The 144179-nt window shown below is 37.0% G+C and overlaps 1 protein-coding gene across 2 annotated transcripts; it reads left to right on the forward strand.

Annotated features, from left to right (window-relative positions):
- The first annotated feature begins 11798 nt into the window (after window positions 1-11798).
- PLOD2 (procollagen-lysine,2-oxoglutarate 5-dioxygenase 2) lies at window positions 11799-108873 on the forward strand. 2 transcript variants are annotated; one of them, XM_019716707.2, is made up of 20 exons: window positions 11799-12054; window positions 50732-50823; window positions 53591-53727; window positions 63796-63959; window positions 67684-67796; window positions 69699-69762; window positions 70958-71055; window positions 79586-79687; window positions 83095-83220; window positions 84884-85005; window positions 85971-86075; window positions 90060-90185; window positions 92481-92622; window positions 93773-93835; window positions 94815-94928; window positions 97545-97610; window positions 98700-98804; window positions 100492-100638; window positions 100748-100873; window positions 107447-108873. In XM_019716707.2, exons 1-20 carry the CDS (start codon window positions 11946-11948, stop codon window positions 107600-107602), a joined length of 2277 nt encoding a protein of 758 aa, XP_019572266.2. In that variant the 5' UTR covers window positions 11799-11945; the 3' UTR covers window positions 107603-108873. The 2 variants fall into 2 exon arrangements, with proteins under 2 accessions (XP_019572266.2, XP_019572265.2); XM_019716706.2 differs by lacking the exon at window positions 93773-93835 and having other exon boundaries at window positions 11801-12054.
- Window positions 108874-144179: the final 35306 nt, after the last annotated feature.

A 144179-nucleotide genomic window follows, 5' to 3' on the forward strand; every position in this document is an offset into this window, starting at 1 on the left:
AGTTCCTTGTATATTTTGGATATTAGCCCCTTATCGGAGGCATTGTTTGCAAAAATCTCCCATTCACTTGGTTGCCTCTTTATTTTGTCAATGGTTTCTTTTGCTGTGCAGAAGCTTTTAAGTTTCATATAGTCCCGTTCGTTTATTTTAGCTTTTACTTCCCCATTCGTTTATTTTAGCTTTTACTTCCCTTGCCTTTGCAGTCAAATTCATAAAATGCTCTTTGAACCCAAGGTCCATAAGTTTAGTACCTATGTTTACTTCTATGCAGTTTATTGTGTCAGGTCTTATGCTTAAGTCTTTGATCCATTTTGAATTAATTTTGGTACATGGTGACAGATAGCAGTCCAGTTTCATTCTTTTGCATGTCGCTTTCCAGTTCTTCCAGCACCATTTATTGAAGAGGGTGTCTTTTCTCCATCGTATGTTTTTAGCTTCTTTGTCAAAAATTATCTGTCCATATTTATGTGGTTTTATTTCTGGGTTCTCAATTCTATTCCATTGGTCTATGTGTCTGTTTTTCTGCCAATACCATGCTGTTTTGATTATTGTGGCCCTGTAGCAGAAGCCAAAGTCAGGAAGTGTGATACCTCCATTATTGTTCTTTTTTCTTAAGATTGCTTTGGCTATTTGGGGTCTTTTGTGGTTCCAAACAAATCTGATGATTTTTTGTTCTATTTCTTTAAAATATGCCATTGGGATTTTGATGGGGATTGCATTAAATCTGTATATTGCTTTGGGTAATATGGCCATTTTAACTATGTTGATTCTTCCAATCCATGAGCACGGAATGTCTTTCCATTTCTTTGTGTCTTCTTCAATTTCTTTTAAAAATGTCTTATAGTTTTCAGCATATAGGTCTTTCACATCCTTGGTTAAGTTTATTCCTAGGTATTTTATTCTTTTTGTTGCAATTGCAAAAGGAATTGTTTTTTGTATTTCTTTTTCTCAGACTTCATTGTTAGTATATAGGAAGGCAATGGACTTTTGTGCGTTGATTTTGTAGCCAGCAACTTTACTGTATTCGTTGATTGTTTCTAATAGCTTTTTGGTGGAGTCTTTAGGGTTTTCTATATATAGCATCATGTCATCTGCAAAGAGTGATAATTTAACTTCTTCATTCCCAATTTGGATGCCTTTTTTCTTTTCACAGTATGTCATTTCTTTTTTTTTTTAATTTTATTTTATTAAATTTATTGGGGTGACAATTGTTAGTAAAATTACATAGATTTCAGGTGTACAATTCTGTATTACATCATCTATAAATCCCATTGTGTGTTCATCACACAGAGTCAGTTCTCCTTCCATCACCATATATTCGATCCCCCTTACCATCATCTCCCACCCCCCATCCCCCGCCCCCCTTAGTTCTTTTCTTTTTTTTTTTTTTTATTTATTTGTTTCTTAATTAGTTTCAGGTGCACAAGACAAAGCAAAACTTAGACGTTTATCATTTATATCCCTCACACTGTGTGAACCCCCCCGCCATCCACTATCCCTCTGTACGTTCCCAAAACCTCTCACCTTCCCCTTATCCCCACCCCCCCACCCTTCTAGCAACCCTCTGTTTTTCCTCCATGTTTCCAAAACTGTCTCTGATTAGTTCATTCACTTATTCTTTTCTTTAGATTCCGCATATAAGTGAGATCAGATGCCTTTTATTTCTTTCTCTTGCCTGATTGCTCTGGCAAGGACTTCCAACACGATGTTGAAAAGCAGAGGTGATACAGGACATCCCTGTCGTGTTCCTGAACGTAGAGCAAAGGGCTTCAGTTTTTCTCCATTAATTATGGGATTAGCAGAGGGCTTGTCATATATGGCCTTTATTTTGTTAAGGTATTTTCCTTGAATACCTATTTTATTAAGTGTTTTAATCATAAATGGATGTTGTATCTTGTCAAATGCTTTTTCTGCATCAATTGATATAATCATATGATTTTTGTCCTTTATTTTGTTTATATGATGTATCACATTGATGGATTTGCATATGTTGAACCATCCTTGTGCCCCGGGGATGAACCCCACTTGGTCGTGATGAATAATCTTTTTAATGCATTGTTGTATTCGATTTGCTAGAATTTTATTTAGGATTTTTGCATCGGTATTCATCAGAGATATTGGTCTGTAGTTTTCTTTTTTTGTGCTGTCCTTACCAGGTTTTGGTATCAGGGTAATGTTGGCCTCATAAAATGAGTTGGGGAGTACTGTTTCTTCTTCAATTTTTTGGAAGAGTTTGTGCAGGATTGGTATTAGATCCTCTTTGAAGGTTTGGTAGAATTCACTAGTGAAGCCATCTGGTCCCGGACTTTTGCTTTTGGGAAGGTTTTGGATGACTGATTCAATTTTGTTACTGGTGATCGGTCTGTTTAGATTTTCCAGTTCTTCATGGTTCAGCCTTGGAAGGCTATATGTTTCTAAGAACTTGTCCATTTCTTCTAGGTTGTTGAATTTGGTGGCATATAGTCCTTCATAGTATTCTTGGATGATCCTTTGTATTTCTGTGGTGTCCGTGATAACTTCCCTTTTACGTTTCTGATTTTGTTAATCAGTGTCTTCTTTTTATCTTAGTAAGTCTAGCCAAGGGTTTGTCAATTTTGTTAATCTTTTCAAAGAACCAGCTCTTTGTCACATTAATTTTTTCTATTGTCTTTTGTTCTCTATTTCATTTAGTTCTGGTCTAATTTTTGTTATTTCGTTCTTCTGCTGACCTTGGGTTTTACTTGTTCTTCTTTTTCTAGTTCTTTAAGTTGTAACATGAGGTTATTTATTTGGGAGTTTTCTTGTTGCTTGAGATAGGCCTGTAATGAGATAAATTTCCCTCTTAAAACTGCTTTCGCTGCATCCCAAAAATTTTGGTAGGATGTATTTTTATTGTCATTTGTTTCTATGTATGTTTTGATCTCTTCTCTAATTTCTTCTTTGACCCAGTCCTTCTTTAAAAGTATGTTGTTTAATCTCCATGTATTTGTGTTTTTCCGCTTTTTTTACAGTTGATATCCAATTTCAAAGCCTTGTGATCAGAGAATATGCATGGTATGATTTCAATCTTCTTAAATTTGTTGAGACTGATTTTATGTCCCAATATATGGTCTATCCTTGAGAATGTTCCATGTACACTAGAAAAGAATGTATAGTCTGATGTTTTAGGATGAAGTGCTCTATAAATGTCAATTATGTCCATTTCATCTAATGTGTCATTTAGGGCTACTATTTCGTTATTTATTTTCTGTTTGGATGATCTATCCATAGCTGTCAATGATGTATTTAAGTCCCCTAGTATAATTGTGTTTTGGTCAATTTCTCCCTTTAGTTCTGTTAGTAGTTGCTTGGTGTATTTCGGTGCTCCCTGATTGGGGGCATAAATATTGATGACTGTTATGTCTTCTTGTTGTACAGTCCCTTCACCATTATGAAATGTCCATCTTTGTCTCTTGTTATCTTTTTCACCTTGAAGTCTGTTTCATCTGATATCATTATGGCTACACCTGATTTTCTCTGGGTACCATTTGCTTGGAGTGTCAATTTCCACCCTTTCACTTTGAGTCTATGCTTGTCCTTGTAGCTGAGATGCGTCTCTTGGAGACAGCATATGGTTGGGTTTAGTTTTTTGATCCAATCTGCTACTCTGTGCCTTTTTATTGGTGAGTTTAGTCCATTTACATTTAGGGTGATTATTGATATGTGAGGATTTCCTATCATTCTATCTTTAGTTTTCTGGTAAGGCTGTGTCTCCATTGTTTCTTTGCCTTTTTGTTGTTGTCTATTATTTCTGTGTGGTGGTATTTCATGATGTTTCCCTCTGTTTCTTCTTTTATTTCAGTTTATATTTCAGTTCTGGATTTTTTTTGAGTGGTTACCCTTAAGTTTATGTAAAAGAAAGTTTGATATTTAGAGTATTCCATTATCTTCAGCCTTTACTCTCCCCCTTTTTGAGTTTTGGTTGCCACAAATTGTCCCTGTTGATGGTGGTCGAATAGCCTCCTTTAGTATTTCTTGTAGTGCAGGTCGTGTATTAGAAAATTCCCTCAGCTTCTGTATGTCTGGAAAGGTCTTTATTCCTCCTTCATATCTAAAGGATATCTTTGCTGGATATATTATTCTTGGCTCATGATTTCTCTCTTTCAATAGTTTGAATATTTGGTTCCACTCCCTCCTGGCTTGTAGAGTTTCTGCTGAAAAATCTGATGATAATCTAATGGGCTTTCCTTTGTAAGTTACCGTCTTCTTTTCCCTGGCTGCCTTGAGGATTCTTTCTTTGTCATTGATTTTAGACAGCTTCAATACAATGTGCCTTGGAGAAGGCCTGTTGGGATTGAGGTAACTAGGTGTTCTATTTGCTTCTTGGATTCGAGGGTCCAGTTCTGTCCACAAATTTGGGAAGTTCTCATCGACAATTTGTTTGAATATATTCTCTGTTCCCTTCTCTCTTTCTTCTCCTTCTGGTATGCCCATTATTCTTATATTGCTCTTTCTGATGGAGTCAGAAAGTTCTTGTAGAGTTCTTTCATTTCTTTTAAGTCTCAAGTCTCTTTCTTCTTCTATCTGTGTCATTTCCAGGTTTCTATCTTCGATGTCACTGATTCTTTCCTCCATCTGGTCAACTCTACTACCTAAGCTGGTTATTTCATTCTTAATTTCTTCTATTGAGTTCTTAATCTCCAGAAATTCTATTTGGTTCTTTTTTAAAATTTCAATCTCTTTTGTAAAATGCTCATGCTGTTCTTTAATTGAGTTTCTGAGTTCATTTAACTGCCTATCTGTGTTTTCTTGTATCTCGTTGAGTTTTTTCAGAACTGTAATCTTGAATTCTTTGTCATTTAAGTCACATATTTCTGTATCTTTAAGTACCTTTTCTGGAGATTTTTCACTTTCTTTCTGAGCTATCTTGTTGCCTTGGTTATTCATGGCAATTACTGGTTTACTATTTCTCTTCCTAGACATCTACAGGAGTGACTTCTGCAACAAGTTGATAGGAAATGGTCTTTCTTTTGTTTTCCAGTACTTGTTGGTAGGATGTTTTACTTTTTCTCCGACTGCAGGCTTTTTTTTTTCCTCTCTCACAAGGTAGTGCTATGTTTTCTCTGCACTACTCTAGCTTCTCTCACAGTGTGGGGATTCCCTGGGAGACGGGCTTCTCCTCTGTTAATAGTTCGTCTAGGTCACAGGGCGCAGTGTCCCGGTGGGTTAGCGGAGAGCTTTTGATGTTCCAAAGCTCTTCCAGCTCCTGATTCAGAGCCCGTATGTTTCAGCAGTTCTGTTTACTCCTGCAGGGATCCGCCCAGATAGGTGGGGCCAGGGGCGGGGTGAGTTGTGAGAGGTGGCCCAGAGCAATGGCGGCGACCACCACCACAGCCGGTCCTGCTTCCACAGCTCTCTCCCCTTTGCCGGAACTAGTTGGGCTGTGAATTTGTGTCTGTGGGCCACAGTTCTCAAATATAGCAAATTTTCTGTTGTTTTGATCTGACACTGCTACTGTTTCGCTTCTAGCACCGGGCAGGTGGGGGCAGGGCGAGCTCTGGGAGGGGAGGGAGAGGGCGGCTAGTCCCAGTGCCTAAGGCTCCGTTCTCTGCTCGGCAGTGTGTGCTTATACCACCGTTTTCAGCCTTTTTCCATCAGTCTTTTCTCCGAGGTCTCTGCCGTGAGCGTTGGGTTCAGCCATGTTATATGCTGTCCCCTCAGCCCTGTGGAGCCCAGGCAGAGACCTAGCAGTCCAAGTTCTTCCCTCTCCCACAGCCGTGGTAGTTTCGGGAAGCAGCGAGCTCGGAGCACTGAGCTAGGTCTGCGTCCTGCGCCCGCGCAGCTCCGTCTCCGCACACTTCTCCCTTTCCTCCTCCCCCCACTCGCGCGAATCTCCCACCTGTAGGTGATTTCAGTCGGTAGTGGGCCTCTTCGTCTTGCCTGTCTGCTGTGCAGGGAGTCCTTTGTGGAGTTTTTGTTGTTCGATTCTTTGTAAATTCCAGGGGAGCTTTACAGAGGCTCACCTCACTCCGCCATTTTCCCGGAACCTTTTCCTGCTTTCTTTTTGCAGTTGATATCCAATTTCAAAGCGTTGTGATCAGAGTATATGCTCGATATGATTTCAGTCTTCTTAAATTTGCTGAGGTTAGTTTTATGTCCCAATATATGGTCTATCCTTGAGAATGTTCCATGTACACTAGAAAATAATGTATAGTCTGATGTTTTAGGATGAAGTGCTCTATGTATGTCAATTATGTCCATTTCGTCTAATGTGTCATTTAGGGCTGACACATTTAGGGCTGTGTCATTTTCGTTATTTATTTTCTGTCTGGATGATCTATCCATAGCTGTCAATGCTGTTTTTAGGTCCCCTAGTATAATGGTGCTTTGGTTAATTTCTCCCTTTAGTTCTCACAGTAGTTGCTTGGTATATTTTGGTGCTCCCTGACTGGGGGCATAAATATTGATGACTGTTATGTCTTCTTGTTGTATAGTCCCCTTTACCATTATGAAATGTCCATCTTTGTCTCTTGTTACTTTTTTCACCCTGAAGTTTGTTTCATCTGATATCATTATGGCTACACCTGATTTTCTCTGGATATCAGTTTCTTGGAGTGTCAATTTCCACCCTTTCACTTTGAGTTAGTACAGTATATATTTCAGTTCTGGATTTTTTTTGAGTGGTTACCCTTAAGTTTATGTAAAAGAAAGTTTGATATTTAGAGTATTCCATTTTCTTCAGCATGCTTACTTTCTCCATTCCCATATTCTAATTCAGGCCTTTACTCTCCCCTTTTTTATGTCTTGGTTTCCACAAATTGTCCCTGTTGATGGTGGTTGAATAGCCTACATTAGTGTTTCTTGTAGTTCAGGTCGCATATTAGAAAATTCCCTCAGCTTCTGTATGTCTGGAAAGGTCTTTATTCTTCCTTCATTTCTAAAGGATATCTTTGCTGGGTATATTATTCTTGGCTCATAATTTCTCTCTTTCAATAGCTTGTATATTTGGTTCCACTCCCTCCAGGCTTGTAGAGTTTCTGCTGAAAAATCTGATGATAATCTAATGGGCTTTCCTTTGTAGGTTAATGTCTTCTTTTCCCTGGCTGCCTTGAGGATTCTTTCTTTGTCATTGATTTTAGACAGTTTCAATACAATGTGCCTTGGAGAAGGCCTATTGAGGTTGAGGTAATTAGGTGTTCTATTTGCTTCTTGAATTCGAAGGTCCAGTTCTTTCCACAAGTTTGGGAAGTTCTCATCGACTATTTGTTTGAATATACTCTCTGTTCCCTTCTCTCTTTCTTCTCCTTCTGGTATGCCCATTATTCTTATATTGCTCTTTCTGATGGAGTCAGAAAGTTCTTGTAGAGTTCTGTCATTTCTTTTAAGTCTCAAGTCTCTTTCTTCTTCCATCTGTGTCATTTCCAGGTTTCTACCTTCGATGTCACTGATTCTTTTCTCCATCTTGTCAACTCTACTCCCTTAGCTGGCAAATTCGTTCTTAATTTCTTCTATTGAGTTCTTAATCTCCAGAAATTCTATTTGTTTCTTTTTTAAATTGCACTCTCTTTGGTAAAATATTTATGTTCTTCTTTGATTGTGTTTTTGAGTCCATTAAACTGCCTTTCTGTGTTTTCTTGCATCTCGTTGAGTTTTCTCTGAACTGCAACCTTGAATTTATAACAGTTGATTAGCAGCTACCTCGTCTTCGCTACTCGCAGACAATGGCAACCAACATTCTATTATTTGGCTTCTATGAGTTTGACTTAAATATAAGTGGAATCATGCAGATTTATCCTCATGTGACTGGCTTACGAGGTCTGCAAATTAAGTTCACAAATGTTGTTGCAACGATGTTACTAACCACTTTGATATCAGAGGGATTATTCATTATGAATTTGTACCAACTGGACAAACAATTAACCAAGTTTACTATTTGGAAGTGCTGAAAAAGTTGCGTGAAAAAGTTAGACCACCTGAACTTTTTGCCAACAATTCATGGTTCTTGCATCACGAAATGCACCAGCTCACAGGGCACTGTCTGTGAAGGAATTTTTCGCCAGTAAACAAATAACTGTATTGGAACACCCTCCTTACGCACCTGATCTGGCCTCCAATGACTTCTTTCTTTACCCGAAGATAAAGGAAATATTGAAAGGAAGACATTTGATGACATTCAGTACATCAAGGGTAATACGAGGATAGCTCTGATGGCCATTCCAGAAAGAATTCCAAAATTGCTTTGATGGGTGGGCTAGGCACTGGTGTAGGTGCATAGCTTCCCAAAGAGAGTACTTCGAAGGTGACTGTAGTGATATTCATCAATGAGTTATGTAGCACTTTTTCTAGAATGAGTTTCCAAACTTAATTGTCATATCTCATATTTTACTTATAGCATAATGTCCTCAAGGCCAAAGTTGTTACCAGGTTCTGCACTAATCACACTGGCTGCTTATCAGTTTACCCCTCTCTTCCCCCTCCTTTTACCTCTTGGGATTCACCCCCCTGTCCCCCCAATCTTACTCATAGGCCCTGAACTCCTGCTTACTGGCCCTTTGCCTTCTTACAATGCTTCAGATAGGTTCTGGCCTCAGGGTGTTTGCACTTCTGTGTTTTTCTTCCAAGAACACAGTTCCCCATAAGAACAACCAGTTCTTTCCCTCATCACTTTTAGATATTTTCTTAAGCATCACCTTCTCAGTGAGGCCTTTCCAGGATGTTCTATTCATAGTTTCAGCATGGCCTCTCTTTCTTTGTCCTATCTAATTAACTTTCCAGATTCATTTTCTCTCTACCACTTATCACTATTATATGTTTATAAGAGTAAAATCTCCATAAAATTGGGATGCTTGTTTTTTCACCGATATATTTGTTTGCCCAACATCTAGAACAAAATAGGCACACAGTGTTTTCTGAATAAACAGATGAATGAATAAACGCAAGCCAGTTATTTAGTATACAGTGATGAAAAAGAATTGGCTCGTACCTTCCCCCAATAAACAAAACCAATGAAACACTGTAAAAATGAAAGGTATTTTAAAAGTTAAAGAGAGCATGGAATAGCGACACCTAAGCTTGCACATGGTGGGGTGAGGTATCTCAGTTGGGCTTCCTGTGAGAGGTGGCACCTGAGTCTGACAGACATTAACTCAGGGTAGGGAGGAGAGGTTTGGAAAACAGCTTTTTAGAGAGGAAGATAATTTGAACAAAGGTAAGCTCTAGTCGCCTGCTGTGGTGGATTTAGTGATGCATTGATTACTGGCTGCCTTCCCTTTTCACCCTCTACTATCCCTTTTCCTTCAAACTGCCAACAAACAGCTGGTCTTTAAATCTTTGCTCAGGTTTAGCCTTTGGAAGAACCCAAATGAAGACAGTGATTCTTACCCAAACTCTAGAGAATAAAAATGACAAAGTCTTTGGGAGATAACAAAGCAAACCAAATTGGTTGGATATAGGATATAGGTAGAGGTGACTGGTTTGATAGCAAAGAAATTTGAATTCTAGGTTAAGAGATTTGGATTGTTTCCAAATTGCTTTTGAAATCTTTGAGTTTGGGGATGAAGTAATCAAAAGGATATCTGAGTATGAGGAATCTAGCTGTGGTATATAGTGGTGTATGTAGTACTGGGGGCAGGGAGAGTTTACAGGGAGGAAACAGTTCAAACAGCACAGTTAGGGTACATTTCGGAAGTGCATTAGTGAGGTGACAGTGAGAACGGGAAAGATTAGATGGAGAGAAAATCTGAAGGGAAAAAAAATGGTGTCAAGCTGTGTGTTGTGGGAGGTGGAAAGAGAATAGAAAACGTCTGAGGCTATGTGAGTTAGAGAGCAGCAGTATCATTAACAGAGATGAGGAAATTGTGAATGGGACCTGGATTTGTTGAGTTAGACATTGGGACTTTGTGCCAGTGGAATGTCCAAATAGGGATGTTCAGCAGACAGCTGGAAACATAAAAAGGCAGGAAGGATTTTGTTTCAGGATTGGGGCTCTTTCAGACAAAGATGAATGTTATCTGGCTATTTTGAAAATCCCAAAGAAACATTTGCTGTACACAAGTCTTACAGTCCTCACTTTGACTCTCAGTAGAGAAGGGTGAATGTCATGGTAACCTGCAGTGATAGGTGGACTTTGCAGTTGAAACACAGACACATACATACACTTGTGATGGGGAGAGGCTGTAAGTAAGTGTGCATCAGGTCGTGAGGGGATGTGGGAGGGCAGAAGCTAGGTTTTAATCATGCAAGTTCTTGATCTTATAACTGGACAATCAGGGAAACAAGAAGTCAAGTTCAAAGAATTTGGCAGAGTGCAGGCACGGTAGACATGCTTGGAATTCTGGAGGCTGAGATTTGGCCATTCCTAGCAGAGTCCTCAGACCCAGAGGACTAAGGCTACTTGCTTTCTGCCTGGTTTATGAAGTGGCACTGGCCACATTCTGAAGGATGTTATTAAGGAATCCGTCCCTGAGGTTTTTCTACCTAAGGCTGAATAAACCTCATTGCATTCTTCTCATAGGTCATACTTTCCATTTCTTTAATTATTTGTTACTCTTCTTTGAACTTTCTCCAATTTTCCTCTTAAAATACTGAGACCAAACCTTCAAAACACAGTTAACAACTGGCTCAGTTCTGGGCACAGGAAATGATTCTTTGTCTAAAATGTCACATCCCAGGCAACATTTCTTTGCAGGTTTTTCCATCTGTTTTTAATGTGACCATTTAGTGCTCACCTTACCTAGATATCATGCTAATTTTAGACAAACTGTGACCATAATGGAACATATCTTTTTCAATAGTTTTCTGTTTTATCTTCAAAGGCTCTGAGTTGGAAAGGGTATTGGCTCAAATCAGGTTTTGTGTTTTTTTTTTTCCATTTTAGGAAGATAGAGGTAGAAGATTACAGAATACCATCATACTGCCAATCTGATTATTTTTGTCCCCTAAAACAGCTCATGTCACGAAATACACGAGGCAACATTTTCACGCTTTTGCCTTAATTTGTGCTCATCCCAACAGATTAAACACTGGGGTAGCTAAAATGTGATGAGAAGTAACGCAGAAAAAAGAAATCTGCTTAGACATGAATCAAAACTGGAAGCAGCAGAGGGTGCGCCAAGGACGACATCTCGGAGTAATTTTCCATGTGGACTGAAGGACGGTCTTGTAAGGCACAGCCCCAGGTTACAAACGCTGGACTCCAATTCCGCAGGATTTACAAGCCATTACTGGAGAGAGTCAATGGCTCTCCTGGCACAGGAGGAGGAGGAAGAAATGTTCACTGGACAATAAAAACTTTCGGTTTACATAGTAAAATAAAAACAGCGCCTGTCTTTTACAGGGTGAAGAAACTTGACCCCTGAGTTTAATGGGGACAGGGGTGGGGGTCCATTTCCATGCTCAAGATTGCTGAGGATTTGCAGTCACTTTTGACAAGGGGTAGTATCCAAATCCAGAGAAGGGCAAAGTCTCACCCTTTGAGCCGAATGGAAAGAAAGCTTCTGGTGTGGGCAGCAGAGAGCGAAGTGCGGAGCACCGTCCGCCAGCCCGACTCCTGGCGGCTCCTCCCCGCTCTCCCAGGCCCACTCCCAAACTTAAGTACACGGTTCCCTGTTCCAGCCAGAAGCGCTGCGTGAGCCTCTACACGTAGCCGCAGACAGCTCCTTAAATGGGTCGGAGTTAAACAAACAATCCCAGACGTGGAGCAGAAGCCGAGCGGAGGCGACCGCACGGGCGCACGCAGCGGCGCGGCGGGTCAGCAGGCGGCCAATAGCCGGGGCGCGGCCCGCCCCGTCGCCTCCCCCTCGGGGAGTTTATAAATCGCTCGCGGCGCCTGACTCCCGCCGCAGGTCCGCTGTGCGCACTTGGCCCGCTCGCTCCCGCCCGCAATCGTCGGCCCGGGGCGGACCCGCCGTCCCACGCTCTCGCGAGAAGTTCGCCGCTGCAGGGCGGTTGGGGTGCCCGAGTCCTCTCCGGCCCTGGAGGGGCCGAAGATGGGGTGGTGCGCGGTGAAGCCGCAGCTCCTGCTGCTGGCCCTGGTCTTGCAGCCCTGGAATCCGTGCCTCGGTGCAGACTCCGAGAAGCCCTCCAGCATCCCCACAGGTGAGCACTCCCGCGCTCCTCCTCTGTCCCGTGGGGCTTGTCCCGGTGGAGAGTTCATTCATCTTTCAGCCCTTCTCGCGGGGTTTGCAAGGTGAGTAAGTGGGGGGCCCGTCTCTCCCCGGGACCGCAGAGGTGAGTGGAGACTTGACGCTCCCAGGCCCATCGAGGTGAGTGGGGGCCCCTCCTCCCCAGGACCGCCGCGGTCTTCTCCAGAGCTGCGCTCCGGCGGTGCTGGTCCCAGGGGAAGTGTGGGAGCACCCGCCCTCACGGGCTCTGGGAGCTCTCAGTAACCTGAGAGAGCAGGAATTTTTCTGCAGCACAAGTTGGGATTTCCTTTTGGTCTTTCAGGTCACTGGGCACCAACACTTTTCCTGCAACTAACTATAGTTTCTCCTTCTTTCCTGGAGTTGGCATGATTTGTCGGTGTTGGACCAGGCAGTACTCCCTCTGTGACCTAAACACGGGGCTCAGTGTACGTTCTGATTGATGGTGACACATTCCTTACAGCGCCCCAGGAAGCAGCCGGTAACACCTACTTTTTGCCAAAAACAACGCTGAAAACTTGGGTTGTTTTCAGTAAGGCTGCCTGGCTACTCCACACCTCCGGGCAGCAGCTTTCCTCCTTGGGGATTTATTTGGAGGGGGAAACTGTGGACACCCAGCTTCTCCCCTTAGTCACCCTTTCCCTAAGCCCGGGGCCGGTTCTTGTTTTCAGAAGCTGGAACTGCAGCGAATAGTCTAGTCAAGTTCATGTAAAACAAAACTTTTTACATTTAGCCACATTAAAGAGTCTCACCACATGTTTGTCTAAACATACTTTGCTGCTGTTTGTCGCCCATGAAGTTTCCTTGGAGTTTTCCACTTTGGTGCTTTAACTCTGTGCTCAATTCTATGAAATTAGATTGAAATTAGATCTTTCATTTACGTGTCCTGCTATCCTTTTTTTTTTTTTTTAAATTAGGACCATTTTGGCACTTCCTTCCCCCCCTTTTTTTGTACATAGGACACTTTTCTACTCGAATTTTGGTTAACAAAGACAGAAATTTCTATTTCAGATTTACTTTCAGAAGTTGACATTTGGTGCAGCGCTCAGCTAATCCATATAGCAATAGTTTTGTCTTCACCCTCAGTGTTTCAGAAAACTTCAACAGGCTAAACTGCCCATCTTTCTACATTACTGCCAAACAGTACATGCTTTGTTAGCTTGAGAAACTTCGGTGTGCAGATGGATTTCTGTTAGTTACATGATGCTTTTCTTTCTCTCAGATATGTAATGGTTTTAAAATGGATTTCTGAACACTGTGTGGTTCCTTTAAATTGCACTGAATTTTTTCATAACTTTGAAATTTTATTTTAGTGTAACACCTAGAAAATAGACAAGTAAACGCCTTCAGCAAACTTGGAAATGGAGACACTTAAAAGATATTTCCCAGAAAAATGACTTTCATTGTGAAACACCCAAGGAAACGTACTGAAAAATAAAATAACCACTAAGGCCTTTCCTATTTTTAGAGGGACTTCTTTAGCCTTTGTACACTTTATTTCACTTCATTACCAACTCCCCTTATTTTTTATAGAAGGCATTTCTTTGCTGTTGCCTTTAAGTTTACAGTCAAAATCATCTTCCTTTCCCACTCTGGCTTTTAAATTTCATGGAGTTGGACATTACAATTTTAATGGATTATAACATTCAGAGAAAGGGAATTTCAGATATGAATGTTTTCCTTGGAAAATGACCCCATAAAACCCACGGCTGAAATCTGAGGACTGGTTGCTTTTGGTGGGTAGGCATGATAAATTCACTTATCTCCTAAATGTAGGAAAATATTCATTTGTAAGAGGTAGAGCCAGTAGTGAGTTTGTGAACTTTTGTGTAGGTAGCTGTGGTAAGTAATATAGATGATACACTGCTTGATAACATGGCTAGAATCATGGACTATGTTCCGTTTTCTCCCTAAAATATTACAACTGAAAATTAATGAATTGAAAGCTTTTATTTATCTTTGTAAATATCAAGCAAACTTTAGAACTCTAAGTTGTCGTGCTTAATAGGAGGTCTGTAAGAAGAGTGCTTGTCATCTCTAACTCCTATATGTCCCAGCTAGCCATCAAGAGATAGATTAGACCGGAGTTTCTTGGTCCTATTGACATTTTGAGCCAGATAATCATTTATTGTGGGGGGCTGTCCTGTGCATTGTACGATGTTTAGTAGCACCCTGGACTCTGTCCACTAGATGCCAGGAGCAGACTCTCCTTCAGGTATGAGAATGAAAAATGTCTCAAAATGAAAGTTGGCCAAATGTCTCCTGAGGGGCTGAAAAACCACTGGATTAGGCAAATCTATGTGTATTTGAGGCAATGTAGCATCACAGTGTTACTAGAATGATAATAGAAACTTTTTTTTTGAAAGCAAATATTTAGTGATATTGCTTTTTTCTACTGTAGTAGGAAATGTGCTAATTGAATCGCATTAATCAATTTTTGGAACACAGGTTTTCCTGGCTTTGATGCCGTGCGTTGACCAGAGTTGAGAACATTGCTTTTTGTGACTGAGTGTTCTGTTGTGTGCTGTTTTCATTCCTTTTTGGTTGCCACTTTGTTCTTATCATTGGAAAACATCTAAATAAGATTCTGGTTAAAAACAATCATTTTCTCCTAAAATCATTTATAGGAATTTTCCTTAAAATTATATCACCATGAGAGCTTTTGAGGCAAAACCTCCTAATGAGTGTCAAAAAATCAGGTTCACACCCTGATTTATCTTTCTTACACTTTTCTAGATGAGACAAGGAGCGGAGTGGATGTATTCCTGCCAAGCATTTGCAACCAGGTCTCTAGACCTGGATTAGAATTGTTGTGTGTTTTCTAAGGCACCCAGACTACTTCATGATCTAAATTGGGCAGAACCAAGTTTTGGGCAAAAATGGAGGAAATGGTTTCAGATGTTTCTGTCAAGACCAGTATTTTTCAACCATGTTCATTTATAAACTCTTTAATTTACTCTGACGCATTCAAGAAGGAATGGAGAGGTTTGTCCCTATCTGCTGATGCAAACTGGCAATTTACGGAGTGAAGAGGGAAAAAGTAAGTTCCTGGAGAAACCTCTAGAAGAAAGAGAGAGAGGCTGTCCTCTGTGTACTTTCTGTGTCCTGGGCTCCAGCCACACACGACTCATTAACCTTAAACAAACTGTGCCTTATAGTTCATAGTGCAAAAACAGACATATGAAACAACTTTAGACAATGTGAGGATAGGAAATAAAAATTAAGGTACCCTTTTCTACTCATCACACTGGCTAAAGCATTTTAAAATAAACTCTGATCATGCTAAACGTTGTAAGGATGAGAACTCTCAAACTGCTGATGAAAGAACAGCATTACTGGAGAGCAGTTTAGTAGAGTCTAGTGGCACTGAGAAGTCACATATCCTGCACTCCTAGATATGTACATGTGCAATGTAGTCGGCCCTCTGTATCTGTAGATTCCACATCACAGAATTAACCGACTGTGGATCAGAAACAGTACTTGTGATACACAGGTGGGAATCTATAGCTGCAGAGGGCCGACTGCATCTATTGTCCCATACCATTTTATATAAGGGATGTGAGCACCCACGGATTGGGGGATCTGGGGAGTCCTGGAACCAGTCCCCCATGGACACCGAGGGATGACTGTACTCTCAAATTTCTGTCTGCCTGTTCTTGAAAGTCTCTTCATTGTTTAATTCTGCCTCCTAGGAGTTTCTTACTGTCTTTTTTTCTTGGCTCTCTTTCCAACTTCTTAATGCAGTTGGTTTACTCAAATCATACTGGCTTTGTATGATAGATGTTTATGTTTCATAAATTATACATTTTTTGAACTAAGAATTGAGTCTTATTCATCCTTGTGCTCGTCACAGTACCTCCCTGTTTTTTTAACACACAGAAGATTCTCAGTTTGTGTTTGATTTTGGACCACTCAGGAAATTATGAAAAGTGCATGCAGTCAATGAGATTGCTAGCTGCTCCTTTCCCAGGATTTTAATTAAATTTACTGAGCTTCCTTGCTCTCCCCGCACGTGAGGTCATGCACTGCCATGACCTAGCAGATCAGGCAGGCCTTGTGTCTGAACTGTGCTTAGCAGCTCTTCTCCACACGTTGTATATTTTACTCTACTGACCTTGCTCATTGTGGAATCACCTTCAGAAATGTGTGCAGGTGGTGGGATACCATGATCCGCTTTTCAGATAGTGAAATGGAGATTTGGAATGGTTGTGTAACTTGCAGCAGATCACAGCTGGAGAGCAGCAGGAGAGGGGCGTGTGCCCGTTCCTCAGGCCGTGCTCATGACTTCCTTGACCTCTTCATTATCCTGTTGGATTTGGGGACCTATGGGAAAGAAATGGAGACTGGGAAAGAAATGAGAGACAGAAAGAGGCAAGAGAGGAAGCACATACTTTGTAGGTTGACATAGACAGAGAGGAAAAGTGTAGGTACACACCGAAGAAAAACTGGGCCGTCAGTGAGGGTGATAAAACTAGTTCACGGGCCCAGTCTCATGGGACAAATACAGCTGCCTGTTTTTCTATGGTTGGTGAGTTAATGATGGTTTTTACATTTTAAATGGTTGAAAAGTAGCTAAAGAAAAATAATACATTGTGACATGTGAAAATTATATGAAATTCAGTTTTCGGGGCCCATAAAATTTTATTGGCTCAACCACATTTATCCATTTACATATTGTCTGTGGTTGCTTTGGCGCTACAAGGCAGATTGAGCAGTTGCCACAGAGATTGTATGACCTTCAGAGTCTAAATTTTTTACTGTCTGGCCCTGTACAGAAAAACTTTGCCAACTCATGCCGGAGGAGATGACATTCCCACGTAAGCTGGGCTCATGTGGATCTGCTGCTCCACTGGAAAGAGCTGGTTTCTGGATAGTGGCAGCTGGCTCTGGGCGTTTGAGAGGGCTGTCATTCATTCATTCATTCATTCATTCATTCATTCACAGCCTAAGGCATACAGCTGGATAGTTTAATTTACATACATTATGAAATGATGACCACATTAGATTCAGCTAACATCCACGTCCTCATATAGACACAACAAAAAGAAAAGAAAGAAAAAAGGAAAATAAAATCTTGTGATGAAAACTCTTAGCATTAACCCCTTACCAACTTTCCTGTGTATCATACAGCAGTATTAGTTGTCGTCATCTAGAGGACTTATTATCTGATAACTGGAGGTTCAAACCTTTGGAAGGGCCTGTTTTTCATTTTAGGCTTTTGAATTCAAACACAGAGCTTGTCTGTTACATCTTTTTAAATACGGTGCTTGGTGCTAACTAGGCTGTGTACTCCTGATCCAAAATGAATAAAACACTCTGATGCCTGGTTGGAAAGGAGATGCATATTTCTTCCTCAGAGCTTGTGTGTGTCCTAGAAATTTGGTCTAGAAGTTTGGCTATAAATTTGTGGTTTAGTTTCTGGGAGGAAATGATTAGCACATTTATCAATGAGTGTTTTTATTCTTCTTCAGCCATTGCTGTAAATTAGGCTAAGCTGAGAGCAACAGAATCTGCTACATCTGAACATCTTCTCCCTTTGAGCTGAGGGTTCATATTTCTGAAGAACTACTGTATTTATAATCAAAATTTTCAGTAGAAAGTAAAAAACATTTTAATTTCACTGTAATTCAAAGAATATACTTATTACTATAAATATACTACATAAAACTTTTAAACAAATGAGAGTTGGAGGACTGGGGCTCAGTGGTTGGGAAAAGTGTAACAAATATGGTTGAGTTTCTAAAGTGGGCCAGACTTAAAATTAAATTTCATTTGTTCTATTGATTGTAATATTGCTTTTATTGTTTTGGGTGCATAAGACATCCTGATGTTTATTACATTAATTGCTCATCTGCTCATTTTTTTAGGGTTACCGTCTCAAAATTTTAAAAGGAATTTTCCTATTTATTTTCTTGTTACTTCTGATATGTTTTAAAGTTTCTTCTGAAGAGAAAGAGAGGATTTTCCTCTGGTTTAAATGGTGTGGTTCTCCTTTGTGTGGTGGACACCAACCATACGGTAAAGATTCTTAAGGCACGAAGGAACTTTGAAGCACAGGCAAGTTTTATTGTTCTCACCACCACCACCGGTCAGTCCCACACACAGAGTACTAAGCAGATATTGAATATGCATCATGCCACACAGCCTCACCCCCTGCAGGCACAGCGGCAAGTGGAAGACGAATGTGGAATCCTGGCAGTCATGGTTTCTGATTCTGGGACACAGTTCAGGAAAAGTCCCAGGAGCTGTACTTCTTAATTCCAGTGACAGGAGAGCCCCAGCACAGCCAGGGCCCCATCTGCGAGGCTGTCATTGACTAGACTGTTTTGCTGGTTGGAAGCCACAACTTTTATGGGACCTTAGGGTGCTCATTACTTGTAGGTACAGCACACAGGGCTGAAAAGTAGAGGGAGCCAGTTACTTTTAGATATTTTAAAGGCATTCTCTTAACTGGTTCTTTAAACAGTTAACCATTTTCTTCTTGGTTTTAGCAGTATGCAGAACACCAGCAGCTATTTTAGCATCTCAAAAACAAAAACAAGCAAACAAACAATCAAAATCAGCAAATAGGGAATTTAAATCATTTCTTAAAACGAAGAAGCTGGCTAACAGTTTGCAGGCAGTCTAAAATGACTTCCCTAATTAAGTAACCCAGGGAAGTCTTCCAGGGCTGGGAAGCCGAGGGCAAACTGGCTGTTTGATGGGATTTTCCAGTCGTGCCCACAGCGGCTCTGAGGCCACTTTCTTCAGAGGTCTCCCTCTGCTGCTCCAGCCTTGCTGGTTCTCTCCTGGCCCCCAGCTGGCACCACAGCTGACCAGAGTGCCCTGCTCCTCCAGACCCTCTGAAATGCCTGTCTGCCACGTCTAGGGAAGGACAATTCTCCTTTTCTTAGTTTAAACAGGGTTGGAATTTTTTAACACTGACTTTACTAGGTAACCACGGGCAAAACAAAAAACCCCAAACTGGAAAACTACCAAAGCAAAGAATGAACAGATTTACAGGGTAGAAACAAGCTCAGCATCCTTATTCTACTCTGACTTAGTGAGAGACCCATGTACCTGGCATCCTTGGAGGTCCATGGGTTTCTGTGTCGTTGGTCAGATTTTCTTTCTCCACTCTTCCATCCCACCGCTCATTTCTCAACACTTTATTTTACACAGACAGCTCTTTCTTTAGGGTTGGAGTCCATGCAGTCCATTGGTAGCTAAGTATCAATAGGTTTGAAATAACAAAAATAAATAAAAGCGTGTGTGTGTGTGTGTGTGTGTGTGTGTGTGTGTGTTTATATATATATACAGAGGGAACCAAAAAATGTATATACATTTACAAAAGGAAACTTTAAAATTGTAATACTTAATATATACCAATAACGAAAGATGAATACAAGTCACATTTGACTTCTGCAATTACAAGAGGTGCTCAAAGTGGTTACCATCAGCGTCCAGATAGTTCTGATTATGGTGAACTACTGCTTGAGCAACGTTGCCCAAAGTGTCCACTTGTATACATTTTTTGGCACCCGCAGTATATACGTATATATTGGTCTCTGCCTCTGGTTCCTGCTAATATTTGGTCTTTGACATTGGTTCCTGACACAGAGCTCCTAAAACCTTTGTAATTTTGTAATTTCTTAGGTGATGGGAGCATCTTTTGTTCTAATGAGACAACTCTTGGTAGACTCTTGGATGGGGGTGAGTTACTAGAAAGACTGTGCCAAGATTAGAAGCTTGCAGTTTCTGGCCCTACCCCTCATCTTCCAAAGAGGGAGTGAGATTAGGAAACAAGTTAATAATCATTCATGCCTACATGACGAAGCCTTTGTAAAAATCCTTGAGTATGGGGTTTGTAGAGCTTCTGGGTTGGTGAATACATTTATATGGCAGGAGGGTGACGTACCCAACTCCACAGGGACAGAAGCGCCTGCATTCAGGATCCTTCCAGACCTCAGCCCGTGTATCTCTTCATCTAGCTGGGCATTTGTACCTTTTAAAATGTTCTTTGTAATATATTTGCAATAGTGAGTAAATAGTTTTCCTGGGTTCAGTGAGCCTCTCCAGCCAATTACTGAACCTGACAGGGGGTCTTGGGAACATCTGATTTGTAACCAAGTCATTCAGAAGTTTTTGGCAACCTGGGGACCTACTCTTTGTGATTGGTATCTGAAGTGGTGGCAGTATTGTGGGATGAGAACTTAATCTGTGGGGTCCATGCTAATTCTGGTTGAATTGGATTGAATTATAGGACATCTAACTGGTGTGGGAGAATCAGTTGGTGTGGGAAAAATACCCCACATCTGGTGTCAGAAGGAAGCTTTTCTGCATTTTTGTCTGTAAGTCTTTTTAGTATTGTTTTAATTCTTGGTTTTCAGTAATAATTTATATTTTCTTTTATGAATCTACATACTTTAATAAACCTACATTTCTTTAATTACCTAAACTTTAAAAATTCTCCCAGAAAATACATTTTCTCTAGACATAACTAATTATTCCTATTGTGTAATACACAATATTTCAAATTTAACTTAAGTGCAACAATATTTCAAGTTTAATTTAGTGACTGTTTACTGAATGTCTAGTCTTTGTTCTGGGTTGCCTTATGAGGAGGAAAAATAGAAAAACAAAACAAGACAAACAAAAAGCACGTCAGGCTCAGTGCCTGCTCCACACTGAAGTTCTAAGATTCTTACAGGGAAAATAATACATCTGTAAAACCTTGCAAATCCAAGGAGCACTTAAGGTGAAGCAGCCTAAAGGGAAGAGCATAGACATATGGGCATCGGGAAACCTAGATCTGACTTCTAACCTTCCATTCACCCGCCTTGAGCCAGTTGCCCTGCCTCTCCCGACTTTCTTTGTAGTTGATGCTCTTATAACTCTGTTATTTGAGGTGTCTTGAATTCAGAGTGTCAGGATGTGTAGTAGAGACAAAATGCTGCAGGAATCAGAAAAGAGACCTCGAGTAAACTTACTATCAATACATTTGTTAGGCCAAAGGAAACAGTTACAAGGTTGTTTTATATTTTGTATATTCTAGTTGTTCTCTCAGGAGCTGGACTTGGACGGGCCTCTATATTATTTTCCCTAATTAACTTTTGATTTAGACGTAAGAAAGTAAGGCCAAAGATAACTAGAATTAAATTTGCATTTAAAAATATTCCAAGTGCTTTCATATGACAGGAGAAAACAGTCTGGTGTTTATATGAAGCTGTTTTCTGCCTTCTGAGAGGAATCATATACTCTTTAGTATATTTAAATATTGTCAGCTGTTTCAAAAAATAACTTTATATTTTTCTGTTTCAGTCCTGACTGTTTAAGTCATGTTGGTTAATAAAAATGATGCTGGTTAACTCCTTAGGAGTTAAAAATATTTTTTTATATGAAATGTGCTATTTAAAAATTAGAGGCCCTCCTCCAAATTGTTCCTGAAGCAGTTATAAAACCAGAGATCTATTCTTTAGATGCATTCAATATCTTTAACATATGATTGCATTTAGTAAACTATGAATGTGGTAAATGAAAAGAAAATCAGTTTATGGGAGAAAAATCAGTATTAATGTGCACATGTGTATGTGTATGTATAAGCATATGTGTTTCTAGCCATGGAGATTACTGCTAGTCTTTAAGAATGGAACAGAAGTGTCTAACATTCCTTGTAATACTGGTTTGGTGGTGATGAACTCCTTGAGCTTTTCCTTGTCTGGGAAGCTCTTTATCTGTTTTTGGATTTAAATAATAGCCTTGCTGCGTAGAGTACCCTTGGTTGTAGGTCCGTCTTTTTCATCATGTTGCATATTTCATGCCAATCCCTTCTGGCCTGCAAAGTTTCTGTTGAGAAATCAGCTGACAGTCTTATGGGTCTCCCTTACAAGTTACTAGTTGCCTTTCTCTTGCTGCTTTTAGAATTTTCTCTTTCCCTTTAACCTTTGCCATTCTAATTATAATGTGTCTTGGTGGGCCTCTTTGAGTTCATCTTGTTTGGTATTCTGCACTTACTGGGCTTATATGTGTATTCCCTTCACCAGGTTAGGAAAGTTTTCAGTCATTATTTCTTCAAAAGGTTCTCAATGCTTTGCTTTGTCTCTTCTCTTAGAGAAGGTACCCCTATGATGCGAAAGTTGGTACACTTGATGTTGCCCCAGAGGTCTCTTAAAGTAGCTTCATTTGTTTTTTAATTCTTTTTTCATTTTGCTGTTCCTATTGGTTATTTTCTGCTATCTTATCTTCCAAATTGTTGATTCAGTCCTCTGCTTCATCTACTTTGCTGATGATTCCTTCTAGTACATTCTTCATTTCAGTTATTGTATTTTTCACTTCAGACTGGTCCTTTTTCATGCTCTCTCAGTCCTTTTTTATGCTTGCTATCTTTTTCTTGAAGTTCTTACTAAGTTCCTTGCGTGTACTTATAATCAGTGTTTTGAACTCTCTGGTAGGTTACTTGCCTCCATTTCGCTTAGTTCTTTTTCTGGAGTTTTCTCCTGTTATTTCATTTGGGATGTATTTCTTGTTTCTGCATTTTGGCTGCCTCTCTGTGTTTGTTTCTATGTATTAGGTAGATAGATATGTCTCCCCATCTTGGCCTGGTGGCCTTATGTAGTAGGTGCCCTGTGGGGCCCAGTGGCACAGTCTCCCTGGTCACCTGCTCTGGCTGCTCCGGGAGTGTCCTTTGTGTGTGTTGTGTGTTCCTTCCTGTTATATTTGAGCCTTGATTTCTATTGGAATGTCAGTGGGTGGGACTGACTCTCAGGCTGACTGGCTGTGGGGTTTGGCCACGTCTACAGCTTATGGGCTGCTGTGTGAGGGCTTACCCCACAGAGCAGGATTCTCCCCAGTAGGCTCTGGTGCCTGTTGAGACCACCCTTTGTGTGTGCCACTGGTGGGGCTACTTGGGTGGTGCTCTGCTGTGGTCTGAAGCCAACCTCTAAGTATGGTGGTTCTGGGGCCTCTTGAGAGGGGCTCTGGTGCAGGTCCAGGTCAGCCACTGTCTGTGACTGGCCTGGAACTACCTAGTAGGAGCTACAAAGTGATCCATGGTTGGTCACTGTCTGTGCTGAACCTGGAGGCGTGTGGGAGAGGCCACGCTGTGAGCCGATGATGTCTGCCACCAGTACCCGGTCTGAGGTAGCTCTGCAAAAAACCAGGACACATGAAGGCCTGCTGCCAGCTCCTATAAGGTTCAGCTGCAGATAAAAATCTTGTGTGGTATGGAGTTGGGTGTGGCAGAGGTCAGTGAGCTACCAGGGTGGAGCAGCGTTGCTCACCAGACCAATTCAGATTCAGATTTAGCCATGGGCATGGGGGAGGGCTCAACACAGGAAAGATGGTTCCTGTCTTCTAGCTGCATTGGAAAAAGACCCCACACAGGGAAAATGGCAACTATCTTCCAGCCCTCTCTTGAAGCCACACACTCAGTCTGCCCCTTCTCCCATATATGTCCAACGTCAGCCCCTCTCCCCCCCCACCTGTCACTGTCCTTTGCCTCAGCCCAGGGTGAGTGCCTGTGAGTGAGTCTGTGAAGGCCCTTTAAGAGGACATCTGTTTTCTCTGAAGCCTTCCATCCCACCTGAATGGTTGGAATCTGAACTATTTTTCACAGCCCAATGTGGGGGCTTCCCTTCCCGGCAATAGTACTCTGGGCTGTGGAGCCTGGTGTGGGGGACTGGGGTCCCTGGATTCTCTGTGGGGAACCTCTGTGGCTGAGATATTCCTCTCAATTTTCATCTGCCATACAGAGGTTTGTTGCCAGCCTGTTTCGCATCTCAGCCCTCTTACCAGTCTCGACGTTGCTTCTTCTTTATATCCTTAGTTATAACTTCTGTTCAGCTAGACTTCGGATGGTTCTCCAGGTTGATTGTGCTATAATTTAGTTGTAATTTTGATGTGTTCCTGGGATGAGACAAGCACAGTGTTTATCCCACAACCTTGGATCTCTTCTAGTGAGGAATACAGCCTTAGAACCAGTTCTTGGAGGAGATGGTGGTACCCAATACTTTTTTGCTTTTCTTGGCATTTTTTTCATATTGTTGGCAGAGGGATTTTATGTAAATTGAAGGAAATGGTTCACATAAAACAATTGGAAGGGGAAAGAGGGTGACTTAATTTTCAAAGTGTATTCAGTGGTTACTTTTTCAAGTGAAAGATTACCAGAAATCACAGAACCATTCAGCCTGGGTGTTGTTTTTGGAGAATAATTGATTTACTGAATAAGCAAGTAAACATAGCATATGTGTCTCCTATAGAGTAAGTAAGGTTAAAGAAAAACCTGGTTTATTGAAATGATTAACTTTCGTATTATTATTTAATATACAGTAGTTGATATTTTTATGTCCCTCAAATGTGAGCATAGATTTTTTTTCCTCACAGGGTATAAAATCCTAAACAGCCAGGTCATTCTTCTCCATAGCAACTCATTGAATGGCGCCATTACACCAGCAGTACCACAGGGTTACAGTTTATGGCTGAGTAGATAGGTAAGATGTTTCAGGTTGAGGTAAAGATATACTAAGAAGCCTACTTCAAACCATACATGTAAACTTAAGAAATGATTACAATAGATAGTTATATCTCCTTTTCTACAACTGCATTTAAATTCTTGTAGATGGAAGGTATGAATTTTTCTTAATAAGTGTCAAAAAAGTCCACACTTGAATTACTTACAAACAGTATTTGAGTTGTAGAAAATCCTTTTGAAAATGAGTTTTATTCAGTATGAAGAGATGATGGAGTAGAAGACAAGTGGAGAAGGGGAGGTGGAATTGCTTGAAAGCATGTTAGAAAATTATAAAATGTGTGATTTGAATGGGTTCAGATGATTCAAACCAATCTGAACTAGAAGCCACTGCCCCAGATACTGGCAAAGCATTTTTTTGCTTGTGTAAAATTGGACGTGCCCTAAGCAGAAATATGGTTTGAATAGCTTCATGTTAGGCATTCATTTGACTGGATTATGCGAATTAATGGTACAGCATTTCATATTAACCGTAAGAAGCTGTATATCCCCGTCATCGTTGCCATACCATGACCCCAGCCTGCAGTCCAGTGTGCGTTGCCTCTGGCGGACAGGCACACTGAGGTAGTGGGCGGTAATGGATTTGTTTTCATCTGGTTGCGGGGATTAGCTGGTTGCCTTGGTAATCAGCAGAGGTTCCTAAATACAGACACTCTGAGTCTGTGATGCCAACCATGGATGTGTTCCATCACGGAAGAGTGCGTTTTACATCTCTTGGCATTTCTAAGTTGAAGTACAAGTCTATTGTGCTTTGAATTATCTGGAAAGCTGTGTTGGTCCTACTTTATTCCTGAATATATTACTAAGAATTTGAGGAAGATGCTGCTTTGCTTTTCAGACCTTTGGGCAACTGCAGAGACAGTACAGAAGAAAGCAGTTGCTTTTTAGATGTGTTCTGAGAGTGTTCTTTGTACAGAAAGGGAGCTAGATACCTCTAACTATGAAGTAAAGGTATGTATGAGCTTGGCTGGCTTACTGGAATACATGACTTATTTTAAGTCCAGACGCTCGTAAACTGCTTGCATGTTAATTATGAAAGATGCCTCATGGGAGACAGTGTAGGGTAATGGTTAGGGGATCATGAGGATCAGACAGCCTGAATTTAAATCTCATCTCTGACACTTATTTGCTGATTGTCCTTGGAGAAAGTTACTTAACCTCTTTGAATCATAGTTTTTTTTTTTTATAATGGTAACTGACTCCTAGAGTTGATCTGGGAGTTAACTGTAATAATTCCAGTAAAAGACTTAGCACAGGGTCTGCAAATAGAAATTGCTTAATAAGTGCTGTTAAGTATTGTTATTATTTTAAACAGTATACATCTAATTAGCATTATTCTAAAATGAAACCAAGAATATATGGAATTAGTTCTTGTTTTTATTGATAATGGGGAGAGAAGTGTAGGCTGTCAATGAATTCTAGCAAATAAATTGGCCTTTCATGGCCCCCAATTTCGTATCTGTGAATTCAACCAGCCGCAGGTCGAAAATAGTATCTTCCATCTGCAGTTGGGAATTCATGGGTGTGGAGAGTGACTGTATGCATTATTCTACAACGTTTTATATAAAGTCTTGAGCATCCATGGATTTTGGTATCCTTGGGAATTCAGGAACTAGTCCCCTGCGGGCACTGAGGAATGTAGGGGAGTCAAAAGTTATATGTAGATTTTCGATTGGGTGGTGGTCGGCACTCCTACCCCCACGTTGTTCAAGGGTCAACTGTAATTGCTTCTTAAATAATTACCCTTGCCTCATTTTTCTCATACTAATCTTGTCTCGAGTCCAGCGGCTCCTACCCGTGGGTGATTTTGCCCTGTTACAGGATATGTGTAGAGACATTTTTGATTGTCACGAGTGGTGGGTACTATTAGCATCCCGTTGGTGGAAGCCACGATGCTGCTAAAACATCCTACAATGCACAGCATGCCCCTCACAAGAAAGAATTATCTGGCCCCGAATATCAGTAGAGCTGAAGTTGAGAAACTTTGCTCTAGTCTGATGACACATTTCAAATTTCACCGCCCCGTTCAGAAGCTTCTGTTGCCTTCCCTATTTCCAAATGTATTTATCATTATTTCCCAATTTTCACTCTGTATGCATACTGGACTCCTCACTGTCCAGCCAAGATAACTGTGCTTTTACCTTTTTAAAGTCATATCTATTTTTCCAGTTCCCCCCCACTGTCAAAGTCTTATCATTTTTAAGGCCTCCATCTTGCCCATTCATTAAGCTGTTTTTGATGATTCCTTATCACGATAGTCTCCAAAAGTGATTTTTTTAGAACTGGAAACTCTCTTTAAAGATGATCGACAGAGGGTGTCTTAAAATGTATATGCATTTTTTGGCACCCGCTTATTTTAATACTTCCCCTCATTACAGTCCCTGCTTCTTCAATTCAAGAAACTGAATCGATAGTCATGTTGTACATTACATCCCTAGTACTTATTTGTCTTATAACTGGAAGCTTGTACTTTAGACCATCTTCCTCCAGTTCTCCCTCCCTCACCATCGAGCTCGGGTAACCACAAGTCTAATGTCTTTTTGATTTTTTTTTTTTATTCCACATATAAGTGAGATCATACAGTATTTATTTTTCTCTGTCTGACTTATTTCACTTAGCATAATGCCTTCAAGGTCCATCCACATGATCTCAAATGGTAGGATTTCCTTGTTTTTCCAATGGCTGAATAATATTCTGTTGTGTGTGTGTGGTGTGTGTGTGTGTGTGTTACATATACAGAGGGTGTTTAAAAATAGTATACACATTTTAAGAAAGGAAAATACTGAATTAAAATTGTAATAGTATATACTGATAACAAAAGATGAATACAAGTCACGTTTGACTTCTGCAATTACAAGAGATGCTCAAAGTGGTTACCATCAGGGTAATTTTAATACAGTTGTTTTCCTTTCTTAAAATGTGTATACATTTTTTTTGGCACCATCTGTATATATCATATATAGCAACTTTTTTATGCATTCATCTATCATGGATACTTGAGTAGTTTCCATGTCTTGGCTATTGTACATAATGCTGCTATGAACATGGGGGTGCAGAGAGCTTTTAGGGTTAGTATTTTTGTTTCCTTTGGATATATTCCCAGAAGTGGAATTGCTGGATTATATGGTAATTCTATTTTAATTTTTGAGGAGCCCCATACTGTTTCACATAGTGACTGTATTAATTTAATTTAATTTCCTAGCAATGATGAAACAAGGGTTTCATTTTCTCCATATCCTTCCCAGCATTTGCTATCTCTTGTCTTTTTCATCATGGACATTCTAGGAGGTGAGGAATGATATCTCATTGTGGTTTTAATTTGCATTTTCCTAATGACTAGTAATGTTGAGCATCTTTTTATGTTCCTGTTAGCCTTTTGTATATCTTCTTTGGAGAAATGTCTGTTCAGGCCCTTCCTCCTTCCTTCCCCTACCCTCCCTCCACTCTTCTCTTCCTCCCTACACAAAGTAGAAGGCTGGAACACTAATGTAGAGTCACCCCACATCTTTTGGACCATGCCTACAAAGAGAAACAGCCAAAAGTAGTGGGGAGAAGGCAGTCATGTCTTCCAGATCTCGTAGGAATTCATTTGAAAGAAGGCATAATTTTCATCTAGAAGCTTAGCTCAGAAGGAGTTGGGGAAATTCATAGCTTTAATATCTATTTTTTCCCATGACTTTATTCAGTAGTTGTTCTTGAAGCTTGACAAGTCTTCCAACAATTTTAGAATTTTAGGATACGTAAGACAGTAGGGAGGTGATTATGGGCTCGGCATTACATGACACATGATCTGCTTATTAACATGGGCTCTATTAGGTATGAAGTTCTAAGATCACTGAATGCTTTCTCAAGTTTCAAGAAGAACAACTACTGAAAAAAGTCATGAGGAAAATGCAATAAAACTACAAAATAGAAGCAACTAAGTAATAGGAATTTATCCCCTCTCCTCCTCCTTTTTTTTAGGCCAGTGGATCTTGTGTGGGGACAGTGTAGTACTGCTTACCTCTAATTACAATTTATAATGTTTGTTTGACTTTCAGCTACTTATTCTTTTTCTTAGTTTCTAGTGGTTTCATCTTATACAACATCCTATTAATTTTCAGTAACTACTTACCTGGCTCCAGGGGCTTTCAAGCATTCTGAAATTTTAGAAGGGCAAGAGATACAGAAACATTCTGGCTCATTTAGGAAGGAAGGATTTAATTTGACTCCACTTCTTATGTATTCATGAAAACACAAATACAAAGAAAACTTTGGATCATCATAACTATAATTCATAATTATAGATTTATTTTCAATGTTTTTTATTTGAAAGTTTGGTTTTCATGTAATTTTTTTTTTTTTTTTTTTAAACTTTTGTAGTTTTTTTGCTCATAGCAGAAACTGTAAATAAGGTTGTGGCTGAAACTTGTGAGCACATCTATAGGGGAGTATTTTGCATTAAAATTAGAATGTTAGTCTTCCTCAAAATTATTTGGAGTTGAGACATGCAAATGTTGTTTCATTTAAATCTGGATTTATTTTGATGACATGTACCCAAAATAATATCACATGCCCAGTATGCAGTCAGTTTAGCCCTTTCTAATATTTTTCATCTGTAAATCATTCTGAATGCTCTAATAAGAAATTACAGATCTCTTGTAAAATGTAGAAGCACCAGTAAGAATCAGTTAAGAACTAGGATATAACAGACTTCATGAAGATTGTGTAACTTCATTTAAAAATTGTATTTTTGTTACAATGAAAATGTATGCTTATAACTCAAAATGAGGGCATTAAGAAGAATAAATTAAATTTGCCCGTGATTCCACTATCATTAGTAAATAATGTAAAATGTTGTGATAGTATTTTTTTCTTTTTTTCCATTCATATAACTTCACATGTTTTCTTTATAAATACAGGATATATACACTTATTGATAAGCACATAGAGTTAATTTGTATTCTACCTTATGCATAAACACTGAAATTTTCAGTATCTTATAATGGCTTCAAATACTTCAAGTCATGAGTTGTAAGTAACATTTTAATATCTGTCCTGGGATTATACCATAATTTGTATAACTATTATCCTATTATTGGATATATAGTTTGCTATTTGTACTAACAAAGTAATATTGTAAGGATGGTCTTGAAAATGTATTTGGTTTCCATTTTTACAGGATAGGTCCAAGAAGCAATATTTAAATCAAAGGCTATGAACTCTTATTACTTTGTTACATATTATCAAGTTGCTTTCCTGAAGGTTGCATGTATTATCATCTCCACCAGTAGGGTACTAAATGGTCTGTTGTATGGAATTCTCAGCAGCATTACTTTAAAAGAATCTCTTCCAGTTTTTAGAGGAAAATAAGGTTTGATTCTGTTTATCCTCTTTATTCCTTAACTTTGTAGTGATTTGTTTCTCTTGTTGCCAAAATAAAAGCATTTATTTTTTTTGTCACTGCTATTCTTTTGTGAGTTGTATATTCATATAAATGGAGCGTACATTCTAGTGGAGTGAGAGGGGACAATAAACAGATGTACTGGGTAGATGTAACTACTAAGAAGAAGAACAAAATGGGATTGGGGTAAGAGTTTGCAGGTCGAAGAGGCTGTTTTAGGTACTGTTTTCAGGGGAGGCTTTTCATACTGATGACATTTGAGCAGCGATTTGAAGGGAGGGGTTGTTGCTGGGAGAAGAGCGTTAGGGGCAGCAGCAGTCACAGGTGCTAACACCTGGAGCCCCGGATGTGCGTGATGTGTCCCAGGATGTTTCCCTGTATGCCTGCAGTAGGGACAGGGAGGGGCGGTGGGGAAAGGGGAGAGCAGAATGACGGACCAGATCTCTTGGAGACGATGGCACAGAACTGGAATTTGAGAACAAGAGAGAAGCCATTGGAATGTTCAGAGGCAAAAACAGAGAAGATCTGTGAATTGGAGTAAGTTACCTCTTTGGAATGGAGGAGGTCTGGATTTCAGCCCCGTTCTTCCCTTTGGCTCCTTTGCTGGGTCGCTTCCAGTACAGCTGCTCAACTGTACATTGTAGCCCTCAACTGATAGAGTTACAGATGTGCCCTTGTGGTGGCAGTGTGGAGAATAGACTGAAGTGGGCAGGGATATGAAGGGAGGCCATTTCAGAAGTCCAGGGAGGACATGATGGTGCCCAGGTGTAGGCCAGTCACAGAAAGTGACCAGGTAAGATTGGATTCTGTGATGTGGATAGAATTTGCAGATGGATTGGATGGGGAATATGAGAGGAACAGAGGAGTTAACATTTTGCATGTTAAAAGTTTAAATTTGACTAAATTTGCCTCAGTTAGGCATATAGACTCTAGCTGCCATTTTTTATATTGTCATTCTTGTTTTGCCTGGATTGAAACTTCCTTGAGAGACTTTGGTCACTATTTTACAGTTACTTTAATAATTACTGCTATTAAAATGTAGTCTTTTTATGGGCCAGCCAGTTAGCTCACTTGGTTGGAGCATGGTGCTCTTAACAGGGTTGCGGGTTCGATCCCCACATGGGCTACTGTGAGCTGCGCCCTCTGCAACTAGATTGAAACAACTACTTGACTTGGAGCTGATGGGTCCTGGAAAAACACATTTAAAAAATTAAAATAAATAAATAAAATGTAGTCTTTTTTTTATGTCTATAATGTTGTTATTCAAGTGTTTATTCACTTGGTGCTGAAAAACAGGCCCCTGCAACAGAAATTTTGCAAGGGAAGTGCGAGTGTTAAACTTGAGGAAGAAAGCCAAAACAGCTGTTGTAATTCACTGAGCTATGTGTGGGGGAGAGAATACACTGAGAAGTGGTATAAAGTATTGGAACATAACAGAGCAGCTTGAAGCAGATTTTTAAGTTTACAGAAATTGTCATATAACCAAAACAAGGGAGACAGGAACAAGTTGGGGTGGGAGTGGGGAACCTGCACTCATGACTGTAAGACGAGGGCATCTGCCATGAGTGTGAGTCAGCCATGGTTTGTACCAGGCATCAGTCAATTTGATTTGACAGGAGGTCGGAATGTGTTGATGATGCCTTTCTCTTATGATCTGATGCAGTATATTAATTAAAAAGCTTTATTTTGAATTTAGCTTTTATTGTTTGTTACTTATTACGTTTAAAGGCAAGCACTGGGAGATTTATATGCCTGGAAAATACTCCCTTCTTCCCTGCTTTCCATTTAGTTTAATTGGAAAATTAATCTTGTAATATAAGGGGTTTAGGTTTTATAGTATTTCCATTGACCATCTTTGCATATAAATTCAGCTACCCTGTAGTTGAAAAAAGGTTCCTGGCGATTCTTTTATGTGCCACTTGGTTTCCAGGAACAGATGGAGGAAGAAAAACTGGAAAAAGAGACTGAGAATGAATTGGCAAAGACAAGGACAAAATAGTAGAGAGAAACATTAGGAGGGTATAGCTTGATATAGCTGGACAGTGAATTGGGCACTAAATGTTTTGTTAATTGAATCAAACAAGGAAAATTGTTGGATTACATAGTTTTCTATTTACTGAAAAGATAAAATACTGTACACACATTGATTTAGGTGACGAAAATCTGTATAGAAAAATATTAGTTTTTTTAATAAAGGATATTAAATAACAGTAGATAATAACTTCAGTGGGGGCTTTTTTCGAGTTACTTTCAAAGGAATAAATATTTTCTTTATCTTTTTGAAAAGTAAGGAAGAAATTGTGTTAAATTGTAACTTGGTGATTGCTTTGTTGACAGAAACATTTGGTCGGTGGTACAGTAAGGGACATTGGAACCAATCCTCTAACCCCCTAGCTGGCATAGAGGGGCCGCTGAGACAGCAGTGTCACCGGATTGTATAGAGTTCCATCTCCTTATAAAAGCAGCACAATTCTTCACCTGAACTCATCTTTCCTGCAGGTCTCAGTTTTAGTGTGAATTCCTGACTTCTTCCCTAACCTTTCAATTTAAAACTTACTCTGTTAAAATTTCTCATCTCATTCTTGCTTTGAATACATTCTTAGTATTTATCACAATTTTCACTTGCACTTATTAATGCAATTATTTGCTTACTCTCTGCCACCCTCTCCCCCCCCCCCCACACACACTATATTATTAGCCCATGAAGATAGTGATCAAGTCTTCCAAAAATATTTATTGAGTGCCTTTCTTCCTTCCAAAGATATTCATTGAATGCCTGCTATGTGTCAAGTAGGAGCTGAGGCTAACTCAGCTGCTGGAGTTTGCATTACCCTAAATTTTTACCATTGTATCTCTAACATGTCACACAGTACTTGGTTCACAGGGAAGGGTCAGTAAGTATTTATTAAGAAACGGAGAGGAAAGCCCCTGAGGCTTATTTTCTGGGTTCCAAGGTGGAGTGGAGGCAGGGTTTAAATCTGTAGCTCAGGAATATAAACTGCTCCTGAGGCTGGGGACTCCTTTCCGTTTTCATAGGCTGGATTTCCAGGTGCCCCTGCCTCTCTGGCACTCCCGTGGTGAACAAGTTTCTCTCTGACCACAGTGATCTGTCTCTCAAATGGGAAGTAAGAATAACCTCCAAATTCTGAATGATTCATTGGTCTGGCTGAGGTGGCTCCTGGGCATCAATATCTTTAGAAAGTTCTTTAGGTGTCTTGCAGGGTCCAACATTACTGTCCTAAAGAAAGAAGAGTGTGGAGTTTATGTCTAAAATCTCTTCAAATGCTAGTTGTTTTATTTTGGCAGAAGAACTTGTAGGTAGGGTGTGGGCATGTATGAGTGTGTATTTTTTCCCCAGAAGGAGTTTTGAATTTTTTCCATGCCATTCGAATAATTATCAAAGCAACACAATTTTTCCACCAAATACCATGGAAGCCCGAGATATTTTTTACTGCTTCAGCCTGAGAATGTTTTAGGGCAGCCTAACTTTTCTTTCAGTAAAAACTAGAACCTGCCTAATGTTACATCTTATTTTCTGAACTGCATCTGCGGAGTGTATGAAGTTTAAGTAAGATGCAAGATAAATCTCTCGCAACTTCATTTAGTACTGATCATTTTATTATTGGTGAACATTGATGAAATACAGCAATTTTAAATCAAACGTTAACTTTGTACTTTTTGCCCATAATTAATCATAAACATCCAGTTGTTTCCTTATATTACTTATGATTAAAGATAAGAAAACCATTTATTGACTTTAATACACCGTATGAAAAAATGAGTTTCAACCTCTCAGTACATAATACACACATTATAAGGAGGCAGTAACTGGCGGTGCTATTGATAGGAGCAGGCGCACTGACACTCAGGCATCAAAACGGGGACCAGGAAATTAAAAGTCAGAAACAGCATGTGAAAAATGTTCTTTCTGGGCTTATGGGGATAAATAGCTCTGTAGAATTAGGTGTGTTTGGGGGAATTACTGTTATCACTGGAAAGTATAGTAAGAAATGATGATGAAATATCAGAAAGATATTTATTTGGCATCCTTTGCTTAACTATAGTATCTTACAGTATGATTTCCATTAAAAAGCTTTTAGAGAAAGATCAAAAGCTCCATGGTTTGACTGCAATGCTCAATGACTAAAAATGCTAACCGAAAGTAATTTGTGAATTTAAGATATCTTTTTTATTATTTTAAATCATACTGTGTATTTCTGAAAAACTATACATAAACAGTGTAGTTTAATCCATATTCTTTGAGGTATATACATATTTAACAATACACAAGTTTATGACATTATTGTGAGTTTTCTTATACTTTGAGAAATTTTGGAATTAAGAGCAAGTACGGAGTGTTGGAGAAGTCACCGATGCTAGGAAAATCCTGAGTGCTTACCTCTGCTTCTGGGTCACAGTGAAATCAGACTTCCCTGGGGAGTTCTCAACGGGTAATGCCAGGAACCCTTTCAGCAGTTGGGAATGTCTCCTTTTTTGACTCTGGAGTGTAGAGGCTTTTGAGGATTCCCCACAGCCTCTGGCCCCATGTGACACTGGCCGAGCTTTCCCACCAGGGTATCTGGTTCCTGTGACATAGGTTCCCTGACTGAGCTGCTGACTTGTCCAGATACATCCTGACCCCATACACAGAAGCATCCTGCCCCTGTGTGGAGATAAAGTGCTGAGATTAGATTGCATTAAAAGGGAAGCTATTTATAAATATCTGCTTTAAATATGTATCCTGTTTATATCTACTTAATGCCTTGCTATGTTTTTGTTCTTGAAGAATCAGTTGGGGAACCCTTTCTCATGTTTTGCAGCAACATATTAATGGAATATGGTTTTACAAAAGACAGGGAAAGAAAGAGAGAAGGAGGGATAAACTTTTTCCCAGTGACCTTTCTCTAACAAAGTTCATTGCTAATAGCTGATATTTCTTTTCCCCAGTTGCTTTTCAGCATACACATTCCAATCTTGTAACACATTTCTTACTAATGACCTAAAATGATTGCGTTTATACAGGAATGTGCAACTATGGCTTGCTTATTCTACAAATAGATTTTTAAAAAAGAAAAAAAAAGCCTGCATGTTGATTTCTGCTAAAACCAGTGAAAATCTAAATACAGTATTATAAATCACAGAAAAGGTTTACATTGTGGGAAGGATGAGCTTGATCATTATCCTGTTTTATGCATTATAATGAAACACTTAATACACGTTTAGGTTGTTGATAGCTGGTGTCCATAACTCCTCCAGGAGCTAACAAACATCAACCTAGAGAAGTTATGCGGACTGTAAGTATCCCCTTCAGGACAGAGAATATGACATTTAGATTTCTTATCCTCCAGAAGGTCACAGTAAATCCTTTTGATTTAAACAATTTCTTAGCATTTAACTTATGCAGCAGGCTGATCTTTTCCACTAGTCTTCTTAAATAATATGGAGTCCGACTTCACTCCTTTCTCTCAAACCCCACGTTTAATCTGTCAGACAGTCTTGTTTTATCTACCTTCATAACGACCCAAATGGATACCATTTACCTTCTTAATGCAGCGTCTTGGTCCATATTGTCATGACCTCTAGCCTAGATTATTGTTGTAGATAAACACTCTCTAGTCAGCCTTCATCATTTTACCCTTCACCTCTTTCAGTCGTAGCAGCCCAAGTAACCGTGTTAAACGTTAGTCAGATTATGGGACACAGAATTTGTATGGCAGCTATGAGCACAGCCTCTGGGGCCAGGCTATCTGGGTTCAAATCTAGGTTCTGACAGACTTACCATCTGTTTAATTTTGGGCAATGTAATTAAAGTTGGCATAGCTGTATAGTAACTGGATTAAATAAGTTAATAGTATCTACATGTTAGACATATTATTATTATTATTATATATATATATTTTTAGGTTGATTGAATTTTGCCAGTTTATTTTGAACAAAATGCAACTGAAATTTAGAGGTCTTTCAAACAGTATAAAACCAAATTGACAGAAACAAAGAAAGAAATAGTTCTGCTGAATTATTTTCCTTATACATATAATATTAGCTCATGAGAAAAAAACAAAAAACAGAAAACAAATGCTATGTTTTGGCTACTCTTCATATATATATATACAAATATTTTTTTTTTATTTTTTAAATTTATTGGGGTGACAATTGTTAGTAAAATTACATACATTTCAGGTGTATAATTCTTTATTACATCATCTATAAATCCCATTGTGTGTTCACCACCCAGAGTCAGTTCTCCTTCCATCACCATATATTTGATCCCCTTTACCCTCATCTCCCACCCCCCACCCCCCTTACCCTCTGGACATATTATTATTAATAGTAGTATTTGAGCAACTATTATGTCATCCTTTCATTCAAACTTTTCTAATAGCTTTGTGTTGCATTTGGAGTAAAAGCAAAAATCTTTACAATGACCTGCTAGGTGCTGTGCAATATATTCACTCTGACTTCTGAGCTTATCTCATTTGGTCTTGCCTTGTGTCTTCTGGCCATTGTGCTGCCTGTAGTATCCTCCCTTCTCTCCCCCACTGACATGTGAGGCCTGAACTGGGTTCAGGGAGATTTTTGTGTTTGTTGTTTCCTCTTATTGGAAAGCTTCCCCTCAGATATTTGCACTGCTAGCTCATGTCCTATGCTTCATGTGACCCTCTGGGTGAAACGTGGTTATGCCAGCCCACCCGGCTACACATTCACGATGCCCCGTACCCTTACCCCTTCCTCTTTAGCCTTCTAAGTTAGACGAAATATTTTGTTTGGTTTTTGTCCACCTTTTTATGGCATCGATTCATTTATTTTTTTGGTCTCTTTTATTCACTTTTGAATCTTCAGCTTCTAGAACAGTGTCTGGTACATAGTAGTCTTGACACAATATTTTTTGAAGGAGTGCATGAAATCATGGCACCTTTAGAATGTTGGTTCTCTGCTCAAACCTCCTGTGGCATCCTCCACGTAGAGCCCCATGTCTGTGGCCTTGACCTCCATAGTCTGCCCTATCTTGGCTCCCAGCTGTGTTCTCTCACTTTTAAATAATGATGTGCAATTAACCATCTCCTGTCATTCTGGATACTGAAAACACTGTTATTTCACCCCATTTCTGACTTAGCTAAATCTTACCCCATCTTTGAGGCCCACCTAAAATTTGTTCTTCTCTGGCACTACCCCACCTGCTCTTGATTTCTTTCTTCCTTGTTTAACTTCCTTGCTGGACTGTTATCTAGAATCAGAGATACGCGGTGTGTATATACATGGGCATACCCAGGATGTCGTTATTACAGTGGGATCTCTGTTCAGTATCATCAGCATCCTGCTGCTGACGCCTGGTGCCCACAAGTTATTCCTGAGCCTCTTCCAAGAGACACAAGTCAGGAGTTCTGGGGGGTGGTCCAGAAATTATGTTTTAAGCAGCCTTTGGGTATTTCCGATGCACGTTAGTAAACCACTGGACAAGTCTGTTGATGTGATGGACCAGACTGGGAGTGACTGGAGTAAATAAGGGTCCAGTTGGATCTTCAGTGCTCAGCAATCCCCAGGGATGGAAGGAAACTAAATGAGTGTAGAAAGGCCAGAGGTTGAAAGTTCCAAGAAGGAATAAGCAAACATTTCTCTGAAAACTATCAGCAACTGGGAAATATTGTCTCTTTAGTGCCTGAATGATAATAGATTGAAATCAAACACTTTAATAACTGTAATAAGCTGTTTAGGAGGACTCATTTTAATCACATATATGTGTTTACTATAGGATAGCAATGTCTTTGATTTCTTTCCCTGTTTTTGAACTTGAATAAAACTGTACTTAGAGCACTGTGAGAATATAAATGTATGTTCAGAAAGACCTTTGGCTCCATGCTAAAGTTGACCTGCCCTATACATTTTCATGGCTACAAAACTTAGAAAAGTCAACATATTCAGGGTTTTATATTGTTTTGCATGAAATAAGGTGCAAGGTCAATTGGGTAGACTTCCTTTGCGGCTGACCTTGAAGCCTGCTCAGCCCCATGCCCAGGTGCGTACTTACCCATACCATACTATCTATCGCCCCCTGGATCTGGGCGTGTTGTGCAGGGGTTCTGATGAACCATGACTGCTGTGTCTGAGGCTGTGCTGGGACAATGGCCAGCTCAGCGTCCCAAGGTTAATCAGACAGGGGCCTGACTTGTCTGTGACAATCATCCAGGTATGTCTTTTAACATATGACCTGGTTCAGAATTTGAGGAAGTTACTCTTCAAATCTGAGAGAAGACATAAGGGAGGCATTATACAGTAGGGAGCTTATTGGGTCAGACAGAGGTCATTACATCCCAGAGAAGTTTTTGTCATTGTGGCAGATGGGAGCACATAGAGAACCTTCTATATAGGGCTTTATAGCCATCAAAATAGTGTTATAAAGCCAATTTTATTTAGAAAAAAAATTGTGGAACAGTATTATGTTTCTTTTAATTTCAGTGTTTTCAGAATTTGTATACTTTAAGACATATAAACTACCTTTTGGTTTATTCTGTGTTTGAACAAAAAGTCACAGGTTACCTTGTAATCATAGTTGAAATAAATAATATTTTTCTTTAAAACATTAACATGTTAATTTGTCATAGCTTTTGGTAATTCAGAATGGAACCTGAGGCCTTCCTTGTTTGGAATAATATGGGATAAACCCTCAGCGGATTTAGCATTTCATTTATTCAGCATCAACTATATAAATAAAAGATAGAAATGTAAAAAATAAAACTATACAAATACTAGAAGAAATATGGAATAATATTTTATTACTTGTTTTTTATTGTAATAATTATTAATTGTTTCAGAAGAATGATTTCATAATTGCAGCATGTGGAAGGCCTTTCTAAAGTTAGCACAAAACCTAGAAGAGGTAAGAGTTAATAGCTGATAAATACAATGCCGTTAGGACAGTGCCGATAGAAAAGAAATTCTGCCTGGCAAAAATCATGCAGTCAAAACAAAGTCAAAAGATAAATTGTAAATGGGAAGAAAATGTTTGACCCAGAAATTCTACTTGGAATTTATTCTGCAGATGCAATCTTACATGTAAAAAATTACTTATACATCATTATTAATTGCAGGTTTATTTTAAGTACAGCATTGGATTGGAAACAATGTAAATATCTGTTACTAGCATGGTGGTTGATCAAATTATGGTTCATCCATATGATGGAATACTGTGCAGGTGGATTCTTTTTAAAAATATCTTGAAATATGTAAATTTTTTTAAAAAAAGATGCAAGATGGCTTGTAGAGTATGAGGTATTTGCTTGTATATGTATTAACACATCTCTTGAAGCATCCAAAGATGGAAGGGAGAAAGGGCTGTGAAAGAACATCACTTTCTACTTTATTACCTAGTCCAAAAATTAAGTTACAAAGAATAGCTGATGAAGGAAAAATCAGTCATTTGTATATATATTTTAAAATCTCTACCTTGGCACAGTGAATGCTACAATGTTTCTTATATTTTCTGGAATATCCTCCAAAAAATAAGGTATTTCTCTTACATAAAGATGAAAGTTTATGACAGTTTATAACCCAAAATGAATAATAAAAGCTCAGTTTTTGGAGTCTTGTAGTATCTATAGAAATTATCTATAGTTGTACATATCAAATCACCTACATTTAATTTATATCCCCAAAATATATACTGCTTCAATTTTTTAGCAATTTCTTACATGGCAAATTCAACTTGAACAGTGTGGAGAATTAGCAAGTTGTGGGTGAGGATTCTGAGTTGCCAAAATAGATGCCATAAAACTCACAGGACTGTGACGATGGGCTCCCGCTTGGATTAAATGTACTAATTTTATGCAACGGTTGATGCAATAGAAAATGTCATCTTTTAAAAAATTTTATTGGAATGTGATTATGGCCCTGTGGAGTGAAATAAGCAAAAGTTTCACTTGAAGATGGTGAATGAAAGTTATGACTTCCTCCTCTTGTTTCCATTTCAGCCACACCACACTTTATCAGATCCACTTTTAATTTTGCATCCCAGATTCATTTATTTTCATTCCTTCAGGTTAGGCAGACTTCTTCAAAAAGAGTTTTCTATTATAGAGAAGTAGAGGCCATCTTGGTTTAGGCACCTCACCCTTCCAGCTTTCCCTTAGAGCATGGTTTGCTTCACTACACAGTTTATCTCAAGGTGGCCTCTTCCCTAGGGCAACTCTTCTTTCCATTTGTAAGTGAGTTAGCTGGAATATATTATCTCAGCTCCTGCTGTTTTGTTCTGGTTGTGAACTTTACTATTGATGCTCTTTGCTTATGAGTCTGGGACATATTTTTAGTGCCTTTGTAAAATATGGAATAAACAGCAATAGATCAAATTTGTTTGAACGGACTTTACAACCTCGGCACCAGATTTCTGGCAGACAATTCATAGTCTGCTAAAGCATTTGGCCAGCAGATGAGTTAAACAGTTCCATTCAAAGGAAGTTCTTGTTGCTCATACATCTTTCTATGTTGGAGGTTGCTGCAATCTTTTGAAACCTTGGAATTCAACAGTTAAAAGTCTATTGGGTCTGTGAAAGGGGTGGGTCCCTTTTCCTTTGACATTAAAATTACATCCAAGGTATATATTTCATAACTTTTGAAGGGATTAAGTGCGCTCTCCAAGTCATAAATTTTGGAAAATGGTCCTATACACTTTGTATTAATATTTGTAAAGATGGGGAACTGCTTCTCTAAGTCAAATCCATTCATTCTGCCTTCTGTTAATGGTACTTTGTATTTGGTATCGTTGGAATGTTTGTACCATTCCCCCCCCCATTCATATGTTGAAATCCTAATCCCCAAAGGTGATAAGTAGTAGAAGGTGGGACCTTTGGGAAGTGCTTAAGTCATGGGTGAAGTCCTCACAAATCAAGTTAGTGCTCCAAAGAGACTGCAGTCCTTCCATCCTTCTCTTGAGGACACAGCCAGAAGGCACTTGCTATGAACCAGGAGGAGGCTCTCATCTGACCATGCTGGTGTCAGGACCTTGGACTTCCACCCCTCCGGAACTGTGAGAAACACATTTCTGTTTTTCTAAGCTATGTGGTCTGTGGTATTTTGTTACAGCAGTCCAAATGGATCAAGACAATATCGGTACAAAATCTGCCTCCTCTCCATTAATTCTCTCCCTCAGCTAGTTATCGCCTGTAAAATAATTTAGAGGAAATCTATTTTTTTGTCTTCAAGTATGAGGAGATGGGGAGGTGGTGAATCTTTTTTTTTGCAGGTAGAAAAACTCTCCATGCCTCAACTATTCAGTATATGAAATGATTGCCAGACCTCTAACCATGGTTCAGGTTTGTCAAAATTCTCCTTAGTGTAGCACAACAATGTCTCAATTTTCCACGCAATGTCTCAATTTTCCATGCATGGGCTGCGCAGATTACAGTGGGGACCCTAATGTTAAGGTGACTTTTTTGTTTGTTTTGGTCAGCTGTCTCATGTATACACTTAGTTTTGAGCTTGTATTTGTATTTGAGTAAGACTCTTAGCACACTTTTTCCCCTTTCAGTTTTTTAAGATATGCTTTATGCTCCGCTTAGCATGATTCATTCTCGGTGTTTGAGTTTTACTTTCCCCTACTAAATTCCAGGAACAGTTTGTTGGAACTTAGTGTATAGTTTTTGGCTGCAATCCAGTCCTCACATTTTATCTCCATGATGTGGAGGACTAGGTCCCCTTTAATTTTCTTCTCATTGTCTATCAGTTTAGGTTGTGTCCCTAACATTTAGGTCATGGATAGTATATTGTAAGGGAGGGTGGGGTGTTAAAAAGAGTTATTGGAAGAGGGTTGTGAATACAGGTTTTTTTTTCCCCACAAATTGAATGGTTTGTATGTGTGTATTAAATGTTTTTCTAAAGTATATGGGTACTGTTGAGATATTAAAAATTATACCTCATCCTAGAAAAAATTGAGTCTCTTATTCTAAAATTTCAGTCTTAGCCTAACAAGTGTCCAAGTTTTATTGACAGCAAATAAACTATTTTGGTTGTTTTTTGTGATATAATCATCTATTTGTATGTTATTCTACCTTTAAGCTTTCATAGCACTGTGAAAGCAACCAGCTGTTAGGAATTCTTGAGCATAATATTAGTAGCTGATAAGACCATATCCTCTATTTTGAGATTTGGATCTCTGGTATAATTCAATTTAACAAGCATAATTAAGCTTGGGACTTTTTGAAAGTTTTCTTTCTTTTCTTTGCCTTCCTCTCCTCCTGTCAAACCTTAATGACTCTGTTTACTATACATTTACTATGCAGACCAGTTTCAGTTGTTCTGTTTACCTGGGCCCAGTGCTGGCCCTGTGATTTGGAGAGGTTTTACATCTGTATTGGGATTCACTCTTGGGCCCAACTTAAATCTACATAACGTATGCAAAGTTGTACTAAGATAACCAGTTTAACTGCACCTTCCCCCACCCCAACAAACAAAGCCGAACTCAATAGAAAATTCCATTACCGGCTAAAGCAGTTTACATCCTGGTTAGAAAATGTAAAACTTCAGACAAACAAAGACTTGAAGCAATAGTTTCCAGCAGACTCTGCCCAGCTGACCCTCCTCTAATAAATCTTCCTTCTGTATTTCTACCTGACTCGCAAATGCTTTCACAAACCGTGAGCAAGCAGCCACAATAGCCTTTTTGACTCTGTCTTGAAATTTGTCAATCTCTCTCTCTCTCTCTCTCTCTCTCTCTCTCTCTCTCTCTCTCTCTCTCTCTCTCTCTCCATATATATATATATATATATATATATATATATATAATCAGAAAACATGGGCACCCAAAACGACAGTCAGAAAACCTTAAAAAAAAAAAGCCTCTTAATTTTAGCATGTGTACAACATTTTTTTATTTCAAAAAAGGTTTTAAAATGTGTATTATGATTTGAAGTGTTTATGAGGGACAGAGTTGGTCTTAGTTCACTTTGACCTACTAGGTGCCTAAGGCCTCTGAAGGTCTTAATCTGGTCCTGCTTCACTTGATACCTGGTGTTGGTTGACATTCTGGTTCTGGAAGAGTTAGTCCTTAGCTTACTGCCCTTCTATCATTTGTCCCCTGGACCACTTTTCTTTCTGTCTTCTGTGTATAACTGGCAATACTCACCCTCTCTCGTCTTACTGTACATACTGCTAGGGTGACTAACTCATCCTGGATTGCCCAGGATTTTCCAAATTTTAAAACTAAAAGCTCTGGGGCGGCCAGATGGCTCAGTTGGTTAGAGCTCGAGCTCTGAGCCAGTTCAATTCCCACATGGGCCAGTGAGCTGCACCTTCCACAACTAGATTAAAGAAAATGAGCTGTCACTGAGCTGCTGGAGGGGCGGCTGGATGGCTTAGTTGGTTAGAGTGCAAGCTCTCAATAACAAGGTTGTGGGTTCAATTCCCGCATGGGATGGTGGGCTGCACCCCCTGCAACTAAAGATTGAAAACAGCGACTGGACTTGGAGCTGAGCTGTGCTCTCCACAACTAAATTGAAGGACAATGACATGGAGCTGATGAGCCATGGAGAAACACACTGTTCCCCAATATTCCCCAATAAAATTTATAAAACAAGCAAAAAACCTAAAAGCCCTATCTGTGGCAATCTCAGTCCTGGACAGACTAGGATTGTTGGTCACCCTACATATTACCTGTCCCCCACTACAGCTCAGAACGTCTAATTTGCTTTATGTCTATGAGTTTTCCACAGTGAACTGTGGAAACTCAGGCATCCATTTGAATGTTAACTCGTGTGAAGATTTCCCGATGTAACATTAGTGGTTGAAAGTTACTTTTTTTTTTTTTCTAAGCATTTGCTCCCCCTTCTTTTCTACAAAAATGTTAAAGCATCCTCTGATATCTTTTTGACACTTCATTTTTAGGTTTTTTCCTTGTTGAAATTGTTGTGTGAATTGTTCTTGAGGATTTTCTGTCTTGAATTTCTTTCAACAATTCCACAAAATAAAATTTGTAGACTCCATGGCTTCAGTTTATCATAGTGCTTGGATGATTTAGTACTTAAAAAAGTAACACAATTGTGCAGTAAGACTTAGGAAAACTGTGTTTTTAGTAGTTGGGAATCCTGGGTTCCAGTCCTAGGTTGGTTACCACCCAGTGGCAGGATCCTGGACAAGTCTTATTTTCCTTTAGGTCTTGGACTGCTCCTCTGTGAAAGAAGTGGGCTTTGCTAGACTGTCCATGAGGCCACAATTTATGTTAAAATGACCCTCAGTCAGTGGAGGAACAGAGTATGATTGCCTTATGTATCAAATTCTTCTTTTCTGGAATCTATTTGGTGTCTTTTCTATATCTCTTTAGCCTGGCCTCTGAGCCCAAAACCCAATATCCAGCCCTATATGAGACTATAACCAATTAGTCCCATTGTGCCTCTTTCAGATGAAAACCTGCTGCATGTAGCTAGAAACATAATGGGAAGGGTATTCTAAAGACCATCCCCAGGTTCAGCCATTTACTAGAGGACTCAGAGGACTCAGCGTATTGTCACATTCATGGTTATGATTTACTGCAACGAAAGGATGCCAAGAAAATTCAGAGGGAAAAGGCACACGACATGGATCAAGTCCAGGGCCACCAGACTCAGCTTCTGACAGTCCTTTCCCAGTAGCGTCACAGGATTTGCTTAATTCCCCCAGTAACTAGTGACAAGAGATGTGAACTGTTATTTATCAGGAACACTTATTAGAGACTCAGTGCCCAAGGTTTTTATGGGGACTGGTCAAATAGGCAGCCAGACTCTTAGAAGGAAGGCATGTGTTCATCATAAATACATTGCTTGCACAATTTAGGCACGGTGAGCCATTCTTATCAGGGAATGGTGGGAGCCCTCCCCAGATCCAGCTTTGTAGTTGCCAGCCAAGGACCAACCCTGCAAGCAGGCCTTTCTAAGGATCGAAGTCTCAGACTTGCTCAATTATCTCTTTTCTGCACGTATATTACGAGTAAAACTCAATTTACTTCTAGCCTCTTGATTTCTCACCAAGTAAAGTCATGTGAAACACTGGAAAGAAATAGCTGTTGGGGAATAACTGACGTTCTTCTGGAGGCTTTGCCAGTAATTTGTTGGGTGACTTTGCCTAAGTTGCTTAACCTGTAGAAACCTGACCATCATCTATGAATTAGAGATAATAAACCTAACTACATAGGGATTTTATTGAGAACAAATCATTTTATACACAGACATATATATGAAACATAACATCTCTTGTCCCTGAATCCACTCATTCAGCAAATGTTTATCAAGAACTTCCTATATGATAAACACTGGGTGTATAGTGCTGAGCAAAAGATGTCCTGTCTTTCCGGAATTTATAGTTTTGTTGGGGAGAGAGATTTTAATCTCCAATAATAACCATGCAAATTCATATACAATTATAGTTTGTGATAAGTGCACTGAAAGAGGTAGAGGGTGCAGTGAAAATGTGTAATGAGTACTGACCTACACTTGGTAGGTCAGGGAAGGTCTCCCTGAGGAAATGGCACGTATGTGAGAATCTCAAATTTGAATAGGCAGTAACTGCTTCCAGAGGTCAAGAGGGACATTAGATAGTGGTCGTGTGTAGTCTCTTTTCTTCCGGTAGGAGAGAGCAGGCGTTGTTGGAAAAACAAGAAAGGGCCAGTGTGGTTGGAGCAGACAGCAAAGGGGAGAGAGGTAGTGGATGAGATTGGAAAGGACAGAGGTGATCAGGACGACATGGAGGTCCTAGAGCTCAGCTGCCATCCTAAGAGCAGTGGGGAGCCATTGAAGGGGGTTTAGTGGTGGGTGATCAGATCTGCTATCTAAGTGTTTTGAAAAGCCCGCTCTGGCTGCTTTGTAAAGTGTATTTAGGATGCTGCTGCAGACACCTGGGCTAATGATCGTAATTTGAGTTAGTGCTACGCATATAGCTTGCTTGGAGCTGGGAAGAAATATAAAGATTTGAGAAGGTATATCTAAGGTTACTTGCTAAATTACTTAAATGAACAGCTTTAAGTTGAACTGTTTTACATAGCTGTTTTTTCCCCCCATTAGTGGTATCATAAAATATTGAGAGTGGGAAGAGCTAACGTGTTTCCCTGAAAATAAGACCTAGCTGGACAATCAGCTCTCATGCGTCTTTTGGAGCAAAAATTAATATAAGACCCGGTCTTATTTTATCGTAATATAAGACCGGGTCTTATATAAGACCTGGTCATATAATATAATATAATATAATATAATATAATATAATATAATATAATATAATACTGGGTCTTATATTAATTTTTGCTCCAAAAGATGCATGAGAGCTGATTGTCCGGCTAGGTCTTATTTTTGGGGAAACACAGTACTATATCCTTGAGTGTTTAATTCTGGTAGAGAAAGAGATGGAGTTATAAAATGCTGAAATTTGCACAACTACCGTGTTTCCCCCAAAATAAGACCTACCGGGACAATCAGCTCTAATGCGTCTTTTGGAGCAAAACAATATAAGACCTGGTCTTATTTTACTATAAGCTGGGTATAATATAATAATAACAAAAATGATAATAATAATAATATAATATAATATATACCAGGTATTATATTAAGTTTTGCTCCAAAAGACACATTATAGCTAATTGTCCGGCTAGTTCTTATTTTTTGGGAAACACGGTACAACCTACGTTATCCATACATCTGTTGAGTAGAAATAATAAGAAAGATACTATCTAATACATATGTAGACTTTAGTGTATTAGCCACTTTATAAACCTATTAGGTGCCATTATTGCACACATATTAACGATGAGAAACAGAGGAGACACAAAGGTTAAGTACCTGACCAATTTCTAACAAATCATAAGTGGTAGAGATGGGAACCCAAGTAGTTTGTCTTCAGATTTATACAGCCAACTACAGTGGCAAACTATGATGCTAGGACAAATCTGGCTCATGGCTGTCTTTGTACAAACAGCTAGAAAACTAGCTTTTACAGTTTTAAAGGGTTTAAAGAAGAAAGAACAAAAAGGGAGAATCGTGACAGAGATTGTATGTGGCCCACAAAGCCTAAAATATTTACAATTATTCCTTTTACAGTAAAAGTTTGCTGGCCCTTGCGCTCTGCTAACCATGATAAGAAAACATGTTCCTCCAGTAAAAGTCGAGAGCTACTGATCTTTCCAGATAAAGGACGTGTCTGGTCATAAAGTGAGATAGTTGCCGAGTGAGAACAATGTACTCTGAGTTCCCATGGTAGAGTCATTTTTCTTGATATTTGTATATTTATAATTGAGGACTGGTTTGACTCTGTAGAGAAAGTTTCTTGGGAAGATAGGAGATTTATCCCTCAGTGGGATCAAACGCAGCTGGGCTAGTGCTGAGTTACTTAATGCAATGCATATCATTAGACAATGAATTTCAGATGGTTTTTATGTGCTGCTTTAGTGTTTGGAGACAGGATATGTTAGCAAAAACACTTTATGTTTTAAACTCATGGTTTGTTTTTGAAAAATAGGTCAGCACTAAATGTTGATAAATTTTGCTTTTATATAAATAACTATTTGGAGAAAAAAAATGAGTCTTTTACAATGTGTTCCCCACCCCTCTCCCCCAACTGTAAGTGCATTCATAAGGGAGACATAGCATGTTTTGACCTTTCTAAATAAATTGAGTTGATTTTCGGAGAAATTCTGATATTCATCTGAATTTTTGTAGCAAGCTAAATATTTAGCCACTTCAGTATTTATTAAATCTTACTATACTGATAGGCATTTTGGGGGATTTTATAAAGATGATTTCAGGTTTCTTGTTTTTTTCTATGATGCGATTTTCATCAATAAATGGTTGTTCTGATGTATCACACTGATATATTACGTTTCTTGCTCATGCCAAGTGTGGTAACCTATTTTCTAATAGAGTCAGACAGTGGTGGTGTAGGTTATGTGTAGCCACACTGAGCTCCCTTTTGCCTTTGACACCTGTACAGACTGGTTTTGGTAGTGTTTGTTGGGTGCCTGTTATTTAAGCCCATTTTCCCTATGGTGGATAAGGTACTAATTATAGTTGTTTAAATTATCGTTTTGTTTGGTTAGAAAATTTCTGCTTTCTGTTTTATCTTTCCTTTTACTTAGATGATTTAGACTGTTAAAAAATAGTTTTATATTGAATATTTTCCTGTCATTTTTCTGATCGGAAGGCTAAAGACTGTGCATAAAGTTGCACTCTCTTTTTTTTATTTGTAGGAATTTTCAAACATATACAAAAGGAATCCAGTTTTAACAGTCATCCCATATGGCCAGTCTTGTTTAATCTTTATCCCCCTTCTCCGTTGCCTTTCATCTAACCCCAAATAACTGAAACAAATCATAAACACTATCTCCTTTCATTGGGTAAATGCTTCAGTATCTGTCTCTAAATTATGATCTTTTAAAAAAATTCAATGTTATTAGCATGCTAGAAAATTAACAATAATTTCTTAATATCAACAAATATCCAATTAGAGTTCAGATTTCCCTAGTTTTCTCATAAATACGTTTTTGCAATTAGTTTTTCAAATCAGGACTCAACTGAAGTCCATGATTTACCTTTGGTTGAATTGTCTCTTAATTCTGTTATATATACCATAACAGTTTCCCTTCCCTTTTTTCACATTTGCCATTGATTCTATAGTTCAATCAGCTTGTCTTTTTATTTTGAATAATTTCGTAGTGCAAATTTTAGTGACATCTAAAGTGTGTATCAAATTTAGGTTAAATTTTTAGAATACTTCATAAACGGTGAACAAGTCGAACAAGTTGGACTGCTGAATTGGTTGGTGAGGGCTTGTGAGGGGTACATGTCAGCACTTTCTTCTACTTTCCCCAAATAAGATTTATTTGTCATCACAGTAATGATACTGATTAGCAGGTGAGAGGAAATGTTTATATATAACGTTATTAAACATACCTTTATTTAACAATATTACTTATTATTTTTGTAATTAGCAATGATATTGAAACAACAGGGATCCTTATTTGGCATAAGATTGCCAGATGTAGACTACACGTTATTAGTTTTGCCTTCCGAGTCATTGGATTAGGTAACGTACCTGTCTACCCAAGGGTCTAGTCAACATTACGTTTCCTATTAAGGCTGAGGAAATCCTTGCTGTTAATTTTGTACTGGAAAACGGTGGGTGTAAAAGTCTATCCAGTCAAAATCTAAACTTGTAGCTAATTCTTCTGATTTATATGGAAAAAGTTAAGAAAGAAAGTTATCTTTAAAGAGTCATTTTATTACAGAGAAAAGAGACTTTAAAAAGCATGTTCTTCACTCTTATAAAATAAAATCTGGCATTCACTATTTCAAAATTGTTTGTGAATGGTAACATCAGATTTTCTTAATTGGTTAAGCACTGTTTGAAACATTACAATTTTTTTTTATAAAGAAGAATACTTAATTGAAAAAGTACTCTTAAAGTATATTTACTTAGGGCCTGACAACTTTATGAAAATGACTTATTTCTCCTTGAATATTTATTTCTCATAATGGTGAATATTATGTGAGAAATACCTCTTAACATATTTATCTTAATGAAAATGGTTTTTCCTTTTTTGGCTTGACTAATAAATGATTTTATTAATTTATGTGTATTGCACTTATGTTTTATGGTTTAAATTATTCAAAATTTGATGATTACTTTGAGTCATGAAACTGTTTTTAATTGATTCCTATAATACATTAATACTATTTTCAATGATTGTCTATTGCTTAGGGGATACTTAAGACCTGAGTTTTTTCTTATTGATAACAGACAAGTGAGAATCAAATGATATGGCCCAATGACAACGCTTAGAATGTCAAAAAGATTTTAGTTTTGTTTTCTTAGTCCACTCGTCCTCCAATAACCTCAGGTTGTTTTTTTTTTTTGTTGTTGTTGTTGTTTTTAACGTTTCAGCACCTTTGGCATTTGCTGATGCAGTTATTTCTTTTATGCGTTTTGCAATGTCTTTTCCTAATAAGCATTTTCTTTATTAGCTCCTATTGGTATTTTGAAACGACCCCTTAAATCTATCTACTATGAAGAAGGAGTGTTATGTTGGATTGAAAATAATACAATATAAATACAATAATACAATATAAACACAATAATACAATATAAAGTGGTGACTAAAAGCACTAGGGCAGTGCTAATTTTGGTTCCTTTTATTCTTTAAAGAAAAAAACAAAACACTGAAGGTGATGTAAATGTTGCGTTTACAGACTTTTCATGTACAAAAAATCATTAATAGGAGGAAAAAGTTAAGATTCTGTTTCTAAATATTTACTCCCAATTCATTGTAATTTATTTTTAAAAATTAACATTAGTCTGATGATTAGATTTTTTCTTTTTGTGCATGTTAGTGTTTTGAGTAATATAATGTGCTTCCAGACCTCAGTGATGAGTGTAACAAATGATTTCTAGGTAACAATGAAGCTGGTTGATTAGATAATATCTATGAGAGTCTGTTTTTACAGATGAAAACTTTGTGTATTTTATGGAAGTGTTCCTCTAAGTGTTGAAATTCTCTGTAGAGGGCATGCTTTTCCTAAAATATTAATGTACTTTCTTACCATTATTTGATGGTTGATCATTTGACAGTAGTGTAACCAATCTGAGTTGCCTGTGTTTTCAATGGCTCTTTGTTTAACCATATGTAGATTAACAACCAGAACATTACCATGGGTTTAATGAGGTCTCTGATCACTAGAGTGAGTTGTAAAGTGGGAGCATTTAACTTCTTGGTAAACCACCTTATGTTATTTCTTTCTGTCTTTGCAGATAAATTATTAGTCATCACTGTAGCAACAAAAGAAAGTGATGGATTTCATCGATTTATGCAGTCAGCCAAATACTTCAATTATACTGTGAAGGTACGGCATGCCATTTAATTCATGGAGATATTAAATTATGTGCCTAAAATACATCTTTTATAACAACCACCATAACAACAGCTAATCTGTAATCCACAGAAGGAAGATGAAATTTGGTTACACAATTGCTATTAATTTATATACACTTGATTGTTTTAAAGATACATTTGGCCTTATTAATTCTGCCATACAGACAATAATTTCTTAATGCGTGATAATGCTTTGTATTAACTTGTTTATAAAATAGAAGAAAAATGTTTATGTACTTTTACATTTATATTTCTTTTTGGGGGATTATGGATAAACAGAGCATAACTAAGATTTGATAGTATTCTTTTTCACTTAGAAGAATTCTTTCCTGTAATATGTTTGTGTGCCATAGTGTGTTTCTTTCTGTGCAGAGAATTGGAAATATAGCTAAAAAGGATGCCTTTTCTGTCTCATTATGGAGAGTTGCTTTTCCTGTTTTTTTGTTTATGTTAGAGGGATTTGGGAACATTAAAAAATATAAAAAGGTTTTAGAAGACTTTTCTCCAGGGGAATAGCTCATTGATAAATGATCAGAGGAAATGAGAAATTTGGTAGAACTAATAAACTGAGCTGTGAAAGGCATTTTTTTTTAATTATTTATTTTTTAATAGAAATGAGGGTCTGTTAGCCATATCTTTTCCACACGTAAGAGGAGAATGGGGAGGAATCCCAGATAGGAAAACAAACAAACAAATTTGCAGATTTACAAAAAATAAAAAAGTAAGAAGAAAAGGGACGGGGGTTGCTTTGCCTAGGGAAAAACTGAGCTGTTCCAATATGTAATGTCGAAAGAAAGAAGGTAGTATTTACTGCCATTAGATGACTAGGTTCAGATGTTAATGTAGAACAGTTATTAAAGAAGCTAAATTTTTTTTGCTGGAAAAGAGATCGAGTGTTAACAGCTAGATGTTTAATGAAGGATAAATTAAAAATATGTTAGAAGTTTCTTAGGATCGTAGTATGCACTGATGGAAGGCACAATGGAAGTAACAGAAAAATCAGGGTAAAGTAATGATGAAATCCAACAAAAGGAATTGTTAGGGTTCAGCCTCGGGAGAGCGTGGAATGTTTTTTTGGTGCAAGGCACCATGTTAGGAACTTGATATAAGCTATGCTGTAAGGTAGATACTAGTTTGTTTATGGGTGAGGAAAACTTGCCCCAGGGTATGGAGCTATAAAGTACCCCTTCTTGGACCCCAGTCCTGTTTGACAGGAGTTTTTGATCCTCCTGCTGTCTTCCCATCATGAAATGCAGTGGCTGCCCAGGTGCAGACTGACCACCAGCATCATTGTGGTCTGGAAAATAGAAGTAAAGATTCTCAGGTCCCACCTCAGACCTACTGAGTCACAGAAGCTGGCAGCAGGATGCAGCGGTCTGTGTTTTCACAAGCCCTCCATGGGATCAGATGCAAACTCAGGTTTGACACACTGATTTAGTGGAACAAAACTACACATGGAGCGTAGCATAGTGCACGGTACAGCGAGGGTCTCAGATGCGGCTAGACGCGGTATCATGTGGTATCGGGGAAGTCTAGAAGGCTTGTGGAATGAAGTGTGATAAAACTCAGGACCAGAGGAGGCCACCTTTTAGGGCAAAAATGAATCCATGTACTAGGCTAGCCCCGATAGGAATCCAGACACACAGTAGTTTGAGCTTTCTTGGTTACGGTTTTCCTCCAACCTTCGGTATAGGTAGTGAGGAAGTGGTACCTAGAGAGCTGAGGCTGGGTGCCCACTGGGCTTTGCCAACCAGGTTTATATTGGGCTTGATGTTAAGTAAAATTGGAACTAATAATATTATTTTATCCTTTTATTTTGTGTTTATTTTAAATTTTATTCCCCCTTAATTTCACAAATGTCCTACCATGTTTCCCCAAAAATAAGACCTCACCGGAAAATAAGCCCTGGCATGATTTTTAAGGAGGACATCCACTGAACATAAGCCGTAATGTGTCTTTTGGAGCAAACCTTAATATAAGACTTGGTCTTATTTTCGGGGAAACACAGTAGTATATATACCGTGATTTTGGGAACTCCTGGCTTTGTTTTGATGAAACAAAGATGAAAGACATGTGTTAGGGCAAGGGGGCTACTTCCTGCTCCCTCACAGCCAGGTGTGTCAACGCGCACATTTGGGAGCCAGCTGCGGAGGCCAAGGCCAATGTGACAAGCACGGCTCCAAGTCCCCTGCTTAGTTGTGCTTAGCCAGTGTCTCACACTGATGAATCACTGTTAAGCTTTTGAGGGTGATGGATGAGGTAAAGAAGATGATATTTGACTTGACGTCCTCCGTGTTTCCCTGAATGTCCGACCCATTTTGGTCCAGTGGGAAAATTTCTTAAGGGCTGGTCAGGAGTCACTGAGCTCCCAGAGCTTTCAGAGTTCATCATACAGATTTCCTGCCAGATTGAAAAGTGTGATGGAAACTTTCTTCATTTTCTTTTAATCTGAACAAGTAGAAATAAAATATGAAAAATACTTTTTGCCCCCCCCTCCCCATTATACTCTACTTTTGAAACAGTAAAATGAGAAATGCCATTTCATAGGGTGGATAACACTGAAGAATTATGACCTGACCTAGGGATCAAGTTGTTTTCTTTCCAGTACCATGATCTAGTGAAACGTTTACAGAGTGGTTACTATGTAATACTATGCGAATTGCTGATGACTTCCAGTTTTTGTGATACTGTCATCATTTGAATTTTGTTCAGGGATGAAATGTTGATTTCATTTATAGGTCCTTGGTCAAGGAGAAGAGTGGAGAGGTGGTGATGGAATTAATAGTATTGGAGGGGGCCAAAAAGTCAGATTAATGAAAGAAGTTATGGAACAGTATGCCAGTCAAGAGGATCTGGTTGTCTTGTTTACTGAATGGTAAGAGAAATAACCTGTGGATTTTTCAGTTTCTATTAAATTATTTTTTAAGAGTTGAAATCCATATGTGCAGATTGTATATTCAATCATTTTATTCACAAGGAATCATTGTTTTAAAAAGTAAATTTTATTTATAATTATAAAACCATGGTCTGTCATAGGTATGTAATATGATCAAATTTCATGAGTTGCCAGAAACACCAGTGAGAAAACGAACTAACGTTTTTGTGAAATTCATGTTTTAATATTGATTTAGAGATGGAGTGAAGATCAGGATGAGTTTTTCTATTGAGGAGAGTAACTCACGGGATTCTGGTCCACCAGGAGGAAATAGATCATGTAAAGTTATCAGTGAGAAGGAAGAAAGCATGTGTTTATTAAGAAAAACCTTTCCAATGTGTAAATCTCTTTGTTTACTACTTTACTTTACTCCTACTTAATTTTGAGTGTCCACTGTCTTTCTTTACCTTCTTCTTATGTGTTTTTAATAATGTCAAGTTGTCATGAATCGTTTGTTGTTGGCACCTTCTTCCATTTTTCTCTACCATTTTTTATCTTTATGGTTTGGTCATTGATTGCTCATTTGAAATACCCTTGCATTTTCCCCTCTAACTTAGGAAAGTTTATTTATATCTCTCCCTCAATATGAAAATCCCAAATCATAAATTATTCTAGATGAAGTAAGACTAATGCTTTTTATGCAATGGTGTAAATAACAAAGTGAGAAATTTTGACATGAAAATAGATAGAATGAATTCCTCGTGTCATCAACACTTAAAAGTTTTGAAAGGATCCATGTACCTGCCTCTTTAGAATTTCTCTAGTGTCTCCTAGGGAAAGAAAATTAAGTTCTGCTTATAGTTATTTATTCTTGAAACATGATATGTGGTATAGCTGGTATTAACTTGTGTATCGGGAATTTTTCTACAGAATCTATTATTCGTTTATTCTTGGAAAAAAAGTAGGAGGTTATAACTGTTTGGATGAGATATTGACTATGTTTTGGTTTAAAATTACTGTGGATTTCAAACAACTATTTTGGTCATCTTGAACTTGCCACATGTATATTTTGATTTTGACCTTGAGGCAGAGTCTCCTTGTAAAATTTACCACATATAAGCCAGTAACGGTTTTAGATTTTCAAGCCTCTTTTTGTATTTTAGGAAGAACTCGTTTTGCTCTACCTTAACTCTCCTATCCCATTCCCTCTCCTGCCACCCTCATCTAAGAGTTAGCCTTGGAAGAAACTGGTTTAATAATGAGCCAGTTTGTTTCTAATGAGGAAAGAGACTCTGTGACATATCTGAAGACTGACTGAAATTGCATTTGTTTATTTAGGTGATACTTTAAGACCCAGCTTGATAAAAAAGATTACAATAAAAAATTTTTTTAATTAAATTTTTTTTAATTGGGGAATATTGGGGAACAGTGTGGTTTTCCAGGACCCATCAGCTCCAAGTCAAGTTGTTTTTTTTTTTTTGTTTTTTTTTTCAATCTCATTGTGGAGGGCGTAGCTCAGCTCCAGGTCAAGTTGTTTTCAATCTAGTTGTGGAGGGCACAGTTCACTGGCCCATGTGGGAATCGAAGCAGTGACGTTGGTATTATGAGCGCTGCACTCTAACCACTGAGCCAACTGGCCGCCTGACAGTAACATTTTAATGGAAGGCATGTGTGTGCCTGGTGCTATTAGTGTTTGGAATATATCAGTGAACCAAACAGAAAAAAATTCTGACATCTTCCTCTGAGAGAACAGCCAGCTAACTGAAAACATGCAGGTGCATCTCAGCCAAGCCATTGTCTAAGAAGAATCATTAACATTTTCTTCATCATCACTTACCTAGTGTGTCTTGGAATAACCTACGGATGATGAAAAAGTGAACAAGGAAAAGAGGGATGGAAAATTGGTGCCACGTTAGAGCTTTTTCCCCCTCTTATTTATTTTTTTAAGCAACACCTTTAAAAAAATTATTGTATACAGAGTGATCAATGCAATTGATGATTATGGAGAAATGAATTAGGCTGTTTGTAAATTGTTTGAAATAGGATACCCATTCTATAACAAAATTGCCAGTCTCCTAACTACACTTACATCTGGTGGAGGCTAGAATTCAGAATGTATTAATTTTAATAAACAAATTCCTATTACTTACATGATTTTTTTTTTAAAGGACAATTCAACTATAATCATTAGCTTTTTGGAAGCATGGGTCACTACTATATGAAAAAAATACAAAGATTTATATACTTAAAGGTTTATTCCTACAAACTTATATCTGTGCTGAGTACAGTAAAATATAAACCAGCAGAGGTCAGATCCTAAAATAATCATGTGATGGAATCCTTTTGGCTATCAGATAAATGCCTAATAAAAACTTTGGTTATTTGTTTTATTCTTTTTCTTTTAGACATAAGAAAATTCTTCAAAAGAAAAGTAGTTAGAAATAAAGTTGGTGCAACTATTTGAGTGTGAATTTGAACTGAGCAGACCTTTATATTTTTTGGTGGCATTAAATATTAACGCCATTAATCAGAATGCTGATATGCTCCATTTTGAACGACTCCCAGTATATGAAATATTTGAAAGACGTACTCGGTGGTGGTTATTGGCCTCACCAAAAGGAGGATTTCCTGTATGAGAATATCTACCCAAGGATTTATTTAGATTATTTATAGAAACTCCTGATTCATTTAAATATTTGTTTAAAGGTGATTAACTGTATGACTTTGAAGTAAGGTAAAGGAATTGACTTTGTAATGTATAGGCTCTTGCTAACTAATGATAACAGTAAGGAAAACAACTTAAAAGACTGGAATGGTAGTCAATGTTATAATACAAAAGTTAATGTAGAATTAAAATGAATATAAAATAAAGCCATTATTATAGCAGTTTTCTAGGTGGCTCTGGTCTGGGAGATTGATCCAAAGTAAATAAACACTGGCTGAAAATTGAGGGGTAATCTTAGTCACACAAATCTTTGCTATTAGCCTATATGCCTTATCACCTTGATCGTATATTGCTAGCTTCTGATCACTATTTCAATTATAATTTCTTATATATTTCAGACAGTGAAGCGAGAGGCTGTACCTAATTTGCATATCATTAGGGTAAATAGCAAAGAATCAGTAAATATTAGGTAATAGTAAATTGCATCAAAAGAGGGAGAAACATCTTTCAAGAGGGAGAAATAAGGTGGATGCTTTGAAACTTTTTAAAGATTGTTTTCTTTTTTCATTTGGAGCAATAGAATAACTACTAAAGGCAGGAAAACATCCAGATTTTCTAAATCTCAAAGATTGAGATTATTAAAACATTGAATTTAGATTAGAAACTATGAAAATGATGCTATTGGTTCTAATCTGTCATATGTCAGCCAATGTTTGTTTCTTTTGGCTGCTAATTATTATTTTGTGGAAAAAGTGAGATCAGTGAGCAGATTTTTCACTTTACATTCAAGATACAAGTCTGGAGCACAAACTGTGATCCAGACATTAAACGTACCACTATAGAAAAAGAGACAAACACATATCATACCCTCAGGGAATTCTCATATTATACTAATTCTGCAACCAAATTGAAGAAATCTACTTGGAAGAAAAAATGTGTCTTTCAAAAACTTGAATGTTGACATAATCTCCTTAGAATCATGTTTTTCAGAAAATTGTGAGAGATTGCTTTATTGGAACAATTTGCTAATTGTGGAAATATTTTTATGATTTTGTTACTGTCATAGGTATACTTATGACAATTATAGAGGTAACCAAATCCTGTCTTATTTTTTTTCTAGGAAATTAACATTTTATGACTCATAATTCAGGTAACATACCCAGTATACCTGAATTTTATATTGTCTTACATAGTTTATATAGGACACAGAGTAAAAATTTTCTGAAAGCAAAGCTTTTCAAGTATGGTGGCTCTAATTTTAACAAACTATGGCAGATTTATTTGATGGACTCCTCCATCCTGGAAGTGATGACAATTTAAGTGTGCAGACACAAAGAACGTAGTCATTAGCGATAGACAACATTTCATTATATGAGGATGAAGGAAAACCAAAACACATCAAAGTTCTCAGTTTCTATACTGCTTTTTTCTTTTTTCCTTTTTTTTTTTTGAAGGAAAGATTGAGTCATTAGCTGTCACTTAAATATATCGCACTGCCTTCTGGCTTATCCAGAATAGTGAAATACCTTTAGAAATTATATAGGAAATAAGTGACTTTTATTTTTTCAAATTGTTCAAATGTTGTTGTTAATATTTACTGAGTATATTAGTTGGAATGTTGGAATGAGGAAGAAACAGATTATATGCAAAAGAAGCATTGTGTGTTTATGTATATCTATATTGGTATATGTTACTCTTGTATGACATTAATTTGCCTGTTTTATGTGTGTAGGTATGTGTGTGTATACATATACATGTATACATATACATATATATGTATATATATATTTTTTTGTTTTGTTTTGTTTTTGTTTTTGTTTTTCCAAAACCAGATTATTTACTCCTTGAATTTTGTTTGTTTGAGTAAACATGTACTAAATATCTGTTAAGTGCAAAATATGGTGCTAGCTGCTGAGGCCAGATGGAGGGCTGACTGATGGGGGTACAGAAACCTTGCTCTCTGGATACAGTTTTCTATCATAGATTTCTATAGGCTGTATTTGGCATTGTCTAGCTACGTAATAAATTCTAGGGATTAAAAATAATGTGTTTTTTTTATTCATTGACTCAGTGAATAGTTGTGCACCAAATATGTGTCAGATTTTAAAGTACTAATGTTGCAGATATTAAATTTAACTCTTGTTTTAAAACTAAAGGGAGATTTTCATTAGTTAAACATTTGTTTTTAATTTTTATTTATTTATTTTTGTTGGGGAACTGTGTGTTTTTCTAGGACCCAACAGCTCCATGTCGTCTTTTTTTTTTTTCAATCTAGTGGTAGGGGGCACAGCTTAGCTCCAAGTCAAGTCACTGTTTTCAGTCTAGTTGTGGAGGGTGCAGCTCACTGGTCCAAGTGGGAATCGAACTAGCGACCCTGGTATTATAGGCACTGCACTCTAACCACTTAGCAAACCGGCCACCCCAAGTTAACCATTTATTAACTGTTTATTTAAAAAATAATGAGACTGATCCAGAAACAGCCAGTGATGATGATTCATGGCCCCACAGGTAACTAGCCGTATGAGCATTTTGATGTCTTCCCACGATTCTCTCTGTAGCTGCCCTCTCAGCAGATGTCACTCCAGCCGTAGGCCACTCTCAAAAAATAGTCTGGAGAAAATAACCCTCCATCTAGGCCTTTCCTCACTGACTCCTACCTCTACCCAGCCCCAGTAAGAGTTCGCTGTTCAGGAAACAAAATTATATTCCATTTGAAGGAAAATCCTCCCAGGAATATTTCATTTTTAATGTAAGTACCTACTTTATACAAGCTAATTCCTTCCCCTTCCTCCAAAATTCCTCCAATAAATTGTAATCATTTTCACTGTGATTTTATCGCAGTTTATTCTGCAAGTTCAACTGGGTGGACATTTTCAACTGTTTTTTCTTTAGGAGGGAGCATTTAGGGGAGGTTCCATAGTATTGGTTTATGGTATTAATTAGCTATGGAAATATGTACATGTATTTAAGGTGAAGATATGATTAAAGGTATGTTGATACTTGTGTGCTTCAATTTCATCAGACTTTAGCTTTTAAACAGTAGCCTCTAATAATTTGGATAATTATAGCTTTGGGCTTAAATTTATAGCGTTGATGATGAAGAAAGTGTTAGATTGGGGAGGAACAAATAAAAAGGATTAGGGAACACTTGTTGCCTCTTTTTGGATACCCAGTAGCTTTTGCTTCTTGTGGAGACTTGGGATGATTCATTCATTCTTTATTCATTCATTTGTTCAACCAGTATTTATTGACCATCTTCCAAGTACAAAGTAGAGGAATACACACATGAATGGAGACATGGATCTGGCGTCTGAAAGAAGAACACGCAGTTTGGTACAAGACAGTCACTACCAGTATGATGAGAAGCAGAAAATAAAATGTTCCATGAAAGGGGAGAGGAAAAGAGCTGTGGGAGTTAAGAGGAAGGAAACAATCTTTTCCATTTATAGTAATGAAGTGGAGATTTGAAGAGGAGGTGACATTGAAATGGGCCTTGCGGGGGAATAGTTTGGACCTGACTGGGAAATGCCATGCCAAGCAGAGGAAACACCATGAGTAAAGACATGGATGACATCAAAAAATTTAGTTTGGCTTCAGAACAGGCTATTTAATGGAAAGTTATTAATGTCAGGCTGAGTCATTCAGACTATTTATTTTATAGGCCAGGGTAGGTAAACTGTTGTGCAGCTCACTGCCTGGTTTGTGTGTAGTTTTACAGGGACACAGCCATGCCCATTTGTTTATGTAATGCCTATGGCTGCTTTTGCACCACGACAACAGGGCTGAGTCATTGAGACAGAGACCAGGTGGCTCTCAAAGCTTAAATATTTCTGTAAAAGGCTAGATAGTAAATATTTGTTAACTCCTGCTTTAGACCATATTTGAGAACCATTGATCTGGTCTGCACAAAATGGTTTTCAGGAGAGGGTCAGTCTTCATTTGAAATGGAGAGGGGATGAGTAATATGGAGGCTTGTAGGGTTTTTGCATTAATCTAGTCCACTGTCTTCTAGTGGGAGTGGAGAGGAATCGAATGCTAAATAGACTAAGTAAAAAATTTGATGAGTGAAGGTAGGAGGTAAGGTCGAATGAAAGATTTTCAGTTTGGGTGACGGTGTGGTTGACGGTGCCTCAGAAACGGGGAACACAGAGGACAAATGGTGATAGGAGTTTCATTTATGTCTTAGGAGACAGAACACTGACAAACGTGGTCCAGGACTCAATATGACCTCATAAGGTGAAACCTTATGGTTTTGGCAGGACCCAGGAAAATTTATCACAGTAAACCATGGAACGGTTTATTTTCATTATTTAAATGGACTGAATTCCTATGAGAGTTATTTTTGTGAACTTTTTACATTAAAAAAACAAACGAAACTTGACTATATGGGGTTTTGTGTCCAAAGGAATTTTAAGTCGAAATGCTGTGTTTCCTTTTGAAAAGTTTTAAGTCGGTTCAAAGAGATTTTCTAAAATAGTTACCCGCAAACACAGAAATAACACGTGCCACTGGAATAAAATGGGAATGTTTCAGCAACCTTACATTTTTTAAGAAATCAAATTCTCATTTGAATTATGTGAAGATAATTATTGCCTTCACAATTTGCTTTGAAATAATTGTGTTCTGTTGTAAAGGTAATGCATGCTTATGAAATACTAAATTATAAAAGTAAAAGTTGCCACAACTCCTCTTTTTTAAGCTATTGACTTCTGTTAATAGTTTGAGGTACACTATGCAGATATTGTATCCTTTGATAGGGTTTTAAAGACAGAAAACATTTACTTTCCAAATGTGCATTCATGACTTTGAATACGTGATGCTACCTGCAAAATTTCTGAGTCACTTTGGCCCAAGTCTCCAGTCATATGATTCTGACATAGTAGGTGCCTTTCCATCTCCAGACAAGACATTGGGGTTAGTTACTCTGCAACTTGTCTGGCAGCCTCAGATTCAGAAGGTGTGGTTTGTTTGCCTTGCTTCTCACGGCTCAGTTACCCATAAAACTGGTCTTATTCATATAAAAAAAAAAAATTATAACAACTAATAGTATTCAGGAAAATATCCTTGTTAGAAAAGAGGATTATTTTAGGAGGCAGAATTTGAAACTTATCATACTAAGGAAATCAGTCGCACTTATTTATAAGAAAAACAGAAACTTGATATATTTATATAAATTATTTTGTGACATCAGATTAATTCATTTTTTTTAAAAATATAAACAGGCAGGGAAAAGTTGGTTTTAGTCAGATCAAATTTATTCTGTTTTAAAACTTATCTTAAAACATGTGTATCTGGCTGAAAATAAAATTATTTTAAACTACAGATTGGTGTAAACATAAAGGGGACTTTTCCTCCTGCCTCTCCCCCTTACTTCAGTCTCTTCTAGTAACAATAATATTAATTTTTGTTAACTTTATTAATTGTTTTAGTGTACCATGTATTGTTATTAATTTTTATTTTTATTTACAATAACTTGATGAGCTATAGATGCTACTTTCTCCTCCATTTTATACATAAAGAAACTGAAGCATAAAGACTTTAAGTAACTAAGTTGTCTAAGATTACTTAGATGGCAAGTGGCAGAGCTGGGGTTAGAAACCCAACTGGCATATTTCATGTGGTATGCCCTGAGTCATTTTATGATTTTGTTATTAATAACATTAACAGTTTCTTGCCTATTGACGCTGGAATAAAGGAAAAACTATGTACCAAAATATGTATAATTTTGAATTATTAGTTTTCTTTAATTGAAATAAAAATAGATGATAGCATTTAAATCCTCTAGGACAATTTAAAAGGAAAAGAAATAGTCTTTCTCCAATCCCGACCCTATTTTTACTATTTACGACAAAATTAGGTAGGCATAATTTAGTTGCACATTAACAACATTTGAATCTTCATTTGTTCGTTTGTTTTTTCTCAAGATTCAGAAGTAGACTATATGGTGAGGGTATATATGTCAATTGTGTTTTACTTGTAAGGTCTGTTTCACCAAAAAGGAGAAAGGGAGACAGAGAGGAAGCAGAGGGCAGACCAAAGCACAGGACCTGGAGATGACAGACTGTCCACTCACATTTCATTGGACAGACTTTGTCATGTGGCCATATCTAGCTTCGCAGTAGTCTTTGGCAGGATGGACATGTGCTCATTTAACACGGGAGATTCTGTTATGAAAATAAAGGCATGGGAATATATATGGGTTGCGGGAGGGGACAGTTAGCATCTCTGCCACAAGTGTAAACTTACACTGTTCTTGCTAAAGTAATTAAACAATTTCATTGGGTTCCTGCTTTTATAGAGATGAGCAATAGTATATTTTATTTTGATAAAATAATTCATATAGGGAAAGTTAGTAAATGTTGCCTGATGCATTACTACTGTCCTAGCGTATGTAATAAGCCCCTCGAGAGCAGGTCTGGCTGAGAAAGTCAGGTGGCGCAGCCTCCGTACTCTTCTGTCCAGGTGGCGCAGCAGTGCTTCCCAACTTCTGACTGGAGGAAGACCTGGTGCTGGTTGCAGGAGCATTGGTGTGCTCTTACTGTTTCTTACCTGGGATGTTAAGTCATTAAATCATCGTTTTTGGAATCCTATGGCCTTGAAGTGTTCTGATATAATAAATAATAATAATAATGATGATGATGATGCAAAAGACTCTGTGGTTGTAGCAAGAATAGAGAACACATTGCAGAGTGGAAACACATGCTATTAGGTAGTGGCTTTTATATTTCACATTTTGTTAAGTCATTGTGTTCTGTGAATAGACTATGAGGAATAAAGTCTCCGAAAAACTATAGACATTAAATCATGGTGTCAATTTTTACATTTTTTTTTTCAAATTTATTGAGCTTTTAAAAGATGTGCTTATCTGTACACTTTATTTTAGGATTACAGGCTAACTAGTGATTAAAATATAAATTTAATATATAAATAGTGATGACATTTAGTAGTTGGACACTTTTTTTCAAGATAAGGAAATTTTCAGAAATAATGGATGGGTACGAATTAAACTAAACATTAGGCAGTTACAGTGGTAGCTTCTGTAAATGATTGTATCTATATTAAGTTAGATAGCAAGTTACTGACTTTTTAACGTTTAACATTTAATACTGTGTTAGAATTTTGATTTTGGAGAATAAGTGATTATTAAAAAAATATTAAGACTAATACTAAAGAAAGCTGTCTTGTATTTGGATCTCATTTGCCAATGTAATGCAAACACTAATAATTTAATACAATCCATATAATTTAAGCTGAGGGAAAATTGTTTGGTATAGTCTATAGATAGTTGGTATTAATCTTGTGTTGGATTGTAAATTCTGATTTTTATTAGAAACTGTTTCTTGGTTTCTGTGCCTAAATTCTGAGAAGTGTATTTGAAAACTTGTTTCCCCCTTACTAAACAGCTTTGATGTCATATTTGCTGGTGGTCCAGAGGAAGTTCTAAAAAAGTTCCAAAAGTCAAACCACAAAGTGGTCTTTGCAGCAGATGGAATTCTGTGGCCAGATAAAAGACTAGCCGACAAGTATCCTGTTGTGCACATTGGGAAACGCTACCTGAATTCAGGAGGTAAGATCCTGGCAGAAAGTGTAGTGTAAGTCATAGTAGGTTATAAATATTGATGAAACAACCTGTTTTCTTTGAAATATGTAACTATAGACACGAAGTTTTAAATAACCATTATCTTATTACTATAGAAAAATTACATCGGTTTAAAATCCACAGTGTATTTTATAGTTGACAAAGCCTTTTCCCACATATCATATGATGTTCCTAACAACACTTTTATTCTTTTATTATTTCCAAATTATAAGAGAAAACCCATGTTCCTCTAATTTAAGTGACTTTTCCTACAGACATTCAGTTGTTAACGGAAAAACAACGTGGATCTGGGTCTTCTGATTATAGTGTCATTGAGAATTTTCTGGCTGTAGGACAATGCGTTTAGTAAATTCTCTTACTTAGAAGAAAGTGCAAGCTACAATCATATAGCTTTAAAAAATAACCATTATTTAATTTTATCTGTATTTTAAATATATTGTAGTAAATGAGTGATTTGTCTTGAAATCACTACTCAAAAAGATTCAACATTGAGTGTCTGGATATACTTAAAATGCTGCATTAGCTATGCCACCATGAATTAAAGGAACAAATTATCACATTTCCCACCCTCCTTTCAAAAACTAAACTAAAATTTGACTTTGGACAGTATGACTACAAAATGTTTTACTTAGACTGCAGTTAAATGTATATCCAGAAACTATAACTAAATAAGACAGGGGACATGTTAGAGAAAGTTGGCTCTTTGCCAACTTGGAAATTGCAAGCCACATTGGGAGAACAGATTTTTAGGGGTGATTTACATATCTATATCTGTATCTATATCCATGTCTATGTACATATACCTGTACCTATACCTATACCTATACCTGTATCTATCTAACTGTTGCTATTCAGTCTAGTTTAAATAAGTGCTGCTTGAGATAGTATATGTCTGAATTCCAGGCTTTGCTAGGCCACTTACAGAAATGAAACCTTTAGCAAGTAATTTGCTTTCTCTGAGATACCTCAATTTCAGCTCTATTCATCTGTACTTTTTATTTCAGTAACCCATTCTTACAGTTGTACCTTGGAATGTTTTCAGCCCATATAAATATTACACTTCTAAAACCTTAAATTCCAGTTTATGCTGTTTAGTTTCAGCTCACTTTTTCTCTCCATCTCAATACAACTACAGTTCATGGTTTTGGGGATCTCGACCATTTTCTTTTCTCCGAATCTATTGAGACCTTTGGATTTTACTTTTGTATTCAAGTCAGAACCTAGGGTTTGCCTATTGGTCACTCTGTCCTCATGGTCTTAGCAGTCTTTCTCTCTTAGATTTCTAGCTCATACACTGACAAAGCCTCTCCCTAAGAGGACTTCCCACTTTTGACTTCTCCATCTGAATGCTTGAATTGTATAAATTGGTGCTGTTTCTACCTCCAAACCTCTAAACTGTCAGGTCCTCAGTATGGTTACCTTTTAACTTTCCTAAGTCCTACGTAGTTTAAAACCATTTAGCTATGGAACTCTGGGATGCTTTATTTTATATTTATTAATTTTTCCAAACATAATATACATAGTGAAATATCATATGTAAATTCATCTAGATAGTGATATATCTACATAGGAATTTAATTACATATAGATGCACAGTACTGTGGAAACAGCAAAAAACTGCCAAGTGAATACCTTTGTAAGCAAGTTTAATTAAGGAAAAGGTGTTTTTAAGTGGGAAAGAGGTCATACAAGGACATCAAAACATATTCCTTATGCTTTCTGTCATCAAAATAATTAAAGAGATAGTAGAAAATCTAAATACATTCGATAAAAGTTTATGTAATTTCATGAATGATATATTGAAAGCTATTTAAGGCACATGAGTTTCATTTCTAGGTATATCATTTCATTTAAAAAATACCATGGAGTGTGAACGTATTTCCTTCTGAGGAAAATTTCAGAATATTAGAAATTTTATTAGTTTGAAATAATATGGCAGTTTAATAGAAAATATAAATCATAAAATATATATATATGTCATATACTATGAAAATGAATGTACAGTTGACCCTACAACAATGCAGAGTTAAGGGCACTGGACCACCCCCCATCGCCCAGTCAAAAATTCACATAGAACTTTTGACTCCCCCAAAACATAGTAGTCCCTTGGTATCCGAGGGGAATTGGTTCCAGGACTCCCGACAGATAGTAAAATCTGCAGATGCTCAAGTGCCTTATATAAAATGGCATAAAAGAATGTATACAGTTGGCCCTACACATTCATGGATTCCCAGCTTTGGATGGAAAATACTGTTTTTGATCTGCAGCTGGCTGAATCCAAGGATAGGAAATCCAGGAATATGCAGGCTGTCTGCATATTTATTGAAAAAAATCCACATCTAAGTAGATCCAAGTAGTTCAAACCCGTGTTGTTCAAGGGTCAACTGTAATTCCTTGTAAGTTTTTAAGGAAGTTTGGGACTTATGAAAAAGATAAGGTTACATAATTTCTGAAAACCAGTAATATAAACCATTGAAAATGTCATGGTCTGCTTGCATATATTTTTCATCACAGAAGAATAGTTTTGGGATTAAAAATTGCATTATTTTTCAGTGTTTTTGGATTTTTTTATTTTTATTTAGTAAAAATAACAAAAATGAGTAACCAGTGATTGGTTTAGCCATGTTTTTATTTTGTTTTGTTTTCACTAGGTAAAAAATATTTCTGGACCTATTTCTTTTAATTCTTTTATTCTTAAGAGGCAATTTTAATTTTGAGGGTAAAAAATTAGGTTTCCTTTCAATTCTCAGGAGTAAAATCGGTCCCTTTTAAAAAGTATTGCATGTCAATGAAACATTGCAGCTTGGCAGCATTTCTGAAACTCAGAGGAAGACTCAAACGAGGGAAAAGTGATCCTGTTGTCTGTCTTTTACAGACAACTGTTATTGGCGAGTTTAATGCTTATGCTCCAAGGCCAAGGGGAACGATCCAATTTTAGACTTCCTTTCTCCAGACTATGACACACGAAACCCAGCCGGAGAATGGTTTAGCAAGTACAGTAATGACTAGTTCAAGTAAAGAAAAACATCCCCAAATGTCCTAGGTACAAAATTTCTTTGGGATATTTGCAGTCAGTGACAATTCCAACATTCCTTTGATTGCGTTAGCATCTCTGGCACTGACATTAAAACTACCGTAGTAGAGATTTTCTTATTTCAGAAACAGAGAATCCTCTATAAAGGATCCAAGAAGAGCATTTTAGAAGGCTAGAAAGAAAATCTGTCTTATTCTGTTCCTTTCCTAAACTCTTTTTCCCTTAGGAGCCTTGGAAAACATTAGTTCCCCCTCTTGTATTGATTAATTTTGGGACTGTGTTTATTCAAAAAGAGTCTGTGATTTGTAACTGGTAGTAAAACTCAATTCTATTATAATTTATATATAAAACAAAGGACTGTCAATAACTCATATTCTCTCATGATGAGCTGTGAAGTTCCAGCCCAAGGATTACACCTAATGGCTTTATAACTGTGTAAGAGGACAAAGGGATTAATATACCATGTTTCCCCCAAAATAAAACCTAACCAGAAAATAAGCCCTAGCATGCTTTTTCAGGGTGACATCCCCTGAACATAAGCCCTAATGCATCTTTTGGAGCAAAACTTAATATAAAACCCCGTCTTATTTTCAGGGAAACACGGGAGAGGTGAGTTTTGATCTTTGAATGCTAAATTCTTTCTCTGTTGTATTGCAGGATTTATTGGTTATGCGCCATATGTCAATCGTATGGTTCAACAGTGGCATCTACAGGATAATGATGATGATCAGCCCTTTTATACTAAAATTTACATCGATCCACTGAAGAGGGTATGTAATGGCTCCCATTTTCAATATAACCTCCTTGTCCAAGATGGCTACTGGAGCTCCAGCCATTGCATCCACATACTGGACAGTTAACAGGCAGAATAGTAAATAAGTGCCCAGCTCAGTTTTGTCAGCTCTCTTTCTCGCAAAATACTTTCTTGTACTTTTCTTTGTCCGGAATGTATTTACGTGGCTACACAAAATATGCAAAGGAAATTTTGTCCTTTATTTCAAGCATATTTATAGAACTCAGAAATCTGAGTTCTGTAATTAAGGGGGGTATTGTTGGGGACAGTAGCAGTCTTCCATAGTCTCTAGAGAAAACATTCCTGAGATTGAGTTAAATGGAACTTTGGAGAAAAATAAAACCAAAGTTCTCTAATTTGAGAATATTTTTAATATATTTACCTAATATAAGTTAATGTTTCATAAATTTACTATTTAGAACCGATACAGTTCTAAAATTTACTGCATTGTGGGTGCTGTCATTAGGAAACAAGTTCTTTTTAAAGTACATTTTACAGTGAGCTTGCAACTATAACTGTTTTTGTTTCTTAGATAAATACTTCAGTCATCTAAATATTTTCATTAGACACTTAATACTTAAGAAACTTTATTCTTCAAATGTTTATTTTTCTTCATCTTTGTTTTTTACTTTCCCTCTTGTGAGCCTGGCATGGCGAGCCTGAGGACTTGGTGTCTCGCCTGGAGGAGAAGCGTCTGATGCTTATCTTTTCTTACTGTGATTCAGCTGTGGAAGGGCTTTGAGTCTTCTTTAGTCTTTGTTCTAGGGCTTTTAGTCTTTGCACTAGGATGCTCCCTGTGAAATCTCACTGCTAGGTTTGTGATATTTTAAGTTGTATAAATCCTGTTTAAGTTTCTCTCTAAGCATAACGTTTTACCTGGTTAGCATGTGTCTTAGCCTGCTTGGATTGCCACAACAAAATACCAGAGACTGGGTGGCTTAAATGACAGAAATTTATTTTCTTACAGTTCTGGAGTCTAGAAGTCTGAGATCAGGTTGCCAGTATGGTCAGTTTCTGGTGAGAGCACTCTTCCTGGCTTGGAGATGGCTGCCTTTTTGTTGTGTCATCACATGGTGGGGATGGGGGTGGAGAGAGAGGGAGAGAGAGCTCCCTGATATTTTTTCTTATGAGGGCAACTATCCCATTACCTGAATTTAACCTTCATTGCCTTCCAGTAGCCCCAATTACAAATACCATCACACTGGGCGTTAGGGATTCAACATATGAAGTTTGAGGGACACAAACATTTAATCCATAATGGTATGAAAAGACAAGTTTAGAGATATCATTGTGACAGAGCAATGGAGCTGAAAAGCTGGTGCATTGAGAATCCTAAGGTTTGTCAAGCAGATTAGTCTTTATGATCAGGTCAACTAATTACCAACCTATTAATAGCAGTCCTGCAGTTATGCTGGAATAATAACCCCCAGCCTCAACAGTTTAACCGAGCAGAGGTTTACTTCTCTGGTGGCATGTCCATTATAGGTCAGCAGGGCTTTCTACTTGTTGTAGCCCATTGGGGATCCTGGCTGATGGAGCAGCCATCTCACTTCTTGCTGGTTCCTGTGCCAGAGAGAAGGCGCACACATTGCCGGAGATTCATTTTACCTCTGCTAACGATTCAATGGTCAAACTTAGTCAGAACTTGGAGAGTGGAAATATTTGGATATTTCCAAATGAACAGTATGGATACTTTCCCATACCCTTTATCCTCCAATTTAATCAACTGTGAAATTAAATCTTTCTGTCTTTCTGAAGAATATTAATGGAATAATTTACAGACAGGATCTTTAAATTCCCCAAGAGAACAAAGTATACTAATATGTATTGTTTACTGTTTTTGTTCTCATGTTCAATACTATCGCTTTTCTTGTTTTAGGAAGCTATTAACATCACGTTGGATCACAGATGCAAAATTTTCCAGGCCTTAAATGGAGCTGTAGGTATGCTTCCTAAATACTGGATTGTTCATGTATACAAATGGACACCTGTCTTTCAACTGTCTGTCCTTTGTTATATCCATTTTGGGGCTAAGGTTATTGGAACTTTTGAAAAATATTGGATTTGAGCTTAGCTTGATATAGTTAAATATATTCAGTTAAAATCATTTCCTAAGACCAGTGCAAAAAAAATAAGTCTCTGGCCGGTGGTAACTTGGAATTTAGTATCTCACCATCTGGGGACTGTAGATGTATTTTTAAATTAATTGCACCTTATGATTTTACATTTTTCATTGTAAGTTCTCTGTATTGTGAATCGCTGAGAAACGTAGAATATCAGAGTGTTTTAACTGAGCAGAAAGGTGCTGGTAACTACGTATGTACACTGTGGAATGTGTGTTTGTGGCATGAGTTTGCGTGAACGTGTGTGTGCCTGTGTGCATTTTCCTAAATAGACATGTATCTTGATAAAATACATTAATACATTAAAGTTAATCAATACATTAAGAATCAAAATACATGAATTCATTAATGCATTACACTTTCAAAATTAAAAATACACTGCAATTCAATACAGTTCTTCAAGGCAGTTCATACAGTAACAGGATTCTCAGAATTGACAGCGTTTAGTTTGGAGTACTCAGGAAATGTGAAAACAAAAAAACAACAAACAAAACAGTTTCTGCTTCCAGCTGACTTGGGTGTTCCTGGACTTTGCGTTAGGCCTGATTTTCAAGAACAGGAAATAGTATCAGTGGTGGCCAATTGTAGAAATCTTGCTTATTATGCCTGGCAGTGTTCTATTTGCCATACATATATTCTAATTATCCTCATAATATCCTTAAAAGGCAGGCAGGGATCCCATTTTACAAATGAATACATCGAGACAATAATCTGACTTGTCTAGGATCACTTCACTATCAAGAGGCAGAGGCAGGATTGCAGATGGCTTCCTTCTGCCAGACACACCTCGGCGGCTTAGTATCTGTATCTGTGTAGTGTTGTCCTTTGTTTCAGTTTCTGCTGTCTGGGAGTACACAAAGTGTCTAAAAGGGTTGTAGCACATAGAGTAGCACACATGAGAAATTCCTAACAAGACAGATCAATCGATGTATGCATATATATATATATATATATATATATATGAATGCACACTCACATTTTAAATTACTAAAATCTGTTTTTTCCTTTAACTCAGATGAAGTTGTTTTGAAATTTGAAAATGGCAAAGCCAGAGCCAAGAATGTGTTTTATGAAACATTACCGGTGGCAATTAATGGAAATGGGCCCACCAAGGTAAGTCACAGTGACCTTTGCCTATTTTCTTATTTCTTGGAGATAGTCTATTGTATAACATGTAGAATATCTTCTTTTTTAAAAATGTCTTTAAGCAACTTTATCTTGGTGCCAACAATTGACTGGCTTCATCTCTTACACAGTATGTTTGGTTTCATTAGGATTAATCAAACTGATGATTTTTCATTAGCAGAGTGAAGACCATTTATTCTATTTGTAACACATTTCACTTTAGTGTTTAATAATAACAGCTGACTTGAGACTAAGCCACATTTTCTTTGTATAGGGCAGGGGTGTTCAAACTGCGGCCCGCGGGCCAACTGTGGCCCGCGATCCATTGTTAATTGGCTCGCAGCAAATTCCAAAAATATATTTAGTTTACTTAAATAAACCAGGTGAGGCAATACGTACTTCACCTTGAGTGAGTGGCCTGGCTGTTTGTGTATTTTACCGCATATGGCCCTTGGTGAAAAACGTTGAAAAAAGTTTGGACACCCCTGGTATAGGGTATCCTCTCTGAATAGGAATTTTTGAGGTCATTAAGGGATCATTTGTTTCACCTGAGTCATCATTTTCTAAATTAACAGCTCAACTCAGATTGAAGTGTAACTATATGGCCAGAAAGCTTCCTCTTGCACTTATTTTCTGCCTGGGTTATAATTGACAAACATAATTTGACTAATGAAATTTTGGATGCTTTTCAAATACATATATTTGAGCTTGCTGAAACTATTAATTGACTTCAGATTTATAGATAAGTTTTTAAAGTTTGTATTGCTGGTATCCAATTAAAATGGAACATGAAATATACTTGTGTATGTATATATGTGTGTGTGTGTGTGTGTGTGTGTGTGTGTATGTGTATCTATATACCCTGTGGGGACAGAGTCCCAGAGAGCAGTTTCCAGGCTCTCAAACCTCACATGGAAAGGTGCTGGCTCGGGTAGTAGATGGCCGTTAGCTGTGACTAGTTGGCCATCAGGTGTTACTGGTTAGCCATTGGCCACTGATATAACTACCGTGGCTACATTGGTGGGTTGGTTGGCAGAGAAGCAGGACAGCGGATTGTGCATTGTGTGGAGCCTGCTACCTGTATCTCCAACCCAGCCTCCAGCGAGACTATAGTGGTATGAACCCCCCATCCATGACTCCGTAGGTGTTCCTTTTTGGCTTCGAAATATCCTGCATTCTTATGTGGGGAGCGTGAGCTGAGACCCTGCATCTCTCTCTCTCTCTCTCACACACGCGCGCGAGGTTCACAATTAAATTTGTGAACTCATCCCTCATTGCTGAATATCACCACTGTCACCTTCAGAGTACTCCCCTTGGGAAGCTATGCACTGATACCAGCCCCTAGTCTACCCTTCAAAGCAATTTGGAACTCTTTTTCTGGAATGGCCATCAGAGCTGTCATCGTATTACCCTTCATATCCTGAATGTCATCAAAATGTCTTCCTTTCAATATTTTTTTTTCCTTTGGGTAAAGAAAGAAGTCATTGGGGGCCAGATCAGGTGAGTAGGGAGGGTGTTCCAATACAGTTATTTGTTTACTGGCTAAAAACTCCCTCCCAGACAGTGCCGTGTGAGCTGGTGCATTGTCGTGATGCAAGAGCCATGAATTGTTGGCAAAAAATTCAGGTCGTCTAACATTTTCACACAGCCTTTTCAGCACTTCCAAATAGTAAAGTTGGTTGACTCTTTGTCCAGCTGGTACAAATTCATAATGAATAATCCCTCTGATATCAAAAAAGGTTAGCAACATCGTTGCAACAAGTTCGTGAACTTAATTGTCAGAGCATGTGTGTGTGTGTACGTGTGTACCCATATGCTTAAAACAATGTTCTGAGATGTTGAGTTGGCTGGTTTACTCATAAGTATCTAGAAAAGAGATTAACAGATAGATTTGCATTGTGGGAAGAGAAGATGGGGAGATGTGGTCTGTTATGCCAGAGAAGTGAGTAATCTGAATTCCAATAAAAGCATATGCATGGGGAGAAGTTCAAGGGAAAACCCACACTGGCAGCTTCTCCAAAATCAAAATGGAAGAAGTACATCTCCCTTCTCTCGTAGTTGTCTTTCCACCTTGCTTCTCATCCCTTTCCAGTCCTCCTACAAAGCAGTCTTCTCATGTGCTCTTCTTTCTCTATCTTGTATCAGTTTTCCCAGTTCTGTTCTCTCCTTCTCATCAGCATTTTAAAGACCCCCAAGTCTTTTCCATCTCTAAAGAAAACAAACTGAGCCAACACAAACTAAAACGTGGTCCTTAAACCACACTGCCTGCCAGCTGCCTGTCTGTTTTCTCTCTTCACAGCCATACTCTTTAGAGACAACTCACTGCCACCGTTATTCCCATCCTACTGCACCAGGAGGAAATGCTCCTCACGGTCTGTTGTGACATCCTGTTGACTAGTAAACACTCGTCAGCCCTCATTTTACTTCACCCAAAGATAACTTTTGATAATGTTGATCCTATTTGGTCCTACTTGAAATACTCTTTCCCTTTGTTTTCATGATTCTCTACTGGTTTATCTACTAGTTTTCTGGTTTTTCCTCTTCAGTCTCTTTCTTTTTTTAAAATATGCATTAAAAAATGTTAACACTTTGTGGGGGGGGCGGGTTGGAGGTCAAGGGGGTGATCCTCTTCCTGTACTGTTTTAGCTAAGTATCCAGAAGAGGAGGTATCTCTTCTACACACATTCTTGGGTAATTTGCTTCATTCCTGGGAACATCAGCAAATCCTCTCTTAATCTGGTGATTTTGAAATCCTTGCTCAAACTGCTCTACTTTCCTGAGCTCCAGGTCTGAATATCCAGTTGGTAGATTTACTGTGTGTCAGGTAAGACCAGAGCTCAAGACCTTCAGCTCTGCCTCTTCTTTCATCCGGTTGGTTAACCAGAACCTGGGTCTTATCTTGGCTCTCGTTGCTTCCCATTCCCAGTCCAAGAGCTATCCTAACTGCTGTGTAGGGTGGTTTATCTAACTTGCTCAGTGCCAGTAGCAACTTCCTTAGGTCAGGCCACCTGCAGCCTCCCACCAGAAGCAATCACCCACCAGTAGCCTGGAACTAGAGTATTCTGCTGAAGCAGAAACTCAGTCACGTTACTCACCTGTGTAATGCCCTCCGTGGATATATTATAGGTACGAAGTTCCAAATTCTCAACTTGTCTTATAAGGCTCTTTTTACATTTTGTTCCTGCTTTAGTGGTCACCCGTCTACCATCCCATCTGCTCCCCAATTCCTGACACTACAAATATATACACACACCTTTCTCATACTCACTCATTCTCTTCCTCAGCTCCTGCCATACTGAAGTACTTCATAATATCTTGAACTTCGTCCATCACAGTACATACCACACACTGGAAAGGGATACGATTTACCTAGTTTTTGGTCTTTCTTACTTACTGGGTCTTTAGCCTAGGAATTACAGAAATCATACCTATCCTGTTCACTTTTTGTTTCCCCAGGGTCCAAATGTGTAGGCTATATTAGCCTTTCAATACATGGAATTTGAATGTTAGAGTGTAAACAATGTAATGATCTAGCATTATTCTTGGGAGTGGTAAGATGGATTTTTTTTCTGACAGGACAAAAAAGTCATAAAATTGCTGTGGGTTACCATAGCTGTCCCTAGGCAAGTTTAATAAATGGACAGATTTTGTCTGTGATGCTCTTTACAGTGTGTGTGTGTGTGTGTGTTTGTAGTTTCTCTTTCAGCAGTCTGACACCTTGGTGTCCACTGGGCAGGCAAGGGCTTGTAAAAGCAGGCATCTCCTATAACTAAATAGTATGCTGTTCCTTTTTGGTAATATAATATTTTAATCAAATTTAAATGTCGTTAAAGAGGGAGCTTGGTCCTGACAATTTAGCTCTTTGTGGGTTAGAGCCTGATGTTCAGTGATTTTAATGTGACCACCAGTTCCTTCTGAATTCCCAGGATAATCTGATTGGAGTTTTACAAAGTGACTAAAGGACATCTCACAAGAAAAGGAGACTGGGGAGCCCGGTTAGCTCAGCTGGTTAGAGCGCGGTCCTCTTAACAAGGTTGCCATTTCGATCCCCACATGAGCCACTGTGAGCTATGTCCTCCACAACTAGATTGACACAACTACTTAAGTTGGAGCTGATGGGTCCTGGAAAAACACACTTAAATAAATAAAAGTTAAAAAAAAAAAAAAAGAAGTACTAGTACTTAATCATATAGAAAGACGTGTGTGTACTAAGAAATTTTAAATCTTCTAGGAAACATTCTCAGCTTGGGCTACCACTGTTTGTGGCATTTTAAGCAGTATGATGATCCTGTATTTTCTCTGACATGATCTTATCTGGTCTATCTTCCTATGATTTTATTTGGCAACAAAAAATAAAGGTTTTTTGAAATTATAAAGTTATATTTGATATAAATAAATAAATAAATAAATAAATAAATAAATAAATTTCAAACAACATACACAAAAAAGAAGCACTTTACAGCTTCTCTTTGGCATATGTGAATTGCTGGCATCATGACTCTTGCACTTGGGGGCCAGTATTAAATAAAATAACCTTACTTGAACACAAGCATTGTGATACTGTGGCAGTTGATGGGATAATTGAGAAGGCCACTAAATGACTAACTACTAAGTACCAAACGGGTCAGGAATGTATACAGTGTGGATACCTGGACAAAGGAATGGTTATGTCCTGAGTGGGACAACTCGAGATTTCATTATGCTACTCAGAACGATGTGCAATTTATTTATTTTTTTCTTTTTATTAGCTTCAGGTGTATAAAACAATGTAATAGACATTTATACTCCTCACAAAGTGATAACCCCTCTCCTAGTCTACTACCCCTCTGCCATCGTATATAGCTGTTACAATTCCATTGACTCTATTCCAGATGCTGTACTTTACATCCTATGCCTATATATTTAATTATAGTTGACATTCAGTATTATTCTACATCGGCTTCAGGTGTACAGCACAATTTAAAATGTATGAATTGTTTATTTCTGGAATTTTCCATGTAATATTTTTGGATTGAGGTTGACCATGTGTAACTGAAACCTGAGAGTTAAACCACGGGTAAGAGAGAACTGCTATATACATATAATCTGTAAGTGATAAATTTTTCTACTGTGTTTATAGACCGAAGTATATAAAAATGAGTTTATTTCTCAATTACTTTCTCTAAATTTCATGCTATTATTAAGAAGAACAATTTTAAAAATATTTTTAAAAAATCACCTACAATCCCAATACCCTCCCCTATTTTCATTCAGTTTTATGTCCTTTCAGTATATATACACGTCTATGCACATTCATGTTTTTCGTTTGTTTTCATAATGGCTTATACATAATTTTGTTTTTTAATTAGCGTTTTATTTGAAATATGTTTCTGTATTCTACATAATTATTTTCATATTTGTCTAGATAAAATCTAATGTAAATCACTTTTTAGATAGAAACTACAATTTCTGGTTTGAAGCTTTACTTTTTATCCTTCTTTCTTTTTTTTTTAAGGAGAGCAGGACTTTATTGGGGAACAGTGTGTACTTCCAGGACTTTTTTTTTTTTTCCCCAAGTCAAGTTGTTGTCCTTTCAATTTTAGTTGTGAAGGGTGCCATTTAGCTTCAAGTTGTTGTCCTTTCTTAGTTGTGGAGGGCGCAGCTCAGCCCCAGGTCCAGTTGTCGTTGCTGGTTGCAGGGGGCACAGCCCACTCCCTTGCGGGAGTTGAACCGGCAACCTTGTAGTTGAGAGCCCACTGGCCCATGTGGGAATTGAACTGGCAGCCTTCGGAGTTAGGAGAATGGAGCTCCAACCACCTGAGCCACCAGGCCAGCCCTACTTTTTATTCTTGAAGCTCATTTATTCTTAGTAGTACATCATAAGATGCTTTTTTTTAATAGAATTTTTATGAGTTTATTTGAGCCAAAATGACAAGGTATGCCAGATCTCACATGCTCCTAAGATGCTTATTTTAATACCCGACCTTTGTTTTAAATATTAGATAATATGCTTATTAAGGTAATCTTTATGAAAGTGGTGGTATTTTTATATGAACAGAAGTTTAGCAGAACAAGAGCAAAATGCCTAATTTGCATATGAAAACAATTATTTCTGAAACTAATTTGATTTGTAATAAAAATAGGGATCTTAATTTTTTTGCATTAAAATCACAATGCTTGGGTCACTTTGACCTTGAATAATTAGATGACTTGGAAAAAAATAATGTGGTTGGAAAAGTTTCTCTTCTGATGAAATGACATCATAATTGGAAACATTTTGATATTGTGAAAGAAGGATCAGGAAAGTACTCCCACCTAGTAGCTGGAGACCGCCCAGAGCAGCCTAAATACATAAGCAGTTTTCTGCACTTTCCAAGGCTGCCAGCATAAATGTCTGCAGTTTCTAATGAAGAAAACAGGTGTAAATGGAGGCTCCGAGTGGTGGATAACCTCTGCCTATGTGGTGAGAAATCCAAAAGAGGGAGGTTTCCAGTGATGGTTTTAAAAATAATTATCTATGAAAATAAATTGAGGTAAAGAGTAGAAAGTAGAAAAGTTATAATGCCTTTTATGCTCTAACTTTTTAAAAATATTGATCATTTTCATATTCACATTGGGATTCCAATAGACTGATCAATCATTCGTGAAATAAATAAGTTTTTATGAGATGAGAAAAGTACCAGTGCTTATATATAAATGAGAATTTTATATATGGCCAACAATTTGAGGGATTTTTCTTCCTTAAAAAAATTATTTCCCAGGATATTTTAGACAAAACACTATATGTTTCCACTAGTCTTAAAAAAAAAAATCTCTTGGAAAAAATGCTAAAGGATCTATTTTCACATGAATCACTTTGTTTTCTTCCTTCAAAACCATAATTTTGTAGAGAACATGAATGATTAAATTAATATTTGTATTTGTAATTTGACAACAGTAAAAGTTTTTGTTTTTATTATAGAGGCACGTTAAAGTGGCCACATGGACTCTTGAAATGTTGTTAATTAATGCCATAACTATGTATTTTCTGCCATGTAATTTGCTTCCTGAATTATCATGTAGTTCAAAAGAAATGTGAATGAATTAGTTGTTGTCCATGTCTTCTGTATGCTATACAGATTGTAACCATGTCTGCAATATCTATATGACACAAAGATTTTTCCCATTGCAACTAATACTGTACTTGTTTCAACAGCAGTTTTCAGTTTCAGTACAATAGAAATATTTGGATGAAATCTCAAATGTTTGGAGGAATTTGGTGAAATGGTACTGGACTAATTACCTAAATTATTCTACGCCTTTTAGATCTGTTTTAGAGTCTTAGGAAGCTAGAGAAAGTCACTTGGCGCTTCTTTATATTTTGACCAACATATTTAATGGCTAGGCATCTTTGTCTTTTGAGTTCATCTCAGCTTGCCAATGAAAAGTTAATGATTATATAAGCATAATGAGGATTTTTAGGTGCTTCTTTTTAAAAGCAGCATAAAGTCACAGGTAAAGCTAGTTTGCTACAGCTTCACTGTTTTGAGGCGAAATAATTAGTTTGTTAAAAAATAAATTAATTAATTAAAAAAAAACTACAAATGTTTATACCACTACAGGTACTAACGTTGTAGTAGAAACTGTAGTAACTTTTTTTTTTAGGTAAGTCGGCAGAATTTTCCGTAAGTTGTTTAAATCTAGGGTTATTCAAGATTTGTTTGAGGGCCAAGAACCTGTCTCAGTGTATTTATCTCTTTCCTCCATCCATCTTCCCTCATGCTCTCTCTCATCCAAAGCCCTCACAAGGACACAGATATTACAGGTAAAATGAATGGCAGTAGATGCTTAGGGAGAGGGGGATATGAGGCATAAAGGAGATCCTCTGAGACACCTGACATGTAGGTGGGAGAGCGATACTGCACTTCAGTTTATTGTGGCTAGGATGTGTGGGGTGGCTGTTAGTAGGAGCTGGTTCTAGATCTGTTTCAATCTGCAAGCTTTCTTTTCTTGAAATCAGTGCCTCTGAATCACTGCCCAGAAGCCTAGTTTATAGTAGGTAGCATAGTTTAGTGCCTTTTGATAATAAAGTTTATAGTACTTGATTTGTGTGGGGATGTTTTGCAAGAGGTCACATTGCAACTACCCCCCACTCAGTAGGAGTCTGTGCTGAGCCTTTAAACATACTTATTACTAAGTTACTATTCACATGACTGATCTTATTTGTGTTGTTTTGCTGATAAATCTCATTAACCGAATTAAAACTGTTTCATTGTTTGACATATTTTTCTAATTGTGTCTTTTCTGGTATTATTCCTTATATATTGAAATGAGATAACCTTTGTGACTTAGAATGCATTTTTTTTTTCGTCATTTTGAAACAAAGTTTGACCTGCTTTGTGATACATAGTCGGGAGAAAACGTTGTTCAGTGTGTACCTCTAAGTGATAAGTATTAGTAGAATTAGTAAAGAAAGGTACCCAGTTACATGTTTATGGAATGAAAGTACATTGAGAAGAGAGGATTACCTTTGTTAATACAGTTTTCCTTCTTTTACTAGGTTCTCCTGAATTACTTTGGAAACTATGTGCCTAATGCATGGACACAGGAGAATGGCTGCACTCTGTGTGAACTGGATACAATAGACTTGTCTGCAGTAAATGTAAGTGGAATTGACTGTGTGTGAAATGTAGTAATAAAAAGGACATTGTCATGAAATACAGTGATTTGTGAAAAGAAAGGAGGCCCATTATTTTACAGTTTTGATAATAGGGTTGATAGTGGAGTTATAAAGCTAAAATATGATGATTCAGAAAATTGCTAGATTTGTGTATTTCTGAACTATTTTTGAAAGCAAAGTCAGCTGATAATCGTCCCCAATAAAACTGGCTTGGTTGTTAATATGTAATAGCTTGCTATGATTGGGTGTTCTGCTAACTTGCTAAAAGCATTGAGGAAAAAATGGTTACAATGTTTCAGCGTTTTTATTGACTAATTTTATCTATGCTTGATTTTCAAATTTGATCTAAAAAATAATATTATATAACTAAGAATTGTTCTATGTATTTAATATGAGTAACTCATTTAAACTTTGTAAAATCTCTTGAGTAGATTGTACTATTGACTGAGTTTTAGGATAAGAAAACTGAAGTATATAAAGGTTAAGTAACTTGCTTAAAGGCATGTAGTTTTCTTGTGTTAGAGGTGGGATTTGAAATTAGGCAGTCTGGCTCTAGACCCTATATTCAGATCACTGTGCAATTTTGCCTGGACGTCATGTACATATTATATACCAGGAACAGTGCCGTATATACATGTATTTATGTATATCTGGGGGTGCCAAAAATGTATACATATATGGCTTATATTCATCTTTTGCTATTGGAATATATTGAGTTTTACAATTTTAATACAGTTTTTTCCTTTCTTAAAATGTGTATACATTTTTGGGCACCCTCTGTGTGTGTGTGTGTGTGTGTGTATATACACACACACACATCATAGAGAATTATAGCTATAGTTTACACTTTGAGGGCAAATAAGCAATCAGAACTATTAATTATTTATTTATAAAACATTTTTATGAATCCTTCTATCAATAACCAGAGCAGTTTTAGGGTATCCTATAGTAAGAATTTTCTTCCAAAAAATTGCTCTTGTGACTTGGAAGACTATTATGTGTATGGATTCTAGGGATGATTTTTGTCATTGAAGGCTGATTCCTTCCTTCATTAACCATAAGTTCATCGAGTGTCTACAGAATGCCAGATCAGTAGAACTAATATAGACAAAAATAAAATTCCCAGTAATATAGTTCTGGTAACCCCTAGACCCATGCAAATACAAAATACTCCCAGTGTAAAACACTCCATCTGCTGAATTAAATATTTTCTCTCCTTATCACTGTCTGAAAGGAGGTTAAAGAGTAACTCATGCACATTTAGGAGCTTTTTAAGTAGAGCCCTATTTTACTTGAAAATAAGACTTTTTAGCCAGTCTCTCCAATATCAAACTGAATGTTTTCTGTCTGGAAAGAATGCCAGAATATTTCTGAATGAAGCTGCATCATGACGATGTTTAAAAAAGCGTCCTGATCATTTTTGCAGATAGTACAGACAGTAGTGTTGTCCTCTGGAGGGAAAGTTAGTACTTTCTATCTGTTGGGTTTCATTTACATAAACTGTCTGGTGCAAAGATAGAAAAATATTTATATTAAAATTTCTTATCTTTTTTTACATATAGGAGTACATCACTTGATTCTTAAGCTACTTTGTCTTATTACTTGTTAAAATATACTAGAAAGGAAAACCATTCTATTATGCAAAATAGATTTCTTAGTGTTTAATATATGTAGTTATTATGCAATAGATATAAAAATTAAAATTGTATGGGTAGTTCAAATCTCAGGCTTTCCATATTCTAAGATGTGGGCCATAGGCAAGTTTCTTTATGTGTAAAAATAATAGTCGCTATCTCAGAGGGCTGGTAGTAGGGTTAAATTAAAATTTACATATACATATATAAAATGACATTTTATATGTATAAATTCTGTACATAGAGGGTGCCAAAAAATGTAGACACATTTTAAGCAAGGAAAAAACTGTATTAAAATTGTAATACTTAATATATACAGATAACAAAAGATGAATACAAGTCATGTATATACACTTCTTTGCACCTGCAGTATATGAAGTGTAAGCCTTCAATAAATGCTAACCATTGTACTGTTATCATTGGTCTATAAAAATGATCTTAGATTGATAATGGAGGTGTAGTACTTTGAAGCCCAGCTTTTTACCTACAAATTTATGTGTTCTGGGTTGCTTAACCCTAGGTTGCGTAAATCCCATTTTCCTCTCATGCAAATTCGGTCTAATAAGTAACTTTTAAGGTTATTATGAAATTTAAATGAAATGCATTATCTCATTTGATAAGGGAGAGTTGTGACCCGTTTTTTATTTATTTCCTCTAGGAGTTGAGAACTCCTAGAAGGTATTTTGTCTTTAGTTATTTGTGTTTGTTTATTCATTTAATAATATTTGGATGAATGAATGTATTGATAAAGAAGTACAACAGTGTATGGGTGTACTTCAGTGCAAATGAATATTAAGTTATAATCCAGATAACAAATCAACAGGTTAGGTACCATGTGTGAAAAGATGGGGAGAGGTAGCTAGTTCAGCATTTAACATATATGTTTTTAAAAAATATTTAATCTGTAAATTCAGGCTTTAAAAGATGGTTTTAAAAAGGCATTATAAAGAAGTGGTTCATATAGTTTGGGTAATAACACTATTAAATGGTCGTTTACTTATGTTTCTGACTTCCTCTACCATTTGTAAGTCTCCAGGCCAAGAACTTTCACTCCTTTATCTAAATGTTATTTATCACAAGGACTGACGCCTAACATGCATATTTCAGAAGTTGTCATACAGTGAATGAAAATAAAGTATCCCCTAAAACATATCCAAAGAGCATTTAAGAAAAAATATAAAAATAGATACAAGATAAAATGTATTAGTGAAAGAAAATAACTTTCCTACATATATAATAGGAGCAAATAAAGTGCTATGAGTAAAATTAGTTTAAAAGATATATTCAAGGTTAGAGATAAAGGTTCAAGTCTTCCATGGTTGTTCTATTTGAGCTACAAATTAACTACTGAAATTTCAAGCCATGGAAACAAAGAGAGAAACACAACATTCTGGTTTCCTAGATCAAGCTGTCAAAATAAATTCAGAATTGAAGGAAGTTTCTTTAAGGACTACCATGAAAGAAGCACTGAATAGCAGAGTAGGCAACAGCCTTCATTAAATCCATATAATAAATATGGTAATGAGTTTCTTCTTCAAACCTAAGTCATAATGCCAAGATGCTATTGAGTAAAATCACTCTGATGGGGTCCACAAAAAAGTATTTCAAGTGTTAGAGAATTGCTATTCAAATTTAGCAAATTACATTGAATTGATATTCTGGTTTTCTTGGTGTTATTTTGAGCAGGACTTGAATAGAGTTTAAAGTAAATCCACACTCATGATAAATTTTTCTTATGTTTGCCATAAAACAAAGGTCTATCCAAAGGTAACAATGGGTGTTTTTATTGAGCAACCAACCCCTTTCCTATCTCGATTTCTGGACTTATTGTTGACACTGGATTACCCTAAAGAAGCACTTAAAGTCTTTATTCATAACAAAGTAAGTATTTGAGAAATGAATATTTTATGTGAAAAGTATTTTTTGTTTTCTTTGGAACTATTTCTTATTTATTTATGTCAAAAAAAAATCCACTGGGGTAAATTAAGTAAGGGGTTTTTGGACAAATTACTGCCCTGCATTTTTAGGATCACAGGATTTTACGGTCCGAAATTAGTATCATAATATTGGGATGAGCTGTGCATGAAACTGCCAATTTTTGTAGATCAAAAAGTTTGAATATTAGCTATTTCCTGTGGCTCAACTTAAAATGTATTGCAGAGATGTCAAAGAGCCTTATATTCTTTTGCCTTTGGGTTAGTTCTGGTACGTTCTTTTATAGAACCTGTCATTAAATTGTTTACAGCTTATGGTAATACTATAATATTGAACTTAAAATAGCTTCCAGCTAGTATTATTTTGATTAATAACACAATGGCATGCTTTTCCCCCAAAGGGTTTGATTTTAGCATTTCCTTCAGAACTATTCAGAGCCTTCCAAAAAGCTCCCATATGCAATCCAAACCTAAAGACACGTTTTTTATCAGTATTTTTCCATTATTTGTCTCTTTCTTGTTAAAATTATTGGTATTTAACATCATTTAGAAAAATTTAATAGCTATGAAGTATGCTGTCTTCTCTCTTATGTCCTAATATTTTTTGTTTACCACTCTTCTTTCTTCCTAAGGTACATGTCAGCTAATCATTTGCCTTTTCCTGAGAATATTTTAAATTTACAGAAAACCATCTAAAATAAGTTTAGAAGGGCAAATCATTGAGCATTTGCTTTGTAAAATGTGTTGTAATGTATGTACTTATGTTAAAGTGTTTTGTTTTTATGTATTATGTCTTTTTCATTTATTCTTTTCCTCCTTTCGTAGTACCTAAAACTCCTTGATGGCAGGAGTTTTATCTTTTTTATTTCAAATTAACTCTGTAACCTTTATGTGATAAGTAGTTTTAACACACTGTGAAAAGCTTTAAAAAATAGTTAATGAGACTTGATACACAAAAAGCTCCAAAATGCTCAAATGATGGAGACAGATAATCTTACCAAGTTTTAGCACAGTTGAATAACACTAATTTGATGACTTTTATGTTGATGATTTTCCCATCAATAAAATACTGTTAAACACTCTTTTAGTAAAAACACAATTTTATATGTGACCATTACTTTTCTCTCTGGCTTCATAGAATATTGTAATATTTATTTTATAAAATAATTATTTATAACTTAGATTAATATTTGTTAGTTTTAATTGACATTTTTAATGGATATTTTACAGCACATGTCTAAGATTCTCAGGCCATAAGCCACCCTCACCCCATTTAGAAACATTTTATAGCACCCAGGATTTAAATATTTATGCAAAGATTGTCTAGGAGTAGATTTGAACAATCTTCTTTTTCAAAAATATCGATATGTATCTATTTTACATTTTTCATGTGACATTTAGATGATATTTAAATATAACATGTTTAATTTTGTTATCATTTTGTCTGTAATTGAGTGAATATGTGAGTTGTGGAATTCAGAACTTTGAATGTGAACCCATCCCTTCATATGAGATACTTCAGTCATTTTGTCTTATTTTCTCACTAATTTTCCTTTTTTTCCCCCTTTTTTTTCTCTCACTTATTTTCCATTTCTTTAAATATGTTGCAGGAAGTTTATCATGAAAAGGACATCAAGGTATTTTTTGATAAAGCTAAGCATGAAATCAGTACTATAAAAATAGTAGGACCAGAAGAAAATCTAAGTCAAGCCGAAGCCAGAAACATGGGAATGTATGTTTTAATAAATTTAAATTTAACTATTTCTTTTAAAGAAATTTTAAAAAACAAACAACTTTTCTTAAAAATTAATACCCTTCACTTGGATATCTCCACTGTATGTGTTTGCGTGTGTGTCTGTATATGCTTGTGAGCACCTTCTCTTAGACACTGTTTGTGGATGTATGTACATGTAAAGGGACATAGAAGCTATTTACAGTTTTCTTTTAATGCCAGGAGTTCACACATTTAATCACACTATTAATTGAACTTCAGATCAAGATTTTTAAAAAATACCCAGACAAATAATATGACTCATGTAAGTAGTGGTAAATGTTAACTGTTTGAAATTTGTGTGTGGTAAAAATGGGTATTTTAGATTGAGGGGAAAAGGGGTAACTACTGTCTAGTTACTTACTGATCTAGAAAATTATGTAATACTCAGAAGAAATATTTTAGGTCCCTTTTTGGCCCCTTTAATACTTCAGACAGTTTAGTTATAAAATTCCGGTAATGGTAAAAACTGTCTTGTATTCAGTAAATGTTAATTGAATATGCCAGGCAGTGGGTTAAGAGTGGCTGATAAAAAGGTGATTAAATCATGGTGACTTCTCATCAGGAGATGCTCTTGTGCTGTGAAAGCTCAGGGTCCAGCATGAAGAATACTGCCTGGTGTGTGTGAGGAAAAGGATAGGTGGGTAACAGGCCTCAGAAAAACCAAACAGATATTTTTAGTAATAGTTCCATAACTTATTCATGGGAGAATCCTTGGGTCCACATTCAAAACTTACTTTCTCTAATTATCTGTACAATTTTAACAAGCTTTCCTGCCTGGTGTCCTGTTCGACAGTTGCTTAGAAACAAATGTGGTGTGGATATACACAGAAGCCTTATTTTACATGTAAGCTTTATGTTAATATTTTTCAACAGCAAATATTAATTTTTTTCTAATTCTTATTTCGTCTCTTTTTCAATGTCAGGGATTTTTGCCGTCAGGATAAAAACTGTGATTATTACTTCAGTATGGATGCAGATGTTGTCTTGACAAATCCAAAGACTTTAAAAATTTTGATTGAACAAAACAGGTACTATATGAAATTCAGTGTCAATTTATTTTTGAAATGATTTCATTTTCTTCGTCTGTGTGGACACACTATAGTGACTTACCTCTGGGAGGGACAGATAAGGAGGAGCAAATTGGGGGAGCTCACACTGAGTTACTTTCTACACCTATAAACTTTCATCTCTAATTAATTAGTTTTCTTTAAAATGAGTCACATAGAAAACAACCTCGTGAAAATTAGAAGTATTTACTCTTAGTTACAATCAGAAGTACTATGTTTGTCAGTTACCATATTTTGCCATGTATAATGCAAACCCATGTTTTTGGCCCAAACTTTCAGGGAAAACTTTTGTTTTAATTTTGTAATTCAAATTTGCATTTGTTTACCTTTAGGTACTTATTTTTTATATTATAAAGGAATTTTAGCATTTATTTTTTAACAGATTATGGTACAAGAAATTTTATGTTACAACTAATTATAAAACACAAGAACAGGTACAAGGTACAAGAAATTTTATGTACCAGTAACACATTTACAATATTTATGCATCATAGAAGGCCAAGAACTCTTGTTGCAAGTTCATTATAAGTTTTATAAAACTGATGATCATATTCCAGGGTATTATTTTGCATACAGATATCATTATTGATTTCTAGAGATACACTTTTAACTCATAAGCATAAATACAAAATTAAAAACATTTATATAGATATGGAATTAGTACTACCCATGTATAATGTGCATCCTTATTTTTCCCTCATAAATTTGGGCAAAAAAGCACACAGTATACACAGCAAAATACAGTATTTTTGGCCTATTTTTATATTTAAAGCTAGGTGAAATTGTATCTGATACTAGTAAAATTTGGAATTGTTTTTTCTCTGTAGGTATTTTTAAAATAGAATTTCATAAAATTTTTACCTAAAAAGTTACTGCAAACAGAGTTATACTGTGTTTCCCCGAAAATAAGACCTAGGCAGATAATCAGCTCTAATGTGTCTTTTGGAGCAAAAATTATCATAAGACCCAGTCTTATTTTACTGTAAGACTGGGTATAATATAATATAATACCGGATTTTATATAATATAAGACCAGGTCTTATTTTACTATAAGACTGGGTCTTATAATAATATAATATAATATAATATAATATAATATAATATAATATAATATAATATAATATAATATAATGTAATATAATCATATAACATAATATAATACCAGGTCTTATATTAATTTTTGCTCCAAAAGATACATTAGAGCTGATTTTCTGGCTAGGTCTTATTTTCAGGGATATATGGTAGTTCTTAGAAGTTGAAAGGCATTTCAGAGGTACAAATTATTTCACCGCCAGAGCTGTGGTTTTATTTAGTACTCAACTAATTAGCACTGGGTGCACCTACTTTCAGTTAACTGAATTGAAATTGGACGAAGACACCATCTATACCAGCGTATAATGACATTAAATCTTCACTTATTAATCCTACTGCTACTACTAATAGTAGCATTAGTAATACTAATAGCTCACCTTTAATGAGTGCTTATTAAGTTCCAGGTAGTATTCTAAGCATATTAAATATATTAACACAATTGTTTCTCATGACAGAGTGGTTAGCAGTGAGATGTTAGAATTACTGTTTTTGTTCTGCTAAGTAAAATATATGAGAAATCTATTATGCTCTACTAACCTACCAAATATATACATGTATATATATGTAATATTGTCAATTTGACAATTCAGTTACTACTTCAAAATCTAAGACCTCTCAGTATTAATCTATATGCAGCTCCACTATATAACTATCAGTAGACACATATCTAAGATAACTATCTATAAATTGCAGGTACTTTTTCAAAACATATGAATAAGGATTTAATCATTAGGCAAGGAAAATCATATGGGATAGAGTTGGAATTTGTAATTCTTTTTTTTTAAGTAATAATTTTACTCAGTCTATACATGAACAAAGTTTCACAAAAATCAAACAATAGAAAGGTCCATAGAGGAATAGCAGTGTCTTGCCCTGCAAATCCCTCTCGTCAGACACAGCCACTTTCAATTCTTTTAGCTCGTTCTTCTGGTATTTACTGCTATATTTCTGTCCCTTATGGAATTCGTAATTCTTAAAACCTACTGGAATTCAGTAATAATTTCTTGAATTTCCTCTTAATTTGATTTAAATTCAATATTATGTAATGTACATATGCTTCTAATAATATTTAGATGTTTTTATTGTATGACACTTTGGTTTATGTACTTAATAATTTTTTTGTAGTGAACTATTTAATGAATTTATACTATGTATTTAATATATATCCCCCTTAATATCTATCTAATGTTTTAAATCTTGTAAAATGTAAAATTTCCCTCATAAGTAATTCAACTGCCATTTGGAGCTTTTGCCTCTTGAAAAGCCCGCAAAACTTAGGTGTTTCTCCAATACCATAAATTTCTCTTAATTATCAAAGGAGCAGGTTCATATGACACACTTCTGTATCCAGGCTTGTAGTTTCCATAAAGAATTTACCAATGGTATATTCCATAAAGACTATATCAAGACTGTTGCAAGATTTAGGGGAGTCGACTGAAGTTTAGAGGGGCAGGCAATGGGTCACATCTTCCGGTATGTGGCTTTCCAGCATCTCATCAGGTCTTTCCCCTCTCCTCTGCCTGTCTCCGCTATTTATTGCTTTGCTCTAAATTTCACTCCTTCACTTATTTAGTGGAATTCAGCTGTTATCCTTGTATTTCCATACTCAGAAACATTGAGGCACAAAAAAGATGGATTTTGATTCCCACCATTTCTTTGCCCATCTCTCTCTCTTTGAGAGGCAACTGGGATTATAAATTACAAGATTTTTTTTTTCTGTTAAATATTTGATCTTGTCAGTTATCAACATTGAATTACCATTTCTCATGTTAATGTAATATACATTCTAATTTATGTTATCATATCTATATGTGTTTTTAAACAAAGCAAAATATAAGTTTCTGGTTAACATTTCATTTTAATAGGAACCGGGAAAAATAAATCAAAATTATTATTTTGCGTATTGTGTATTTCCAGACTGTTTCACTTTTCTGTAGGTAAGAGAAAGGGCACGCTTGGTCTTCACAAGATGGGCATGTTGCGGAATAGATTTTTTGTGAAGAATAGTTGGTCCATAAATTTCATCTTGGAGGAGTTTTTTTGAGCTTTTCTTAAATTGTGAGATACCACTACAGTGCACTTCATTTTAGAAGTAATTCTAGAGAAACTTCATATTTTGTTACCTTATTTGGGAAACATTGACACATCATAAATTAGATTTTTCCTAAGAAGAAATCGGACATGTTTTAAATCTGTAGTACATGCTTGTCTCAAAGGGACTACTTTCCTGGTAGGTAGGTAGGTAGAGTGCTAGGGCAGTTATCCTTTATTTTGTTTTCTAAAATAGTTGAAGAACCAGAAAAATGGTAAGTGTTACCAGGGCTAGCACAACCCATTTTAAAAAGTTGTTAAAAAAAATAAATGGAGACATACTTTAAAATAATTCAGAGATTAACTTTAGGAAAACTGGCCTCTTTACAAATATTTCAGGCCATCATCATTCATTTTTTTATTCAACAAATATTTATGGGTTATGTCTTACTAAGAACAATGAAAATATTTGATTTCATATAGTATCATTTTTGACATACTCAAAGTAAATGATTACAGTAGTTTCACTTTTTAGATAAAAGTAAGGGATTTTTAAAAGTCATTTTTTTATACCTTCATTCACATTTTCAGTTATTTTTCTTGTTGCTCTTTTTAAGAAATATTGAAAATCAGCAGTGTACTTATTTAAGAAAAAGTGTTGGGAAGAAGTTTCTCTATTTTACTTTTAGTTTTTTTCGACTAACTACGTGTGCATTAAATGAACTTGATTGTTTTATGTGTTGTGCTAAGCCCAAAACACATAATTCTGTGGTAATTTAAAAATAAATAATTAGCTGGATTTTTCTCTCTCTCACTCTTTAGAAAGATCATTGCTCCTCTTGTAACTCGTCACGGAAAGCTGTGGTCCAACTTTTGGGGAGCACTGAGTCCTGATGGGTACTATGCTCGATCGGAAGATTATGTGGATATTGTTCAAGGGAATAGAGTGTAAGTTACTTAATTTAACCTTTTAATGTAAAATATCGTCATCTAAAAATGTCTTGTTAATGTTATTTGATTTTTTTTTTTTAGTATATATCTTTTTCCTTTATGTTTAATGGAAATTTGAAAACCTGGGGACCACTTGGGGATCCTGAAATACAGTATAAACTAATATTTTTTAAAAAGTCTTTTTAAGTTCTAAATCTTCAAAGGAACAAACTCACTGTTGTGGGAAATACTAACAGACAACTTATGGTTACCATGGGCAGCCATCTTAGGTTGTTGGAAGGGTAATGTTCTTTAGTTAAAAGTTTAGAAGGGGAATTTAGCTTAGCTCATGTATTTAGTGGCCAGGATGAAGGCTGTTTTGATACTTTTAAATCTTATAAATAGCAACAAAAACAGCACTAAGCATCAAAATCTTCCAAAATTCCTATTGCAAGAGTTTTCTGTGTAAACTAGCTAATATTCTGCTTTGATGATCAATTTCTTTACCAATATCTGATTTTAGTTTCTAGTTTGAAACAAATGTACTTGTTACAAAGTGTGTACATGATTGATATTTATTTCAAAGTTGATATTTTTAAACTGAAAACCAATCACAGTTGAAATAGTATTTTTTTTTGCTAAGGTAATATTAGGGAAGAATGTCACCCTGTATTTTTTATACAGACAATACACCAGAGGGACTGAGACGTTAAGTGCTTTCCCTAGTTTCTCACATCCATCAGCCCAATTAAAAAGAGAAAATATTTTTTTGCGACTAAGAATATGTGCCCTTAAATTTAGGGAAAAAAATCACACACTTCTTGTTGAACAATTGAATAGTAGAAAGATGTTTTGTTTATGAAAATAGTAAAGTGTGTGAAAATAATGTCAGTTTGAGTGATGTAAATATGATAAAGGCTTTTCTTAGCTGCAATTGAGAGGCATGATAGCTGAGAAAACACTATTAAGATCTTAATCCATTGTTTCTAAGTACATATATGTCTCTGGGAGGGTTTGTATAGACCGTATGCCTGATGTTGTCTGTGGGTATAGCAGAAATAAGGGCTCACAGAAGTAGAATAGAGATTTTATGTTTCATTTAAGTTATTGTAAGCACTGGTGATTTTCTGTCCAACCTCCTGTCAGTGTCTAAAGTGTAAGGAAAACACTAAGGTAGAGGTTTTTGATCTAGTTAATGCAAGAATACACTTCATGTACAAAAGTGGCACGAAGAATTGACATCTTATGACACGTGCGTGTGTGGTTTCCTTCGAAATTGAAACACTGCACACTCTGCCAGTGATTAATTTCTGAATTCAGATGGCACAATGTGTATTTTTTATGACCATTTATTTTGAGGCTCATCTAGTAAGACAAAATGATATCATATACCTTTTAATATCTAACTACATTTCCTTGGTTAAGATCTTTCTGTTCTCTAAAAGCAACAGACATATTCCTTCCAGTGAAACCTTTCTTACACTGTTCTTAGGAAGTGAGTCATGTTCAGAGTGAGGAGACCTATCTGTGGGGAAGAATGAAGGATAAAATAATGTGCCTCCCAACACTCGTGTTCTCCTAGCTATATTTCTTCTTTTCTTACTTTTTCTACAAAAATTTGAGATGGCTTAATGAATTTCAAAAGAATATATTTTAGTAGAATTTTAAGCTATATATTTCAGTGGTGTGCTGGTAAATGTCTTAACAACTGTTTCTTGGGGTTGGGAGATGCCCAGATTTGTAGTGTTTGCCAATTTCTGGGGTATAAGTACTTCTACAACGGCTGATTTCAAGCTTCTAGTGTGAAGTCACTGAGGGTAGCCTTAGGAAGCGAGGCTACAAGTCAACTCTGGGGAGCCAGTGTAAGCTGGCTCTAGCAAACCACCGGTTGTATGTGATTATTTTTGCTATCAAACTACTTAATTTTAAATAGAAACACCTATGCAACAGAATAATATACTGTAGCTGTAACAACTGAGTGGTGACAGCCAAAATGCCAAACAGGATCAACCGTAAAATAAAGTTTATCTAGGGAGATAGTGATTGATCTCATAAAATGTAGATCATACCAAATAATCTCATGTATACTTATATATTGCTATATAAATTACATATACTTGTATATATTATATAAATAAAATGTGGATATATATGTCAAATATTATATGTATTTGCATTTGCATGTAATTTGATTCAATAATTTAGATACATAAAATTTAAAAACATACAAGGCACTTATTTTTAAAACATAAAAATAAAACTTTAAATATTTTCTATTTGTGGTATTTTGGAATGTCTTCTCTTTACTTTCAGAGGGATATGGAATGTCCCATACATGGCTAATGTGTACTTAATTAAAGGAAAGACACTCCGATCAGAGATGAATGAAAGGAACTATTTTGTTCGAGATAAACTGGATCCTGATATGGCTCTTTGCCGAAATGCTAGAGAAATGGTAGGGCATACAGTGATGGCTTGCATGATGTTATGATAAGATGGCTTGCTTTCCCAGTGGATGTGTCGTTATCTTTTGATGCTTCTTTTCTTTCTAATTGGTAAATACTAGCCAATTTTTTTGGTTCTGTGTCAAAAAATTGGGAACAATTATGAAGAGTAATTTGTGAATATTTGCCTATGGAAATATTTGAAAAATGTTAGGTCGGTGCTTAGCCTAACTCATAAGCAACAGTGGGATTTCAATAATAAACATGAATTTTTTACAAATCAGCTTTTCATTTTAAAGAATTCATCTTTACATCCATTTGAAATTCTATAATGAAAACTTGACCGAATTAAAATTAGTTAGATAAAGCCTGGGTGACATGATCACCCAGGCTTTTAAGAACACATTTTTGTTCTTAAAATCAGTGTTTGAATTTTCTCTATCATTATTAACTCCACACTTTAAAAAAGCAGATTCCTTACCACTAAACTGGGAGAAGGATTGAGATATGTAGTATGTTTAATCTATGTGAAAAATTAATGATACATTGCTATTTAATAAATAAGCTTTCATTATACAACTTAAGGACTGTAGAAAATAATTTGTTTTTCAAAATGTATAAATATGTTAACATATTTATATGTTGTTTCTGTTTTATAAAAGATTGGATTATTTTATGTAAGCAAATGTAATTTTGGGAAAAATCAGAAAAGTTGGCAAGTATTTTTTTTTTATTCGTTTATTAAGGCATGTGTTGTTTGAATATGTTTGTTTTTCCTACAAACCTGTGTGCATTGTTATATCGAATACCCTCAGTACCTGTAAGTGTAATTTGTGCTCACGTTTGGCTAATTTGACTCAACAGCACATCCTGGAATGGCCGCTCTTACACGTTTCCTCCTTTGTCTTAATTTTGTGTCTAATGAAAGTTTTACTAAGGAATGAGCTTGGGTTTATGTTTGACCGGAAAACAAAAACAAAAACAAAAACGGCTGGAGTTGTTTCTTTGTTTGCGCTATAAGCTTTGCTTGTTCTGCATGTTGTTTATGAAGGATATTTCAGAATGTCAGCTTTTCATAAGGGCTGCTATTTTTATTTACCTAAGAATACCTGAGAAAGTGGGTGTGCAGGTCAACTTACCCAATACTTCTCTTCATTTTAGACTTTACAAAGGGAAAAAGACTCCCCTACTCCGGAAACATTCCAAATGCTCAGCCCCCCAAAGGTGTTATTTTTATTTATTTTTATTTATTTTTGTTTATTTAATTAGTACTTGATATGGTATATTGCCTGGCAATAAAGTTTCTTTAAGAGTCTTCTTTCTATTTAGCTTGGTAAACTGTTGGTATTCATTGGTTCTGAATCTGCATATGTGCCTGTAAGTTTTGTGTATTGGGGGTGGGCATTGTGTGATATTCAACTCTTATTCTTTGGACTGATTGACACTTATGGTTGACAGATGAGAAAGTAAAACCCAAATCTCTTTCACTATTTTTTGTTTTTTAAGGGAGAGAAGAGGTAGGAGTAAATATAAAGTGCGTCTTAGTAAGACTGAGATGTGGGCACTCTTCATTAATTTTTTATTATTATTAATAATGAACTCTTTTACCCTTAAAACAGGTACAAAAAGAAACAACCTTACTTTAGAGGTGTTTGCCACATTTATTTGGTTTGGGACAAGGATATGAGACTGATTTTCTTTAGCATGAGTAATTTCTGTGTTTAGTTTTTAAACATTACTGCAATAAAAGAATAAAATAGATTGACAAAGTAATATTGACATTTGAATTCTTGTTTAAAAATGTGATGTCTTTTTTGAAATGGAAAGAAGCCAAAAGAGGTACAATTCATTGCACTTTGGTGTCTCAAAAATATTTCTGCTTTCAAACAGGAATTTTTTTCTCGATGTCTACATCTAGGATCAATGAGAAAGGGACAAAAACAGTCCATTCTTCCTCTTCCTTTCTTCAGTTGAGTGTCAGTGCTATCAATTAGTTTTGTGTGTGGTGTCTGAATTCATAATTAATCAAAATTTTATTTCTTTCATTTTCAGTTATGCATGTTTTATATGAAATATAAAAATGTTTGTTCATAAGGAAACTATAAAAGTTGAAATTAATATTTCATATATTTTTCCGTTGGTTAAATATATTTTCTTTTACTTTTTCCCAAGATTGTTAATGCTATTATTTTTTGGCATATAGGGCGTATTTATGTACATTTCTAATAGACATGAATTTGGAAGACTATTATCAACTGCTAATTACAATACTTCCCATTATAACAATGACCTCTGGCAGATTTTTGAAAATCCTGTGGTATGTATTTCATACTTAGCTTCATTTATAACTTATTTTCCTATAACTCCAAATGGATGTAAATAAATTGGGTTAATAATATGGAAATATAGTAAGAGGCTTTACCATTTTTTTAAAAACTGCACCACTTTTAAAAAGATATAATTGTATTTCATGTCCTGTAAAGTAGATCTAAACTTGACCAATAACTTTTTTAAAATTAAGATATTATATTAGGTTTGGGGAAGGGAATTTCCCCCAGTATTTCTATTTATATATTCAAAAGTAGCATCAAATTTTTAATCACAATTTCAGAAAACATGTTTATTGGTAACTCACATATGACCATATTACATTTTAATTTTCAGGAAGAATATTTAAGAAATTACTTTGGGAAAATACCTTTTATTTTATCATTTTGTTTATTTTTTATAACAATTTTGTCAATGTATACTAAAAATAGCCAGTCAGAATTGCAGAGTAAGTGGATTTAGCATGTACAGAATGTCTTAAGTTAAAGAAACAATTTCCTTTAAAAGTGTAAAATTATTTCATTTCTTAATGATTTTAATCATACAGGAGTTGACTGCTTTTTTGTCTTATTGGGGCTTGTTCTCTTAATCAAGTGGGCACATTTATTTAAGGGACAATACTCTCTTGAATAATCATCTGTGTAATACTACTACTTATGGTTTTCCCCTTGCCAAGAGTATAAGTTTTAAATTACAATGACTTAATCCACTTAATCAGAATTTTCTTTTATTTTGTAGAATTAGTTGACATCCAGGAATAGTAAATTTAATGGTCTCTGAATACTCTGTTAAACAGAATATCTTTTGACATTTTTGTATTTTAAAAGTACTTTCATTCCATTTAATTGCATGTCTTTATCTTTCAAGGGAATAGAACTGAAAAGAGCCTTTTTTAATGGTGAGGGTGGAATACATATTTTACTTTAGCAATGAATCTCTCGTTATTTTGAAAGGTAGAATTATTTGATTTCTTGCATAAAATTAGCTTCCTGAAAAAATATTCCAAATTATATGCTGAATTGTAGATGTTTGTGTAAGAATTGAAATCTTTGGAGAGTATGTAGTAAAAACATCAGAAGTAAGTTGTAACTTTCTTTCCATGGCTTTGTTTTGTTGTTTGAAAATTAGCCTCATGAGGAATATCCCATAGCAGAATATTTAATGGTTGTCCCATTATCAGAACTTTTAAGAAATTCGTAAGGTCACAAATATTTCAAATATTTGTTCAATATTTGAAAGACGGTCTAAAAAGGAAAAATTAATATTAATGAATTACTGTAAAATCTTAGGAAATTTTTTCTTTTACTTCAAAAAAATCAATGATGCTACATAGGAAAAAATACTTAAGATATTCTGAGAAGTTATGGATGATTATTTACTTCTAATTTTCCTCACATTTTGGACTCAGAAAACCAGTCACTATTAGAGGGACTAATGAGATAGTATAGGAATTTGATGCTTATTATTATATACTATGTATAAGCAAAATTTATTAAAGATTTGAAGATAGCTTTGGTTCTCCATATCAAAAATATCTGAGCTACATATAAGCAGAGATATGCAAAACAAGAATGGCCTATAAGTTATCATGGGCCCCTCTGAAATCTGGACTCAAAAGATGTATTTCAGACAAATGTTTTTTGGAACATATTTTAACTGGAATTATTTTGAGTCCATACCACAGTTCTTCTCCGCTGGCTCCCTATAATTGTACTTGGTAAAGAGAAAATTAAGAATTTTGTTAAAGTCTAAATACATTTAAGATCTTTTTGGATACTAAACCACTCCATATTTTAACATTAGGTTGGTGCAAAAGTAATTGCGGTTTTTGCAATTTTTTTTTTTTTTAGCCTTTTAAACTGCAATTACTTTTGCACCAACCTAATATATATCCTCTAAATATTGGATTTTTTGAAGAAAACACTTGACCCAGGAAAAGGATTCCTTAGCTGATGTTGACAAAAATTGAGGTATCTTAGTGTGAGGTTTGTGTGTCAGAGAATGGTCAAAGAGATGATCAGGTTCATGAATTAGCATCAAGAGGACCTATTTTTGTTTTACTATATAATCCTATACCTTAATTTCAGTAACTAAATGAAGTGTTAGTAACTCTATGGTCATTCTTTGATAAGTATTAAAAATGGAAGTGAAAGCAGAAATTTTAAATACATTTTAAAAATTGAAACTATTTTAGAGTAATTGATTTTAGTATGAGACTCAAGCTGATTTAATTTGCTAATTAATATTTACTAATATTTGTCGATAAGATTTTGTTATTGTTCAGTATTTCCCCTGTGTATATGCACAGGATATAGCATACAAATCTAATCACTATAAGATTACTCAAGTTTTAAAATCCTGAAGTGTAAAACTTAATAAATAAAAATGTCATGTTTCACAGAAAGATATGAGCATACACAGAATGAGGCAAAGATTAAAAAGCATAAATTGTGTTTCTGAGAATTCCTATTTTGTCCATGACACATAGTCATTTATAAGTTGTTTGAGCAATTACTAAAATGCATATACTTTCATTTTTTAAGTAAAGTATTTGTAAAGAAGCATTTGCTTTAATCTATGCAATTGATTTTTTTCTTTTTGGTAGGACTGGAAAGAAAAGTATATAAACCGTGATTATTCAAAGATTTTCACTGAAAATATAGTTGAACAGGTTTGTATTGATAATTACTATGATATGTAGAGCATTTTCGCTGTATTTTCCAGAAAGGAATATTATCACTGCAATACTGCTTTAGCAGGGGATGTTGTAAAAGTAGAGAACTTATCCTTTAGGCCAAATTCATATGGCTTAATTACCAGTTTTACAGCCTTAAAGGTCATACAGTTGTAAAAATGTAGAACATGGAGATTAACAATAATTTTAAGCTCATACATTTTTTTAAAAGAATGCTCCCAAATGTCAGAGCTTTCTCAACCAGTAAAAATAAGGAACCATTGGCAGATGTCTGGTGCAGGTCTCTTTCAGTGAAAGGTTACCTTTGAAGGAAACTGGGCTCCAAGAATCTCTTCTCAGAGAGGTCTTTTTAAAAACAAACTCTATTTTAGATTAGTGTTCCAAACTATTGCTAACACCTTATTTCAGAAAATGTCAGGCGTCTTTGATTCTGAGATACTCCGTTATTTTGTGTACTGGGAGAAAGAAAAAAAAGACTGCCAATTAAACTACGCCACAATGTTTTCTAGTCATTTTGAAGTTTTTTATTTTGTGTATATTGAAAGACTTGTTTTAGACTTGGTAGGGTCTAGATATTATACGTTCTAGAGGACTATATACAGAATAACATCAATTCTATGGCAACTCAGTGTAAATCATTTTAAGACATATCAGAAAGCAGTCTGTTCAGAAAGTATACCAACTAAATGTGTGTATGCATACGCACACACAGATACACACACGCACATGATGAGGACAGGATGAAAGTCACCAAGTGTGCACTGTGGCATTACAACTACATCACAGTGACTGCTTGGCTGACCACTTGAAGACTCATCTTGATTTCACTGATAAAATGTAAAAAAAAAATAAAACTGTTAGAAAATGTTGAAATCCCACAGAAAACTAGTACTGTTAACTAGTACTGTTTGTAATAGTAATGTCAATAATGTTAGATGAACTTCTTAAAAAGGACATCTAAGTGAGATGAAAATTGAATATTCTGTCCTATTACTTTTGAAGCGCTAGCTATTAATTATAAGTCATAACATGTTATTCTCTTCATGGTGATGCCATGTTTTATAGCCTTGTCCCGATGTCTTCTGGTTCCCCATATTTTCTGAAAAAGCCTGTGATGAATTGGTGGAAGAAATGGAGCATTATGGCCAGTGGTCTGGAGGGAAACATCATGTAAGTTGTAATTTCACACAGAAAACTAACATGTATATGTGGGGCAGGAGGAGGGGTAGATATTTAGAGAATTCCGAGTGGAGTTGTTCTTTCTGTCATGTCTCTGAATCCTAGACCTAAATGAATGGGTAGCCATTCAAGGCCGTAGGGAGAACCCTGTTTTTACTCTAATTCTGCCACTAACTAATTAGTGTTTAACATTTAATTTGTTTGAGCCATAGCTTCTCATTTATGCATGTCATTACCGCTGGGTGGTCACTAAGGGTCGGTGTCCACAAGCCAGAAATGGTAAGGTAACACACACACACACACACACACACACACACACACACGCATACACACACATGTCGTTATTGTGTGATGTTGCTCTCCTTCAGGGCCACTTTTTATTGTCTGCATTTTTACAGTGAGCTACAATGAAAATACTAAGACGAAGTTTATCTGGTTGAATGTCAAAGCAATTTTTTTTACATAAATATAGGAAGAAGGAATATGTTTTAATGCCGTTAGTGTAATTCCGTTTTGCATCTACGTTCAGTGTCAAAGACGTGATAGGAAGTCTCACTGTCCTTGGTTCAATGTGTTTCTTTTCCTCTGAGAACCTGCAGATGCCAGCTCCTTAACAATACCAAAAAATGTAAGTGGAATCCTCTGGAATATTACTGCATCTGCTTAATTACATACCCCAGCTAGTTAGCTGATCAGGGAGACAGAAGTCCAAAGTATGATGGAGAACTTGAAGTCAGCAGGTTGCAGGCAGGGTAATGAAAAGCTGCCATGGAAGGAAGGCCCTTCAGGTGCCACAAAGTAGAAGTGAAGACCGGAGCTGGGAAAGCTTGTTTCAGTGGCAGGTAATCCAAAGGGCAGATAAGCGGAATCTGTGCTCACCAACAGCTAGGACTGTCTGAAGTGTCACTGTAAAGAAAACTCGGTTTTTAGGCGGCTTTGGAAATCAATTTTACTTATTTTATAGTCAGACCTCACATATACATTTGTAAAAAATAGTATAAATGGAGTCATTTAAAATGGAGTTGGAACTGCCATCCCAAAGGAACTGCCTTGAACATCATACTCCTCAAATCACTGGAATTTTAAAACACGGCAAGGTAACCTTTGGACTGGGCCTAACGGCAGCATTGTATCCCAAACTGTGTGCAAAGATAACAAAGACAGCAGATGTTACGACTACCTAGACTGAAAATTAAAAACATCGTTTAGAATGGGCATCACTGTTAGCTTTTCTGCACCTATAGAAATGCCTTCCTTCTATTGATGTCATTGTTCCCCTTCCCTTTCTCATAAATACCCTCACTTGTGTCTCCTAATCTGAACACTGTTTGATTTTTCAGCTGAGTCAGTGCTTTCTGAATAGCGATTCTTCTGGCTCTCAAATAAACACTTGTTGCCTCTTATTAATCCTTTGGCCTTTTGTTTTTTAGGTTAACATTAAATCAGTAGGAAAGCAGTCTACGACTCTGCAGCACTTTGCTTCGTTATTGACACATTTGCAAAGCCATGTCACCTCACTTATTTTGATAGTTTTGCAATTAAAGCAGATGGTACACCATTATTAAACAACAGTTCATTTGTTTTTTCTATCATCTTGTGGTTAAAAAAAATTCCAAGATAGCATAAATGTGAATTGCATGTGGACAACACCTTATGATGTCATTAATGATGTTTCTAGGATAGCCGAATATCTGGTGGTTATGAAAATGTCCCAACTGATGATATCCACATGAAGCAAATTGACCTGGAGAATGTATGGCTTCATTTTATCCGGGAGTTCATTGCGCCAGTGACACTAAAAGTCTTTGCAGGCTATTATACAAAGGTAGTTATCCTCCTGTTCCTCCTGCATACTGCCTATTGGTTTTTATGCAAATAAGCTATTTTATGTTTTTATTGATAAGAAAACCCATTGGTCTACTTTGCTTTTCTAGGGGTTTGCACTATTGAATTTTGTGGTAAAATACTCCCCTGATCGACAGCGCTCCCTTCGCCCTCATCATGATGCTTCTACCTTTACCATCAACATTGCGCTCAATAATGTGGGGGAGGATTTCCAGGTAATTACGGGTTTTATTTTTTACTGTTTTATTATTATTTTTTTTAATTTATTGGGGTGACAATTGTTAGTGAAATTACATAGATTTCGTGTGTACAATTCTGTATTACATCATCTATAAATCCCATTGTGTGTTCACCAACCAGAGTCAGTTCTCCTTCCTTCACCATATATTTGATCCCCCTTTACCCTCATCTCCCACCCCACCCCCCTTACACTCTGGTAACCACTAAACTATTTGTGTCTATGAGTTTTTGTTTCTCATTTGTTTGTCTTATTCTTTTGTTGTTTTTGGTTTATATACCACATATCAGTGAAATCGTATGGTTCTTTGCTTTTTCTGTCTGACTTATTTCATTTAGCATCATACTCTCAAGATCCATCCATGTTGTCACAAATGTTCCTATATCATCTTTTCTTACCGCCGAATAGTATTCCATTGTGTATATATACTACAATTTCTTTATCCATTCATCTATCGAAGGACATTTTGGTTGTTTCCATGTCTTGGATCCCGTAAACAAAGATGGAATGAACATTGGAACACACATGTCTTTATGTATAAATGTTTTCAGATTTTTTGGGTAGATACCCAGGAGAGGGATTGCTGGGTCATATGGTAATTCTATTTGTAATTTTTTGAGGAACCTCCACACTGCCTTCCATAACAGCTGCACCAGTCTGCATTCCCACCAACAGTGTATGAGGGTTCCTTTTTCTCCACAGCCTCTCCAACACTTGTTACTATTTGTGTTGTTGATGATAGCCATTCTGACTATGGTGAGGTGATATCTCATTGTGGTTTTTATTTGCATTTCTCTGATGATTAGTGATGTTGAGCATTTTTTCATATATCTATTTGCCATTTGTATGTCCTCTTTGGAAAAACGTCTCTCCAGGTCCTCTGCCCATTTTTCAATTGGGTTGTTTGCTTTTGTGTTGTTGAGTGGCATGAGTTCCTTGTATCTTTTGGATATTAGCCCCTTATCGGAGGCATTGTTTGCAAAAATCTCCCATTCACTTGGTTGCCTCTTTATTTTGTCAATGGTTTCTTTTGCTGTGCAGAAGCTTTTAAGTTTCATATAGTCCCATTCATTTATTTTAGCTTTTACTTCCCTTGCCTTTGCAGTCAAATTCATAAAATGCTCTTTGAACCCAAGGTCCATAAGTTTAGTACTTATGTTTTCTTCTATGCAGTTTATTGTGTCAGGTCTTATGCTTAAGTCTTTGATCCACTTTGAATTAATTTTGGTACATGGTGACAGATAGCAGTCCAGTTTCATTCTTTTGCACGTGACTATCCAATTCTCCCAGCACCATTTATTGAAGAGGCTGTCTTTCCTCCCTTGTATGTTTTTAGCTTCTTTTTCAAAAATTATGTGTCCATATTTATGTGGTTTTATTTCTGGGATCTCAATTCTATTCCATTGGTCTATGTGTCTGTTTTTCTGCCAATACCATGCTGTTTCGATTATTGTAGCCCTGTAGTAGAAGCCAAAGTCAGGAAGTGTGATACCTCCATTATTGTTCTTTTTTCTCGATTGCTTTGGCTATTCAGTGTGTTTTGTGGTTCCAAACAAATCTGATGACTTTTTGTTCTATTTCTTTAAAAAATGCCATTGGGATTTTGATGAGGCTGTATTAAATCTGTATATTGCTTTGGGTAATATGGCCATTTTAACGATGTTGATTCTTCCAATCCATGAGCACGGAATGTCTTTCCATTTCTTTGTGTCTTCTTCAATTTCTTTCAAAAATGTCTTATAGTTTTCAGCATATAGGTCCTTCACATCCTTGGTTAAGTTCATTCCTAGATATTTTATTCTTTTTGCTGTAATTGCAAAAGGAATTGTTTTTTGTATTTCTTTTTCTGAGATTTCATTGTTAGTATATAGGAAAGCAATGGACTTTTATACATTGATTTTGTAGCCAGCAACTTGACTGTATTCGTTGATGGTTTCTAATTACTTTTTGGTGGAGTCTTTAGGGTTTTCTATATATAGCATCATGTCATCTGCAAAGAGTGATAATTTAACTTCTTCATTCCCAATTTGGATGCATTTTATTTCTTTCTCTTGCCTGATTGCTCTGGCAAGGACTTGCAACAGTATGTTGAAAAGCAGAGGTGATAGGGGACAGCCCTGTCGTGTTCCTGAATGCAGAGCAAAGGGCTTCAGTTTTTCACCATTAATTATTAGATTAGCTGAGGGCTTGTCATATGTGGCATTTATTATGTTAAGGTATTTTCCTTCTATACCTATTTTATTTAGTGTTTTAATCATAAAAGGATGTTGTATCTTGTCAAATGCTTTTTCTGCATCAATTGATATAATCATATGATTTTTGTCCTTTATTTTGTTTATGTGATGTATCACATTGATGGATTTGCGGATGTTGAACCATCCTTGTGCCACGGGGATGAACCCCACTTGGTCATGATGAATAATCTTTTTAGTGCATTGTTGTATTTTATTTGCTAGAATTTTGTTTAGGATTTTTGCATCTGTATTCATCAGAGATATTGGTCTGTAGTTCTCTTTGTTTGTGCTGTCCTTACCAGATTTTTATATCAGGGTAATGTTGGCCTCATAAAATGAGTTAGGGAGTACTGTCTCTGCTTCAATTATCTGGAAGAGTTTGAGCAGGATTGGTATTAGATTCTCTTTGAAGGTTTGGTAGAATTCACTAGTGAAGCCATCTGGTCCCGGACTTTGGTTTTTGGAAAGTTTTGAATTGACTGATTCAATTTCGTTACTGGTGATCGGTCTGTTTAGATTTTCCAGTTCTTCATGGTTCAGCCTTGGAAGGCTATATGTTTCTAAGAACTTGTCCATTTCTTCTAGGTTATTGAATTTGGTGGCATATAGTCCTTCATAGTATTCTTGGATGATCCTTTGTATTTCTGTGGTGTCCGTGATAACTTCCCCTTTTTCATTTCTGATTTTGTTAATTAGTGTCTTCTCTCTTTTTATCTTAGTGAGTCTAGCCAAGGGTTTGTCAATTTTGTTAATCTTTTCAAAGAACCAGCTCTTTGTCACATTAATTTTTTCTATTGTCTTTTTGTTCTCTATTTCATTTAGTTCTGCTCTGATTTTTGTTATTTCCTTTCTTCTGCTGACCTTGGGTTTCACTTGTTCTTCTTTTTCTAGTTCTTTAAGGTGTAACGTGAGGTTATTTATTTGGGAGTTTCCTTGTTTCTTGAGATAGGCCTGTAATGAGATAAATTTCCCTCTTAGGAGGCATTTTCATTGTCCTTTGTTTCTATGTATATTTGGATCTTTCCTCTAATTTCCTCTTTGACCCAAAAGTTCTTTAAAAGTATGTTGTTTAATCTCCATGTATTTGTGTTTTTTTCCTGCTTTCTTTTTGCAGTTGATGTCCAATTTCAAAGCCTTGTGATCAGAGAATATGCTTGGTATGATTTCAATCTTCTTAAATTTGCTGAGGCTGATTTTATGTCCCAATATATGGTCTATCCTTGAGAATGTTCCATGTACACTAGAAAAGAATGTATAGTCTGATGTTTTAGGATGAAGTGCTCTATATATGTCAATTATGTCCATTTCATCTAATGTGTCATTTAGGGCTGCTATTTCGTTATTTATTTTCTGTTTGGATGATCTATCCATAGCTGTCAATGATGTATTTAAGTCCCCTAGTATAATTGTGTTTTGGTCAATTTCTCCCTTTAGTTCTGTTAGTAGTTGCTTGGTATATTTGGTGCTCCCTGATTGGGGCATAAATATTGATGACTGTTATGTCTTCTTGTTGTATAGTCCCCTTTACCATTATGAAATGTCCATCTTTGTCTCTTGTTATCTTTTTCACCCTGAAGTCTGTTTCATCTGATATCATTATGGCTACACCTGATTTTCTCTGGGTACCATTTGCTTGGAGTGTCAATTTCCACCCTTTCACTTTGAGTCTATGCTTGTCCTTGTAGCTGAGATGTGTCTCTTGGAGACAGCATATGGTTGGGTTTAGTTTTTTTATCCAATCTGCTACTCTGTGCCTTTTTATTGGTGAGTTCAGTCCATTTACATTTAGGGTTATTATTGATATGTGAGGATTTCCTGTCATTCTATCTTTAGTTTTCTGGTAAAGCTATGTCTCCATGGTTTCTTTGCCTTTTTGTTGTTTTTTATCATTTCTGTGTGGTGGTATTCTATGATGTTTCCCTCTGTTTCTTGGTTTATTACAGTATATATTTCAGTTCTGGATTTTTTTTGAGTGGTTACCCTTAAGTTTATGTAAAAGAAAGTTTGCTATTTAGAGTATTCCATTTTCTTCAGCACGCTTACTTTCTCCATTCCCATATTCCGGTTCAGGACTTCACTCTCCCCCTTTTTATGTTTTGGTTGCCACCAATTGTCCCTGTTGATGGTGGTCGAATAGCCTCCTTTAGTATTTCTTGTAGTGCATGTCATGTATTAGAAAATTCCCTCAGCTTCTGTATGTCTGGAAAGGTCTTTATTCCTCCTTCGTATCTAAAGGATATCTTTGCTGGATATATTATTCTTGGCTCATAATTCCTCTCTTTCAATAGTTTGAATATTTGTTTCCACTCCCTCCTGGCTTGTAGAGTTTCTGCTGAAAAATCTGATGATAATCTAATGGGCTTTCCTTTGTAGGTTACCGTCTTCTTTTCCCTGGCTGCCTTGAGGATTCTTTCTTTGTCGTTGATTTTAGACAGCTTCAATACAATGTGCCTTGGAGAAGGCCTGTTGGGATTGAGGTAATTAGGTGTTCTATTTGCTTTTTGGATTTGAGGGTCCTGTTCTGTCCACAAGTTTGGGAAGTTCTCATCAACAATTTGTTTGAATATGTTCTCTGTTCCCTTGTCTCTTTCTTCTCCTTCTTGTATGCCCGTTATTCTTATATTGCTCTTCCTGATGGAGTCAGAAAGTTCTTGTAGAGTTCTTTCATTTCTTTTAAGTCTCAAGTCTCTTTCTTCTTCCATCTGTTTAATTTCCAGGTTTCTATCTTCGATGTCCCTGATTCTTTCCTCCATCTGGTCAACTCTACTACCTAAACTGGTTATTTCATTCTTAATTTCTTCTATTGAGTTCTTAATCTCCAGAAATTCTATTTGGTTCTTTTTTAAAATTTCAATCTCTTTCGTAAAATGCTCATGTTGTTCTTTGACTGTGTTTCTGAGTTCATTAAACTGCCTTTCTGTGTTTTCTTGCATCTCGTTGAGTTTTTTCAGAACTGCAATCTTGAATTCTGTGTCATTTAAGTCACATGTTTCCATATCTTTAAGTTCCTTTTCTGGAGCCTTTTCCCTTTCTTTCTGAGCTGTCTTCTTGCCTTGGTTATTCATGGCAATTACTGATTTATTATTTCTCTTCCTAGACATCTGCAGGAGTGGCTTCTGCAACAGGTTGATAGGAAGGGGTCTTTCTCTTGTTTTCCATTGCTTGTTGGTAGATTGTTTTATTTTTTTCTCCGACTGCAGCCTTTTTTTCTCTCTCACACTGTAGTGTTATGTTTTCTGTGCACTATTCCAGTTTCTCACACAATGGGGGGATTCCTGTGACCCAGTTCGCCTGGGTCAGAGGGCGCAGTGTCCGTGTGGGTATGCGGAAAGCTTTTGAAGTTCCAAAGCTCTTCCTGCACCAGATTCATTGCCCGTATGTTTCAGGAGTTCTGTTTACTCCTGCAGGGATCCACCCAGATAGGTGGGGCCAGGGGCGGAGTGAGTTGTGAGTGGTGGCCCAGAGCAATGGCAGCGACCACCACCACAGCCAGTCCTTCTTCCACAGCTCCCTCCCCTTTGCCAGAACTAGTTGGGCTGCGAATCTGTGTCTGCGATCCACATTTCTCAGAACAGCAAATATTCTGTTCTTTTGATCTGACACTGCTACTGTTTCGCTTCTAGCACCGGGCAGGTGCAGGCGGGTCGAGCTCTGGGAGGGTAGGGAGGGGGTGGCTACTCTCAGTGCCTAAAGCTTCCGTTCTCTGCTTGGCAGTGAGGGCTTAAACCAGCATTTTCAGCCTTCTTCCCTCAGTCTTTTCTCCGAGGTCTCTGCCGTGAACGTTGGGTTCAGCCGTATTATATGCTGCCCCCTCAGCCCTGTGGGAAGCGGAGCCCTAGCAGTCCGAGTTCTTCCCTCTTCCGCAGCTGCAGTAGTTCCGGGAAGCAGGGAGCTCGGAGCACTGAGCTGGGTCTGAGTCCTGCGCCCCCGCGGCTCAGTCTCCGTACTTCTCCCTTCCTTCCTCCCTGCTCGCATTATTCACCCACCTTTAGGTGAATTCAGTAGTGGGCCTCTTCGTCTTAGCTGTCTGCTGTGCAGGGAGTCCTTTGTGGAGTTATGGTTGTTCGATTAGTTGTAAATTCCAGGGGAGCTTTACAGAGGCTCATTTCATGCCGCCATTTTGATGATGTCACACCCTAGTTTTTACATTTTCAAAAGAAATATGTCATTACAAAAAGACCTTTACTCTTTGTATTTTGTTGTTGTTTTTTGTGTTTTTTTTTTAAGATTCTGCTTATATGGCATACTTTGAATTTTGCCACTGATATATATTAAACATAGTGGCCTGATACATTTATTTGTTCCATCTCTTTTAGGGAGGTGGCTGCAAATTTCTAAGGTACAATTGCTCTATTGAATCACCAAGGAAAGGCTGGAGCTTCATGCATCCAGGAAGACTCACGCATTTGCATGAAGGACTTCCTGTTAAAAATGGAACAAGATACATTGCGGTGTCATTTATAGATCCCTAAGTTATTTACTTTTCATTGAATTGACGGTTTTTGTTTTTTTTTTTTTTGAATGACTGACTGGTATGAACATGTCTTCGAAGTTGTGCTTGAGAAGATGAGAGGAATATTTAAATAACTTCAACAGAACAACTTCACTTCGGGCCAAACAGTTGAAAAACTTCATAAAAAATTGTTTGATAGTTCCTAATGTCTGCTCTGAGCCTTAAAACACAGATTGAAGAAGAAAAGAAAGAAAAAAAGAGTAAAAGCGAGTATTTATTTCTATACCTTATTGTCTCTGAGAATAATGACAATTTTCTGAATTTGTGTTTCAGTTCATAAAATATTCAGGTACAAATGTACAAGTGACCAATGAGACTAATAATATTTTCTTATTTAACGAAAACCTGGGAAGACTTATTTATCAACATGTAGATAAAATGGATATAAATGAAAATTGGCAATTTTTGAAATGTTGGGAAACTGGAATTCTAACTGAATTGTGTGCAACTAATTGTGCACTTTTTTTGACTACCTATGCAGGTATCTTTTACAGTAGTTCCTGATGGAATCTAAAGAATAATATTACACAATGTTTTTCCTTAAGAATCTTAGTACAAAATATGAGTGTATGTCCAGTTGAAAACATTTTTTTTTTCAGATTGATAGACAAAATGTTTTTTACATTTATATTAGAAGTCAAGTGCTTTGTTCCTTCACATAAATTTTCCAAGGTAGATTATAGCAAGTAGATATTAGATTTAGAAAACCTTCACACCTTCCCATTTCTTGTTGACTTAAATCACCAAGTGTCCTTAAGTCCAAAAGGTTGTTGTTTTTCTTTCATTCTAGGAAATAATGAGGAAATGTTTTTCTTTGAGATTAGTAGTAGCATTTTATGATTTTTTAAAAAAAATTTTAAGTACTTGAATTTTATACCAGGAAAATAAAGTTGGTGAGCCTTTCTTCTTCCCTTTTGCCCTGTGTTTACCTCTTTATTCTCTTTTTGGGAGGGTTTTTCACTTTTTTATCTTCCCGGTATAGTCTCCATTTTATCCTTCTTACTCTTTTTATTACCTTCCCTTTATTCAACTTTAAAATAATTTCCTAACAAAAAATTTTATGACTTGATTTTTCACCATTTCTCTGAGTGAGGTTTAAGTATCCTTATTGTAGCTACTGTTTTTAATTTAAAGGTTAAACTTGAAAAAATTTCTAAGTCATGGTGCCAAAATTCAGTTTTCTAACACCATGTGTTAGAAAATTATGAAAAATAAAATAATGTAAAACAAGTTCTGTTGTTTTCTTTATTATTGGTGAATTGCCTTTAGAAGAATATTATGATGGAGAAACCTGAAATATCAGGATATAATAACCTATGATTTTTAAATTTTGCTTGATATATTTACTGATATCATAATTTAATGAAAACTCTTGAATTATAAATTGAATTGTAACATTTTTAATCTCAACGTGACTAAGGATTTGATCTAACTTCTTTTACAAGTTAGAAAATAGATACACATATATATTTATTATTTTATTCATTTTTGTATTATTATATTCAACATATATTTATTTGTACAGTGGTGTTTTCCAGGTTCCTATTGTAGGCCGGGAACTGTTCCAGGCACTGAGGATGTGGTGATGAACAATGTGTTATAATTACTGGGAGATGGACTTAGGAAGTTGGTCTTACTTTTCTTCTCTTCTTTGGTGGCACTTAATGCCCAGAGTAAATCCCTAATATCTGTCCGCTGGGTTGAGGAGACATTTTAGTAATGATTTGTGATTTATATTACTGTACCTCAGGGATGGTATTCCAAATATGTAACAAAATAGTATTGTGGCTGCTTGCTTGCGGGTTGTGAAAGCATTCATGAGGCAGGTAGAAATGCAGAAGGAAGATTTATTTATTTATTTATTTATTTATTTATTTATTATTGGTTTCAGGTGTACAAAACAATGTAATAGACATTTATACCCCTCATAAATTGATAACCTCCCCTCCCCCAATCCACTATCCCTCTGACATCGTATATGGCTGTTACAGTTCCACTGACTCTATGACTCTATTCCTTATGCCGTACTCCACATCCTGTGACTATATATATATATGTATATATCTATATGTATATATACATATAGATACATACATATGTATATATACACACACATATATGTATATATACACACGTGTATATATATATATATATATATAAACACGTGTGTGTGCATATATATATATTTATATATATAATATATATATATATAATTGACATTCATTATTATTCAGCTTCAGGTGTATAGTGCAGTGGTCAGGCATCTACAGCATCCCTGAAGTGGTCTTCCTAATAAGACAATGTCCATCAAATTCCCTACAAAATCTTTACAACATTATTGATTATATTCCCTAAACTGTCTTTCATATCCTGGTGGCAATTTTGTGGTTACTGATGGTGATTTCTAATCCCCTTACTTTCTCCCTCATCCCCACCCCCCTCTCATCTAGCAACCCTGATTTGTTTCTGATTAGTTTGTTCATTTATTCTATTCTTTAGATTCCACATATAGGTGAGATTATATGGTATTTGTCTTTTTCCATCTGACTGATTTCACTTAGCAAAATGTTCTCTAGGTCTATCCATATCGTTGCAAATGGTAAGATTTCATTCTTCCTTATGGCGAAGTAGTACTCCATTGTATAAATTACCACAGTTTCTTGATCCAGTCATCTACCTATGGGTATTTCGTTTTTTCCCCATGTCTTAGCTATTGTGAATAGTGCTCCAATAAACATAGGGGTATAAATGTTTTGAATTAGTGTTTTGTATTTCTCTGGATAGATACCTACGAGTGGAATTTCTGGGTCATAAGGTAAAGGAAGATTCATTAAAGTAAGAGGACAGTCAGCTGGGCACAGTCTGCTGGAGATTACTGCCCCTAATCTTTGTTTTGAGTCTTTGTTCCATCGCAAGTTATATATTTTCTAACCAGGATGTAAATTGCTTCCGCATATAGTGGAATTTTCTGTTGAGTTTGGTTTTGTCTGATGGAGTTGGGGAAGGTGCAGTTCAACTGGTTATTGTGACCTTTGCATATGTTATATACATTTAAGTTGGAGCCAGGAGTGGATCCCACACAGATGCCCTTCGGGCAAGCACTGGGCCGAAGTAAACAGAACTATTGAAACTGGTATGCATAGTAAATAGATAGTAAACAGAATCATTAAGGTTTGGCAGGAGCAGAAGGAAGCAAAGAACAGAAAAAATTTTCGAAAAGTCCCAAGCTAAATTACACTTGTTAAATCGAATTATAACAAAGGTTCAAATCTCAAAATAGAAGATACAGTGCCACCGTTACAATCCCCGTCTTTTCAACTGGTATGCCTTTAATGCCAAACAATCAGAACAAACTCTGGAGTTCTACCAGTGCAAAGCCAGCTTGTGGTACACTTCAGCGGAAAGACATCTACAGATCCTAAGTGTTCAGTTGTGGTATACATGGGTAGTGACCTATAGTAACTATTTTAATCTCATGACATGTTTCCAGAAATTGGATCAAGGCAGTTAATGGAGCACATTTTTTATTTTCCCTTTCATCCCAGATTTCATGAAATTAGATATGTACCTTTTAAAACAAGAATTCGTAATTATAAGGGAAAGTGTGAGAAATTCCCACAAATAGATCAGAAAATCTGAAAGATGGAAAACAGGCAGCTTGAAACATACTCAGCTCTTGCAACCACCAATCTGTTCTGTTTCTGTGAATTCGTTATTTTTAGATTCTAAATATACATGAGATCATACAGTATTTGTCTTTCTCTGACTTACTTCATTTAGTGTATGTAACTCCCCCAAGGCTCATCCATGTTGTCACAAATGGCAGTATTTCCTTCTTTTCTATGGTTGAATAATGTTCCATTATATATACATATAATAACTTCTTTATCCATTCATCCTTCAGACGCATAGGTTGTCTCCATTTGGTTATTGTAAATAATGCTGTAATGAACATAGAGGTGCAGATAGCTTTTTGAGATAGTGGTTTTCTTTCCTTCAGATATATACCCAGAAGTGGAATTGCTAGATAATATCGTTGCTATTTTTAATTTTTTGAGGAACCAAAATCTTTTTCTATGGAAATAATTTGCATATTGTTTAACTTAAAAACAGTAGAAAAGGGAGACTTTCCATCACTAATTTAATTTGCTTAAATAAAGGATATCAATGTCAATAGTAACCACTTATGTTTGCCTGTGTGTGTGTGCCTGCATGTGCATGTGTGTATACATCCATAACCAAAGGGTTTAAATGTTCATCATGGTGGCATTTTTTTCTAATTCTTAATGTGCATAGAAATCAACATGAATATTTTCCTAATATGGACACTTTAGTAGTAGTCTGGTATATTAATTTTCTCCATTCTGCTTCATTTTTGAAAAACACTAGTAATTTGCCTGTATTGGTAATTTACCTAAGAGATTAAATACCTCTGTACAGAACTGAGGAACGCATCCTAATGACAGAATCTCTTCATATATTTCTTCACTCCTGTTTTTTCGTCTGTACCTCTTAATCTTGCTGCTTGCTAAGCCCTAAAGCCCATCTTGTATTATATTTTGGGGACCTGACATTCATTTGGAATATGGAGTGTTCTATTTAACAGCTGTCTTCAAGGTGCAGGAAAACCAAATGAAGTTTTTAGTCACAGTTGAGACAGTCTCAGTGAATACCTCTCTTTGACTAGATGTTGACTATTTTGGAAAAATAAAGTCTTGAGACTTTATGAAAGCAGCCTTTGTCAAACAAGGCTGTTTACTTGTCTTTTAGAATAGCAACACTTATTTAGAGTAACAGACTTCTTTTAGAATAACTCTTTGTTAAGAAAAAAACATTGGGGATTAAAAAAAGGGGCAATGTATAAAGCTCTTTAATGAAAGCAATGAATTTTAGATTAAATTTGAAGAGAAATACACTAAAAAATAATGAAAAGGATAGAAAACTGCATGTAGATGTGCTTTAAAAACACGTAGTACTATGTAGCTAAATTATTCTAATAAAAGGAATTAGAAAAATTGGAAAGGTGAATATGCATCCTAGGGATTTGTGGACTTTATAAATCTTAAATCTTCCTGAGTGTTTTTATATTTTAAAGATTAACTTTAAATTATATTTTAAATCTATCAAAATAGATTAGAAAACATTCCTTTGGCAAAGTAGGTTCTTTGCTGATTTTTGAGGTGGTGGTGTTTTGTTTTGATAAATCAAGTAACAATGATTATTTTGATATGTTATTTTGTCTTTACTGAAAAATTGACTAAGAAATCTGAATATGTTCTTTTGAAAGTTAGACAGGATTTTTGCCTATTTAATATAAAACACAAATAATCAACTTAAAGGATAGTTTTAATAAATGAAATGGAAAAGATCATGTACGCACTAAATAATCATCCTCACCCCAAAGGAGATATTAGATTAAAAAATAAATTTGAGGGATGGAGAAGGAGACAAAAATTTCATGTAGATTTGTAATGAGTAATGAACTTCTCTGTCTGTGCTTAATTACAAAAGAATTTTAAAGGATATTTTTCTTGACATGGACTTAATTTCAGTAAATTTTCCTTTAGGAATGTATTATGAAATGGTAGAACGTATCCTTAAGGAAATCACATGGTCTACTCAGAAGAATTTTACATTTGACAAAGCTCAATAACTTCCAAGTGAAAAATAGACAAATTAAAACATACTTTTCTTCTTCTGAGCATTAATGGTTAGATAATTGATTAATTGAAAAAAAAGTGTGTATTCGGAAAATGATGTTACTTTGTTTTATTAAATTATTTTCATCTGTATTTACATAGTTTATGTATTATAAATCTTGCCAAACTGTGACATCACAGCCCCACCTTGTGGTTAATGTAGACAACTAAGAGAGTTTAAATTTTAAGCAAAAAGCAAGAGCTTTAAATTTTTAAAAAATAGTTATGCTCTCAAAAGTTTTCTTAAAGGCTAATATAAATAAAAATGATCAGATTGGATGATTTTTTTTCAAGAATTCCTTTTTTATTTTTACAGTATAATAGAATATTTTGAAAGGCGGAATTGGGACGTCTTTTTCTGCAATAAGGGATAGCTAGCATACATATTTCCAATTAATACTGATGAAGTAATTTGTCTACTGTTCTTTGTATACCTCATAAACTTCTAGTTCGTGTTCACTAGGGAATATGGGCCTGGACTAATAAAATTAGTGTAGAAGTGTTCAGACTTAATTCCAACTGATATAGTAATTGGTTTTGAATAGACAGGATAACTTGTATTAGAACAGTACCAGAGAATGCAATTGTAAAAACAAATAACATTTTAAAACATTTCTTTGTGGCAGGGAAAGGTAAATCACAATAATTTTTTCCTTCATAATTCGCACAGAGCTAGTAAGTACAGCAATGAGGTCGGCATTCCCGTGGTAGAAAAAAATGAGTGATTTAAACAAACCATGAAATTAATAATCTCTGTATGGCTTTTTGAAGAATAACAAAATTCACTCCTGCTGAAGTTGCTGAAGGGAGGTGTCCTAAGGTAGTTCTAATTTATGCCAGCTCTCGCATATTGACAATGCACCTTCCTGACCTTTTTCACCTTTGGTCACCTTGCACCCTTGCTACTTGAATGAATTCAGCTGTTTCTCATCGAACTCTAGAGTGACGTAATTGATTTTCATATTGTCCCAAGACAGCTTCCCTATTGATCATCTCTGAGCTAAGAGGAGAGAAAATTTAAAAAAAGTTTGTATTATTGACACCTAAATGATTTGACACCTGTGATAGCAAGTCTCCAAAGATAGTCAGTTCTCCTCAATGAACCATGCCTCCCAGGACTCAAACATTTGTATAGTTCCCTCCCATGTTGAATCCTCATGGGCCTTCTTTAACCAACAGTTTGCAGTATAAGTGACTCTGCAGTTTCCAAATTGGGTCATGAGAGACCTTGTGGCTTTGATCTATTAGAACGTTCATTGTTAGCGCACTGTAAAAATCCGGGTGCCGTTCTGTGGAAAGCCTGTGCCACATGATGAGGCCATGCCATGTACAAGCGCTCTGACTAACAGCTGAATTTGAGCTCCTGTATCATTTGGCACCATGTGACTGAATTATTTGGACATTGAGCCCATGGACTCTCCAGATGACTATTGTCCCCATAGTTGACTTCTGCCAGCAACCACATGTGAGTCCTCAAGGGAGAACCACCCAGCTGAGCCCAGTCAACCCACAGAGCTATAAGAGACAACATTGTGTTAAGTCACTAAGTTCTGAGTAGTTTGTTACCTTGCAACAGAGAACTGAAACAGGGATGGTTGTTTAAACTGCCTATCTAATCAAGCCTGCTTTTCTGAGCATTTAGCTTACTGGATTGTTTATTTATCTTTCATTTCCCTCAATAGGACCATAAGCTCCTTGAGGGAAGGGGCTGTGCTTATTCAGTCTTTTCAGTTTTAGAACCTAGCATGCACAGCCTGGCACATAGTAGGCACTCATGTGTGAATGAGTAACTGGGAGTTGGTTTTATATCTGATATTTTGTTGTATCTGAATTAAAATGATCCCTGTAGGGAATAGGACTTTTGAATTTAACAGACAAAAAATAAAAATAAATCAACGTGTGAGGTGAAGACTTGCAAAAGATTGTGCAGTTTATTCATGAATAAAGGGATATGTAGGTGGCCGTGTGTTTTCTAGAGTAATGTACTAAGTTATTATAAAAAGAAACTGTTATACTCAGCATTCTGGGCTGAAGGGCTGAGACAAGGAGTGGTCAGTTTGTAAGTAACCTGCTTATGTTTATTAGACTTTCAATAAGTGTTTTGAATTGAATGAATTTGGTTTTGCACATTTTAAAACAGTTTTTAGTAAAATGCTTTAAGCATGTCAATATACTGACTAAAAAGTCTGTATTTTATCATCCCACCTTAAACTAAAAAATAGTTCTAAAATATAAACATGTGAAAACAGTGGCTTTTCAAGGGCCAAAGAGAGTGTGGCCTTGATCTGTATTTTCACTGGAACTGTCATCACCATGGCTACAGATTGCCCACTCATTGGGTGTGGCTTGTTGAATTTAACCAAACACCTTTTGGACATCTATTTAGTATGGTCCTAGAAATGTGATAAATGGTGAAATTACTTATAATTTCAAAAGTATAGACCTATATGACTCTGTTCAAAAAATGAATTGTTTAGGAGAGCTGTAATAAGTGATGTCAGGAAAAAAAATAACAACTTAGAAACTTCTTGTCTGCCTGTAAGAGTTTCAATAACACAGACTTGAGAAGCAGAATTTTAATGTAAATTTAGAGATATTATTAACTGTTTAAAATTGGTAAAGGATTTGACAGATCTGAGATATTTAAAAGGTAACAAAGAGTGAATTCAAGTGTGTAAAGTAATAAAGAATCGGGAGAGAGCAATGAGATTCAGAAGTTATAATCAGTATAATTATTTTTCAAAATAAGAATGTGAAAAATGGACATAAATCCACATTTAACTTGCCATTGATTAGAGCGGTTACATCTACTAATTTGGGACTTTTGTCTTAGCGTTAAGATTTAAGATTATTCTATTATTTTTGGAAACCATGTTGTGTGCACTGTTTTTCAAACAGTTTTATCCTTCAACAGAATTTCTTGCAAATATTTAGTCCAATATTATACTATTTTTTTAAGGTCTAAACTAAGGACAGAACAAGAAGTACAGAATATGTTCTTGTCTGGGTGACATGATTAATTGGTATCCGCTCTCCAATGCTTGTAGCCCAGAATCTAAATCTTCAATGATGGTTAACTTTTGTGACAGTTGTGTGTACTTTTCCCTGAATACCCATGTGCTTCCCAGATTTCCCACCCAGTCCTCGTTAGGTGTGGTTATGTGACTACTTTTTTCCCGTGGCCTAAGAGAAGTGATGTGGATCATTCAAGCATTTAAGACATAAGGCCATGCATTTGAGAGCCCATTGTAGCAACTATTGAAATATGCATATTAAAATACTTTGGTCCTACGTCACTATATGCAGGGAGTTTCCATTAAGAGGAGCCAGGCCCACAACAGATGTGTGTGGGAAAGAAATAAAGCTTCAATGTTAAGCCACTGAGGTTTCAAAGTTTGCATGATAGCTATTTTTATCTAATACAACAATCACATGTGTGACAAAGAAATACATATTTAATTTGGAAGGGTAGATTTAGGTATGTATTGATTTTAAAGTAATAAAAACCTAGACTTATTGTAGAGTTTGATGATTTAATTTGTATCATTTAACAATAGAATCTCAGAATTGGAAGTGGTTTTAAAAGCTGGGTAATCCAATCTCTGTCCTACTCCACCCTGAACAAATCCCTTTCAAGCTTCCCTGGTTGATGATTCCGATTGTACCTGAAAACTTCATTAGTGAATGCTTATTAGGTGTCTATTACATGCTCACCATTGTACCTGAAATTCTAGACATGATGACATCATCCTTCATTACAATCCAGTGGTTGGTGATTCACTGAATCTTGACCCAGAGACTACAAAGCTTTTTCTGAACTGTGCCAAAATCTGTCTTTTGTAATTTCTACTTAAAGTTTATATTTGTACATTTTGGAATAATATAATAAAGTAATGTCTTTTAATATGGGCTTATCTTTCAAATACTTAACAGCAGTAATCATAACCATGCCCTCTACCCCCCATGCCCCACCCTATTATCTTTTCCACACTTAAAATATCAGATTCTTCACTAGTCCTTGTACAACCACATTTGGAGGCTCCGCTGTGCTGAGCATAACTTGCTGATTTCACAAAGTGTTAATATCACTTTGGGCACTCTCCTTTACACTCGGTATGATTTGTCAGTATGTCAGTGGACATGTGTCATTATGTCCGTGGTGGCAGTCAGATCGAATCAGATCGAAATTCAATATGCTAGGTAAGTTTAAATGGCATGGAAACCAAGTAAAGGGTACTCATATTTTGGGTTTTTGTTAATACAAGTTAATATCAAATTGCTTTTGGTGGAGAGTGGACAATGGTATTATACTGCTGACAATTTACAATCAGGTAAAATTTGGTTTTCCTTCACATTGGAAGTTGTTGATTTCACTTTATAGTACCTTCTTGTTTTCACTGAGCCATGTATAGAATGCTAGTAAATTAGTTTTAAATTATAGGTTTAGCTTGTTGCAATCTTTGTGAAAGGTAACTCTCTCAATTTTGTCATTCTCCTCCTGACTCATGTCACCCAAAATGATGAGCAAGCCTTCAACAACTGCATCTTAGTAATTTACAAAACGCTTTAGAAAGTCCAACCCAAATTGGAATGGCCTACCATACTCTGTGTAGAACTTTTTAATCAGAGTGCTGATTATGGCTACAATTTTCTTAATGTGTTTTTGTGGTTTTTTTTTAAATTTTTAACAAATAATGTACGTATTTGGAGTTAAAATAAGTGTAGAATCCTGAAATTTTAGAGAGTTCTTTCCTTGCACATTAAGTACTTCAGTTCTCAGCCTGGGCCTCCTTTTAGAATCACCTGGGAATTTAAGAAAGCATTTAATGGTGTGCCCTCCCTCCCCTCCCCCCGCCAAATACACCTATTAAATTCCATTTTCTGGGAGTGAAGCCAGGCCATGAGTTATCTTTAAAAGCTCCCTAAATGCTTCTAATATGCAGCAAAGCTGGGAAGATATGACTTAGCTCAACCCCGGAAGGTGACAAAGATTGTTTGCTTGGCCAAACTTTAGTCAGGTTCCCGAAGCACCTTCTAGACCCATCTGTGGGCAGTTTAACAGGAACACCCTTGATATCTGGTGGTGGTCATCATACCCCACTATTCCCCAGGTGATGTCTGAGCACCCTGGCCTACCTTCAGCAAGAATCCTCTTAGGTCTGTTTAACTAGAATCTCCCCTTTCTCCAAATGTTTTCTCTTAGTAATTTTTCATACCCCCACCCCCACCCTGCTGCTTGGCTATAGATTCCCACTGGCCCATGCTATATTCCAAGTTGAGCCCACTCTGTCCCCACACTGCAAAGCCCCATTTCAGTGGTCCCTATACCTATTGCAATGGTCCCGAATAAAGTCTGCCTTACCATGCTTTAACAAGTGCCATTGCATAATTTTTTTTCTTTAACAAAGATAAGTGATTTTTTTTTTATCACCACCATACTTCAATATTTAGTTTACTACATGAGAATTTTCAGCTAATTCATGGAACCACGTTAAATGAAAAAAAAAAAAAAAAAGTCTGATCAATAATGGCATCTAAGTGAAATCAAGTAACATTTTTATACTGAAAGACAAAACTAAGTTCTTCTGGCTGTATACTACATGCAGACACTGACCAGAGCCACAGTGGTCGTGTTAGACTCAGTGTGATCACACAAAGAAGACACAGGATTATAGCTGGCCTTGGCTCCAGCCAACAGCCTGAATTTCCCATCAGGTGTTTCTTCTGCTTTAGCTCCCCAAACACTGGGACACAGTTTTGAAATTTCATGAAGCTTCAAGATGTTCTCTCCTATCATTTGTCCAATAAAAAAGAAAAGCTCATACAGTCCAAGCTCCTCCCATGCCCATGACCGATGATTTGGCCTCTGCTTGGGCATTTTGCAGATGGCTCGTCTGTGGTTGGAAAGCTCTTGTTATCAGAATGCTTCTCCTTACATCCAGCTGATTGATAACAGTTGCCCTCCTAACTTCTTCCCGTTGCTTCTAGTTCTGCTTTTTGGAGGAACACAGTCTAAATTGAATGCCTTTTCTGTGTTTTAGCAATGCAAATGGATTGTAGTTTTTCTAAGTCTGTTCTCCAAAATAATAATTTCAGGTGTCATGCAGGGTCTCTGGTCCCGCTCCCCACATAAGAACGCAGGACATAGTGAGGCCAAAAAGGAACACCCACGGAGCCATAGGCAGGGGAATCATACCACACTAGTCTCGCTGGCGGCTGGGTTGGAGACACAGGAAGCAGGAGCCACACTTTCCGCAACCTGCCATCCACTTCTCTCTGCAAACGAACCTCACTTGCTAACTGCAATCCCCCTTGCTAGCTCAGCCACCGTCTTCTTGCTAGCCTGCATTTTCTGCTAGCGTAGCCACAGCAGTTATATTAGTGGCCAATGGCTCACTGGTTACAGCTGACGGCCAACTAGCCACAGCTGATAGCCATCCAATCACAGTTGATGGCCATTTACTACCGGAGCCAGCACCTTTCCATGTGAAGCCGAGAGCCTGGAAACTGCACTCCTGGCTCTGTCCCCACATCAGGTTTTCACAACCATCCCATCACTCTGTCCTCTGTGACTCCCTGCTTCTGTTTCCTTTGTCAGGGACTAGAGACTAGTTTGTGCTTTACAAAGATACCAGTTAGCTTTTGCCACAGAAAGGACTACATAACAAACCACTCCCAAGCATAGTGCCTTAAAATAACATTAATTTAACATCATGGATCTGCTCAGCTGAGTGAGATTTTCTCTGCTGCAAATCTCGCATCTCCCTCACAGGCCTAGTGGGCTCACCCACATGTTTTCCTCATGGCAATGAGGAGTGTCATTGGAAGAGGACAGGTGGAAACGTGGAAGGGTCTAGGTTTGGAGCTGGCACATTGTCACTTTCCCCTTATACTTTTGCCCAAGCCAGTGATGTAGCTGAATCCTGAGGGATGGAGAAATATGGTTGGAAACTTTAGGAGGAGAAACTGCAAAGTCACATGGCAGAGAATGTTAAAAGAGGAAGGACTGTTAAAAGATATAAAGCATTATATAAGTACATTAAAATTCTGATTCCAATTTTTAAAATTCATTAATGTATTACCAAAGTACTATTATGACATATGCCAGTAAGATGCTGTTTCATTTATTAAATCATTTCTTTTAACAAATATTTGAGGGCCCAGTACAAGAGCATCTGTCTTCTGATTTATCACATAAAAGACATAAAATCTTGCCCAACTCTTTTAAGGTTACTTATTTATTTATTTGACTTTTCTGTTTTTGATGTCCAGCTCTATAAGTTTTAATATATGTATAAATTCCTATAAGCACCACCATAATCAGAATATAGAACAACAGCATCACACCAAACACTTCCTTCTTGTTGCCTCTTTTGTGGTTAAAACCTCCCCCTACTACTGACTGTGGATACTAACTAATCCCTTCTGCCATATAGTTTTGCCTTTTCTAGATTATCGATGTAACGCAGGGACTCAGCTCCTGCTCCCTGCACAAGAACGTAGGATATGGTGAGGCCAAGAAGGAACAACAACGGAGCCTCAGACAGGGGAGTCATACCACTATATTCTCACTGGTGACTGGGCAAGACACGAAAGCAAACATCCGCCAGTACCCCAGTGAGGGGTCTTCCTGCACCCCCATCTCGCTGGCGGCTGGTGAAACAGGAAGTAGGATCAACACGATCTGTAATCCACAATCCGCTTCACCACTGCACTTGCTAGCTGCAATCCACACTTGCTAGCTTAGCCATGGCAGTTATATCAGTGGCCAATGGCTAATTGGTTACAACTCATGGCCAACCAGTCACAGCTGATGGCCATCTACTACCTGAGCCAGCACTTTTCCATGTGAGGTTGAGAGCCTGGAAACTACTCTCTGGGACTCCATCCCTACAGTCGAATAAATGGATTCATATGGCATGTAACCTTTGGAGACTGGCTTCTTTCTCTCAACATAAGGCCTTTGGGATTCATCAGTGCTGTTCCAATGTCAGTATACTTTTCAAAGTCTTTGTGTGGGCACAGAGCCCCAGAGAGCAGTTTCCAGGCTCTCGGCCTCACGTGGAAAGGTGCTGGCTCGGGTAGTAGATGGCCATCAGCTGTGACTGGTTAGCTAATTGGCCACTGATATAACTGCTGTGGCTATGTTGGTTGGTTGGTTGGTTGGCAGGCAGAGAAGTGGACGGCGTATTGTGGATCATGTGGATCCTGCTTCCAGTGTCTCACCTGGCCACCAGTGAGATGGGGGTGCAGGAAGACCCCTTGTTGGGGTACTGGCGGATGTTTGCTCCCTGTGTCTCCAAACCAGCCACCAATGAGAATATAGTGGTATGACTCCCCTATCTATGGCTCCATGGGTGTTCCTTTTTAGTTTCACCATATCCTGCGTTCTTATGTGGGGAGCGGGAGCTGAGTCCCTGCATGACACTTTGCAATGTTACTCAGCTCTCTGCTGCATGTGTGCCACCCAGGGGTCCAGTCTGAGGCTTGGTGGTTGCCTGACTCACACTTCTGTTCTCAGAGCTTTTGGTGTTGTCGACATAAGAAACATCCAAACCCGTAGAGAAGTTTAATGAGTTTATTTGAGCCAAACTGATAATTGCCGGGAACCAAAATCAGAACAGATTGAGAAAATGCTCTGGAGAATGGCAGTTTTGCAGCTTATTTTATACATTAGAATCAAAGGAGGAGACGTATGGAGAATTACATGAAATCCACTGGTGGTAGATTAAAGGGGTGTCGTGCGGGAGCCCCTGCTCGCTGCATCATTTGTCATGCGGGAGACCCGGCGGGGTCTCTGGTCCTGCTCCCCCCATAAGAACGCAGGATATGGTGAGGCCAAAAAGGAACACCCACGGAGCCATAGGTAGGGGAGTCATACCACTATATTCTCTCTGGCGGCACTATACTCTCACTGGAGGCTGGATCCACACTGTCCGCAAACCGCCATCCACGCTTGCCAGCCCAGCCGCCATCTTCTTGCTAGCCCCCATTTTCTCTCCTCCTCTCTCTCTGCTAGCGTAGCCACAGCAGTTATACTGTGGCCTAATGGCTCACTGGTTACAGCTGACGGCCAACTAGCCACAGCTGATGGCCATGCAATCACAGTTGGCCATTTACTACCTGAGCCAGCACCTGTCTATGTGAGGCCGAGAGCCTGGAAACTACTTTCTGGGGCTCTGCCCCCACAGGCACGTTATCTTAGATGCAAAAAGATAACAGACAGGCTCACTTAAGGTAAATATTGACCTTCGTCAAGGAAGCTACAGGCCAAGGATGTGATTACCAGCCATGGCCCGCTTTTAGTTAGGAATTTTTATGTTCAGACCATCCTATGTGGTTAATTTCAGTCTCTGAGTTTGTAGGGCCTGCTATATGGTCTCCCCTGAGCTTGTTAGATTTAGTATGTGGCCCCTTATTTGTCCACAGTGTGCTGTTAGGCTCAGATCCACTGCTCAGCTCAGGGGTGAGCTAAACATAAAATGTTTTAAGGTCCCTTTCTTGAGCCCTGTCTTCTCCACACTCTCCCCCATGCTGTCTGGCACCCAGCATCCCTCCTTTCTGGTCCTCAGCTAGTCTCCTCACCCTGCATGCATGCCCTGAGCCTGCAAGCAGCAGGAGGATAGAGAGAAAAAAATGGAGACTTTCCTCCATGGTCTTTGGATCACACATTTTCTCTGGTCAGAGAGAAGGATTCTCCTCCCTTTGGTGCCCACCTGGCTGCCACCACCACCACAGGAGCCACGAGGTTGCAGCTTCAAGAGTGGGGCTTGCTGGAGGCACAGCTGAGTGAGAGAACAGTCCAGGGAATTTCCCCCACTGTCTCCTAGAGGCTCCACTTCCCAGTCCAAAGACAATACATACATACATACATACATACATACATACATACATACATACCTCTTCGGAGAGCTTTGGCCGGCACCATACCCTGCTCGCTGCGCCATTTGTCATGCGGGGGACCCTGCTCGCTGTGCCATTTGTCGTGCAGGGAGGCCTGCGGGGTCTCTGCTCCCGCTCCCCACATAATGCAGGATATGGTGAGGCCAAAAAGGAACACCCACGGAGCCATAGGTGGGGGAGTCATACCACTATATTCTCTCTGGCGGCACTATACTCTCACTGGAGGCTGGATCCACACTGTCCGCAAACCACCATCCACACTTGCCAGCCCAGCCACCATCTTCTTGCTAGCCCCCATTCTTTTCTCTCCTCTCTCCCTCTCTCTGCTAGCGTAGCCACAGCAGTTATATTGTGGCCTAATGGCTCACTGGTTACAGCTGACGGCCAACTAGCCACAGCTGATGGCCATGCAATCACAGTTGGCCATTTACTACCTGAGCCAGCACCTGTCTATGTGAGGCCGAGAGCCTGGAAACTACTTTCTGGGGCTCTGCCCCCACAGGCACGTTATCTTAGATGCAAAAAGATAACAGACAGGCTCACTTAAGGTAAATATTGACCTTCGTCAAGGAAGCTACAGGCCAAGGATGTGATTACCAGCCATGGCCCGCTTTTAGTTAGGAATTTTTATGTTCAGACCATCCTATATGGTTAATTTCAGTCTCTGAGTTTGTAGGGCCTGCTATATGGTCTCCCCTGAGCTTGTTAGATTTAGTATGTGGCCCCTTGTTTGTCCACAGTGTGCTGTTAGGCTCAGATCCACTGCTCAGCTCAGGGGTGAGCTAAACATAAAATGTTTTAAGGTCCCTTTCTTGAGCCCTGTCTTCTCCACACTCTCCCCCATGCTGTCTGGCACCCAGCATCCCTCCTTTCTGGTCCTCAGCTAGTCTCCTCACCCTGCATGCATGCCCTGAGCCTGCAAGCAGCAGGAGGATAGAGAGAAAAAAATGGAGACTTTCCTCCATGGTCTTTGGATCACACATTTTCTCTGGTCAGAGAGAAGGATTCTCCTCCCTTCGGTGCCCACCTGGCTGCCACCACCACCACAGGAGCCACGAGGTTGCAGCTTCAGGAGTGGGGCTTGCTGGAGGCACAGCTGAGTGAGAGAACAGTCCAGGGAATTTCCCCCACTGTCTCCTAGAGGCTCCACTTCCCAGTCCAAAGACAATACATACATACATACATACATACATACATACATACATACATACATGGGACTATCTCTTGGTGCTCTTTTTGTCCATTCCTGGTACACTGTTCTAGGATTCATGCAGACTCAAAGAAGAGTTGATATGTGGAAAAGGAAGAAATCAAGGCAAGTTTCCACTGATTGCCAGTACTTTGTGTCCTGGTTTTCTTTCCCAAGCCACCTGCTACCCTTTGCTTAGAGCTCTGGTTATCGCTACTCCATGCGTCCTGTGAAGAGCCTTTTGTTGCTTTAAATGGAGATACAGAGTGCAGCTGCTCAGTTCATCCTCCCTGGAACTGGAACTATCATTTAAGTTTTATAAACGTAGTTACTTCCTCTTCAGAGTGGGTGACTAATACTTGTCCTTTCAAATTCCTAACAAATAAAATGAAGCGGCATATTTGAGAGTGTTTTGTAAGCTGTAAAGGACCTTACGGTTGTGACAATAGCGCTATATTCACATTTGAATACTTACACATAAGTTAAAAAACAATTTTTCCCATTTCAACTGTATCATTCTTGGTAATTCCCCAAATATACACTGCCATGTTAATAAGTATTCAAGTGTCTGAAAAGTTGAGAACTCTGTGTTAGACAAAGCTAAGCAGGTTTCCCTGTGGCAGGACTTGTTGAAGCCTCTTCTAGGTTAGCATTTTAAACTCCCAAGAGATAACTGAACAAATTTAGGGACTTGTGTGTCAGCAGTTTTCTTTGCTATGGGTCTTTTAAAGAAACAAACAAACAAACACAGAGCTATATATTAATAAGCACAGTCTAGAAAATGCTTTTGTGTGGTTTTAACATGAATAAGAATTTTGTAGGCTGTGACAGAACATCTATTCCCCCTTTTTAGAGACATGACTATGGCCACACATGTGTGAGACTGATGATAGTAAAGAGAAAGCAAACATGTTTATGTTTAGAGCATATAAATAAAAGTAAACATGTTTGTGTTTTTGTGTGAAACTGCGCATAACAAAATTGAGTGATAAACACATTCACCTAAGATGTAAACAACTTGTTTTGCAAACCTCAATCCAACATACATAATACATTTTATATGCTCTATACACTAGTGTACTACCATGAAAATCCAGGCTGTGTACTTGTACTGTTTCTAACACTAGAGATTAAAGCCCAGGTCTTTAGAAAAGTGTTATATGAATCCTGATATATTTTCACCTCCTGATATATTTTCACCTCCTGCTTCTTTCGGTTAATAAATAATTTTGTTTTTACAAACATAACCTAATAAGTTGAATGTATGTAACCTCATTTTTCTTGTTGCATTCCTAATTGTTTCCTATCTTTAATGGTCAGAATTGGACATCATTCAAAACCAATTCTCTCTTCCACTTTATATTTTTGTGTACATAACTTTAAAGTTTATATAAACAACAAGTGCCAGCAAAATTTATATTTATTAAAAGAGAAAATGACAATATAAATTTAGACAAAAAGGAATTTGACATCTTGAAGATCAACTATGGATGGTAACTTATAAATACCAGTTTACAACCTCAACCTCATTATAAAAAGAAATAATTTTAGAAAAGTGTCATTGAATTGCCAATCTATTGATCTGTACATATACACGTACTTTAAAAGGTACTAGTAAGTAGAGGAATTTTCATTCACAAAAGTCCTGAACTTTGATCAAGAATCAATTTGTTTTTAAAAAAGGTGATCATTATGCATTGTATCACATTATAATCCAGTTTAATTATGGCCCAGTTCACCACCACCTCTGTATTTATTCATCCATCGACGGACACCCAAGCTGCCTGCACATCTTGGTCAATGTAGACAAAGCTGCAATGAACATATTCATACACATGTCCCCTTGAAGCAGTGTTTTGGATTTCTTTGGATAAATATCCAGAAGTGGGATTACTGGGTCCTTCTTTGTCTTTTGTTACAGCTTTTGTTTTAAAGTCTATTTTGTCTGCTATAAGTATTGCTATTCCTTTTTTTTTCTTCCATTTTCAGAAAATATCTTTTTCCATCTCTTTCTGTCTGTATGTGTCTTTTAATCTGAAGTGAGTCTCTTGTAGGCAGCATATGTAAGGGTCTTTTTTTCTTATTCATTCAGCCCTACTATTCTTTTGAGTGGAACATTTAATCCATTAACATTGAAAGTAATTATTGACACATATGTAGCTATTGGCATTTTATTATTTATAATTTTGTTTTTTTTCATCCACCTTAAAAAAGTCCCGTTAACATTCCTTGTAATACTGGTTTGGCAGTGATGAATTCCTTTAGGTTTTTCTTGTCAGGTAAGCTCTTTATCTGGCCTTAAATGTTAAATGATAGCTTTGCTGGGTAGAGTACCCTTGGTTGTAGGTCCTTGCTTTTCATCACTTTGAATATTTTGTGCCAATTTTTTTCTGGCCTGCAAAGTTTCTGTTGAGAAATCAGCTGACAGTCTGATGAGAGCTCCCTTAATATTAACTGGTTGTCTTTCTCTTGCAGCTTTTAGGATTCTCTCTTTGTCTTTAGACTTTGCCATTCTAATTATAATGTGTTCTGGTGTGGACCTGTTTGGGTTCATCTTGTTTAGGACTCTGTGCTTCTTGGACTTGCATGTATGTTTCCTTCACCAGGTTAGGAAAGTTTTCAGTCATTATTTCTTCAAAAGGTTCTCAATCTCTTGCTTTCTCTCTTCTCCTTCTAGTACCCCAATATGCGAATTTTGTTACACTTGATGTTGTCCCAGGGGTCTCTTAAATTATCCTCATTTTCTGGATTCTTTTTTCTTTTTGCTGTTCTAATTGGGAGTTTTCTGCTACCTTGTCTTCCAAATCTCTGATCTGATCCTCTGCTCCATCTAGTCGGCTGGTGATTCCTTTTAGTGCATTCTTCATTTCAGTTATTGTATTATTCACTCTTGAGTGGTGTTTTTTTATGGTTTCTATGTCCTTTTTTATGCATGGCATCTCCTTGTTGAAGTTCTCACTAAGTTCCTTGAACATCCTTATAACCATTTTTTGAACTCTGTCTCTGGTAGGTTGCCTGCCTCCATTTTGTTTAGTTCTTTTTCTGGAGTTTTCTACTATTCTTTCATTTGGGATGTATTTTGTTATTTCCTTATTTTGGCTGCCTCTATGCTTGTTTCCATTATTAGGTAAATCTGTTATGTCCCCAAGTCTTGCCCTGGTGGTCTTATGTAGTAGGTGCTCTGTGGAGCCCAGTAGCACATCTCTCAGGTCACCTGCACTGGGTCCCTTGTATGGGTTGTGAGCCCGCCTGTTATAGTTGAGCCTTGGTTGCTATTGGCACATCAGTAGGTCGGATTGACCCCCAGGCTGATTGACTGTGGGGTTTGGCCACAGCTTACAGGCTACTGTGCAGGAGTCTTACCCCACTGAGGGGGAGTCACCTGAGTGGGTTCTGGGGCTGTTGAGACTGCCCTTGAGGTATGCCGCCTGTGGAACTATTTGGGTGGTGCTCTGCTCTGGTGAAGCCAACCTCCAAGTATGTTGTTTCTGGGCTTCTTGCAAGGGCCTCTGGTGCAGGCCCAGGTCACCCACTGCCTGAAACTGGCCAGTGACCACCTGGAAAGAGCTGCAGAGTGATCTGTGGTTGTTCACTGACTGTGCTAACCCTGGACACGTGCGAGAGAGGCCATGCTATGAACCAAGTGTGTCTGCTCCAAAAATGTTAGGACATGCTGAGCCCTCTGCCACCTGCCAGCTCCCTTAAAGTTCAGCCACTGATAAAGCCTCATGGGGTATGCAAGTTGGGTGAGGTAGTGTCTCAGGGAGTCACTATAGTGGGAAGAGTGCTGTTCACTGGGTTAATGTAAATTCTTGTGAACTTGAAGCTACTCAGCAAAATTCTAAGAGAACACTGAGCATTCACTGCCTACTTGGGCTCTTTCAGACTCTGATAGCTTTCCAAGAAATAGTGAAATAGTAGGGCTGGCTGCTCTTGGAGGAAGAGCCTCTGGCATTGGGGGAGTTGGGTGGGGTGGGGTGGAGGTTCCAGTGAGTCAGTTGAGTGAAACTTTGGAGCTCACCAGACCAATCAGATTCAGATTTGGCCTTAAGTCTAGGGGATGGGTTCAACACAGGAAAGATGGTGCCTACCTGCCAGCTGCAAGGGAGAAGGACCCCACACAGGGAAAATGCCAACTCTTCTCCAGTCCTTGTCCCAAAGCCACACAGCACAGTCTGCCCCCATGTATGTCTCTGACACCCCTCTGCTGGATCGCAAGGTGAGTGCCTGGGAGTGAGTCTGTGAGTGGGCTCTTTAAGAGGACGTCTGTGTTTCCTCCAGCCTTCTGTCCCACCCAGACAGTTGGAATCCCCACTGTTTTTCATAGCCAGATGTTGTGGGGGCTCATCTTTCTAGCACCAGTACTTTGGGCTGGGGAGGCCAGTAAGGGGCTGGGGTCCCTCGCTTTTTTTGGGGGGGATCTTTGCTGCTAATATCCCTTCTGTTTCTCTACTGCCACATGGAGATTTGAGGTTAGCCAGTTCTGCATGTGGCTTTTTCTACAAGTCTCGATGTGGCTTTTTCTTTATGTTCTTAATTATAAAACTTCTGTTCAGCCAGAATTTAGATGGTCCTCCAGGTTGATTTTTCTATAATTTAGTTGTAATTTTAATTTGTTCATTTATGGAAGCAGGCACAGTGTTTATCTTCTCTGCCATCTTGGATCTCCCTCTAGACTCTCAGCATTAAAGTAAGCAAGAAAAGTTTGTATTTTCTTTGGATAGTCAATATAGCAATATAGATATAACATTACAAATCCACTTTATATCTGTTTTTAAAATCTTATATAGTTTTAATTTGAAACTGTTGTTGAAAAGGTAATCATCTGTGATGTGAGACACAAACTGTTTCAGAAAGTGCCTGCATCAGAAAGCAGCCTGTTAGCAGTTGCAGGGTGTGAAATTCACTCTTCAGGGCAGCAGATGAAAAGTGCTATTGTACTCCAATGTTAGTTTATTTCAGAAGCCTCCTAAGAAATGAGAGGCTGGTGGAGACTATGCCCTTTTTGAAAACAGCAGCAAACTCTCAAGGAAATCTCTAATTTGGTGCTATAGACTGAATATTTGTGTGTCCCTAAAATTCATATGTTGAAACCTAACCCCTAATGTGATGGTGTTAAGAGCTGAGGCTTTTGGAAGATGATTAGGTCATGAAGATGGAGGCCTTGTGAATGGGATTAGTACTCTTATAAGGGGCTAAAGAGACCATAGTTCCACTCTTCCACCATGTGAGGACACAAAAAAAATATGGCCATCTTATGAACCAGGAAGCAGGCTCTCACCAAACACTGAATCTGCTGGCACTCTGATTTTGGACTTCACAGCCTCCAGAACTCTAAGAAATAAATGTTTGTTTTTTATAAGCCAGGTGGTCAATAATATTTTGTTATAACAGCCCAAATGATCTAAGATAATGGTGGACCTTTACCTTACGAGATTTTTACATAGAAGTCACTGAGTGATCCTCTATGTCTTCTGTCAACTTCTGCCAATTGGCAAGGGAAGGATGGGGAGCTGAGGACTAGAAATACAGTTGACCATTAAACAACAAAAGTATTAGAAGCACCAACCACCACTCAGTTAAAAATCCATGTATAACTTCTGGCTTCCCCCAAAACTTAACTACAGTCAGCGCTACGTGGAAAAGGCAATATATCGGCTGTCCTAGAATTGATGGGCTTTTTTGTACATCAAGTAGGGGGAAGAAAGAGGTAAGTTCTTTTCTTTTTTTTTTTTTTTTAATTAAAGTTTATTGGGGTGACAATTGTTAGTAAAGTTACATAGATTTCAAGTGTACAATTCTATATCTCATCATCTATATATCCCATTGTGTGTTCACCACCCAGAGTCAGTTCTCCTTCCATCACCATATATTTGATCCCCCTTATCCTCACCTACCACCCCCTCCCCCCATTCCCCTCTGGTAACCACTAAACTATTGTCTGTGTCTATGAGTTTTTGTTTCTCATTTGTTTGTCTTGTTCTTTTGTTATTTTTGATTTATATACTACATATCAGTGAAATCATATGGTTCTCTGCTTTTTCTGTCTGACTTATTTCGCTTCGCATTATAATCTCAAGATCCATCCATGTTCTCACAGATAGTCCTATTTCATCTTTTCTTACCACCGAATAGTATTCCATTGTGTATATATACCACAACTTCTTCATCCATTCATCTATCGAAGGACATTTTGGTTGTTTCCATGTCTTGGCATAAATAAAGCTGCAATGAACATTGGAGCACACGTGTCTTTATGGATAAATGTTTTCAGATTTTTTGGGTAGATACCCAGGAGAGGGTTTGCTGGGTCATATGATAATTCTATTTGTAATTGTTTGAGGAACCTCCACACTGCCTTCCATAACGGCTGCACCAGTCTGCATTCCCATCAACAGTGTATGAGGGTTCCTTTTTCTCCACAGCCTCTCCAACACTTGTTACTATTTGTCTTGCTGATGATAGCCATTCTGACTGGGGTGAGGTGATATCTCATTGTGGTTTTTATTTGCATTTCTCTGATGATTAGTGATGTTGAGCATTTTTTCATGTCTATTTGCCATTTGTATGTCCTCTTTGGAGAAATGTCTCTTCAGGTCCTCTGCCCCTTTTTCAATTGGGTTGTTTGTTTTTTTGTTGTTGTTGAGTTTCATGAGTTCCTTGTATATTTTGGATATTAGCCCCTTATCGGAGGCACTGTTTGCAAAAATCTTCTCCCATTCAGTTGGTTGCCTCTTTATTCTGTCGATGGTTTCTTTTGCTGTGCAGAAACCTTTAAGTTTGATATAGTCCCATTCATTTATTTTAGCTTTTACTTCCCTTGCCTTTGAAGGCAGATTTATAAAATGCTCTTTGAACCCAAGGTCCATAAGTTTAGTACTTATGTTTTCTTCTATGCAGTTTATTGTTTCAGGTCTTATGCTTAAGTCTTTAACCCATTTTGAATTGATTTTGGTACATGGTGACAGATAGCAGTCCAATTTCATTCTTTTGCACGTGGCCTTCCAATTCTCCCGGCACCATTTATTGAAGAGGCTGTCTTTTCTCCATTGTATGTTTTTTGCTTCTTTGTCAAAAATTGTCTGTCCATATTTATGTGGTTTTATTTCTGGGTTCTCAGTTCTATCTATTGGTCTACGTGTCTGTTTTTCTGCCAATACCATGCTGTTTTGATTACTGTTGCCCTGTAGTATAAACTAAAGTCAGGGAGTGTGATACCTCCAGCGTTGTTCTTTGTAAGTTCTTTTCTAATAATTTATATTAGCCATAGAAAAGGGGGGCAGGATAAGTGAAGTGGGGACATTTCTATGATAGGTGCAGTCTGTAAGGAAGAAATATTTACTACCTTAGAATGGTTACAGGCAAGAGTCCTGAAAGTCCATGCATGTGTAAGGTGTGATGGCCTATCTAGTGATCTGCTAGATGTTGATCTCTTGCATGTTGATTCAAAGCTCCAACATACTTGTACATTCAGGAATGTGAGCAGTCTTTTATCAGCTGGCCCCCAGCTATTAACAGGCTAACTGTTCTCTTTCTGTCACTCTCCAGTGCTGTAATTTAATTTAGAACATCTCAGAATTTCTTTCTTGTCATTTTTAAATGTAAAATTTGTGCAGTTTGGATATTTGCATATTCCCACATAATCTGCACCTACCAAGATATAAAACATTTTCATCACCTTAGAAACTCTTCCTAATCAATCACTGAATACTACTAACACTGAATACTATTCTATCGTATGAACACACCACAGCTTATGGAAATTTGATTACTTTCAGTTTTTGGCTACTATGAATAAGGCTGCTATAAATATTCTTTATATATATATATATATATTCAGACAATTGAGATCTGAACTTTCCACCGTGCACTTACATTGGCAGCACTGTACAAACAGCTTGGTAAGGTGTCATAACCTTAGTGTATCAGTGTCTCACAGCTGTTTTCATGTTGACGTGTGGCGGTGTATTGCTGAGTGGAGGTCATTATTGTTTCGTGTTTTTGTGTGCCATCATGAGAATGTCTGAGCTTGAAGTAGAGTAATGAACAAACATTAAATTTCTTATTAAACTTGGCAAGAGTGAAAGTGAAGTCAGGGACATGTTAGTCCAAGCTTATGGGGATAAATGCCATGCAGAAAATGGCAGTGTACAAATGGAATAAAAGTTTTTTTCTGAGGGGAGAGAATGCATCACTAATGAAGAGAGGTCAGGGAAGTCAGTAATGAGCAGACCTGATGAAAACATTACAAAAATTTGTTGAATTGTGCGTCAAAATTGTTGGCTGACTGTGAGAAGCATAGCAGACCAAGTAAACATCGATAGAAAAACAGTTAGGAAAATCTTAACTGAAAATCTTGGCATGAGAATAGTGTGTGCAAAAATGGTCCCAAAGGTGCTCTTGCATCATGACAATGCAGCAGCTCCCACAGCACTGTCTGTGAGGGAGTTTTTAGCCAGTAAACAATAACTGTATTGGAACATGCTTCCTACTCTCTGGGCCTGGCCCCCAGTGACTTCTTTCTTTACCCAAAGATAAAGGAAATGTTGAAAGGAAGACAGTTTGATGACATTCAGGACATCAAGGGTAATATGACAACAGCTGTGAAGACCATTCCAGAAAAAGAGTTCCAAAATTGCTTTGAAGGGTGGACTAGGCGCTGGAGTCAGTGCATAGCTTCCCAAGGGGAGTGCTTTGAAGGTGACCATAGTGATATTCAGCAATGAGGCATATAGCACTTTTTCTAGGACGAGTTTGCGAACTTAATTTATGCCTTGTATATATAATTTATTTTTCCTTGGGTTAATACCTAGGGATGAAATTTCTGGATCATAGAATAAGTATATATTCAATTTTATAAGAAATTGACAGACCAATTTTCAAACTAATTTAACCAGTGTATGAACATTCTAGTTGTTTCACATCCTTGTTGACATTTGGTAGTGTCAGTCTTTTTGATATTAGCCATTCTAATGGGTATATAATGATCTCTCTTTGTGACTTGAATTTGCACTTCCCCAGTGACTTAAAGGTGTTGAACATCTTTTCATGTGTTCACTGGCCATTTAAATTTTTTCTTTGTGAAGTTCCTGTGTAAGTCTTCTGCCCAATTTTAATTTAGATCATTTTTCTTCCTATTGTTGACCTGTTAGAGTTGATTATATGTATACTAATATTTGCTCTCAGACCATGACTTTCTTACTCAATTTTTTAATAGTATCTTTTAGTGAGCAGGAATTTAAAATTTTGATGAAGTCCATTGTATTCATTTTTAATAGTTTAATAGTTGGTAGTTAAAAGTAGTTTATTTTTAATAGTTTAGGCTAGTTAATGCTAGATCCTGTCTAGGAAATTTTTGCCTACCCCAAGTTTATTAAGATATTCTCTTATGCTTTTTTCTAGAAACTGTAATTTTAGTTTTTGCATTTATGACTATGATCCATCTCATTCTAACTTTTTTGTATGGTGTGAAGTATAAAATGAGGCTTATTTTATTCCTCAGGATAATATTGATTGTTTTCTTTTACTTTTCCTTTTTAAAAAATTCTTATTGGGGAATAGTGTGTTTTTCCAGGACCCATCAGCTCCAAGTTAAGTCATTGTTTTCAGTCTAGTTGTGGAGGGTGCAGCTCACTGGCCCATGTGGGAATCGAACTGGCGACCTTGGTGTTATGAGCACTGCGCTCTAACCAACTGAGCCAACTGGCAGCCCCAGCTTGTTTTCTTTTCTAAACTACTGGTTTTTTAGAAGGAGAACTCATGGATTGTCGGCAACCTTTGCCTAACATAATGCTAATTAGATCACTTATAGAAAGGGGCCCATAGGAGAGTACATAACTATCCTAGAGGCACAGCAGCCACTCAGCACCATCCAATCAGTGCACTGCCAGAAAGCAGGCCCAGTGCTGCTCAGTATTATAATTTTGTTATTTTTAAAGAAGCAGAAATCCAAATATAGGTAAATTTTTTTTCATTATTTATTTGTTGATAATTAATTTTCCTTTCTCACTCTGTAGGCCAACATCGAATGAATTCAGTCTGGATTTGCGGGCAGTGTGCAAACTCCTACGTAAACTTTATGACTGCTTACTGAAGGCAATTGCCATAAAACAGAAACGATTAGGCTGCTGTAAGGTGGACTCTGCAACAGCCCATTAAGTATCTTGTAGACACCACAAGGCCAGAGACATCTCGACTTTGGCTAGATAAAATTTGTCAAGGAAACAATCCCCCAACTGGTTCAGTGTAAAAGAATTGTTTTGTCTTGTTGATACTGTTCCAGAAGTCATATTGTCTGAGTGAACATTTCATTCCTTAGTCACGTTGTTTCTTATTAAATAAATGAAATCATAGACTCATTGGTTGTGACTCAGAAATCACTTGAAATACCTGAGACCCTTTTCACATCATGAAACTAGAAATTCATTTATACATTCATTAATCAAACATCAATTACTTATTAACTGCCAACCACAGGAATTTAGCAGTTAAAAAGCAAAACAACAACAACCATAAAACACACAGGTCCCCATCCTCAGATGGTTTCATGTCAGGGTGTGATTATGCCAGAAAAACTGTATCTACTCTGATTAATATATTGAAACAAGTACTCCACATCTCCACTTAGATCTCTAGTGGGCATCTCAAACTTACCACATCTGAAACTGAATTCTTACTGCCCTCTTCCTAAATCCAGCCCTCCATGGTCTTCAACCATCTCAATATAATGGCAACTCCGCTAGTTGCTCAGACAATGACCATGCTGCTATCCTTGACACCTCTTTCTCTCACATCTGTGTCCAATACGTCTGCAAATGATTTGGACTTCACCTACAAAATATGTTCCAAAAACTTCCATTTCCTACTGCCCCCAATAATACCTAGTAGTCTAAACTGCTATCATCTCTTGCCAACATGATGGACTGCAATAGCCTTCCAAATCATCTCTGTTTTCCCCACCTTTGTCTTTTGTCATCTTTTTTTCAACCATCAGTCAGAGTGATCCTTCTAAATCAGGTCACATCACCCCTCTGTTGAAAACTCTCCACACCTTCCATTCCAGGTAAAATAAAACGTGAAGTATACGTGAGGGCCATCAGTGCTTGTCTATTGTGCCATCCACCCCTCATTACTACAACTCTGTCTTCACGCTTATTGCTCTCTCCCTTACTGCTTTGTCGGCTCTAGCCTTCCTTGTCCCTTCCTTGTCCTGGATTATACCCAGATCACTCCTATCTTAGTGTCTTTGTGTGTATTTGAGTTCTGCTGCATGGAATCCTCTTCTTAAGAAATCCACATGACTTGCTGTCTCGTTTTCATGTTTCTGCCACCCATTGAATTATCCGAGAAACCTTCCCTGATTACCACAAACAATAAATTTCTTCTCGCTCTAATCACATTCTATCCTGTTATCCTGCTTCATTTATTTTCATGGCTCTTATCACTCTTGGACTTGTATTTATCTGTGAATTTAATAGCCACCATTGAAATATAACCCACAAGAATGGGAACTTGTTTGTTTTGTTCAATGCCATACTGAAACATCTAGAATAGCCCTTGGCATATCATGGCCACTCAATACATCTCTGTTGAATAAATAAATGTGTAAGTGCATTACAGTACTATGAATCCTAAGATAGGGGAAGACTAGTACGCTACTGAAGCACATAAGGAATGCCAAGAGAAGCTTTCAAGGAAGTGATATCTGAGTTCTGAAGAATGATTAATTAGACAATTAAGATCAGGAGGAGGGAGTGAATGAAGTGAAATGGAGAAAGAGTCCAACGGAAGCTGAAAGCTGGGTAAGGGCTGTCACGTCAGCCGTGTAAACCATATAGGTCTTAGACTTTACCTTAAGAACAACGGGGAAGTATTGAAGTGTTTTAGTAGATGAGCATGGTCAACATTACAGTTTTTAAAGGTCAATTCATTTTTAAAGAAATAAATTAGTTGTAGGGGGTTTTAAAAAATGGAGAAGCAAATCCCAGTTAACAACAATCCAGGAAATATATGGTGCCCTTCAGTGAGAGTAAGAAGAAAATTTGCCAGATTATAGGCAAATGAGAATGCTGAATAAAACAGAAATGCATAATTGATTGGAGACACAGGGAAGAATGAGAGAGAAGAGCCAACAGAATGAGATTTCTACCTTAGTAAATTGGGTAGATGGCCGTTCTACTGGGATAAAAACATATTTGTGTTCAGGGGAAGATGATGAGCTCATTTGGATATGTTGACATTGAGGTGCCCTTAAGGCTGTTGGATGTCTCAGCCTAAGTTCAGGAGAGGAGCTTTGCCTAAAAAGAGATGGATGTGGGGATCTGCTGTATAAAGGTGGTATTTACCACCATGGAGTTAGGTGAGACCTCCCCTTCCTTAGGAAGATTGTTATAACACAAGGGAAATCATGGATTCAGGGCTAATGACAGAAGCCAAGAATTCTGGAGAGTGTAGGGGGAATAAGTTTCTCACTGATGGAGCAACTGAGAGGAGGGCACCATATTTATAGTGACCCTTGGAAGTTTTTTCCCTCCCACAGAGACTGACCTCAGGACACTCACTAGGAAAGCAACACAGAAAAAAAAGACTTCACTAGAGAACTGTGATAAAAGGTATTCAGAATCTTGAAATACATTCACATATCATTCCTTTTATAATAATGACATTTCTGGAAATGAATTTGATCATTAGAAAGTTGTGTCTTTACTAATTTTGGTAGAGAAAAACAATTCAAACCCAAATTACTTTGACCTTCATTTTCCTCTTTAATTTTCATAGTAAATACTACACATATGCCTTCCCCTCCCCAAAATGCTTGTTTTGTCTACTAAAGCTATCAATAACAACAGACAACTCTGAAGACTGGGTTTAAAAAATAAAAAAAAACATATGAACCACGTTTAATTAAAATTCTGTTTGTTGAAAGCACGTGAAAGAATTTTCTATTTATGTATAGCTCCGTACTGCTTTTATCAAAATCTCCAAGTCTTTGAAGGAGACACTGATGGAATTACTATATCAACTCCAAGAGGAAAACAGTGCTCTGTCTTCCAGAGATCGCTGTCTTTTCCAGTGTTATAAAATATCACCCTCCCAAACTCTCTCATGCATTTAAATAGTAAACATCTTTGGCAGAAAAAGCAGACATAATAGAAATATTTAGAATTCACAGTAGTCAAGATTCTTAAAATAATCATGATGGTGTAAGTATCTCTAGAAATCCACCAATCCAAGTACTATGTAGGAACCAATCTTAAAAAAAACAAAAAACAAACAAACAAACAAAACCAGACAGTGGTGCTGGGTGATTGTAAGAGTGAAGTTTTGATATTGATGGGGCTATAAGTTGTAGATGCTTATTTTGCATAATTCTTTTTCAAATACTGTCTTAAAACTTTTTTCCTGTGTGTGATTGAAGGTATATTGAAGGATCTTTTTGCTAAAAAATAACTTTGGACCTGTCTTTATAATTAAATAAAATAATGTCACTCCTTAATAGTATTAACTTCTGATTTATTCTGGGCATATGGCATCTTTTATCACCTTTCTGTCCCCTTAACCTTTTATAATTTTCATTTTATGCTTCTGACAGCTCAGAACTTCGTTTCTTTCAGGGAATCTTTGAGCCCAGTCACCTGAGCAAGTTAAGTCAGAGTACTTAAAAAAAGATATTTGTTAAATCCTTACTTCTCAAGAATCTTTTATATCAAGCTCAGTAACAATCTTGGAAATGATTAATAGAAAGAAAAGAATTTGATGACAAAATACGAAGTCCGGCGTGGAGTGAAGATTTTAGCTGCAGTGACTCCAACTCTTAGAACCTCCATAAAACATGAATATTTAGCCTTCTTTTCCATTTTGCTTCCCAGATTGAGAGAACTTTACTTGATAAACCAGAACAATGTTGTCTGTGGAGCTGGAGTTTCTCTGGAAACTTTTCAACCAAGCTGCTAAGGGGAGGGAAGCACACCAGCAAGTTCACTGCCAAAGTAAGAACCCCTGTGTTATTTTGTAAAAATATCTGAATCTGCACAAGCCAGGGAAGCACTGAGCTGGAAAAGAGGAAAAGAGCAGCTTTATTCATCTTTGCCCAAACTTGGAAGCAACCAAGATGCTCTTCAGTAAAGTGATGGATAAATAAACTGGTCTATCCAGACAATGGGATATTATTCAGGGTTTAAAGAAATGAGCTATCAAGCCATGAAAAGAAATGGAGGAAACTTAATGCATATTACTTAGTGGGGGAAGGCAGCCTGAAAAGGTTTCATAGTATATGATTCCAACAATATTGTATTCTGGAAAAAGCAAAACTATGGATATAGTAAAAGTTAAGTGGTTGCCAGGAGTTGGAGGTGGGAAGGATGAATAGGCAGAGCATAGAGGACTTTTAGGGTAGTGAAAATGCCCTGTCTGTCTATAATGATATGTCATTATATGAGTTCTGACAATTACATTTGCAAACTCATCCTAGAAAAAGTGCTACATACCTCATTGCTGAATATCACTATGGTCACCTTTGAAGTACTCCCTTTGGGAAGCTCTACACCTACACCAAGTGCGTAGTCTACCCTTCAAAGCAATTTTGGAACTCTTTTTTCTGGAATGGTCATTAGAGTGCTTGTCATATTAACCTCGATGGCCTGAATGTCACCAAAATGTCTTCCTTTCAATATTTCCTTTATCTCCTAGTAAAGAAAGAAGTCACTGGGGGCCAGATCAGGTGAGTAGGGAGGATGTTTTAATATAGTTATTTGCCTACTGGCTAAAAACTCCCTCACAGACAGTGCCATGTGAGCTGGTGCATTGTCGTGATGCAAGAGCCATGAATTGTTGGCGAAAAGTTCAGGTTATCTAACATTTTCATGCAGCTTTTTCAACACTTCCAAATAGTAAACTTGGTTAACTGTCCAGTTGGTACAAATTCATAACGAACAATCCCTCTCATATCAAAAAAGTTAGCAACATCGTTACAATAAGTTTGTGAACTTAATTGTCAGAACTCGTACATTTGTCCAGCCCATAGAATGGACAACACCGAGAGTGAACCTTAATGTAAACTATGGACTCTGTAGGATAATGATGTTAATGTAAGTTTTTCAGTTGTAATGAAAGTACCACTGTGGTGGGGATGTTGATAGTGGGGGATGTTATGCATATGTAGGGATAGGAGTACATGGGAATTCTCTCTGTGCTTTCCTCTTAGCTTCTGCTCAGTTTTGCCATGAATCTAAAACTGCTCTAAAATATAATGTTTGTTAATTTGAAAAAAATGTTGGAGGGTTGGAATTAATAAGCCATTTGACACATTGGAAATAACATGCCCTTTGGAATCAGACAGTATTGGAATCCATGTATGCATGTGTGGGGGCAGGGGATGCATGGGAAATCTCTGTTCCTTCTGTTCAGTTTTGCAGTGAACCTAATACTGCTCTAAAAAAATAAAATCTACTAAAGTTGCCGACTACAAAATCAACGTACAAAAGTCCATTGCATTCCTATATACTAACAATGAAATCTCAGAAAAAGAAAAAAAAAATCCTTTTGCAGTTGCAGCAAAAATAATAAAATACCTAGGAATAAACTTAACTAAGGATGTGAAAGACCTATATGATGAAAACTATAAGACATTTTTAAAACAAATTGAAGAAGACACAAAGAAATGGAAAGACATTCCGTGCTCATGGATTGGAAGAATCAACATAGTTAAAATGACCATATTACCCAAAGCAATATACAGATTTAATGCAATCCCCATCAAAATCCCAATGGCATTTTTTAAAGAAATAGAACAAAAAAATCATCAGATTTGTTTGGAACCACAAAAGACCCCGAATAGCCAAAGCAATCTTAAGAAAAAAGAACAATGCTGGAGGTATCACACTCCCTCATTTTTGCTTGTACTACAGGGCAGCAATAATCAAAACAGCATGGTATTGGCAGAAAAACAGACACATAGACCAATGGAATAGAATTGAGAACCCAGAAATAAAACTACATATATATGGACAGATAATTTTTGACAAAGAAGCAAAAAACATACAATGGAGAAAAGACAGCCTCTTCAATAAATGGTGCTGGGAGAATTGGATAGCCAGGTGCAAAAGAATGAAACTGGACTGCTATCTGTCACCATGTACCAAAATCAATTCAAAATGGGTTTAAGACTTAAGCGTAAGACCTGAAACAATAAACTGCATAGAAGAAAACATGGGTACTAAACTTATGGACCTTGGGTTCAAAGAGCATTTTATAAATCTGACTCCAAAGGCAAGGGAAGTAAAAGCTAAAATAAATGAATGGGACTATATCAAACTTAAAGGCTTCTGCACAGCAAAAGAAACCATCAACAAAATAAAGAGGCCACCAACTGAATGGGAGAAGATTTTTGCAAACAGTGCCTCCGACAAGGGGCTAGTATCCAGAATATACAAGGAACTCATGCAACTCAACAACAAAAAACACACAACCCAATTGAAAAATGGGCAGAGGACCTGAAGAGACATTTCTCCAAAGAGAACATACAAATGACAAATAGACATATGAAAAAATGCTCAACATCACTAATCATCAGAGAAATGCAAATAAAAACCACAATGAGATATCACATCACCCCAGTTAGAATGACTATCATCAACAAGACAAATAGTAACAAGTGTTGGAGAGGCTGTGGAGAAAAAGGAACCCTCATACACTGTTGGTGGGAATGCAGACTGGTGCAGCCGTTATGGAAGGCAGTGTGGAGGTTCCTCAAACAATTACAAATAGAATTATCATATGACCCAGCAATCCCTCTCCTGGGTATCTATCCAAAAATTCTGAAAACATTTATACATAAAGACACGTGTGCTCCAATATACATTGCAGCTTTCTTTATGGTGGCCAAGACATGGAAACAACCAAAATGTCCTTCGATAAATGAATGGATAAAGAAGTTGTGGTATATATACACAATGGAATACTATTCGGTGGTAAGAAAAGATGAAATAGGACCATTTGTGACAACATGGATGTATCTTGAGATTATTATGCTAAGCGAAATAAGTCAGACAGAAAAAGCAGAGAACCATATGATTTCACTGATATGTGGTATATAAATCAAAAACAACAAGAGAACAAGACAAACAAAGAGAAACAAAAACTCATAGACACAGACAATAGTTTAGTGTTTACCAGAGAGGAAGGGGGAAAGGGGGTGGTAGATGTGGGTAAAGGGGATCAAATATATGGTGATGGAAGGAGAAATGACTCTGGGTGGTGAACCCACAATGGGATTTATAGATGATGTAATACAGAATTGACACCTGAAATCTATGTAACTTTACTAACCATTGTCACCACAATAAACTTTAATTAAAAAAATAAATAAAATAAAATCTGTTTTTTTTAAATTAAAGTTTATTGGCGTGACAATTGTTAGTAAAGTTACATAGATTTCAAGTGTACAATTCTGTATTACATCATCTATATATCACATTGTGTGTTCACCACCCAGAGTCAGTTCTCCTTCCATCATCATATGTTTGATCCCGTTTACCCTCTTCTATCATCCCCTGCCACCTTACCTCTGGTAACAACTAAACTATTGTCTGTGTCTGTGAGTTTTTGTTTCTTTGTTTGTTTGTATTGCAGTTTTGTTGTTTTCAGTTTTGTATCTCACATATCAGTAAAATCATATGGTTCTCAAAAAAAATTATTTTAATGTGAAAAATAAAAGACAAATTTCTACCTAAAAATCTGTTAAAAATAAATAAATACAAACAAAACTAGGTTATTTTATGTATAAATCTGTGTTTCCAGTTTCTCATGAGAAATTAGAAGATGTGGCAACGCAGAGCCGGGTCCTCACACGGCAAAGGAGCTGGAACCAAGAAGCGCTTCCTGGCTGTTTCCATGGGCATATGCTGTCCTGCCTGCCACAGTACCCACTGGGCCGCCTTCACACACTCATGTCTCTGACCTCAGCAGCCCTTTGGTTTGTGACCTAAGGGACTTTGGGCTTGTGATCTCTCTGAAGCTTTCCTTTCATCTCAAAAAGTCTGTAATTCTTAATGGGCAAACCAAGTATTACATCGTATTTACATTGCCATTTCAGCAGCCTGGCAACTAAGCTGGAAAATCTTAGTACGAGATCAGCCTTAATTAACATAACCAGAAATTTTTTCTTTTCCAGATTTTCTTTGTAGGTGGCTGACTTTCGATGCCATGTATCTTTCCACATCTTCCTTTGAAGGCACTGAGTTTCTTTTTAACCATCATATCCTTATAACTAGATGTTACACTAAAAAAACAAACAAAAACAACAACAAAAAAACCAGCTCAAACAAACAAAAAAAAAACAAACAAAACTCCCTCCTGCCCTCCGTTAGAACTGATTCTTTTTTTTTTTAACTCAAATGATGCAACTTTAAAACCCACAATCCGTTAGCTTGAAACTTTACCCAATTCCAGCGCAGATAACTCATAAAGATGATCTGCTAATTCTTAGTGAAATAATAAAGATCAATAGGCTTTTTCCTTATTCCCCATTTCCCATCTACTCCTCTACTGTGTCGTCACTCAGTTTTCATCCGAATACGTACTTCTCTCCTTCCTTTTCTTTCTCTTCTTTCCTCTTATCCCCGCTAATGTCTCCCCTATCTCCACACCTTTTCTTCCTCCTAAGCCCTGTCTGCCTCTCCCTTCTAATTTCCCTAAGTGACAGACAGAGAACAAGAAAACAAGGGGACAAGGCCTGTTTCCAAATAGTTTTGCATTAAGTTCAAAACCTCAGAAATATTTAACATTTTAGTTTAATTTAATTTAATTGTTTTTCCCAGGCAAAGCAGCCTGCCACATTATGTATCTAATTAAAATGGGAGTTGTAGGAAGTACTATTGAAGATGGGAGGTTTTCTGCTAACCTTTCTCAAATACACCTTATGGAAGGAATCTGTGTGGTCCTGACGTAAAGTTTGTCTCTGGAGGGCGGATTAATATTTAGGGCCATAAATCTTGTGGGAACGTTTTTGGAAAATGTGTTCTGGGGCTCAAACCCTTTAACTGGCTCTTCTTTGTTTCTGAATGGTGATAACTTTGAAGCATTGTAGAAATTGTAGATTTCCCCTTCTGAGATAAATGACTACTTTCAGTGTTTCTCTTTATTATTACACAGCCGTTACCTTGTGATATCTGGCTGTCCTCAAATCTCCCTCCCCTTTACCATTCAGTCCTTTGCTGATCTTTGAAATAGATGTGTCTTCTGCAAAGCTACCAGGACCTGAATTTTACTATTATTTCAAATTTACTGCCTTGTTTCCCTCCCTGGCAATGTGCTCTCTTCCTCAGTAAAATTGTTGATTACATTTGGTGAAGCCTTATTATTGTTCTGACATCAATAGTTGTTTTTAATAACAAATTTACATTAAAATTGATTAATTTTCTGATAAGGTTTGGAGTTTCTTCGTAAAAGCCAGCTCTTCCAAGAATTTATAAGACTGTTCTCTAATACTCATTTTCTTTTGAATAAACCCGATTCTCATTTTATTCTGTTATGTATGCTGTAACTGATTAACTTTCTACTGGGGAAAGTCAGTTCTGAAATTCACAGTCTGACCCTTACCAGGCCCCACTCTGCTCAAGTCTTCTAGCATTTCATTAGGGAGACTCAGTTTAACAGGCTGTTCCAGAACACCTTCCAGACCAGCTCGACGAGTTTTCCAGCAGCTCGTGTAAATTGTTCCATGCCGAAAAGAATGGATCAACTAAATT

The sequence above is a fragment of the Rhinolophus sinicus genome, linkage group LG01, assembly GCF_036562045.2.
Source record: "Rhinolophus sinicus isolate RSC01 linkage group LG01, ASM3656204v1, whole genome shotgun sequence".
NCBI classification, from domain to species: domain Eukaryota; kingdom Metazoa; phylum Chordata; class Mammalia; order Chiroptera; family Rhinolophidae; genus Rhinolophus; species Rhinolophus sinicus.

Excerpts from the sequence above, each read along its gene's own strand:
- PLOD2 (XM_019716707.2), top strand. The coding sequence starts at position 11,946 with ATGGGGTGGTGCGCGGTGAAGCCGCAGCTCCTGCTGCTGGCCCTGGTC. Across the intron at positions 85,006-85,970 it reads GAAGCCAGAAACATGGGAAT|GGATTTTTGCCGTCAGGATA; the intron begins GTATGTTTTAAT and ends TTTCAATGTCAG. Across the intron at positions 86,076-90,059 it reads ATTTTGATTGAACAAAACAG|AAAGATCATTGCTCCTCTTG; the intron begins GTACTATATGAA and ends CTCACTCTTTAG.